The 141,174-nt window shown below is 37.5% G+C and overlaps 15 protein-coding genes, 1 long non-coding RNA gene and 2 pseudogenes across 22 annotated transcripts in view; 8 read left to right on the forward strand and 10 right to left on the reverse strand.

The window, feature by feature from the left end:
- LOC121761378 overlaps positions 1 to 2,132 on the reverse strand; it is a 2,352-nt gene extending 220 nt beyond the window's left edge. The window contains exon 1 of the mRNA XM_042157036.1: positions 1 to 2,132. This exon is cut by the window's left edge and continues 220 nt beyond it. Coding sequence (XP_042012970.1) covers positions 1 to 1,763 — 1,763 coding nt within the window. The 5' untranslated portion in view covers positions 1,764 to 2,132.
- A 3,831-nt stretch (positions 2,133 to 5,963) lies between these two features.
- LOC121762173 (U-box domain-containing protein 38-like) lies at positions 5,964 to 8,097 on the forward strand. The gene has a single exon (XM_042157971.1). It carries the CDS (start codon positions 6,235 to 6,237, stop codon positions 7,813 to 7,815), a length of 1,581 nt encoding a protein of 526 aa, XP_042013905.1. The 5' UTR covers positions 5,964 to 6,234; the 3' UTR covers positions 7,816 to 8,097.
- A 7,556-nt stretch (positions 8,098 to 15,653) lies between these two features.
- LOC121761560 (ribosomal RNA small subunit methyltransferase G-like) lies at positions 15,654 to 20,425 on the forward strand. Of its 2 annotated transcripts, XM_042157200.1 has the most exons (8): positions 15,654 to 17,111; positions 18,337 to 18,422; positions 18,516 to 18,708; positions 18,795 to 18,904; positions 19,152 to 19,230; positions 19,312 to 19,379; positions 19,633 to 19,699; positions 20,088 to 20,425. In XM_042157200.1, exons 1-8 carry the CDS (start codon positions 17,096 to 17,098, stop codon positions 20,198 to 20,200), a joined length of 732 nt encoding a protein of 243 aa, XP_042013134.1. In that variant the 5' UTR covers positions 15,654 to 17,095; the 3' UTR covers positions 20,201 to 20,425. The 2 variants fall into 2 exon arrangements, with proteins under 2 accessions (XP_042013134.1, XP_042013133.1); XM_042157199.1 differs by lacking the exon at positions 15,654 to 17,111 and having other exon boundaries at positions 17,137 to 18,422.
- Positions 20,426 to 24,434: 4,009 nt separating this feature from the next.
- LOC121760807 (protein JINGUBANG-like) lies at positions 24,435 to 43,252 on the reverse strand. The gene is made up of 2 exons (XM_042156422.1): positions 43,231 to 43,252; positions 24,435 to 25,637 (listed from the first exon to the last, which is right to left on the reverse strand). Exons 1-2 carry the CDS (start codon positions 43,250 to 43,252, stop codon positions 24,565 to 24,567), a joined length of 1,095 nt encoding a protein of 364 aa, XP_042012356.1. The 3' UTR covers positions 24,435 to 24,564.
- Positions 43,253 to 50,575: 7,323 nt separating this feature from the next.
- LOC121761035 lies at positions 50,576 to 53,366 on the reverse strand. 2 transcript variants are annotated; one of them, XR_006041904.1, is made up of 3 exons: positions 53,242 to 53,366; positions 51,916 to 52,857; positions 50,576 to 51,830 (listed from the first exon to the last, which is right to left on the reverse strand). It is a non-coding gene; the product is annotated as an uncharacterized LOC121761035 (long non-coding RNA). The 2 variants fall into 2 exon arrangements; XR_006041905.1 differs by lacking the exon at positions 53,242 to 53,366 and adding an exon at positions 52,972 to 53,168.
- Positions 53,367 to 54,398: 1,032 nt separating this feature from the next.
- Positions 54,399 to 59,265, forward strand: LOC121760008 (betaine aldehyde dehydrogenase, chloroplastic-like). The gene is made up of 15 exons (XM_042155608.1): positions 54,399 to 54,559; positions 54,757 to 54,899; positions 55,143 to 55,223; positions 55,310 to 55,458; positions 56,528 to 56,620; positions 56,707 to 56,830; positions 56,933 to 56,998; positions 57,101 to 57,167; positions 57,427 to 57,503; positions 57,688 to 57,801; positions 58,237 to 58,314; positions 58,385 to 58,536; positions 58,618 to 58,678; positions 58,783 to 58,889; positions 58,996 to 59,265. The coding sequence occupies exons 1-15, from the start codon at positions 54,451 to 54,453 to the stop codon at positions 59,084 to 59,086; spliced, it is 1,512 nt and encodes a 503-aa protein (XP_042011542.1). The 5' UTR covers positions 54,399 to 54,450; the 3' UTR covers positions 59,087 to 59,265.
- A 1,269-nt stretch (positions 59,266 to 60,534) lies between these two features.
- On the forward strand, positions 60,535 to 65,259 carry LOC121762520 (pyridoxine/pyridoxamine 5'-phosphate oxidase 1, chloroplastic-like). The gene is made up of 14 exons (XM_042158420.1): positions 60,535 to 60,673; positions 60,834 to 61,010; positions 61,100 to 61,138; positions 61,425 to 61,592; positions 61,672 to 61,777; positions 61,869 to 62,035; positions 62,143 to 62,385; positions 62,593 to 62,681; positions 63,285 to 63,335; positions 63,432 to 63,522; positions 63,966 to 64,070; positions 64,201 to 64,271; positions 64,767 to 64,862; positions 64,970 to 65,259. Exons 2-14 carry the CDS (start codon positions 60,894 to 60,896, stop codon positions 65,025 to 65,027), a joined length of 1,401 nt encoding a protein of 466 aa, XP_042014354.1. The 5' UTR covers positions 60,535 to 60,673; positions 60,834 to 60,893; the 3' UTR covers positions 65,028 to 65,259.
- Positions 65,260 to 71,168: 5,909 nt separating this feature from the next.
- On the reverse strand, positions 71,169 to 74,123 carry LOC121760982 (E2F transcription factor-like E2FE). Its single transcript, XM_042156562.1, has 11 exons — positions 73,884 to 74,123; positions 73,707 to 73,774; positions 73,564 to 73,616; positions 73,377 to 73,454; positions 73,226 to 73,279; positions 72,987 to 73,074; positions 72,808 to 72,878; positions 72,638 to 72,713; positions 72,474 to 72,535; positions 72,002 to 72,380; positions 71,169 to 71,558 (listed from the first exon to the last, which is right to left on the reverse strand). Exons 1-11 carry the CDS (start codon positions 73,985 to 73,987, stop codon positions 71,467 to 71,469), a joined length of 1,125 nt encoding a protein of 374 aa, XP_042012496.1. The 5' UTR covers positions 73,988 to 74,123; the 3' UTR covers positions 71,169 to 71,466.
- A 5,159-nt stretch (positions 74,124 to 79,282) lies between these two features.
- LOC121761673 (anaphase-promoting complex subunit 8-like) lies at positions 79,283 to 84,310 on the forward strand. Of its 2 annotated transcripts, none has more exons than XM_042157307.1 (4): positions 79,283 to 79,518; positions 79,665 to 79,995; positions 82,615 to 83,865; positions 83,964 to 84,310. In XM_042157307.1, exons 1-4 carry the CDS (start codon positions 79,433 to 79,435, stop codon positions 84,033 to 84,035), a joined length of 1,740 nt encoding a protein of 579 aa, XP_042013241.1. In that variant the 5' UTR covers positions 79,283 to 79,432; the 3' UTR covers positions 84,036 to 84,310. The 2 variants fall into 2 exon arrangements, with proteins under 2 accessions (XP_042013241.1, XP_042013242.1); XM_042157308.1 differs by having other exon boundaries at positions 79,670 to 79,995.
- LOC121761675 (protein COFACTOR ASSEMBLY OF COMPLEX C SUBUNIT B CCB3, chloroplastic-like) lies at positions 84,282 to 84,989 on the reverse strand. The gene has a single exon (XM_042157310.1). The coding sequence runs from the start codon at positions 84,976 to 84,978 to the stop codon at positions 84,376 to 84,378; it is 603 nt and encodes a 200-aa protein (XP_042013244.1). The 5' UTR covers positions 84,979 to 84,989; the 3' UTR covers positions 84,282 to 84,375.
- Positions 84,990 to 87,807: 2,818 nt separating this feature from the next.
- LOC121761674 (serine/threonine-protein kinase AtPK1/AtPK6-like) lies at positions 87,808 to 90,857 on the forward strand. The gene is made up of 6 exons (XM_042157309.1): positions 87,808 to 88,629; positions 89,522 to 89,604; positions 89,691 to 89,811; positions 89,895 to 90,068; positions 90,189 to 90,296; positions 90,374 to 90,857. The coding sequence occupies exons 1-6, from the start codon at positions 88,048 to 88,050 to the stop codon at positions 90,656 to 90,658; spliced, it is 1,353 nt and encodes a 450-aa protein (XP_042013243.1). The 5' UTR covers positions 87,808 to 88,047; the 3' UTR covers positions 90,659 to 90,857.
- Positions 90,858 to 94,636: 3,779 nt separating this feature from the next.
- Positions 94,637 to 96,383, reverse strand: LOC121762502 (transcription factor MYB1R1-like). The gene is made up of 3 exons (XM_042158392.1): positions 95,997 to 96,383; positions 95,480 to 95,688; positions 94,637 to 95,242 (listed from the first exon to the last, which is right to left on the reverse strand). The coding sequence occupies exons 1-3, from the start codon at positions 96,244 to 96,246 to the stop codon at positions 94,910 to 94,912; spliced, it is 792 nt and encodes a 263-aa protein (XP_042014326.1). The 5' UTR covers positions 96,247 to 96,383; the 3' UTR covers positions 94,637 to 94,909.
- A 5,903-nt stretch (positions 96,384 to 102,286) lies between these two features.
- Positions 102,287 to 104,323, reverse strand: LOC121760808 (annotated as a pseudogene).
- LOC121762000 (protein FAM135B-like) lies at positions 104,058 to 113,648 on the reverse strand. Of its 4 annotated transcripts, none has more exons than XM_042157723.1 (16): positions 113,461 to 113,648; positions 112,547 to 112,905; positions 112,334 to 112,419; positions 111,819 to 111,973; positions 109,394 to 109,458; positions 109,093 to 109,281; positions 108,099 to 108,150; positions 107,364 to 107,567; positions 107,108 to 107,238; positions 106,728 to 106,917; positions 106,271 to 106,330; positions 105,944 to 106,192; positions 105,518 to 105,776; positions 105,240 to 105,445; positions 104,770 to 104,820; positions 104,058 to 104,613 (listed from the first exon to the last, which is right to left on the reverse strand). In XM_042157723.1, exons 2-16 carry the CDS (start codon positions 112,615 to 112,617, stop codon positions 104,323 to 104,325), a joined length of 2,259 nt encoding a protein of 752 aa, XP_042013657.1. In that variant the 5' UTR covers positions 112,618 to 112,905; positions 113,461 to 113,648; the 3' UTR covers positions 104,058 to 104,322. The 4 variants fall into 4 exon arrangements, with proteins under 4 accessions (XP_042013657.1, XP_042013656.1, XP_042013659.1 ...); XM_042157722.1 differs by having other exon boundaries at positions 112,547 to 112,910; XM_042157725.1 differs by having other exon boundaries at positions 113,487 to 113,639.
- Positions 113,649 to 114,905: 1,257 nt separating this feature from the next.
- Positions 114,906 to 118,562, forward strand: LOC121761072. Its single transcript, XM_042156661.1, has 4 exons — positions 114,906 to 114,979; positions 115,550 to 115,726; positions 116,142 to 117,365; positions 118,418 to 118,562. Exons 1-4 carry the CDS (start codon positions 114,965 to 114,967, stop codon positions 118,451 to 118,453), a joined length of 1,452 nt encoding a protein of 483 aa, XP_042012595.1. The 5' UTR covers positions 114,906 to 114,964; the 3' UTR covers positions 118,454 to 118,562.
- Positions 118,563 to 118,706: 144 nt separating this feature from the next.
- LOC121761071 (TORTIFOLIA1-like protein 5) lies at positions 118,707 to 121,125 on the reverse strand. Its single transcript, XM_042156660.1, has 4 exons — positions 120,171 to 121,125; positions 120,003 to 120,087; positions 119,431 to 119,879; positions 118,707 to 119,348 (listed from the first exon to the last, which is right to left on the reverse strand). The coding sequence occupies exons 1-4, from the start codon at positions 120,963 to 120,965 to the stop codon at positions 118,953 to 118,955; spliced, it is 1,725 nt and encodes a 574-aa protein (XP_042012594.1). The 5' UTR covers positions 120,966 to 121,125; the 3' UTR covers positions 118,707 to 118,952.
- Positions 121,126 to 132,974: 11,849 nt separating this feature from the next.
- Positions 132,975 to 134,841, forward strand: LOC121760319. The gene is made up of 3 exons (XM_042155994.1): positions 132,975 to 133,172; positions 133,386 to 133,452; positions 133,626 to 134,841. The coding sequence occupies exons 1-3, from the start codon at positions 133,095 to 133,097 to the stop codon at positions 134,555 to 134,557; spliced, it is 1,077 nt and encodes a 358-aa protein (XP_042011928.1). The 5' UTR covers positions 132,975 to 133,094; the 3' UTR covers positions 134,558 to 134,841.
- Positions 134,842 to 136,352: 1,511 nt separating this feature from the next.
- On the reverse strand, positions 136,353 to 138,853 carry LOC121762745 (annotated as a pseudogene).
- Positions 138,854 to 141,174: the final 2,321 nt, after the last annotated feature.

Here is a 141,174-nt window from a genome sequence, read left to right on the forward strand (position 1 = left end):
CCGAAGTAGATCAGCGGGATCAGATGCTTGTGCCCTCCCCCGCTGATGATCGACTTGCAGTGCGTGTCGTGGAGGAAATTCTCCGGGCAGGCGAACTTGTTCAGCCCCAGCGCCGCCTCGCAGCTCACCTCCGGCTCTCTGTCGTCCAGGAGGTTCACCAATGGCGGTATGAATCTGGTTTCTGTTGCGCGGAATGTTCGAGCTAGGTTTCCAATTGACCTAATGCTCGGGATCAGCAGCTCGCAATCTGCTTTCTCTACGATTCGGAGGAATTGATCTACCACGCCTTTGGCTACCGGTGCGGTTGGTTTGAACGCCGATCGTCTCAGATCTGAATCCTGCTCGGCCACGGCGGTGATTTCCATTAAGGCCATGGCGGAATTGTATTTCACTTCGTCTTCCCCCTTTTCTAGTAGTACGGCGAGGCATAACAGAGCTCGTGACTCTGTTATGCTTTTGCATACGGATACGTTTCCTGCGCAGAGGTAGCGTAGGGCTCTGGCTGCCATCGCTTTCATCTCTGCTTTAGTTGCAGGATCTTCGAATTCTCTCCTTTTAATGCTGGATCCAGGTAATCCATGACCTTTGTTTTGTTTGATGAACTGGTGACTCTGTTGTTTATTCGATTTAACACTTTTTTCGCCGGCGTCGGAGTGGCTGATCGGAGACGGAGACCCGGTTGTGGCTTTGTGATGGATCGGCAACATGGTGGATTTCATAGCTATGGTGTTGGTGACGACATTGTGCATTTGGCTAGGCATTTGATTGTCCATGGGGTGATCGGCGACGCTGTGATGCTTTTCCTCTGTTTGTTCATTGCCTTTAGGGTTAGGGTTCGGGTTCGAATTCGCCATCACAAGGGAGTGGATCGAGTGTTTGCTGGTGGCTATGGCGTATTTACTGTGCTCAGGGATGGTTTCGAATGCGAGGTGGCTGACGAGGAGGCGGATGACGTTGTGCTGCGCGAACGGATCCTGACATTTCCGGTGGTTCGCGGCGAGCTCCGACAGCGCCCACGCCACCACAATCTGCACCTTCATGTGGCCTTCTTTTAAAATCTTCGCCACCACCTGGCAAACGCCGGCGTTGACGATGACCTCCACGCTCTCGGGATCTCTCCCGAGCAACCCGATCGCACGAGCCGCGTGTTCCTGGCCTTCCATCCGGCCTTCCTTGAGCAGCTTCAGCAGTGGCACCACGCCGCCCTCCTCGATGATCAGGCTGCCGTAGCGGTCATTGTCTCGGGCGAGGGAGACTAAAGAAGCAGCGGCGTCGGCGCGGTCATCCAAACTGCCGGAGCAGAGGATGGCGATCTGCTCCCAAATGAGGCATAAAATGGGCTCGTTGGCGGCGATTGGGGGTAAGCCGAGGTACTCATCGTCGCGGTCGTCTGCGGGGGCGGAGACGCGGAGGAGCCAGGAGACGTCGCCGATGGAGTTGTCGAGCTGCTGGTTGATCTTCTTGAAGGCGGCGAGGGGAGTGATGGTGAAGATGCGGCGGATGCCGTTGGAGCGGCACTTGAAGACGAGGGTGAGGGCCTTGTCGAGGACCTGCTCGGTGTCCTCGATGATGCGACGCGTGGGGCGCTCGTAGAGGTCGCCGCTGGCGCGGGCGGCCTGGCGGAGAAGGGTGGCGAGCTTCTCCGTCCTGATCTTGATGTCGTTGCATTCCCCTTTCATGAAACTGGCTTGATCCGACAGCTTGATCACCTCGTCCGCGTATTGGATCGGCTTCGCGAGGATCTGCTTCACTATGTCCGCCATGATCACAGCGGACCGCACCACCTCCCGATTATGATAAAATTCGCATAAACAATCTTCTCTTCACACCATTCACGATCTCCTCTTTTCCAGATATTTCCTTAAAAGGGGTTTAGCAGCGATTGTGATTTGTGCATGGGAATGGGATTACACAGATAATGTGGGAGGAGAGGAGAGACAAGGCTGCCGCGGCTGTGACGGTGGTGGTGGTGGTGGAGATGGAGAGATGGGAGTGGTGAAACGTAATTGTTCTCTTTCTGTGGTGGTTTTTTTTGTCTTTGCATTAAAACCAGGAAAAAAGGAGCCACTGTTACAACCTTATTAATAGGGACGATGATGCCCCATCGACCTTTAAACTCCCAAGCATTAAAATTTCCCCATACGAGTAATAAATTACTAGTACTACTTCCATTTATATTTGTAGTATCAAGCAATTGCCCATGATCGACTAATCTTATTTTCATCTCCTAAATCTAGTAGCGTCGATTTATAATCAAAACGACATTGCATCCCCCTATTTTATATACTCCAATGTTGCAATTGTTGTATATCAATTATTACTGGTAGGCATGTAATTCAATTCAAAATTCTCATATTACTCTGTATAGCCCAATAAATTTATAAGATTAGTGTTCAATATTAGCACGAAAAAAATTTAATCTGAATAACCCTAAGCTGAATAATCTGTAAACCGATAAGGTTGGTTTGAAATTAACATGAGCTCCATAGGAATGGCCCGAAATGAGATAATTCTCATTATTTAATTTTATATTTCATTACCTTTTTCAATTTAAAAAAAAATAATCAGATAGATTTACTTTTTCAAATATACATGAAAATATATTTAGATCCATTATTTGAAAGTTATACTCGTTATTCTATGATTAATTTGAAATTTATTGCTAATAAACGTTTTTTAGAAAAAATTATTCCTACTATGGAATGGGAAGGAAAATATACCACAAATTATAGGTAAAAAAATTATTTAATTTATAAAAGGATATATTATAAAAAAATATCAGTAAATATAAAATGTTTTCTGTTTTAACTAGCTAAAATAGTTGAATTGATATATAATAAATTTATACATTAATTATATGATAGTTTAAAATTTTTTGCTAAATAAATTGTTTAAAATAAAAATATCATTTCTATATGGTAGGAGAGAAAAAGAAATGGAGTACAAATTATAAGTAAAAAAAATTATTTAATTAGAAAATTATACAGTAGTACTATAAAAGGTAAAAAATTATATAGCAAAATAAAAATATTTTTTACGGAGAATATTTTAATAACAATTAAATTCATTTATCTAACCAACAGTTAAACTTTTTGTATGTGAAATTGTGACACAATTTTTTTTGGTAATAACACATCTTTTCTTTGTTGAAAACGAAAATACGTTTGGCGCGCCAGCTCGCCACACGCCCCTCGCTAGGCGTGACGCCCACTCACCGGGCTGCGAATGAGCGTCGTCACGCTGACGTAATAAATCAAATTTTTTTTAAAAAGTGATTTTAATAAAAAAATTAAAAATTAAAAATTAAAAAATAGTCATATGACCGTTCAACGGTTATTTATTTATTTATATATTTATTTTTTATTTTTTTATTTTGTAAATACTTCTCTTTCATCCTCATTATACACAAAAACACACGTTTATCCTTCTCAAATCATCTCCATTTCCTCTCCAATTTTCATCACGAAATGTCCGGCGACGGAAACTCTGGCGGCTCCGGCGGCTCCGGCGGCTTTGACATAAACGCGTTTGGCTACCGGGGGGCATGTACAATGTCTTGGGTGGTTCCGGTTCCGGTTCGTCGACGCCGGCGGCGTACCAACCACCCCATTTTGATGTGGATGCATGCGCTTGTCCCTCCGCCCCGAGGTATTCGCAGAGATTATCCCAAATTAGGGAGGATTATCCGGATGAACCCAATCCAGAAGGAGGACGAGACGGTGGAAGCTCCAGGGTTCGCACATTCGACCTCGTGGAGGAAGAGGAGGAGGCGGCCGAGGAGGAGGATGTAGGCCGTCATCCATACAGCCGCAAGGACACGATGGCTATGTACAACGCATGGGTCAGCGTCTCGTACGATCGCATCGTCGGGAATCAACAAACCCGGAAGTGTTTTTGGGAAAAGGTCACCGACCCTACAACGAGATTAAGCCAAAGAGGTCCCGCCGCCGCACATTGATGATGCTCCGCAATCATTTTGACCGAGTCGACAGAGAAGTCAAAAAATTTTACGGAATCTACAATAATGAAGCGGTGAATTACCAAAGCGGAGCCAGTGGAGCCGACATTCTAAGAGCGGCTTTGCGAGTCTTTTTTTACGACAACGCTAAAGAATTCAAACATGTCGATGTTTGGGAGGTGTTTAGAGACGAGGAAAGGTGGGCTGGCGGTGTCCAGTCCAACACATGCTCGACCTCGAAACGCACGAAGCACACGGCGGGTGGCCAATACTCGTCTACTGAGGGCGGTTCAGGCAGCGCCGCACAAGAGTTTGACTCACAGGAGGTTGAAGGCACGGCCACCGATGCAGGGGTCCTCCCGTGGGCGCCGTCGGCCGCAAGGGACCAAGGCAGCGAAGGCGGCTAGAGGGAGGAGGGGCCGAGGCGAATCAAGCCAGGTGGGCTCGGGCTCGAACAGCCTAATGTCCATGTATTTGGTCGCCACGATGGCTGACACTTCTCGCATAACGTCTCCCCAATATCAAGCTCATCTTGCCGGAATTGAGTATCTGGCAAGACAAATTGGTATTCCGCCTCCAGTTAGCTTGAGTGCACCGCCACCGCCTTCGGGGGATGATTCCCCGGCGGTGTAGTTTTTAAGTGTGTAATTTTTAATTTCTAGTATTTTAAATTATGTCTTATTTATTTATTTTTTTAGATTTTAATTATGTGTTTTTTTTGTTTGGATTTTAAATTATAATTTTATTTTATTTAATAAAGTGTGTTTTTATTAATTGAATTTGTTGGAAATAAAAATATAAAATGAAATTGAATGAATAGTTAAGGGATGAGATGGTTAAGAGATGAAGGGTTGCAGGTACTGTCTCTTAGTTAAGAGATGGGATGAAAAGTACAGTGAGGTCTATGAATAGTGAAGAGATGAGACGGTTAGGCCATCCACAATAGAAATAGCCCAGCAATAGCCCAGCCATAGCCTAGCCACTGCCACATCATCAGCACTAAAAATCCTTCTGCCACATCATCAAAACAAGGAAATAGCCCAGCCATAGCCTAGCCACATACTATCCACATCACTATTAACAAATATATACAAAATGCAATAATTAACAATAACGCAATATACGAAATTTAATTTACGAGACATATACGGGAAAATTCACTAATATTAATAAAATTTAAAAAGTACATAATTAAAAAAAATTACATAATTAAAAAAAATTACATTAATTAAATTTACAAATGAAAATTTAAAATAACATTACAACTTAAAGTTAAAAATAAAAAAAAGACATAATTAAAATCTTAAAAAAATAAAAATGACATAATTTAAAATACAATTTTATAGAAAATCCTTGAATGAGATTGTCTCACATCGAAAGTGGAACATAAAACATTCAAGGATATCTCTCTATAAAAGAGAAACATCATTGAATGAGATTGTCCCACATCGAAAGTGGAACATAAAACATTCAAGGATTTCTCTCTATAAAAGAGAAACATCCTTGAATGAGATTGTCCCAAATCGAAAGTGGAACATAAAACATTCAAGGATGTCTCTATAAAAGAGAGACAACCAAGAATGAGTTTCATAAATTCGCAAGCCCATTAAATATATATGGGCTATTACGAATTTCTAGTATAAATTTATTTATAAAAATTGATTTTTATATATAGAAAACAATTTTTATAAATAAATAATATTTTTTTATATTAGATTTTTTTTAAAAAATTCGAATTTCAAAAATTCGAATTTAAAAAAAAAATCGCGCTGGGCGATCCGGGCGCTGCAATAGCGCCGAGCGGATCGCCCAGCGCCACGAAACCGCCCAGCGCTGCGCGGTTTCTCTCTCCAATCGTCCGCTGGGCGGCTGCAATAGACCGCCCAGCGAACCGCCCAGCGCCGGCGCTCGGCTGGGCGGTCGTCGTTGGGCGCCTATTGTGGATGGTCTTAAGAGACGGATAACAGACCGGTTGCGCATGGCGTAAGGTATTCAACAGTGTTGTAATTTGTACAGTAATTACCATTTGCCACCCCACCAAAGTCGGGCATCGCGAAACAGCATCTCCTCTCCCTCATCATCTCCGTCAACAACACTCTCTCTCTTTCTCTCTCTCACCCGCACACACACACCCACCCCAGACTTAGTCCACCCAGATTCTCCCAAAAATCCAATCTTTATCAAAACCCCATTAATAAAAAGTCTCCATCACATGAATCTCTCCAACCCTAGCTCACCTTCCCCCTAAATCCCAATCTCCACCACCTCGCAACCAAATGGGCGGATATGGAAAGTTCCGCCGATGGAAAATCTCCTTTCACAGAGCTCCGTCCGCCGCCAAGAACGAGCCGCCGCAGGAATTTCTCTGCCCAATCTCCAACTCCTTGATGTTTGACCCCGCCATCGTCTCCTCCGGCCAGACCTTCGAGCGCGCGTGCGTCGACATCTGCAAAGGTCTTAGCTTCGTCCCCACGCTTTCCGACGGATCGAAGCCTGATTTCTCAACTGTCATCCCCAATATAGCTCTGAAAAAAGCCATTCTCAGCTGGTGCTCCAAGACCGGGTCGGGCCACCCGAATCCGCCCGACAATTCGGAAATCGAGTCGACTATTCACTCCCTTTCGACCTCAGCCGAAACCCTAGAAAAAAGCCCCAAAATTCGGGTATCGGAGAAAGAATTGCTGAAAGGCGTCGCTGAAACCCCTCCGATTTTACTCTCCCACGCCGCGACAGAATTGAATTCTAGGGATTTGGATTTGTCTTCGAGCTCAGAGGAATCCGTGATCGCCAATACGACGCCGCTTCTCCCCTTCGCGACGCGGCCGTCGTGCTTCTCTTACTCGTCGTCCCCTTCCACCTCCTCCGAATTCGCCGCGGAGGAAGGATCTAGGAACAATTCGTCGTCGGAGGATGAGAATTTCATTATTAAAATGAGAAGTAAGGATGTTTACGAGCAAGAACTAGCCGTGATTCAGCTGAGGAAGAAGACGAGGACGAACGAAGAAGCTCGCGCAGCTCTCTGCTCGGAGCGGCTGCTGCTGGCGCTGAAGCAGCTGCTGAACTCGCGCTACGCCGCCGTGCAGACGAACGCGACGGCGGCGATGGTCAATCTATCGCTCGACAAGGGGAACAAGGTGAGGATCGTGAGAGCCGGAGTGGTCCCGCTGCTGATCGACCTTCTGAAGAGCGGCTACGACGAGTCGCGGGAGCACGCCGCCGGCGCGATCTTCAGCCTCGCGCTCGAGGACGGCAACAAGACCGCCATCGGCGTGCTCGGCGCCCTCCAGCCGCTGCTACACGAACTCAGATCCGGCACGCGGCGGAGCCGCCACGACTCCGCGCTGGCGCTGTACCACCTCACGCTCGTGCAGAGCAACCGGGCGAAGGTGATCCGGCTCGGAGCCGCTGCGGCGCTGCTGGGGCTGCTCAGGGACGGCGACCTGGCGGCGCGTGTGGTGCTCACCGTGTGCAACCTGGCGGCTTGCAATGAGGGGCGTGCGGCGCTGCTCGATGCCAATGCGGTGGATTGCCTCGTGAGGCTGTTGAGGAACCGGGCCGAGTTCAGCTCCGAGTCGACTCGGGAGAACTGTGTCGCCGCCTTGCACTCGTTGAGTGATCGGAGCTTGAGGTTCAAAGGGCTGGCAAGGGACGCCGGGGCGGAGGAGGTGCTGCTCGACGTCATGAAGGGGGGCAGCGAGCGGGCGAGGGAGAAGGCTAGGCGTGTTTTGGAGGGGCTGAGAGGGCCGGAGACGGCGGAGGACGGGGAGGTGGATTGGGAAGCGGTGATGAAGGGCGGAGTGACTCAGGCGAGGCACCGAGTTGGGAAGAGTTCTGGCCGGAACTCGACTGAGTTCTGAGTTGGATGGGGATTTTGGTAATTTGTTGGTTAATTAAATTAAATCAATATTTGGTGGTGATTAATTTTTGTGGAAGATGTCAATATTGATGGTCCCTTTTTTATTTTCACTGTAAAGTGTTTTGATAATATTTATTTTGAGGATTAGGGCCTAATAACATCTTTTGTTTCTTTTAGAAGAAATAATTACTCAAACTTTGATATTTGGATCACGATACTTAGCTTTTGGTTATTTATCTGTATATATAATTGGTGATTTGCATATAGATGAAGATTATGGGCACTTTGCTTTTTCTAGAATGGTGGATTTTATAATATGATGTCAACTGCTTTACTAAGATTGGACTTTCAACACCCGTTTCTTCTTACATTATTTATGTTATAGTATAATATTTTCTTTGGAGATTATTCAAGTTGTGAGTTTGTTACAACTTACACGAGCCCTATATTTATATCATTCTATACGACTATACATATTTTATTTATTCAATGATATTATTCTATAGGAGTATAGGACTATACATAATTATTTATTCATCTCGTGGGTTTAAGAGCATTAGTAATGGGGCGCCCTTGGTGCGCCACGTCAGCAGTTTTATCCTCTTACCTTCCAACCTGCAGTGGGACGCCCTAAGGCGCGCTCTAAGGTGCGTCCTATGGCGCGCCACGTCATTATTTTATTGTTTTGTTTAATTAATTTAGTTGTTTTCAAATAACAAAGTAATGAGTAAATAAAAATTGCTCCCAAGTTAAAAAATTGCGAATAATTCTGAGCAAGGTTTGGTTACAAATTTTAATTAATGTGTGTGTACGGGAACAGCTGAAATAATGTAATTTTTAAAGTATGGAATGTTAGTCCAACCATAGTAAAATCGAAGGGGCATGGTTTAGATGTGACATCAATTTCAATAATCTATATATACCGCCAAGATTGATGAGGTTGTCAGTGCCAACTCGCCATCCATGAAGACTGAGTCAAATGTAATTGGTACGATAATTTCCCAAACAACCACACACTTCATTCCACGTAATAAATTACTAATTTAAGAAAGAGTAAAGGCCAAAATTGGTCCTGAACATATAGCCATTTTACGATTTTGGTCCTAAATATTATCTTTTGAATTTTTTGGTCCTGCACATATGGACATTTGATCATTTTGGTCCTCCGTCAATATTTCCGTTAAAAACTAACGGTCAACATTATCTTTTGGATTTTTTGGTCCTGCACATATGGACATTTGATCATTTTGGTCCTGCACATATGGAATTTTGATCATTTTGGTCCTCCGTCAATATTTTCGTTAAAAACTAACGGTCAACGGCCGATTTTTGACTAAAACAATGGGTTGGGTCGGGTCGTGTTTGGGTCGGGTTTGGGTTACACGTTAAGAAAAAAATAATATTTTCTTAAAATCTAAGCATAATATTTTCGTTAAAATCTAAGCATAATATTCTTAAAAAATTAATTAATATTTTTTAATTAATAAAATTAAAGTATAGTATTTTTTAATTGATTTTTTCATGAATTTGAAGAAAATATTATGCTTAGATTTTATTAAAAATAATTTTTTAATTATTTAATTTTATTATATAGATTTAATATTAGTATACTTTAATTTTATTGTTTTGATTAAAAAATGATTATTTTAATTTGGTAATTTTTTATTTTATCGTGTAATATCATGTTTAAATCGTATAATAACATCATGTTTTAGTCGTTATAATATTTTTAATCAACAAAAATAACTAAAAATTAAAGTTTTATAATTTTTTAATTAATAAAAAATAATTATTTTTTTTCTTAACGTGTAACCCAAACCCGACCCAAACACGACCCGACCCAACCCATTGTTTTAGTCAAAAATCGGCCGTTGACCGTTAGTTTTTAACGAAAATGTTGACGGAGGACCAAAATGATCAAAATTCCATATGTGCAGGACCAAAATGATCAAATATCCATATGTGCAGGACCAAAAAATTCAAAAGATAATGTTGACCGTTAGTTTTTAACGGAAATGTTGACGGATGACCAAAATGATCAAATTTCCATATGTGCAGGACCAAAATGATCAAATGTCCATATGTGCAGGACCAAAAAATCCAAAAGATAATGTTTAGGACCAAAATCGTAAAATGGCTATATGTTCAGGACCAATTTTGGCCTTTACTCTTTAAGAAATCCATTCAAAAACTTTTTAGGTTTTCAAATTTGTGTAACTTTGTGTATTGATTTCGACATATTGTGATTTGAATAAGTTAGAATAATATTGGGGTCAAATTAATGGTCAACGACATTAGGTAACACCAATGTTTTAAAAACCGGACCGGACCGGCCGGTTCGACCGCGAACCGGTAGGTGGTCCGGTCCGGTTAGCACTATAAAACCAGTGACATGTTCAACCGCCATGAACCGCCGAAACCGGCCGGTCGGACAGGTCTGGCCGGGAACCGGGAACCGGTTCAAATGCTTTTCAAAATTTTATTCTAAAATTTTAGCCTTGATAGGGATCAAACTCAAAAGTTCCCGGTGAACTTACCAACAATTCTACCACTACACCACAAGGACTTCTTGGTAGTAATATGAACATAAATTATTTTCATATGTTAAACACGAAATATTTATCTATATAAACTAATAATTCGTGTTTAATATGTATATATGTATATTAAGAATATGTGATTAATTATATTAAAAGTTTACTACTATTTGATTATATACTAGGAGTATTTACTAAATATATGTTTTTAATTTATGTTTATTCATATATCTTTCTGTATAATATTATTTTGCCGCATTACTTTTTGAAAATAATACTATGAACTTATTTATTTTTATACATAAATATTAAATTTTTTATTTACAATAACTTACTACTAGTATAATTTATATATTTAATTATATTTATTGATAAAAAATTAATAAAATTCTATCATTCACTAAAAATATATTCTTTTTAATTTTATATTCTTTTAAGATAATTCATTTTAATTTTATACATTCTTTTAAGAAATTGTTAATTTTAATATATTTCTTATATTTTAATTATACTTTTACAATCACTAATGTTTTATAATATAGGAGTTTATAATTATACATAGAGTTTAATACTAGTTTATAATATTGTGTATTATAATTTATTATTGTATTTAAACTTAACGTCATTAAATATTCTAATATACTAGTACAAGACTTGTTTTCTATAATAATACTATTAAATGTATAATACTATAATATTTATTGATAAAACATTTGATTAAATTTTATTATTTACTACTAAATAAATAAATATATATATAAACAGTATTCCGGTTCAACCAATGGTTCGACCAGTAAACTGGTTGAATCAGTGAACCAGTAATGACGCCGGTTCACTTGCCGATCCGGTTTTTAAAACATTGGGTAACGCCATAAGCTCCGCTGCAAAAGCACATTTTGATTACCTTTTACGATTTATTTATTAAGATATAGTATGAAAACTTGTAAATGGTTGTTAGAGTTGTGGCACTAAATTCTTTTACAATTTAGAATAGGAAAATCCCCACATTTACAATTTCATTTTTATTATAACAGGCATTTACCTATTAACAGAGATCACTTATTTAAATTCAAGCATATGAAATCTAAGTTTAGATTTTTTATATGTAACCAAGATTTACTGAATTATGATTACTCAAACTTTCTGTTTTGAAATACTACTAAAATTTCTTACGCCAATTTAAACTTTTTTTTTTCAATTTTGAGTCCATAGGCTTTCTTGTATTTATAAAAAAGAGTGAACTATATAAATGGTACCTGATCATTCACTTTCACACATAAATGGTACTCCCTCCGTCCCATATAATTTGGGACACTTTGACCTGGCACGAGTTTTAAGAAATATAATGAAAAATGAGTTGAAAAAGTTAGTGGAATGTGAGTCCTACTTTTATATATTAGTTTTATAATTAAATATGAGTAGGAATGAGTTAGTGGAATGTGAGGTCCACTACTAAAAATGGTAAAAGTGAAATGAGTTAAATTATGTGGGACGACCCAAAATGGAAAACTGAGTCAAATTATGTGGGATGGGGGAGTACATGTTTTTTATTTTATATTGTTTTTTATACCCCATGATAAAAATAACCCTAGGTATCAAACATGTGATTTTTTTGTTATGGAGGATATTTATGGAAATTTCAATTAGAGTGAATTACATAAATGGTACTTGATCTTTCACTTTCGTTCATAAATGGTACATGATCTTTATTTTATATCGTTTTTGGTACCCCATGACAAAAATAACCATAAGTACTAAACATGTGATTTTTTTTGTTATGGAGGATATTTTTGAAAATATCAATTAAATAGAACCAAATATGTGATTTTGTTTTCTTCCTTTCTTATTTCTTTTTTTCTTCTTTAGTTTTTTCTTCTTTCTTCATTTTCTTCTTTCTTTTTAGTATTTTATCTTCCTTTCATTTTTCTCCTTAGTTTATGTTTCCTCTTTTTTCTTTTCTCTTTTTTTTCTTCTTTCTTTTTAGTGTTTTATACATATATCTAATCGCATTCATAATATAAATAAAAAACAAAACACATAATTAAATTAATTATTTAAAGTAATTAAATCAATTAAATATTTTTAATTAAATTATTTATACTCATTTTAGGGTTGAAACACCTAACTAAAAATATTCAACTCTTTATCATTATGAATACCATTCACAATTTTAAATTTTAATTAAGTCTATATTGATTAGTTATTAATTTAATATAAAATAATTATAATTATTTATTAGTTACTACTAGTTTTTACTACTATAACAATAATATTATTATTATAATTAAATATAATTATAGCTATAATTATGATTAAGTATATTTAAATGATATTAAAAATAAATTAATTATTAATTTATAACATCAAAATAATAATATTAATATTGATTAATAATAATAGTATAAAGAGTGAGGAGAATGAGAGAATATATTATAATATCACTTTTGGTACTAGTTTTGTCAATGCCCAAAATATCCTTTATGACATAAATGGGAAAATGAATTTGTTTAGGGGGTATTTTGGGGTGAAAATTGCATCAGGTACCAAAAATGTGATTTATAGGTACCAAAAACGATATAAAATAAAGATCAAGTACCATTTATTTGCGAAAGTGAAAGATCATGTACCATTTATGTAGTTCACTCTATAAAAAATTACTCCCTCCGTCTATGAAAAATAATCTCATTTTTTTCATTTTAGTGTGTCCATAAAAAATAGTCAAATTTCAAAATAAAAACTCTCTCATAAGTTATCAATTTTTTCTTCTCTCTCTTACTTTTTTTCTTACCCTCTCCTACTTTATCTACTTTTTCCTTATTTCTCTTTTACTTTATCAGTTTTTCATTAAAACTTGTGTTGTCTACATATAAGACTATTTTTTATGGGTAGAGAGAAATTGACACACCCTAAAAAATTAGGCCATGGGCAAAGTTATTCATACCTATTGTTCTAGTAATACCTTTGCAGATATGTTAACTCAAAAGAAAAGCCCAAATGCAAGGCCCAGCTGTTGTGAAAGTAGGCGAAGCACTTTTTATGGGTCTCTTTTAGTTTTTATTCAAATTTTATCCATATTCAAGTACTTGACTTGGATTGGGCCCAACAGGTATATAAATTACAGAAAAACAAGAAAAAAAATTCCATTATTATTATTATTATTATTATTATTATTATTATTATTATTATTATTATTATTATTATTATTATTATTATTATTATTATTATTATTATTATTATTATTATTATTTCGCTTTGAAAATTCCAAAAAATGGCATAAATAGATTATTTATTCCCACCTTTATTTTCAACAAACGCTTGATTGTTAACTACATGTTTTGTGAACATCATCGCTAAACATTGATATCATTTGTCAATTTGAAGCGATTCACAATTCTGTTTATTTTTTAATCATACGAATGACTACATGCCTTTAAATCTATAATTCTGAAATTAATAAACTATTTTCGTGTAAGCATTGATCTCCTCTATTGTCTCATGCATGGTTGGAAATTAGTCTAATTTCCAACATCACTTTAGTTTAAGTTATCATAATTTGTTTTGTTTTGTATATTTATTTGAATATGAATCTATCAAAAAATATTATTAATATCATTAATTTTACAAATTACATAAACCCAAAGCTTGATCTATTCATTGTATCTATAATTTCAAATAAATGAATAGAAGAACAATCTGAGTTTTTAGTTTTTACGTAATTTATAATATATCAAAATGTATAATAAAAGAGTTAATAAATTCTGGAAAATAACTACATATCCTATTTTGATGCAATAAACTCTCGATAATAAATACAAAATCTAACTAGTTAAAAGATAGTAGGAGTACTATAAATTAAAATTAAAGAAAATGAATAAAACAATATGTGAAAAAGAAAAAGTGGTATGAAGATCTACGAAAGTAGATCATAGAATCCGAAACACGAATCCTCTATCTCATAATCTTTTGTGTTCCAGCTTGATGACCAGTCATTATTTTTAATTTTATAGTAATGCTATTAAATCGTGAAAGTATAGTAGTGAGGCATATAGAGTGAATCACAAAAAAATTTGGGATAAATGATGAATTGATGATCATCCGAATGAGCCTTACATTAATTGTTTAGTTCCCATACGATCAACAATGTGTTGGAAATTGACATAGGCAAAAACACATGAAATACAAAATCGACCACAATTCTAATTATATTATCCCAAAACTTAACAATATCATCATTCCCGAGCAAAGTGCATACTTTAACTTTACTTGAACACACAAAAACACACGTATATATATATGTGTGTGTAAATTGTTTACAAATGAAAACAAAGTAGAACAAAGTATAAAGCCGATAATACAAAACGAGAAACCCGATAAATAACAAGCAAGAAAAAGGAAACAAACAAAAGGTCAAGACATTTTCATGGAATAAAAAGACTGCATTGCTGCATCTTGTTTTTTTCTTTGATAAATAATAAAAGCTGATAAAATGGGCTCAATATACATATATTATTAGTTCTTTTTTTTACAATACTTAATAAAGAAAAAATGCTGATAAAATGGGTTCAATTATCTGTTCTCCCACGTTTCATTTTCAGCACAAATAGAAACTGTAAATAGCTCGAAATTTGTTGTCTCAGGCTTTCTCAGGAAATACAATAATTTTATTTAGTACTCCAATAATCCGCTATGTAAAAATAGCTATTCTTTCTCAGTCCTTATAGTATTATTCTCTGGACTCAGTTTACATTTGAATTTTCAATTTTCAAGAATGTGTGATTCCCTTTGTGTCCTTGTATTATTATTTTGTGTCCTTGCAGTATTATTTTGTGTCCTTGTATTATTATTTTAACTAGTTATGTGGTTATGTGTAAGCCTAACTTTACCTAAAACCAATAAAGCACATTCATCCTATCCCATATACAGACATAAACAGCCTTTACTGTTGCCAAAAGAAGAACCAACTCATCATACATACATAAATTACTACGTACATATATACTAAGGAGTAATGCATATAATAAATGAAATGAAAATGTATTCCTAATTTGGGCCTTCTTATTCATCCAACTAGAATGATTGATATCATAGTATGTTCACCAAAAAAATCTCTCTCTCTCTCTCTTTAATTATAGCTAGGGCATAACTTTTTTTTCGTGCAAGTGGACCCACTGCGCATGTTATTGAGTCATATCAGCATAGAATCTTGTCATTTCATGTTTAAAATTAGTGTATTGATTGGAGAACAAAATAGGGTCCAAGTAGGGTTGAAAGAGCAAAGGAGACATGATTGATAATATATATACTACACAAAGAGAGATGAAGCTTTAAACCTGTAAGGAATATTTGCTACAAAAACCTTGGAATTTTCTCCATTCTCTCTCAACAACAACAATCATCATGTTCTCTCCTTTCCCCATTAATCACCACCACCATCATCATCATTGCATCCACCACCGCTCCTCCACCACCATATATCTAGCAAGCTATGAGCTCAGATCAAGAGAAAAAGAAGATCATAGCTTCTTCTCTCTCTCTTGAGAAGAAACAAACCCTAGTCATAAACTTGGCCTGATCAGAGAAGATGGAGGCTAGCTCAAGGAGACTTAACCACATTCTTCTTTCGGTTTCTTCGATCGATCTCTCAGGGAATCAAGCCGCTTCGGTCCGAATTTAATCTTTTTATTTCCATAATTTAGCATAAAATTAATAGGGTTTGTGTTTACTGCTTTGTTTCCTTTGATTTCTGCCATGAGGGATTTCTCAAATTTTCTTGGTCATTTTTCGTATAAATAAGCTCGAGTTGTTTGAATGATTTATTTGTGGTTTGTGGTTTGTTGTTTGGGATTTATCTATTTTTGCTTTGTTTTCTTTGAGTTTTTTTTAAGGATCTGCCTGTCAAGAGATAATATGTTTAGATCTATGTTTACATATAGATCTTTCTATGAATAATCACTTGTTACATTTGTTCTCTCTCTCTCGATTGACACTTGAAACTATAAGTATGAGTTTTGATTTATGTTACACTTACTACTGTCGTAATTAACTCTAAATCTATATGACTTTTAATCTTTCAGATATTAGGGTTCTGAGTTTAGGTAACCTATCTATATTTTAAAACTGCTACTTAGACTTCATATGAATACCTAATTAGCCAAAAATTTCATGGAGAAACTAAATCCAATTAATACTCCATTCTTATGGCTTTTAGTTTATTTTGCACTATATCATATATGAATGTATATCAATTATACATGAAGTGGATATCTTTGGTCAAATTTCTCAAATTAATTACTCCATATTAATTTCAAAATCGAGAGAAAAGAGGCACTCAAGGTTATAAGTTTGAAATACACACAGAATATTTAAAGTTTCCTGAATTAATTGTAATAGTTGATCACATTCTCGGTATGTTTGAGTACCTTAAGGTTCTTGATTAAAAAATGCATGATAGATTACTATTTTAATTTCGACGTGTCACCACTATATTAATGGAAACAAGATTTAAAAGATTATAGTAAAAGGGAATGAGACATTGCCCGCGGAGTAAACATGGTTGTTTAATTTTGACTTATTTTTTTTAAAAAAATTTCATTCTATCAATGGCGGATCTAGGTGAGATTGGGGTTGACCAGTCTTAGCACAGCCCATTAGAGTCTAAAAAACTCCAAGAAATCCGGCTTGGCTAGTCACACAACCTTTCTCTTCCGATGGTGACGATGGCCTTTTGCACTTTATTACAACCTCATGAATTTCATTTTAGGTATCCGGCATTGCATGCCATATCCGAACATCTCCCTCTCTTTCTTCTCTTTTTTATACACCAATGTTGTTCGCTTATAATCTCAACATTGATGACTAATCCAAAATTTTATCTATTTTTGTAAAAAAATTATTGTGTAAGGTTTGGATTATTTGATGTACTGTAATTTTTTAGTAGTATTATTTAAATATTTATCCACAAATGTCTTAAAAAACATAAGTGACTAACGATCAAATTCAATTAATTCAAGCATCCATTAGAAAAGTAAACGCAAAAGTTAAAAGAACAAATTTACATTATTCCAAAAAGGCAAAAACAGTAAAAAAGAAAATTAAAAGCAAGTTAACAATTGTGCTGCTAAAATATGAAGCGTTTGAACTTTAAATAAAAATTGCTTTTAGCGGAATAAATTAGTTGTTAGGGTGGTCTGGGTTAATGTTTTGACCCTGATAAAGTTATCCATACTTTACCAGCTTTCATTCCACTTTCTTCTCAACTTTGATTGGATTTTTTTGTGACAAAACACAATGAGATGATGGAAACGTGGACCTTTAGCATAAAGTGATTACTTTTTCAACATTTTAAAATTATTTTCTATTTTTAAATAACTATAAAACAAAATCTAAGTAGTTCTTTGTAATCTATATTCATAAAATATATAAGAGTTAATTTCTACTTTATGATGTAGCTGGTTTCTGCAAACAGTAAGTTTGTGACAACTATTTTACTTAGATCAGGTCATATAAAAATGCGTTATATATGTTCTGCCATTCGGAAATTTTTTCCACAAGTAAACGTTTATAATTATTTTTTAATCATAAGCTTAAACTATTGAAAGACAGAATATGAAAAATAATATCTTCAGTATTTTGTGTTAACATTGTAAGATATGTTTAAGTTCATTTTGTTCTTTAAAAAAGTATACTACTACTCGATATTCTTTCATTATTTAATCCTGAAGTAGGTCAACTAAATTGGGTCGCTAAAAATGAAAGACTGTTGATCCAGTAATGTAATGGGCCAGGCCCACTGATGATTCTGTTTTAAAATAACGGGATTCGCGCGAAGGAGTGGCGCCAAACCATGTTGATTTCTATAAGCGCCCAAGCTTATTCTCTGCTTTCTTTGAGGACTTTCTGCAAACACATTCCGTTAATTAGACCATCAACGCTAAAACTTCGCCATTTTTCCGCCGCCAGTATCTCACGCACCTCCGTTTCCGCAGCTGGTCCCCTCAATTTTGAAGCCTTGACCTCACACCAAAAGCATCAAGTTCGTCTCTACATTGACTCCCTCCTCGAATGGAACCAGGTGCTACACGGTTTAACTTTCGCCGTGCATTTCGATTCCAATTGTTAGATTTTTCGTGATGTTGATCGGAATTCGGTCGTTTTGGATCTGCAGAAAATGAATTTGACGGCGGTGAAAGAGGAAAATGAGGTGATGGAAAGACACGTGGAGGACTCCTTGGCGATTATTGAACCCGTTCGGGATTCATATATGTTGCGCTGCGGGGATTCTTTCGAAAATTTGAGTGTTGTTGACGTTGGAAGTGGAGCTGGGCTTCCTGGAGTCATTCTGGCCATCGCATGCCCTAGTACTGATCATGATTCGTATTTATTCTCTGGGATATTGAGTTGTTCCATATTTTTTCATTCTCACGGATGATTTTGTGGTGCTTAGGTTGGAAGGTGACTCTGTTGGAGTCCTTGAATAAGCGTTGCGTCTTCTTGGAGCATGTCGTTGGCCTCATTGGCTTGCAGAATGTTCAAATTGTACGTGATCGAGCGGAGGTATGAATTCATATCAACATTTGTTTTAGGTTGTTTGTAGTTTTGTTGAATCAGTAGATTTATTTTTTTATGTCAAAGTAGAATGTGATTGGTTAGTAAATATTACTAGTACTATTCTAGCTGTTTCAGTGGTATTATTGCTTACTAGTTGTACTAGTTTTAGTGTAGTATCAGAATCGTTCTGTTATTTCGATGTTTCACTAAATTTGGGTGTATGCTTATGTTTAATATGATATCTGTAGGACAGACTGTAGGACAAAACCTTGACTATAGAGAGAACTTTGACATTGCAGTTGCTAGAGCAGTTGCAGAAATGAGAGTACTAGGTAAATACTGGTATCTTCTTTTCTTTATTATTTGGTTTGGGACATCTATTCGTGTCTAAGTGTTTTTTTTCTGGCATGAAGCTGAATATTGTCTTCCTCTAGTCCGTGTTGGTGGTTTATTTGTAGCAGCAAAGGGTCATGATCCACAGGTATGCTAATACATATGGAGGGTTTAAGTCCTTTCTGTTATTACGTGTATCATTTATAAAAATTATAAAATCATTCTGTTAGTTTTTTCCTCCTATGGTTTCATTATTAAATGCTTAGTTGATTATAGAAATGCGTGTACATCTGTACAATGTACATGATTTTATGTTGGCTTATGCACAAATCAAGAGGTATTTGCATCTTACTCCTGTATGTTATGATCTAACACATCCCTATTGCAAAAATACTTTCCAGGAGGAAGTTGCAAAAGCTGAAAAAGCTATTCATTTGATGGGTGCTTCTCTCTTGCAAACATGTTTTGGTATGCATCTCTTATATTCACTTTCTCTTTTTACTTTGTGTTCTACTGATTGTATAGCATTGAGCTTTGTAAGATTGTCGTGTTAACTCTCTATCTTTCTGCATATTCCTAAAGTATCCTTACTAAATCCCTCCTAGATTCTTGACCATTTTCAACTTTTCTCTCCCGGAAATACCATGAAGGTCTAAGGGAATCTGGGAAATTGTTAAAGTATCTTCACTATAGTTGTTCTCCCAATACCTGTCATTTGATTACTGCAATGACTCCTGGTAGTAATCTTATAACAATGGCCTTAAGCTAGAGCTGTTTTCCGTGTCCATCAAATTATAAGTGCAAAATCATGCAGAACTTGTGTAAACTGCTAACAAAATCTGGTGATCTAATTCAGTGGAGTCTCACAGCAAATTCGGACAGAGAACAGCCATTATATGCCTGAAAGATGGTCCAACCCCCAGAAAATATCCTCGGGCACCAGGTATTCCTTCAAAGCTCCCACTATGATGTTGATACTAGACCAGCAAGGTTTGGTTAGCTGTTCGTCTTATTTATCATATTAGCTAGTACCTTCTGGTGAACAAGATTCAACTGAGAAACACAGTGATGTAAATCATATCTTGGATACCTTTTGCTCCCATTCCTCACCTCGCCAAATAATACTCTTGTGTACAATTATGTATTGTTTGTTTTTCTAATGCCAGTCACACAACACAAGCTTCTTTGGTATACCACTTACATCCCCGTATGCATCTTGCTGAACCAAAATCTGTTTTTGAGATGCATTATCTACATACATTTAGGCCAGGCTGACTTGGGTAGGACGGCCTGAGATGAGTCAAATGCATGTACCGTACGTAGGAGAGGTACTATTTATGAGGGTAATTAGGGTTACTCAAAGTTATTAGGGGTTCATAGTAACCTATATGGCATCATGGGAATTTTCATGTGAGGCAGACTGAAGCCTACCCGAAATTGTACACACATCCGCAACTGAATCACACGCATTGTTATCGAGTTGAACCAAACATTAATAACATCGAAAGCAGCTTATTGAAGCTTTGATTATGATGTAGATCAGTTATAGTATCAAATCCTACTTTGTAAGCATTCTAAAATTGCCATTAAGCTATCTAGCTAGCTACTCTAGAGCATTTCCTCCTTTGCTTCTTCTTTTCTTATATAGGTTCCCTTGACGATTAACCATTGCAGTTTACCTAAATTGCTTGAATGCTGAAAAGGTGGGTGTTGGAGTGTAGATTTTAAGACAAGTTTCTTTCTAGTAGTGAATTAGGTAAAACCACAAACTACACAATTGCATGTTGGTAACTACTTAAAATATAGTACAAGGTGGGTCTTGTATTTACTTTTACCTTCCATAGCCTTTCACCCAGCAAGCGAATACCCCCAAAAGGTGTAACGCACTCGGTCTGGTCCCTATTCTTTACAAGTTACAACACTGACATACTCACATGACCACAACTAGTATCTCTTGTTGCACAATGAGTGCCACGTGTCAATAGAATTCACAAGTTTTGCTTAATTTCTTTTTGAATTGGAACAGTGTTGGTTTTCACCATTTGAAAGTTTCGAGATATTCAAATCCACAAAAATGACGTGTAGAAAATAACTAAAAACATCCATAAGCATACTGATGTTAGAAAGTACTCCCTCCGTCCCTCAATAATTGTCCACTTTGATTCCGGCACGGGTTTTAAGGAATGTAAAAGAAATTGAGTTGAAAAAGTTAGCGGAATATGAGTCTCACTTTTATATATTAATTTTGTAATAAAATGTGAGTGAAATGAGTTAGTGGAATGTCCTACTTACCATTTTTGGTAAAAGTGAAAGTGGACAATTAATATGGGACGGACGAAAATGACAAAAATGGACAATTAATGGGGGACAAAGGCCGTATCCATTATGTATGATTGACATATAATAACTACTCACTTGCTATAAGGGATAAGGGTAATCTATGTTAGAATAATAGAATGTATAATGCTAGATATTACGGGAGTTAGGTACGATCTCATTCATTGAAGCATATATATATATATATATATATATATATATATATATATATATATATAGGGTTTTGATCTATGCAAAACTAGATTTAAATACAGAAACGCAGAACAATATCATACGTATGACACTTTTAGGTCATAGTTAGTTAATTTTTAGGTCATCCTAACAAAGCATGACCTAAAATGATCTTAGCATAACATTGAACCCAAATATTATAATATGACCTAAAATTGCTTAATTATGATCTTCCGTGTTTTTGGTTAATTATTGACCATTAGATCATCTAATCCTAGGGCCAAGATTTGGGTTGCATTTCTGGATTTAAATGCATTTTTATTTTGATTATCTCCCTATATATATAGGTGTGTGTTAAGGTCCTTCGCAGCTTTTCAGTCCAAGGTTCAATCAGATCACAGCCCTTGGATCCTTGAATTGGATGGTTGTGATGATCTGCATTATTATACTATTTTGTATCTTTTGTTCTATTGTTCTTTTTAATCTCAGCCACACGATTTTATCATCCGACGGTTAGATTGATGTCACGTGTCATTTAATAATGCAGATTTTCAGTTGAATAATGCACACCGACTAATAATGCACCATTATAGTGTAACAATGCAGATTTTCAGTTGAATAATGCACACCGACTAATAATGCACCATTATAGTGTAATAATATAGATCATCACAACCATCCAATTCAAGTATCCAAGGACTGTGATTAAAAAGAAGCTTGGACTGAAAAGCTGCGAAGGACCTTAACACACCCCTATATATATATATATATATATTACTCATATATATATATATATAAGAGTAACGAAACAATTGGTGATTATAGGAGTAGCTCATTAGATTTTACGAAAGTTATGTATGATATCATTCATTGAAGCATATATGATATAATTGGATATACTAACCTAACAATTAGTGATTGGAAGAGTAGTTAACTAGTTATTCAAATTGATCTTTTTGTACTTCATATTTTCGATATGAGACAACTTCTTGTAAATATCTCAAAACACCCCTCTCGCAAGCCGCATCATATTCGCTAATATCTAAACAAGATCACCAATGTCTCATTACCTTTGACGACATATTCGGGTTGAGCATGAGAATGCTGTTGCACCATGTTAAATTTATGAGGATTATATATGTATAATTTAATTCTTTGAATGTGAAGGGAATTGTCAATCAAACTCTAGTGAGATTCTATTCCAAAACCAGATGATGGAATGAGTGACTTGTAAATAGTAATTTACTCATCTAGTAAATCGATTCCCTTTTTTTGGCATACAGCTCATATTGGTATATGTATGTATGCCTCTGCATCCGACATGCTAAAGCTTAAATAGCATGACCAAATTATATAATGCATCGGACTTATTATGTCTATCAGCTGAAAATATATACTACATTCTAAAATAATATCATTCCCTAATGGTACAACTCGCTTCTGCATATGTCCTCTCTTATTGCATAATTAATTACTACTATACTTTTTTTAGCATGCCAAATCATACCTTTACACACTGTAAGAAGAAGGGATCTGCTTGGTCTGGTTTAGACAGCCAAATGGCATCCATCAAAATAATAAAATATAAAAGTTTGAAATGATATTTTATGATTTGTGATTTAGTGGAGTCATATATTATTAATGTTGCCCCATTTTAGTTATAAAGCTTTCGCAGAAAAGCCTTGGTGGTTGGCCACCCTGCTCTACCATTTTGGAGTCTGCTTTCAGAAGATTGAATTGCGATAATAAATATGCACGGTCTTCTACAACACTAGTCAAATTTGTATCGACGCAACTTGAAAATGATCACACTCGAGAAACCAAACTTAGGAAATATGTTCAACATCATTACATCTATAACTTAATTATACAATCTTGTTTATCAGTTTATTCCCAAGTTAAACGGAAAACAATAAACTAGGCTTTGATTAATTTTCTTTTTAGCGTTTTCTATATTTAAAAATTTCATGATTTGTCGGAAAATTTCTCTACGATCTTGTATTGTAGTAGTATAAAAACACGGAGAAATGCTTTTAGAATGAAATAATGTCGTTTTTTAGGAAAATTATCGAAAATCAAATATGATAATAAATGACTTAACTCATCTATACAAAAAGAGAGAAACTTGGATATAAATATATCCCGTAAATTATTCAAACAATGAATTTTTAGGTTAAATTAGTCTTTTCTTTATGAATAGATAACATAGTTTAATTCATTGACGATGACATCCAAATAGTTTTTTGGTTGTCATATCAAATTCAAATTTCACCAAAATATGTCGTTAGATAATTGCGAACACATTCAAATTTCATGATTTTTTTCGCTTGATTTTTTAAGTTGCGATAAAACCAAAATTTGATCAAAATTCATGATTTCTTCGACAAATGGCCCTAATACTTTCTCTCGTTCAAGTGTAGCTTCACCACTGAGTTGTATAATGATCCGAAGAAAAAAATAATGAATTTGAACTTATGTTTTGTTTATAGTTTTAGTTAGATATGTTTTGGTTTTTAGCCTTTGGGATTGGCAAGAACAAGTAACAACGGTAGAATACAGAAGCGTTGGAAGTTCATTAGCGTGAACATTATGTGGATGGATGCTTATTCTCACACATTAATTACCATGATTAGGTACATCTGTCAATATCCTTACGATCCTATTCCATACAAATCACGACCATATTCACATTATTTATAAGCACCATCGTCATAAAGGAAAACACTTTTTTTTTGCACTTTATAACCACACTTTCTGAAAAAGAAAAAAATGCAAAACAAGTTCTTAAATCTTTTAATAATAATCATTAAATGAATATACTTATCTTATATAGATAGGCACAATTTCCGGACTTTAATATCACAATCAAGAGCAGCACTGTAGAGAAGACAGGTGTGTGATGTCGCATCAGAAGAAGCATGAACCGTAATGCACTTGATCGGCCCTCGATGCCCTTCAAGAATCGCTAAACACGCATATGACGCTTTCCCAATCCCTCTCCAAACCCTCACCGTTTGATCAGCAGACCCACTGCAAATCACATGGTCCGCCACTGCAGCCAAGCACAGCACCGCCTTCGCATGCCCCCTCAGCACCGCCACCGCTGCCATTTCACCGCCGCTTTCGTTCCTCCACGCGCATATCAACGCGTCCGACGCGCCGGAGTACAAAACCGCGTCGTCGCCGCTCATCGCCAAGGCATTGACACCGACCTTGTGCTTCGCCAATATAGCATCTAGTGAGTAAGACTTCTCCCCTTGTTTCCTCCTCCACACCTTGATCCTCCCGTCGGAGGATCCCGTGTAGACGGCGCCGTTTTTAACAGCGACGGCGTTGATCGCGTCGTCGTGCGCGTTGACGACGGACTGGAGGCACTTGAAGTCTCCAGTCCGCCATACCTTGAGAGTTCTATCCCATGAGACGGAGTAGAGGAGTGAGTTGGAGAGGGCGAGCGCTGACACGGCGTCGACGTGGTGGACCTGGACGTGGTTCCCTGGGAGCAGGAGCTTGGTCGCGCGGTCGCTTAGGGTCGGGAGCGTGGCGAGCTGCGTGATTTTCTTCTGGTGGTGGACTTTCAACACGCGAATTTTGTGGTCTTGGTGGGCGGTGATGAGCTTGTCGAAGGAGGAGGCGACGATGGCCTTCACGGCGCCTTCTCCCGCGGCAGCGGCGATCACCATGGCCTCGTGCGGTAGGGTGAGGCTGGCGCGGTGGATTTGGCCGGATGAGGAGCCGGTGAAGAGGTGCTCGCCGGAGAGAGTGAGGGCGGATGTGTAGGAGGAGGCGTGGCCATTGAGAGTGGCGAGAAAGTGGTGGCTGAGGTGCGGTGATGAAGGGCCATCAAATGCTTGAGAGCATCCACAACCGTGCTCTTGCTCTTGCCAGCGGCACGGTTGTGGGCCCGGGCGGTACTATTCATGCCTGCTCTCTGGCAAGAGCACAACACCCACAACTGTGCTCTTCCGTAAGGACGAACACAATTAATTTAAAATTCAATTAAACAATAACATTTCCATAATATTAAAATTCATTTAAAAACCACAATAAATATTACAAATGACAAATAAAATTAAACATTACATAATTAAAATCCTAAAAATGAAAAATTACATAATTAAAATCCTAAAAATTAAAAATTACATAATTAAAATCCTAAAAATTAAAAAAATCACTACTCGTTGCCGAATTTCGCCCACATGTGGTTGGTTAGGTCTTCTTGTAGTTGATTGTGGATTCGAGTATCGCGTATTGTGTGTCTTGTCTCGATCCTCTGGCCAACCGTCGTATGCTCGCCTCGGCGTGGGGGAGACCTCGCTGTTGAGCTTCCGGCTTCGTCCTCGTCGTAGAAGCTAGCCGCCCTCAGCCCTTCGTCGGCTATAATCATGTTGTGTAATATAATACACGTGAACATGATGTCGGCGATATTATTCACGTACCACAGCCGAGCCGGGGCCTTCACAATGTTGAATCGAGCTTGAAGGACCCCGAAGGCTCTTTCGACGTCCTTCCGCGCTGACTCTTGACGCTGAGCAAAAAGAACCCGTCTCGGGTCGTGCGGGTTGTGGAGCGTCTTCACGAACGTCGACCACCTTGAGTAGATACCATCGGCGAGATAGTAACCCATGCGGTATGTATTTCTGTTGATGGTGAAGTCGATCGTCGGTGCTACACCATTCATCACATCATTGAAGAGTGGTGAAGAATAGAGTACGTTCAAGTCGTTGTTGGATACGGCAACGCCGAAATATGCATGCCAAATCCATAGGCGATAGTCGGCGACCGCCTCAAGGATAAGTGTTGGGCCGCCGCCTTTGTGACCGCTTAAGTGTTGCCCCCTCCAAGCAGTCGGGCAATTCTTCCACCTCCAATGCATGTAGTCAATGCTGCCAAGCATTCCGGGAAAGCCATGGACTGATTCGTGAAGACGAAGCAACCGTTGGCAATCATCGGTGGTGGGTGCCCGAAGGAATTCATCCCCAAAAGCAGAACGAACGCCCTCGCAAAAATTCTTTAAACCAAGGATTCCAGTGGACTCACCGATATGCAAATACTCGTCGAAGATGTCGGCCGTTTGCCCAGTAGCGAGTTGTCGGATGGCACACGTACACTTCTGCAACGCCGTGATACTTTGCCTGCCGGCTGCATCTACACCTGTTTGAAAGTATTCAACACGTGCGGACAATGTGTTGACAATTCGCATGAACAAGCGCTTTGACATGCGAAAACGGCGCATGAAGTAATCTGCCGGAAATCGCGGATGGTCGGCAAAGTAGTCGGCAACGAGCCTTTCGTGGGCTCCCTCCCGGTCACGATGGATGTAGCGGCGATTTGATCTAGTGCGTTGAGGAGGATGAGCGGGGGTATTCGCCGCGACATATGCTTCGTAAGCGGCACGATGTTGTTCGTAGTATTCTTGTTCTTCGCGCTCCGCTCCCGCCATGAGATGAGTGAAATCCATTTGATGTTTTGAGTGAATGTTGAATGTGTTGATAGTTTGTATAAGAATTATGAATGAGAGATGAATTGATGTGATAAATGAGTGATGAATGTGTGTATTTATAGATGATTTTGGGAAAAAAATAAAAAAAAATCAGAAAAAACGGGAAAAAAACGGCCATATTTTTGGGATTTGGAAAATATTTTTTTTATTTTTTAGCATTATTTATAATTAAATACCGATTTTTTTAAAAAAATAAAAAATGTTTAAACACAACGGCTATGCCGTTGACGAATGGGAGCGCGCCACGTGTGCGTCCGCTGACACGGACGTGCTCGATACATCGAGCAGCGCCGTGCCAGCGGCGCGAGCGCAGCGGCGGCGGATGGCGTTAGTGCCAGCGGCGCGGACGGCGGTGGCGACGGACGCCACCGCTGCGCATGCTCTGAGGTGCAAGTTTGGTCACCACTTTGCCACATTTTGAATTAGGTAGGGAGGAATATGGAATTAATGAGATTACATTGAGGTGAAAGGGAGTGAGCTGATTTTGAGCTGCAAAGAATACCTCAACTTTGTTTTCTAGTGTTATGTTTTGTTATTGTGGGATGTATATATGTATCTATATATATAGGGGCATTCAACTTTTAGTGCATAATTGCACATATATTTTGGCCATATGATTAACCTATAAATGGTTCAGATTTTATCGATACATGCTCATTAACACATCTCAATTATATGTGCAATGAGGTGGGATAAATTGTTAACTTTATTAAGTTGTTAACTTTGTTATTTCATCAACGCAGTATATTAAAAATATCAACACATAATTTTATTAATATTTGTTGACATATATATTAATGTCATCGTGTTGACATTTTTAATACACTGTTTGATGAGTTAACAGATTTAGCAACTTAAAATGTGACAATATAACACATCCCTATGTGCAATATATTGTCTAAACTACATTTATTTGTTATTTTTGTGCAGTTTGTCTTTAGAGATTTCGTCAATTCTTATGTATGATATTTAAATTTGTAGTGTTTCTGTTAAGATATTTGCGGTGTCTTTCTTCTATTGAATTAATAACGCTAACTTTTGTTTTTTTTGCGGTGTTTTCAAAAGTTTTTTCCATTATTGCGAAGAATGACTAGTAAATCAGTGGGCAAATTTCTTATATACGAATAGTGGTAAAAAACTAAAAATTGCGACTTGGAAATCAGTGGGCAAATTTCTGATCTAGGAATAGTGGTAATAAAACATAATATCACCACGACACTACACAATAAATGCATGATGAAAAAGTGTGCCTACATAATGGACAATTATACAACTATAATGCAAACATTATACTATAATAAATTAAACAAAAGTCACAACACAGTATACACTATACACAAATTAATGTTCCTTATTTGTCATTTTTTATTATATCAACGTGATTTAATTATGATCATTAGATCTTGTAATTTAATAGTTATAAATTGGTTATTTGTTCTGAATACATTTATATATATAGAAATGTTAAGTTAAATCTCTCATTTAGTTCGCGTTAGCATTATACTAGTACTGTTTTATTTTACGTATTTGGTTCGACTATAATTCTTCAAAAATTCTTATTGTCAGAACTAGTTTTTTTGTAAATTGCATAAAATTTAAAGGTTGGTTATAGGAAAAACAAGGAAACGGATGATATTATTTTGGAGTAATCTATCATAATCTAAAGTGCAAGTTTGATGAAAAGTCTTTAATGCCCTTTTTGAGGGAAAATGGAAAGATGAGGTGTCTTCTATTTAAAAATAATTTTTTAAGGCAAAAACAATATGACAAATAATAGCCCAATAAAATGCTAACTTCTTGAAGAAGTTTTAAAACACATTTAAATAGTGCACTACCATTAAATTTTTTTATAATTAAGTTATTAAATTTATATATTAATTTGACTTATATTTGAGTTAAATTGGAATTGTGCTAGAGAGTTTAGTTTGCCTTCCATTTATTTAGGTTAAAATTGAGATTTAATCATTTATTGCAATACTTTTTCTCCGAATTAATTCACAAGCTAAACGACAACACATATATGTAATGCTTACAATTCTCATCCTATATTTACTCAATTAAAGTTTTTAGTTCTTATATTTTAATTCGCCTCTAATTAAATAATACTACTAAGTTTATAGATTAAACTAAGGAATAAGATGACATTATATATATTTAAAACTAAATCTAACTTATAAAGTTTGTATAACTTCTTAATATAAAGAGTAATTTAAATTCTCACATTATTCAAAACAAACAAGATGCATAAAATAGTATCGTTATTTTAAGTGATAGTAGTAATTTACTTTTTATATGTATATGTGGAGGGAAGTAAGAAATTTATTCTTTCCAATATAAAAAATTCATTTAGTCTTTGACAATGTATATCAAGTTATGCTATGGTCTGAAATTAAAAGAAAGAAATAAACAGTCAACTAAAATGTGATTATTGGTTAATACAAATTTTCTAACTTGACTTCTCAAAGAAGTTTTAAATTTATATGATTTAAATTATTCATATATTTAATGTGGATATGTTCAATATTCCATATATTTTTTTCAAATTAATTTTTTATAAATTAAGCTATTAAATTTATATATTAATTTGCCTTTTATTTGGATTAATGACTTGCATAGCACTTTCAATAAACATCTTTACTCACACATATTTTCTTTATTTGTATATCTTATTCTAATTAATTCATACTCTTAGATTATTAGTCACACATCTTATTTTTGTCATTAATTTTATTGTTTTTAGGGCACCCGCAACGCTGTGCCGTTGCGGTTCCTATGCCGTTCCGGCGGAACGGTTCCGCGGCGGCACGCGTTATGGGGTGCGTTCCGTCGCCGTTCCGTGCCGTCGCCATTCCTATGCCGTGCCGCGTTCCGTTCCGGAACGTTCCGCCACGCGCCGAGGCGACGTGGCGGCCTCCCATTCGACGCGTGAAGCCCACTCGCTTCCCCGCGAGTGGGCTTCGTCCGGTGACGCAATAATTCATTTTTTTTTAAATTCGAATTTAATAAAAAAAATAAATTTTTTTTTGCAACGGTAATGAGACCGTTTTTTTTATATCGGTTTTTTATTTTTTTTTAATTTTTATTTTATTTATTTACTCTATAAATACTCCTATTTCATACTCATTTCAATCACAAACACACATCTATTCCTCTCTATTTCCACCCCAATTTTCATCTCAAATCAACTATATTTTCCTTCTCCCAAATTTAATCAAACTAATGGATCCTTATGAACAAATGCGTCAAATATTGGAACAATCACTTGAAGAAGATCGACGACGGGAGGCGGAAGAAGCCGCGCCGCCCCAACGACGCTCCCGTACGTACATCCATCGTAACCGGGAGGAAGCCGCCGCAAGGTTAGTACGCGACTACTTCTGCGATAACCCGGTTTGGGGAGATACGTACTTCCGTCGCCGTTTCCGCATGGGGAAACCGTTATTTCTCCACATCGCGAATACTTTGGCAGCCCGGGAAGAGTTCTTCCAGGAAGGGTTCGACGCGGTCGGCCGTCCCAGCCACACGACGCTGCAGAAATGTACTGCAGCAATCCGCCAGCTTGCGACTGGACAAACGGCCGACATGTTCGACGAATACCTCCACATCGGAGACAGCACTGGGCGAATGTGCTTGCTCAAATTCTGCCAAGGCGTCCGGGCAGCCTTCACCGACGAATTTCTCCGAAGGCCAAGCACGACCGATTGTCAGTTCCTGCTCAACCTTCACGAAACAGTGCACGGATTCCCCGGGATGCTCGGCAGCGTCGATTGCATGCACTGGCAATGAAAGAATTGCCCGGTGGCGTGGAAGGGGTCCTACACGAGCGGCCACAAAGGCACCCACCCAACCGTTATACTTGAGGCCGTTGCCGACTACCGCCTTTGGATCTGGCACGCGTACTTCGGGGTCCCCGGGTCGAACAACGACGTAAACGTGCTCCACCAGTCCGACCTCTTGACCGAAGTTTTGGATGGTAAAGCGCCGGCCATCAACTTCGTCGCCAACAACCGGCTTTATAAAATGGGGTACTATCTCGCCGATGGCATCTACCCGAAGTGGCCTACCTTCGTGAAGACGTGCAGTGGGTCTGCGAACCCAGAAGCAGACTCTTTTAGGATTTTAATTGTGTGCTTTTTATTTTTTTACGTTTAAGTTGTAATTTTTGTTAATGTTGTGTGTTTTTTAATAAAGTGTGTTTGTTTTTTAAAGTGTGTTTATTTAAATTGAATTGGGTTGGAAATAAAAAAAAAATGAAATTGAATGAATAGTAATTTAAGGAACGGTTAAGGAACGGAGGGTTGCAGGTTCCGTTCCTTAGTTAAGGAATGGAGTAAAAAAGTACAGTGGGGCCCTCAAATAGTGGTTTAAGGAACGGTATAGGAACAGCGTTGTGGATGGCCTTACTTCACTTAGATTATAAATTAAAATTGCATAAATGTTTCATTCACTGGGGAGTAGTAAATTCTTCATTTTGAGTGAGACAAGATAAGTACATTTCTGATTTTTTAAATCTCCATATTGCTTTCAATTCTTATTTTCTATATATTTATTATATTTTATATTCATTATTTGAAACTCTTATGTCCCGTGCATAGCTCGGGTGTTAATACTAGTTGAGTTAGGAATCCCAATTTTGATTCGGTATGGATAAAAGAACTTCCTATGTTATACTATTCAAGTCTTGACGGCGGGTTGATTTGATAGATCAGATATTGTTATTCATGATAGTGATCCGGTTCAAGATCATCGAGAGGTAATTCATTCATTGAATTTACAGACGATAGATTTATCATCTCTAGGGGATTAAATCCCGAGTTATTGCGAAGTAAAAAACCGATGAGATTATGGAAGTAAATATTCTTGCATTTATTGCTACTGCACTATTTATTATAGTTCCTAGTCCTACGACCTTTCTTTACGTAAAACAGTCAGTCAAAATGGTTGATTAGATTAAATTTTCAAATGAATTTTAAAATATTCCTTCCACATTCCCTTCCAAAATTTATGAAGTAAAATGAAAGGGATCCAATTTCACGTCTTAACTTAAATGAAATGAGCACACTATAATCGGAAATTATCTAAGAGATAGATAGTATGGTAGAAAAATGAATATATATACAATTATAGAGAAAATTGACCAATCAAGTTTTAATTTTCATATAATTTATAAAATTAATAACATCAATAATAATTTTTGAAATATTTATTAAAATAAAATAAAAATAAAAATAAAATAAATAATATTATGGACTATATAAAAATTGTTCTCAAAGATGATATAACGTGTATATGGAGTATATTATTACGTGCCTACGTCATACATGTATAGTGGAAGCATTAATAAAATTAAGGGTGCTTAGGTATGAAGAATTTCATGCACTTCCATGTATATATCATAATGATTCTTTTATTAATCATGCACAAAAGCTCACTTATTTTAGTTGGTTAAACTAAGTATGTGGTTATTAATTAAAGTATAATCATTACAAAAATTAATATCAAATTATTTCATGTGTTGTCTCAGCTGCATGAATAATGCAAGTTATTGGCCAATATACAAGTGTAGAAATAACTTGCAATGCAAATAAACTTTCATTGTTAATCAAGATAGTACAGTATATACTATTGGGATGCAGGAATCACATGTGAATAATTAATCAAAACTATCATTTTCAGTATTTTTTAAATACTCCCAAGTCACTGACTGTATAAGAGGCCAAAAAAGCTTGCAAATAGTCATTTCTTTCATTTTTTTTTTCTGTTTTATGTTAAAATGAGTAGAATTAGACCAAATAGACTAAATTTAAGGATTCGACCATTCACGGTCGGAAAAAGAAAATGCTACTACAACAATTTAATTGTGGTATGTCCAATCTATGACATGAACTATTAGTCCTCATTAATATTTATATTTATATTTTTTTTTCAAAAACGCCCTTTGTGGGCGGGAGGTTTAGGCAGACCTCCAACCCGTAAATAGTATCAAAATAAAATGTTCTAACAACATGATCTTAGCACAAAAGTTACTAGGATCTAAACAAGAACAAGAAGAAGCCAAATAGAGGTCCCACAAGTCGAGATCATCCGTACTATCAAGTGGAAATACGAGGGAGAAACGAAAATTATCAAAACCAACCACCAAAGAAGCTGGATCAACCCACATCTCTACGACGGAATCAGAAGTTAGGATATCCCAGCTGGTCCATCCGAACTAGCGCCTTCAGATACCGAGGCGCAGAGATTGGATCATAGTAAATAAGGGCAGGGGTCTGAACCCCCTACCTGCAAGAAAGTCAGCAGCTCGGTTCCCTTCTATGTAGATGTGTGATTTTGACTAAGTTGTACAATAGATACCTAATATTGTTCCACGTCCCATTGTCTCCATCACATTCTAACTTCACTATAATTTGCTGCTGCTGATTAGTGCTGAGTCATTGCCCTCTTTTAGTCCTGTAGTTTGCCCAAGGCACCATACTTATCCACACTTTAACAAATATACTAACTACGTACATTTTTCTATATATATATAGATAATGCCTTTTAATACTATATTGAATAATGCGCCTATATGAACTTTTTATCTATTTGAAACTTAGAATCATGCTTTTATGAGAATCCTAAATCACATAAAGATCAATAGTTTATACTCTCTCCTCCCAGCGTAACTGAGTCACATTCTTTTTTTAATATCTCATTATAAATGAGTCATTTCTGTTTTAAATAAAAAATCATCTTTAGCTCTTACTTTATTTTTCGCTTACTTTATTCTTTTCATTCCTCTACCTTTTCTTCTCTCATATTATATATTCTCCCCACTCTAACTTTTTAAATATCAATTTCATAAATCTTGTGCCAAAAGAAGCGGCTCGCTTATAGTGGGACGGAGGGAATAGTATTTATTAATATATAGTTCCCATATAAGAAAATATTTTGTATGATAACAACTCAGCTATGTAATTAAAGGGACATTGTCTTATATTCTCATTCATTAGTAGTAATTTAGTATTACTAACCAATAACTGAAAGAAAAAAAATTCTTGGAAACATTTTGATAATAGCATGTTATTTTAAGATACTCCATATATTTTGAACTCAAATTTAGTTGGTTGGTACATGCCTAATTCATAATATCATAATTAGATCAAACACATTGTTCTTCATAGTCCTCTTAATTAGAAACTTGCTCCTGATCGAATTCTTTGTCGTTAAATAATTCATGTGTATTGATTATAGAAAAAAAGATTACTAAAAAAGGCTAATTGGTTTAGGTGAAAATTAAATGCGTTGTAGGTAGGTGTTATAGAATGGGTTTAAACATTGGGATTGACCTAGTAACAATCCTCACCGAAAGTAGGCCTAATGCATGTTATCCTAGCTACATATAGTTATGATTTCCATAAATCACTAGTTTCCATTCCCCATAATTACTAATACAAGCAGTCTTCATTAATCTACGAACAAATTTATTAATCTTACATCAAGCTCATGTGCATTTTCTGGTTTGCCTTTATGAGTGAATATGGTGGGGTACATGATCAATTTGGGATAGGCCTATTCAAACTTCTAGTGATTTTTGATTGGATTCTTCCTATCCAAGAAATAAACAATAAAATGAAATAAATGGAAATAGGATGGTCCTCCTTCTGTAAGTCAAAGTAATGTGAAAAAAAAATATAGCAATCAGATTCAAGGTTATTTATGCATTAAGTCGGCCCATTAATTACTGTCAATTTTTTCAAATAATTAAATGGGCTTATATTTTATTGGTGCTTCCAATGCTGAGTTACTTTGTGCACTTGTTCAAGAGCTAATTAATAAATCGAGTAATACCAATGGCCAAGACAAGGGATATCCATTGGCAATCCAAATAACTAATCCTTTAGTTAATTTGTAGGTATCTTAAGGGGTCGTTTGGTTGTACTGATGGGCCTTGATAGGGCAGCCTATCGTAGGTATATCAGCCGTTTGGTTGTACTGATATACTATCTCGCGACCCGGTAAACCAATCAGGACCCGGATGAAATTTAAGATTGCTACCTGCATTTCACCTATACCACTGTCCAGGTCCTCCCCTCCGATATTGCTCAATCTCGTGAAGCCCGTTTGGTGAAATTCGGCCAAGTCACAATTATACCCCTTCACTCCACCGTTTCAAGCCCCAGCTCCTCAAAGAGAGGTCGGCCATCGATTTTAGGGTTTGCATTCAATTTTGTATGAAATTTTGTTAGCCCGTTTGGTAATCATCGTTTTAGGTAATATGTGAATGATTTGCAGATTCGTCGACCACATTTGGTGATATCGTAACCTGGGCTCGATTTTGAAGTTATTACCCATGGCTAATGAAGAGGAATCTCGCAAGGTACACAAAATTCCCAACTACACAACAATTACATGGATGCTTGAAAATTTAATTCGTCTTCATCGCCGATTTGGATTGTGTTTCAGTTGTTTGTGCATGTGTGCTTGGGAATTACATACTTTTCTAGATTGATATGACTTTCTTCCAGATTTGCATTTCTCAATTTGTATGTAGGGCTTGCTAAAATATACTTCCTCCCAGATTTGCATTTCTCAATTTGCAATCTATATGCAGCTTGGCAAGATTTGTAGTTCTAATTGAAAATTCAGCTGAAATGGTTGTTAGATTAGTTAAGGGGATGCACATCTGAGTCAAATTAGTGATTGTGAGTACTAATATCTACTACTTGAATAAATTAATACGCTAATTACTTAATCAAAACAGAAACATCTAGTTAATGAAATATGTTCTGGGCCAGTTATAGTAACAGCATAAGTACTCATTTCTGGATTTGAAATATTAGAAAAAAGAGAGCAAGGTAATTTGCTTGTTCTACTTTTTCCATCAAAACATCTTGATTTAGGTGCTGATAATTTGTTCTTGAACATCTCCCTCTCTCTCATTCCCCTTATCTACATAATCAGTATGCTTGAACTGCATTTCGGAGATTGCATGTCTCTCTCTTTCTTCGAAGTTGTATTATATGGTAAATCTTGATTAACCTATGACTGAATCATTAATGAGGCATGGTGGGTTATTATGCAAATGGATTATGGGGTCCAATTACTCTTGAAAGCCTTCTCATTTTAACTAGTTATGAATCCTTTTTGAATACCAATTGAGGGCTTAGTTATAATCAGTCTAGTTTATGATGCCAAGGAAAAGGGTGCTAGTGGAATATAAACATTACATTTGCATAATAAGCCACCTGAGATTGCATCGACTCTTTTGCTTTCTGTCTGTAAATAAGGCTGCATGTTAGTACCTTTTCACTTCACCAACTCTTATATATCTCAGCTCGATCTACAATACTAGCTGATGATTCGATTTCTCCTTGTTTGGCCTCATCATGTAGGTGTGTTCGTTGTCAGGTTGATGTACGAGAACGACAGTGAAGCGTGCACAAGCCATCAGTGTTGTTTTAGCAAGGCTCGCATCCTAACCGAGTTGAACATAGCAAACTTAAATTTTAGCATGCTTTGTGTTTTTTAGAATATAAGCATGGTGGCTTATTATGCAAATGGATTATTGCTGTTATTTTCTATTACTTGTTATATGAAAGGTCTTACTAATCATTATTAAACAAAAGTATCATTATTAAACAAAAGTATCATTTTATGATGCAAAAGTATCATTTTATCATCCAAAAATCTAAAACTATCATTATTAAACAAAAGTATAATTTTATCATTTGAAACTATCATTTTATCCGGTCAAAGTATCATTTTATGATGCAAAAGTATCATTTTATCATCCAAAAATCTAAAACTATCATTATTAAACAAAAGTATCATTTTATCGTTTGAAACTATCATTTTATCCCGTCAAAGTATCATTTTATGATGCAAAAGTATCATTTTATCACCCAAAAATCTAAAATTATCATTATTAAACAAAAGTATCATTTTATCATTTGAAACTATCATTTTATCCCCTCAAAGTATCATTTTATGATGCAAAAGTATCATTTTATCATCCAAAAATCTAAAACTATCATTATTAAACAAAAGTATCATTTGTATCATTTGAAACTATCATTTTATCCCGTCAAATTATCATTTTATGATGCAAAAGTATCATTTTATCATCCAAAAATCTAAAACTATCATTATTAAACAAAAGTATCATTTTATCATTTGAAACTATCATTTTATCCCCTCAAAGTATCATTTTATGATGCAAAAGTATCATTTTATCATCCAAAAATCTAAAACTATCATTATTAAACAAAAGTATCATTTTATCATTTGAAACTATCATTTTATCCCGTCAAAGTATCATTTTATGATGCAAAAGTATCATTTTATCATCCAAAAATCTAAAACTATCATTATTAAACAAAAGTATCATTTTATCATTTGAAACTATCATTTTATCCCCTCAAAGTATCATTTTATGATGCAAAAGTATCATTTTATCATTCAAAAATCTAAAACTATCATTATTAAACAAAAGTATCATTTGTATCATTTGAAACTATCATTTTATCCCGTCAAATTATCATTTTATGATGTAAAAGTATCATTTTATCATCCAAAAATCTAAAACTATCATTATTAAACAAAAGTATCATTTGTATCATTTGAAACTATCATTTTATCCCCTCAAAGTATCATTTTATGATGCAAAAGTATCATTTTATCATCCAAAAATCTAAAACTATCATTATTAAACAAAAGTATCATTTTATCATTTGAAACTATCATTTTATCCCGTCAAAGTATCATTTTATGATGCAAAAGTATCATTTTATCATCCAACAATCTAAAACTATCATTATTAAACAAAAGTATCATTTGTATCATTTGAAACTATCATTTTATCCCCTCAAAGTATCATTTTATGATGCAAAAGTATCATTTTATCATCCAAAAATCTAAAACTATCATTATTAAACAAAAGTATCATTTTATCGTTTGAAACTATCATTTTATCCCGTCAAAGTATCATTTTATGATGCAAAAGTATCATTTTATCATCCAAAAATCTAAAACTATCATTATTAAACAAAAGTATCATTTTATCATTTGAAACTATCATTTTATCCCCTCAAAGTATCATTTTATGATGCAAAAGTATCATTTTATCATCCAAAAATCTAAAACTATCATTATTAAACAAAAGTATCCTTTGTATCATTTGAAACTATCATTTTATCCCGTCAAATTATCATTTTATGATGCAAAAGTATCATTTTATCATCCAAAAATCTAAAACTATCATTATTAAACAAAAGTATCATTTGTATCATTTGAAACTATCATTTTATCCCCTCAAAGTATCATTTTATGATGCAAAAGTATCATTTTATCATCCAAATATCTAAAACTATCATTATTAAACAAAAGTATCATTTTATCATTTGAAACTATCATTTTATCCCGTCAAAGTATCATTTTATGATGCAAAAGTAGCATTTTATCATCCAAAAATCTAAAACTATCATTATTAAACAAAAGTATCATTTTATCATTTGAAACTATCATTTTATCCCCTCAAAGTATCATTTTATGATGCATAAGTATCATTTTATCATCCAAAAATCTAAAACTATCATTATTAAACAAAAGTATCATTTGTATCATTTGAAACTATCATTTTATCCCCTCAAAGTATCATTTTATGATGCAAAAGTATCATCTTATAATCAAAGTAAAAAAATATGAGAAATTTGAGTTAACAAAAGAAACTGTGAAATAAAAATTAACTTTACAAAAGAACAAAAAAGAAAAAAGAAAATTGGAGAAAAGAAGAAAAACAGAAAAATTTAATAAATATGTATGCACTATATTTATTGCTTGCCTACCGGAGTAATTTCTCAACCAATCCAATTTAATGTCGACGGAGGAAGTAGTGACGGGGCGGTTGTTGTATATAAGGGGAAGAGTGCGACCATAGCTTCAACACCTTTATCTGAAAAAATGAAGTCTCAAATCCTACCCCAAGCAACGTTCTTCTATCGAGGCAAATGGAATCGAGAGATGGATACTTATTTGCTTTCGACATTGATCGGCATGAGGAACGATCGGGATTGGGAGGATGCCAATCTGCCAACCGAAGTGCTGCGCAATGTTCAAGCACTCATTAACGCTCCCTTTGGAACGGATCTCACGAGCGAAGACATAGTTGTCCGTGTGATAGAGCTGAAGGGGCGATTCTGCTGTGCCAAAATTAGAAATAGGGTCTGCAAGGATAAAATTGTCACTACAATAATCTTAGAAGGACAAATTTGTCCATGTATTTTTGTATCAGCAGTTTCTGCAGTCCAAACCAAACATAATATAAGCTATCATGGGGTTGTTGTCGGTACAACCAAACATCAAAGTGAGATACATATCTTACCACACTATCATGTAAAATCAATGTGAGGAGGCTATTTCATATAACCCTGTCAGTGCAACCAAACGAGCCCTAATAGTATCGTATTTTGTAGCAGATTGTTATTTATATATATCTTACTCCGAAAGTGAATGATTTAAGTATCGCCGTGATAATAGATACTCCTATGAAAAATCACCATTAAGTAACAAAATAAAGGTACTAATAACTTTACTCAGCCATTATATTTCATCTATTCACAAAAAGTTTGACACAATTTTCTTGGTGATTCGTACACAAGAAAAATGTCATTTTCCATTTATAATATTATGCATTAGAGTTCACACAATTCACACAACATATTTAAAGTGAGACTTTTATTCCACTCATACAATACCAGATTACCTCGGTTATTTTATTAAAACATGTAGTATCATTATCATATACAAATGTGACAGTTTTTTGAACGGATGAAATAGCATTTTTATGTTGCTGAACCAAATTTTTACTTTTCCCTAATCATGTCGGTTTTGATCTATGCAAAACTAGATTTAAATACAGAAATGCAGAACAATATCATACGTAGGGCACTTTTAGGTCATAGTTAGTTAATTTTTAGGTCATGCTTAGCATGACCTAAAATGATCTTAGCATGACATTAAACCCAAATATTATACTATGACCTAAAATTGCTTAATTATGACCTTCCGTGTTTTTGGTTAATTATTGACCATTAGATCATCTAATCCTAAGGCCAAGATTTGGGCTGCATTTCTGGATTTAAATGCATTTTTATTTTGATCATCTTCCTATATATATATATATATATATATATATATATATATATATATATATATATATATATATATAGGGGAGCGTTATTCTCCTTTTCACATCTTAGATCCTTTTTCCTTCTTAATATTACGCGTTAGATCTAAGGCATCAACGGATCAGATTGATTCTATAAAACTGGTTCTGTGTTGCATTATAGAAGGTGGTTGTATGCATTACAGGGTTATTATTGACATTTGACGGAAAAGTAACTGCCACATTTTGGTATCTGCGAATAATGCACCACATGGTCACGAGTAATGCATATAATTGACTATATAATGCACAATATGTGAACTGCAATGCATACGAATAAGATGTACCATGTTATGATGTTTGGACACACGTTTCTTGTTTCCCCTAAGGGTTTAATAAGCTTAGGGGCTAGGGTATAGTACGTAGACACGTATGTAATCTTCACATGGTAACGAGTAATGGATATAATTGACTATATAATGCACAATTTGTGAACTGCAATGCATACGAACAAGATGTGCTGTGTTATGATGTTTGACACACGTTTCTTGTTTCCCCTAAGGGTTTAATAAGCTTAGGGGCTAGGGTATAGTACGTACGCATTAATAACAAATTATAAAACGATACGAATAATTCACCAAATTGTCACGAGTAATGGATGTTATTAACTATATAATGTACAATATGTGAACTGCAATGCATACGAATAAGATGTACCATGTTATGATGTTTGGCACACGTTTCTTGTTTCCCCTAAGGGTTTAATAAGCTTAGGGGCTAGGGTATAGTACGTAGACATTACTAACAAATTGTTGTTATTGGAATATACGTATGTGCATTATTTGGTTTAGGTAGTGCATTATGTAGCTGTTAATTGTCATTATCTCAGTATATTATGCATTATTAGAGGTATTGTGTATATGGGTTAATCAACGGATTGAAGATTACATACGTGCATTTAGTAATGTCTACGTACTATACCCTAGCCCCTAAGCTTATTAAACCCTTAGGGGAAACAAGAAACGTGTGTCAAACATCATAACATGGTACATCTTATTCGTATGCATTGCAGTTCACATATTGTGCATTATATAGTTAATAACATCCATTACTCGTGACAATTTGGTGAATTATTCGTATCGTTTTATAATTTGTTATTAATGCGTACGTACTATACCCTAGCCCCTAAGCTTATTAAACCCTTAGGGGAAACAAGAAACGTGTGTCAAACATCATAACACAACACATCTTGTTCGTATGCATTGCAGTTCACAAATTGTGCATTATATAGTCAATTATATCCATTACTCGTTACCATGTGAAGATTACATACGTGTCTACGTACTATACCCTAGCCCCTAAGCTTATTAAACCCTTAGGGGAAACAAGAAACATGTGTCAAACATCATAACATGGTACATCTTATTCGTATGCATTGCAGTTCACATATTGTGCATTATATAGGCAATTATATGCATTACTCGTGACCATGTGGTGCATTATTCGTAGCGGTTTCCAGCCATTATTAGATTACTATTGTACCCTCATAATGCACAAAATAGGACAAATAATGCAACACGAGATTAATTACCCAATGTTGATCTTGACCGTCCATTTCTCTAATCTAATGGCTGATATTAAGAAGGAAAAAGGAGGAAATATAGGAAAAGGAAATGAATACATCCCTATATATATATATATATATATATAGGGTTTTGATCCATGCAAAACCATTCTTAATACAAAAATGCAGAACCAAGCATATAAAAGTCATTTTTAGGTCATTGTAAGCTTATTTTTACGTCATTATAGTAAGGATGACATGAAATGATCTTAACATGACCTCAAATCCAAAGTTTATAATATGACCTAAAACTGCTTTACAATGACCCTCCGTATTTTTATTTAATTATTGACCATTGGATTGTCAAATCTCATGGTCAGGATTTGGTCTGGATTTTGTATTGAGATCAAGTTTTGTATTGATCATTTTCCTATATATATATATATATATATATATATATATATATATATATATATATAGGATTGTGCTCAAATCCTTTTCACCTATTAAATCCAATCTCCTTCTTAATCTCATCCATGGATTTCAATGCATCTAATGGCTTAAATTTTAAACTGAAATTATCAAAAAAAATTAATTTTCAACGCTTGAGGGTGAAATAGGGATTAACCAAATTTGTTAGTTATGGAATTATCCATGAATTACTCCTTTTAGGCCGTATGCAGTTTCAAAAAATGATTTCTTCCCAATTTTTCGCTGATTTCTTTCTCCAGCACACCGCTTTTAATTTTGATAATTTCAGTTCGAGCAATTGGCAGTTCACGATTATAGATTGTAGATTGTTCACGCCGGTGCTTTGTGAATCAAACGCAGACAAATGTAGATTGTGCACGATTGCTCGATAATCAATGGAAGAAGGTTATTCACCCACTTCTCGCTCATGTTTAGTGGTTTCGACGATTTCATTTTGTAATTGAATATCAGTCGTCATACATAATCAGTGTAGAGCATCGAGATCGTTTTTCATGTTGGTGTGCGTCTGTTCTCAGTCGCATTACATAATCTGTGTAGATCAGCAAAATCGTTTTTCATGTTGTACTGACTCTTTACTGTTTCATCAGAAATATGATGCAAGTTTCATGTTTATGGGCAAGTCCAACAGGCAGTAGATCCAATACTGTACATATTTAATCAAATGTTGTACACGACATAATGCATGACAAATGGAAAATAATGAACACAGTAAAACAAATAATGCAGAACCGAATCACGCGCGATGATTGCAAAACATTGTTACTGTGCTTGGTTTGTATTGAATCTCGTACCTTGCGTGTAGGTGTACTGCATGGTTGTTAATTATTAAGCAAATCATATTTCCAGTAAAGTATATTATTTTCCAAAACGGTAAACATAATGCACTAAGAATGGCCAATAATGTACATATTTAATCATATGATGTACACGAAATAATGCATGAAAATAGAAAATAATGAATAAAGTAAAACAAATAATGCATAACTGATATACATAATGTACATATTATGTAATGTAATGCGTAGTTTTAGCTTCTGTAATGCATTATTTGTGATACGTAATGAACCTTTATCTTGCCCCGTTTCATTTAAGTTGTACCGTGGTTCGATGTTTGGCGCAAGTTTCTTGTTTTCCCTAAGGGTTTAACAAGCCTAGGGGCTAGGGTGTGGTATGTTCTAAATCTAAAAAACGTTGTCCGAATACACGAGCTGCAGTAATTCGTCTGGGTTGCACGTGCATAGCGCGTAGGCATTTTTTAAAACAGATATACATAATGTACATATTATGTAATGTAATGCGTAGTTTTAGCTTCTGTAATGCATTATTTGTGATATGTAATGAACCTTAATCTTGCCCCGTTTCATTTAAGTTGTACTGTGTTTCGATGTTTAGCGCACGTTTCTTGTTTTCCCTAAGGGTTTAACAAGCCTAGGAGCTAGGATGTAGTATGTACAACAACAACCACGTGATGCTTAAAACAGAATAAATAATGCATTCAAATAGCCAAATAATGTACAGAATCACTCAAGTAATGAACATACAAATATTGCATTCATTCTTAGACTCATGTACAACATCAGTCTAATGATGCATAAAACAGGATAAATAATGCATAGATATAGCTAAATAATGTACAAATATTGCATTAACTCTTAGACTCATGTACAAGTTCCGTGACGGCTTCCTGGCATCGAAACACAGGATAGATTGAAATCCTAGTTCGGCAACAGATTCCTTTTGTTGCGGCGTAAAATTCTTCAAGCAGGACAAGAACTCTGCAGGTGTTCGACGACAGTACAAATAGTCCTCCCTCCGGCCTTTGTTCTTCTTGTCTTCACAGTCATTTTGGGCAGAGCTGGTTGAAGCTTCCGTAATTCGTTCGCGGAATTTCTGGGCTATTCCAACTGGCAGTAGATCATCCACTGCATCTTCTATGTTGCTCCTCAACTGCTTTGTCCCTGTCGAGCAGCACCAACTTGCATCATTAAACGTGCAATACATAGAATAACAAACAGAGGTATATAGTAGAAACAAATCTGCCAAACGAACATTAATTCATGCGTAAAATAAAATCATGCTTCAACATGTACACATACTGCACCGACTATATAGTGTAATTTACAAACACATATTCCAGTTAATGTTTGACAATTTAAAACAGGATCCTACATAATGCAATCACATTTTCAAATAATGCAATCACATCAGCAAATAATGCAATCACATAGTGAAATAATGCAATCACATAGTGAAATAATGCAATCATAACACAAGCATGTTGCAGCATACAAGATATATATACATGTAACCACTTAACCATCCAAATAATGCAATCACATAATCAAATAATGAAGATATTATACCAAGTAATGAACAAACAGATTTACAACAGGATCCAACATAATGCAATCACATTTTCAAATAATGCAATCACATCAGCAAATAATGCAATCACATAGTGGAATAATGCAATCATAACACAAGCATGCTGCAGCATACATGATATATATACATGTAACCACTTAACCATCCAAATAATGCAATCACATAATCAAATAATGAAGATATTATACCAAGTAATGAACAAACAGATTGACAATCTACTCTTTCCCAATCTAAAACCCCACCTACAACGAACAACCAGATTCTGAATTTACGACTAATGGATACAGTAGTTAATTTAATTCACACAATTATGCAAATAATGTGCAAATTATGTTAACCCATGTGGGTTTACAAACCAAACATACAAAGCAATTCAAATTGAACCTACGGACAAAAGCTCACCCTCTTGCTGGAATTGCTGTGAATTAGTTGGACGTCCTCTTTTCGTCATTTTAAGATCTGCGAAAGAATCCAACCACACAACAACGGAGATTGATTTCAGTAACAAATACGTCGGATTGGTGGTAATTGGCTGAATGGTGGTGTGGGTGTTGGGTTACTGGCGAATCTTGAAGAAAGGGTTATTGAAAAACGAAATTAACAATCGGAAAACCCTACCTCTCCTTAAAACTCAGAACCGAAGCCTGCAAATCGACTGTAAAACGGCTTGAATTTCAGTTTACCGTCGAATACAATGGCGTAGGCGGCTAGGGTTTGCTAGTTGAATTGAATTTGAGAGAATTTGAGAAGACGCTTTGGAGAGAGAAGCGGGAGTAAATACGGGTTCTGATGAATGAGGCGGTAGATGGAAAGTAGTGGGGGTATCCCGCTAAAATCGCGGCTCCTCATTTTTTGCAGATTTTAGAACTTAAAATTACTATTTCACCCTCGTAATGAACGAATTAAACGAAATAATGAACTACGGAATGGTAAAGAATTGCTTAAATCAGCGTCGTTCATCTATCAGATCCAACCATCCAAATCAAATTGGAACTTAAATCTAAGCATAGCAAAGGACTTTAACATGACCCTATATATATATATATATATATATATATATATATATATATATATATATAGGGTTGTGATCAATTGAGATTTTTTAGCCTAATTGAGAATTGAGATGCATTATTAGCCACTCATTTTTATTAAATGAGTGGTCCAGAATTTACCACATGGAAAATATTTTTACATTAATTAATTGTGAAAGGGCAGAATGGTAATTTCATCATACATTTTATTTAATAAATATTTTTTATTTTTTTAAAAAAAATTAAATTTTTTTTTCGATTTTTTATTTTTTTATTATTTTTATTTTTTTTGTCAACTACATATACAATTCATGTCAACTACACACATATAATGTCAACTACATATACAATTCATGTCAACTGCACATATATAATATCAACTACATATATGATTCATATCACCTATACACATATAATGTCAACTATAAGCTGTTGACATTTGATGTGCAGGGCTATTGACATTTGATGTGCAGGGCTATTGACATTTGATGTGCAGGCTACACATCGTAGTTGACATCGCGTGAAAATTAAAAAAATTAAAAAAAAATTTAAATTTTTTTTAAAAAAATTTAAAAAAAATAAAAAATAATTTTTTTTTAGTTGTTGACATTTTAATACGAGTTGTTGACATTTGATATTCTGGCTATTGAAATGAAATGACGATAATACCCTTAGTTGATATAATCTACTTGTAGTTGACATTTCAAAATGAGTGGCTGAAAATGCATCTCAATTCTCAATTAAGCTAAAAAATCTCAACCTAACAAGACCCTATATATATATAGATGTATTCATTTCCTTTTTGTATCTTTTGTTCTTTAATCTTTTTAATCTTAGCCCCACGATTTTGTCATCCGACGGTTAGATTGGTGCCACGTGTCATTTAATAATGCAGATTTTCAGTTGAATAATGCACACCGACTAATAATGCACCATTATAGTGTAATAATGCAGATCATCTGGACCGTTGATGAATGAGATCTAACGTCTCATATTAAGAAGAATAAAGGATCTAAGGGATGAATAGGAGAATATATATATATATATATATATATATATATATAGAGTAGTGATCTATGGCAAACACCCCTTAACCAAATAACTAGAGAACAAATCACAGTCACAAGATCAAGAAAATCAAGGGCTAGTATTAATTTTCAAATTTAATGAGATATTAGTTCTCTCAATCACAAATTTACTCCATAATAACAAAGCAGGGGTATTTTGGTCATTGGCAGCCAAAATTAGGTTATGTCATTGCAAACTCAATCCAAAATCCGTTCGTCTTCTTCACCTCGACCTACCTGCCGGCGCTCCACCGCTGGAATATGACCTGCTCCGATCTCTCATCTCGTGCATGCTTGGGAGGCTGATCGGTCTTGTCGTTCTCGATTAGAAACGAGACTCTCCCGACGCTGCCGACCTCCATGGTGCTGCAGGAGTTGCGTTGCGAGGAGGAGACGTCGGAGCAGGAGCAGGAGCAGGAAGAGAGACGCTGCTCGCCGCATTCCGAGCAGACCAACTTCACCAGCCTGTCCTTGAGGCAGTGAGCGCATATCCCCACCGACGACAAACTCGGATGTTTTCTGCATGGCAGCTCCGACGCGACGGAGTAGTTGAATTCAATCAATAATTACAGATTCGAAGTCGAAGATATAGTAAAGTTAGATCTAATCATTTCATTAGATGTGTTTCCTTTAAAAAGCTTCAAGTGGAGATTTTGAGTATAGAAAGTCAATTAATGCATAATAAATTAGCAAGTTGATGGACGGCAAAATTAATTAAACAAGTTGTGCAAGTTAGATGATACAATTTCTCTTTTACAGACCAAATTCATGGACTTACATCTTATGTATACAAGTTAAGTGAAATAATTTGTGACGCATACAAATTTTAATTTGATAATCTTCCGCATAAACCTAAGGTCCCAATTCCTACTTTTGAATTTAATTGTATCACTGATGTTATGAGAGAAGTGTTATACTGATGTGTTTTGTTAAACAAGAGTGAAGTAAAATCATAATAAGAGTGATGTGTTTTGCAAACAAGAGTGGAGTAACATCATAATAAGAGTGATGTGTTTTGTAAACAAGAGTGAAGTAAAATCATGCTAAGAGTGATGTGTTTTGTTAACAATAGTGAAGTAAAATCATGCTAAGAGTGATGTGTTTTGTAAACAACAGTGAAGTAAAATCATGCTAAGAGTGATGTGTTTTGTAAACAAGAGTGAAGTAAAATCATGCTAAGAGTGATGTGTTTTGTAAACAAGAGTGATGTAAAATCATGCTAAGAGTGATGTGTTTTGTTAACTACAGTGAAGTAAAATCATAATAAGAGTGATGTGTTTTGTAAACAAGAGTGAAGTAAAATCATGCTAAGAGTGATGTGTTTTGTAAATAAGAGTGAAGTAAAATCATGCTAAGAGTGATGTGTTTTGTAAACAAGAGTGAAGTAAAATCATAATAAGAGTGATGTGTTTTGTAAACAATAGTGAAGTAAAAACACTACATTTAAATAATTACATTTAACCTATAAATCAACTAATTACATCAACTAATTAATTAATGAATCATTACTCTTGTCCGGCCATTTCAGTAAACTACTCCGGCAGTCACATGAATATGTAATTGATTTCATTAAGAGTAATTTGTTTTATAGATGGGTTAAGACGGGTTTGTTGGAGTTAACACAATTATTCCCACTGTTTGTGTTGGGTGGACTTCGAATGCATTGGACTTAGGTTTATTGAATAATTATCACCACAATTAATTTCATATGAATAATTAACACAATTAATTGTAAAAAAACGAAAAAAATCAGGTGATTAAAAAAATTAAATAGATGTATATAGAAATTATCCTAATCTTTCAGAAACTCCAAATATGGTTTCCGAATTGAATTGGAGTTGGAAAAATTGAGTGATACACAAACAATCTGATCACCCTCACCACCAAATTCACATCATACACCCCTCCTCCGCCGCCGGACACCAGAAGGTCATCCAGCTTCGCCTGATCGAGCATCCCTCCAATCAGCCGCTCCAGCGCCGCTCTCCTCTCCCGGCTAATCCCCAGCCCCGAGACCAGCTTCAGCACCCAAAAAAGCCCCCTGCAGGAGAACGCACTCCTCCCAATCACCACCACCCGTGCACCGTCGTGTCTGCCAGCTCCCCGTACTCCGCCAGAATTAAATAATGGAGTGTGAATTGGAGTTGGAAAATTGAAGGAGATGGTTGGAGTTGAATATGATTTCCCAAAATACCCTTGTTAATTACTTTTTATTTAAAACATGTAAAAATAGCTAAGCCATGAGATTAATTTGGAGTATTGAGATGTGTGGCTGAGATTTGTTCTCTAGTTATACACTTAAGATTAGTTATATATTGATCACTACCCTATATATATATATATATATATATATATATAGGGAGATGATCAAAATAAGTATGTGTTTAAATCCAGAAATGCAGCCCAAATCTCAGCCCTAGGATTAGATGATCTAATGGTCAATAATTAACCAAAACACGGAAGGTCATAATTAAGCAGTTTTAGGTCATATTATAAGATTTGAGTTTAATGTCATGCTAAGATCATTTTAGGTCATACTTGGTTAATATGACCTAAAAATACACTAACCATGACCTAAAAATGGCATACGCATGATATTGTTCTGCGTTTCTGTATTTAAATCTAGTTTTCATAGATCAAAACCATATATATATATATATATATATATATATGTATATAGGGTTGTATTATATACCAAACTAGTTTTAAACACTAAACGCCAAACACATCATTATATAATAATACGGAGTTCATTACAACTTTATTTGTAGTTCATTATAGGGAATTCTAAGATTTAAAAACAATGACATCATCATGCATAATTTAGAAATCTGAAGTTCATTATATGTTTGTTATTAGTTCATTATAATGAACTCCATGTTATCATATAATGATGTTGTTCGGCGTTTAAGGTTTAAGAGTGATTCGGTATTGATCACAATCCTATGTATATATACTCATTGTCTTATTAAGTTAGTACATTTTATTTTGTTGAGACATACATTATTCCTTCCTATTTCGGAATTAAAAAAAAAACTCTTGATTCCGCGAAAGCCAAATCAATCAGCATTTTGTTATATTGTGAAAACACAATTATTTATTTTGTGGACAAAATTAGAATAAGTACTCATATAATTGAGAACCTCAGAATATAAAGAAAGAATAAATATAAATCTATATAAATTTTACATATACATAATGTTTTTATTTTTATATTTAATTGAAATTAGTTTTGAGTTCGGAATGGAACAATAAAAATACCCTCTGGAGATTTTTGTGCTTCTTAGTTCTCAGACATAAATGGTCAATCCAAATCATTCCATTTTGTTCATATTAAACTCAATGATACACCCGAATTAGAAAGTAGAAAAAAAAGATAGGAAAAGAAAAGAATAATTATTTACAAGAATGCACGATACATTAGATCTCCTAATTCTTGTATTTGTACCAATTCTATGAACCATTGCAATCGCAAACAACTGTACTAAAAAAATACTACTTCTATAACAAGAATAAAATTCAACACAACGTGAAGAGCTCAATCTTTAATTCAAATACATTTCTTTCTCTTATGTGAATGAACGTGGATGCTACCATGACTCTTTGCTCATATCATAAATCACATAGTTCATTTCGTATCTAATTACAAAAAAAATTAATAATAGTAATCAAACTTTGTTATATAGAGATCATCATATATATAGTACATAGAACTGATCATCTCATTAGCTTGCTCAACACAAAACAAGATGATGAGAGAGTCACCATCACGATCACGTTACATACTGCCCTTGCTCGCTGCCTTACTTTCCCTCCACCCAACCATCATCTCTGCATTCGACTACGGCGACGCCCTCACCAAGACTTTGTTGTTCTTCGAGGCACAACGGTCGGGTAAACTACCCGCAAACCAGCACGTCAAATGGCGGGGTGACTCAGGCCTTGGCGATGGTCATGGTCAAGGGGTTCGTACCTTAGACTTCACTATTTAATCTTCATTTCATCTAGGCGCAAAAATACGAGTAAGCGCATAAACATAAGCACACTTGCTCTACATTAACAGGTGAACTTGGTTGGAGGATATTACGATGGGGGAGATCATGTAAAGTTCGGACTGCCCATGGCGTTCGCTACGACGATGCTGTCTTGGAGCGCCGTTGATTTCAAGACAGAGTTGGTGAAGTCCAATCAAATGGGACCTACTTTGGAAGCCATCAAATGGGGCACTGATTACTTCATAAACGCACATCCTCAGCCAAATGTTCTTTGGGGACAGGTACAATGCAACATTTTATCATAACCTCGTCACTTCACCAACTAGACCGCCTACAAGGCAACTTCACAATTATTATTTTTTCGATTCTGACGGTGGTCAGGTCGGAGATGGAGTGTCGGACCATTACTGCTGGGAGCGTGCAGAGGACATGACAACCCCAAGGATGGCGTACAAGCTGGATCCCGAGAATCCCGGGTCGGACCTCGCGGGGGAAACCGCCGCTGCCCTGGCCGCTGCCTGCCTTGCCTTCAAGTCTTACGATTCCGCGTACTCTGATCTTCTGTTGGTGCATGCTAAGCAGCTTTTCTCATTTGCAGACAGATTCAGAGGCTTTTACCATGATTCTGTTCCATCTGCTAAGCAGTTCTATACATCAACTGGTTATTCAGTATGTGTTTGAATCCATCTCCAAGATTATTTTTTTCTTCAAAAAATGTTGTGTTTCTTGAACTGACTCTGGAACTTTTGCATCCTAGGATGAGCTGCTGTGGGCTGCAACGTGGCTGTATCGCGCTACAAATGACGAGTATTATCTGAAATACGTCGTCGAAAACTGTGAGTCATTGGATGGAACTGGATGGGCTGTGAAGGAGTTCTCTTGGGACAACAAGTATGCTGGAGTTCAGATTGTTCTGTCAAAGGTAATACCCCACAAATTCTTACAAAAGGGCTCATTATATCCTACTTATAAGGTAAAATTAGTCGTAAAACGGTTACCTTGTGGTCTGAAATGTGTGTAGGTATTGATGGATGGAGGTGGAGGAGCATACACTTCCACACTGCAGCAATATCAAGCCAAGGCTGATTACTTCACATGTGCCTGCATGCAGAAGAACGATGGCTACAACGTCCCAATGACTCCTGGTGAGTTGCATCAGCACCTCGATTTCATCATTTTCGACCATATTCTTGCAGGAAACATCCATTTTTGAACAATGTTGTTATGGTTCTCTTTAGGTGGACTGCTCTATCTACGTCAATGGAACAATCTGCAGTATTCTGCCTCTGCTGCATTCGCTATTGTTGTCTACTCCGAATATCTTGCAAAGGCGAAAGGTGTTGTGAAATGCCCGGATGCCCAGCTCCAGCCTCAAGATCTCCTAGTATTTGCCAAATCACAAGTATATATCTTATCATCTTCTTCTTCCTGTTTTCTGTCGAATTTGCTACTGAGACCAATCTATGGGGCAGGCTGATTACATTCTTGGCAAGAATCCCAAGAACTTGAGCTATGTAGTCGGCTGTGGTGACAACTATCCGGTCCATGTTCATCACAGAGGCGCGTCTATTGCCCCCATCTCCCTTCTCCGTTCTGCAGTGGGATGCGTTGATGGATTTGAGAAGTGGTACAAACGCTTGGAGGCCAATCCTAACATCATATATGGAGCCCTTGTCGGCGGGCCAAATGCCAACGATGAGTTCATCGATGATAGATCTAATTATGAGCAGACTGAGCCAACATTATCGGGAGCAGCCCCTCTTGTAGGCCTATTCTGCAAACTCCAAAGCCTTCCTCAAAATTCTGCAGGTAAATCGACTCCTCGTCTCTAGATCTTTCTAGAGATGTTTGTTTCATGTGGCTCCAATGGAATATGTTCAACTGAATTCCCCTTGTTTTCGCAGATTCGTATAAGAAAGAACCACCGAAGCCTTCCACTCCTTACCACAAGCAACAAGGTCTGAGAAATTTCTGCTTTCTTGAATTAAACACACACAAAAGCACATATGAACATAGAAAAAACAACAATTTCTCATTTGGGACTTTTTACATACAAATGATATGCTTTCCATCATAAATCATCATTTCGCCCCTTTGATTTTACAGGATCATCACCCACATCTACACCCACATCTACACCCACATCTACACCCACCTCCACACCCGAATCAGGTGAAGAGCTGAAACATAATCTACATTTCCATATTCACATTCACACACATATAATAATAAACTGACAATAAAGTATGGTTCTTGCAGACACCCCCATAGAGTTTCTTCACTCAATCACAAAAACATGGACTGTGGGGAAGGAAACGTATTACCGGCACAAGGTTGTAATGAAGAATGTTTCGAATAAGCCAATTTCAGAGATGAAGCTCTACTTGGAAAATCTGACGGGATCGTTGTGGGGTCTCATTCCGACAAAAGAGAAAAACATGTATCAATTCCCTCAATGGCTCAAGGTGTTGAATCCTGGCTCTGAATGCAGCTTTGTGTACATTCAAGGCGGTGCTCAAGCCAAGATTTCTATTCAAAGCTACCATTAATTTTTAAGCATTTCAATTTACAAATTTCCTACAAATATGTATGACAAGATCACAAGACAAAGAAATTAAATTGATTTTTGGGCCTTTGGATTATTTATATTGTAACACTTCTATATTCATTTATGTTCCCTTATTAATCCCAAATGTATAATCAGTTTTTTGTTACTTATTAATTAATCACATATATATAATCAGTTTTTTGTTAAAGATGAATAATTGATCTCTCAATTACAACTGGAATTTTAATTAAAAAATTGCTTTTATCAACAACTTTTTGAATGCACAGAAACATATACGGGATTAGTTTATTGTTTCAAACCTCGAAAGTCGAAATCAATGCGTCTTTGTTTATTTAACCACAAATCAACAATTAGAGCATCGTTAACGCACTGGGCCGGGCCGCAAAACGCGAGTCCTTGCCCGTCCTAAGGGTTGGAGGGGCGGAAGTTCCTGCCCAGGCCGGTCCTGGGGCCGCATTTACGGCCCGGTGACGCTCCCGGGGTCCGGCCCGGCCTAGGGTTAATTGCTTCGGGACGGGCCGCAAACCCCAAAAAAATTATTTTTCTTTTTTTTTTGCTTATTTTTACCTATTTCTTCAACATTCTTCCACCAATTTCTCCATTTCTATCCTCTAAATTATTTCAATATTTTTTCTAGGAGTTGTAATTTTTATTTTCTAGGGTTTAATAAAAAAAATTTTCTAGGATTTGTAATTTCTTTTTTCGACTGAACCATGTATTTTCCCGGCTTGAATTGTTCAACGTATTGCATTTACGAGTAAAATATGTTAAAGTTGTTAATAGTGTCATTTATTAGTTGTGGCCCGGGTTGAGGTATGCAGGGTTAGAGCAGTTGGAGCCTGAGAATGATGACGTGGAGGGGACTTGGGGCCTATACGATACCCTTAGATTCATAATCAAAGTTCAACATATCTATTAAAAAAATCACACGCTACACAGTGAGAGCTCACAAAGCAGAGTAATAATGGCAATCCCTATACCAAGTCGGCAACTGTTCATTGACGGAGAATGGAGAGAGCCCGTCCACAAGAATCGCATCCCCATCATCAACCCCGCCACTGAGGAGACTATCGGTCAGCTTCCGAATCTCGGATTTAATTTCTGTTTGTGGTGCCTATTCTTTCGTGATACTCCTATGTGTTTATTTAATGGTGATCAACTTGTTGCAGTAATTAGGTAACATAGTGAAAAGAATGAGTGAGTCAGTGCTTGATGTGGATTGATTTCTTAATCGTAGTTTGATTTTAGCTTTTAATTGTTTGTGTTTCAGGGGATATTCCAGCAGCTACTGCTGAAGATGTTGAAATTGCTGTTGAGGCTGCTCGCAAAGCACTTGTGCGGAATGGGGGCAAAGATTGGGCCAACGCGACTGGGGCACACCGCGCCAAGTATTTACGAGCCATTGCTGCTAAGGTATATAAGTTCTTTTGGGGCATGCTATATTTTACTTGATCAATCAAATTTGCCCGATCCTTGAGCGAATGTTGGCATGCTTGACTGAGGAGGTTCTTGCTACTTCTCCTATTGGAGTATATTACTACTTTTAAGTCTGTTGTAGTGTTGTAGCGTTGTAGCACGTGCAATACATGCTCATTTAACTATATAGTGACTAAATCTTTTGGGAACATATACTTATCCTTTCCAAATTCCGTATAGATAACAGAGAAGAAATCATATCTGGCAAAACTCGAAGCGATTGATTGTGGGAAGCCATTGGAAGAAGCAGCTTGGGATATAGTATGTTTTTCATACCCACAGATACATTTGCGTAGTCCTTGTGTCATACAGTACACTTACTTGCTAGTTGCTTATGTCTTATCCAGGATGATGTTGCTGGATGTTTTGAATATTTTGCTGATCTGGCTGAAGCATTTGATTCAAAGAGAAAGACTCCTGTTTCTGTTCCCATGGATACATTCAAGTGTTATGTTTTGAAAGAGCCACTTGGGGTAGTTGGGTTGATTACGCCGTGGTAGGTGATATTGCTTGGTTTATTGAATCATGTATCAATCTTGAAAATTTTGGAATTAGATAAGGTACTTTGTTTCTTGGAGGCAATCTGAATGCTTTTTCATTCCCCCCTTGACTGGATGATACTCAAGAAATGAAGTAAGGCAGTTAGACCTCATCCCCTAAGATATAATAGAAGTAGTACAAGGAGCTTTTCTTGTCATTTAGAAGTTAGAACCAATGAACCATCCGATAGCATAGTAGACTGTGTAGCATGTGGGGAAGCAATCTGCTACTTGGTTACAAAGGAATATAATGTAATCCTTCTGATTGTAGTTCCTATAGACTTAATGAATGTTACCAGGTCTTATCCACAGTGCTATGGTAGAAGTTCACTATCAATATGATGCTGTGCAAATTGGATTCTAGCTACACTGGCATAAGGAGCAGAAATTAGACGTAAAATAATACTATCGAAATCGTATATTGCAAACCACTTGCATCTCCTATTCCAACATCATAATATTTGATTACCAGAATTGTTCAGCTTCTGAATCTTGATCAACAGAACCTCCTGCTCTAGTATAATTCCCTGGCACTCTGTATATGAATGCTTCACCTTATTCCTAAGATATTCCATTGTCAATATAGTAATATACATGTGGTGTTGGAAATAGAAGGCAAACACCAGTTGCAATAGAGAAAATTAAAACTCTTCGACATGCCACAAATTGAGAGTGAAAACAGAAGATGACTGACTATTTCATAGTGTCACCTTGTCTATAGCTCTTCTACATTTTACAATTAGGGATCTTTCAATGAGTTCATGTATTCCTTGTCTGGGACTTCATTTTATTTGCACCACCATCATTTTTTCACCCCAGAGAAATTTCTGAAAGCTACAATTAGTTTTTGTTGGTAGATATTTTCCTTCTCTTAAAGGACAGTTATTCTTCGTTGCAGAGATACTGTTGTGTAATAGAAACTGAATTATTTGACACCTTCTTGTTGAATTATTATTACGAATTATTCTCTATTGTAACTTGGATATCAGTAGTGGTTGTCCTAAATTGGTCTTTTGTCATTTATAGGAATTACCCTATGTTAATGGCAACATGGAAAGTTGCCCCTGCTCTGGCAGCTGGCTGTACAGCAATACTTAAACCATCAGAATTAGCATCCATGTAAGTTTTTTTTTTCAATATTCATTCCTTCAGCTACTGTTATTATATTTATATGATGTTTATTTTCCCCTACTTGGTAACTTCAGCACATGTTTGGAGTTGGCTGAAGTGTGTCGAGATGTGGGTCTTCCATCTGGTGTTCTCAACATTTTGACAGGCTTTGGTCCAGAAGCTGGTGCTCCTTTGGTTTCACATCCTGATGTAGACAAGGTCAGTTGTGACCTTCCATTCTGCTTTTCAGTTTCTTGTTTTTCTTTTGAGTTGGATGTTTTGCATTGCAATGACCATCCTCCCTCCATGGTGAATCAACAGATAGCATTTACAGGGAGTAGTGCTACAGGAAGCAAAATTATGACTGCTGCTGCATCACTTGTAAAAGTATGTTATACCATGATACCTGATTACAATCTCTTCAACTATGCTAGTGTTTTAATCAGCTCAAGTTTGCTAGTGTTTAACTTATGATACTGGTTACTGCAGCCAGTTACGCTTGAACTTGGTGGAAAAAGTCCAATAGTTGTCTTTGAAGATGTTGATCTTGACAAAGGTATAGGCCTTTCAAGTAACAAGCCATGTCGTCTGGTACATTCATATTTCAAAGGAAAAGCCTGTTTTCTCTCTTTTGGTTCAGCTTAAACTTTAAATAGTTGAGTAAATGATTGGAAAATTGCTGCTTGAGAATGAGAGGGGTAAAAGAAGAAACCGTGGAAGGGTTACACAAAATCTGATGACATATATTTTCATGATAAAATTATATTTGCAACAATCTTTCTCATTGTCTTCATTTACGTCTATTATGCATACAGCTGCCGAATGGGCTCTCTTTGGTTGCTTTTGGACAAATGGTCAAATATGCAGCGCTACTTCTCGACTCATAGTCCATGTAAGTACGGAGAATCATGGGCCCTTAGCAGTTAATCGTGCATATAGAAAAACTGAAGACCATTGATAATTAAAGTGAAACGCAACAAAAGAAGCTTGTTTTGTAAATAAAGTGGTTATTCTTTGTTATTTTCACTGTATTCTTTAAGTCTTAGTAACGTTTTGATCTTATAAAATTGTATCAGGAAAGCATTGCAGAAGCATTCTTGGAAAAACTTGTAAAATGGTGCAAGAACATTAAAATTTCCGATCCATTAGAAGAAGGCTGCAGGCTTGGCCCTATAGTTAGTAGCGGACAGGTGAGATGTCTGTTTTTTTACAACTTTATTATTCATAACGAAGACATTGAGTTACTTCCTGAAGTCTTACATATCTTGTGACGACTACTCTATCAACTGGATTCTAGATCAAAACTGTAAAGCATTTTGGTCAGTCCTCTTGAATTTGCTTCATCCACTTTCTTATCTGAATCCATAGACTGCAATTTGCAAAACAGGAACCTCACTCTCTCAGACCATTTTATAGAAAATAACTATCCAAATCAATGGGTGCCATATTATAGAAAAAACATTTGTATCCTTTTGTCATGGATAAAATGTTTGAACATACAATGGTGCACTTTCCTTTTTTGTACTATTCAACTTGTCTGGTCTGTCTTCTCAAATGCATGAATGTCGAGTGACAGACAGTGGTATAACTCATTACGTGATGATGATAATGTATTAATGTGACAGTACGAAAAGGTATTGAAGTTCATATCAACAGCCAAAGATGAAGGTGCGACCATCTTATGTGGGGGTGCGCAACCTCAGGTAAAACATCCCCTCCTGCAGCCTTTTTGCTTTACGGCATTATTTCCTAACTTCACCACTGTGCTTGCAGCATCTGAAGAAAGGATTCTATGTCGAACCCACCATAATAACGGATGTAAAAACCTCCATGCAAATATGGAGAGAGGAAGTTTTCGGACCAGTTCTGTGTGTTAAAACATTTACAAGCGAAGAAGAAGCCATTGAACTGGCAAATGACACACAGTTAGTAAACTCCCACTCTCATAATATACATGTGAATGCCTACTACAATTCCAATTCTCTTATTTGAATGGAATTTCACAGCTATGGTCTGGGGGCTGCTGTATTATCACAAGACCACGAAAGGTGTGAACGGTTAACAAAGGTGAGATTGTTTGGCTTAATCAAGTAAAAACATTATCACGCATCTTATATTATAGTTGTATATGAAGTTATGAACTTGGAATGTTCCCTTTTTCGTTCTTGCAGGCCTTTCAAGCAGGCATCGTGTGGGTCAACTGCTCGCAGCCCTGCTTTTCACAAGCTCCTTGGGGAGGCAAGAAGCGCAGTGGTTTTGGGCGCGAACTTGGAGAATGGTAAGTTTGAGTGTTTGACCTCTTCTTTCATAGTATGATTGTTTCGCTCCACCAAAACACGTTGGTTTCAGCCATGCTTACTCGACCTTGATTCTTTCTTTCTCAGGGGGCTTGACAACTACTTGAATGTGAAGCAAGTCACAAAGTATGAGTCCGATGATTCGTGGGGTTGGTACAAGCCTCCAACAAAGCCATGAGAATCTCCAGCCATCGATTGTAATTTCTGTGTGTTGTTTGTTGTGTAAGAATAAGGAAGATGCTTCATAATTCTTGTGAATTTTGAGCATCCGTGTACGTGTAACATCCCTACTTGTCTGCACCTAAAATTTTCATTTGATTCGAATTTGCAGTAAATTTTATTCGGTGTTTATTTCCAGTTTTCTTCTTAAAGATCTTACTGCATTACTACATTTCACCGAAGGCGAGAGAGTTGCAATTTGGTGATTAGAGCACACTTGAAGATTACATAGGTTTTGGTCGAACGATTCATTGTCTTCAAAGATATAATAAAAAGTTGTCTAGTTTTTAATGCTTATATTCATTGGACATAATATACATATAAATATAAGAGTATAAATAACGATGAAATTGATTAATTTTTCATACCTATTGAAAAGTTGTACTTTCAAATTTTATTAGAACTGTGAGATTTACACAGTTCTTTTCTCCACATAAAATAGTGTTGATGATCGTATAAATGATATGTATTCATCATTTATATTTCATCTATTTAGAGTGGATAAATATTTATTTATTTCAACTATTTATCTATCTCATTTTAAATGTTGTATAGCTTTTTAGGTCGTTCAATTATCATGTTTATTTGTGAATAAATGTCATGTCTAATCTTATTCCTTGTTCGATTATCTTTTTTCTTAATTGCGCGGCCCTTGAAAGTGTATCTTAGTCTGCCGTCATAATACTAAAATTATATTGTATCTTGTGATTATTCTTCTCACTTAATTTCACCCCCTATGGCTAATTTCGGAATAAGATACTTATTCATTTGGGATGGGATCAAATGCAAACTCTAAATATTGTACAAACTCCAAACTATGATCTGGACTGTTAGAAAATGTCAACAGATGACAAAATAGTAGCAATAGAAAATATAAACACACTGTCAACGGTTGATGCTGTGTTGATATTATGTTGATACTGTGTTGACATTTTCTGTTGCTACTATTTTGTCATCTGTTGATATTTTTTAACTGTCCATATTATAGTTTGAAGTTTGTACAGTATATGGGTTTGCATTTTATCACTACCCCCATTTCATTTTATATCTCACTATTATTATTTTTTAAGCATATAATATCGCATTTGTATTGACATTGAGACGCTCTTATTTCACAGCCATACCAATATACCAAGCGGGCCAAGCCTACTAATGCTTGCTTGGAGTAATGATTTTGAGATGACACTATAAACAACAAAAATATTTATGAAATAAGCTAATATTCGCATATAGAAAATTCATGCATTTAGAGTGAATTTGCATCCTAACAAATCTAAATTTGCACGCAAATACTATCATCTGATAAACAAACAGAAATAAAAGCAGGCGTAATCAATCATTAATAAACATCTATAATAAAATAAAAAAGGAATTTGGGTTTATTTAATTTATCAAATAAAAATGCGGCAGCCATTGCTGCGGTCAGCCAAGCCCAAGACCATGAGATGCCTCCTCACCAAATCATCGCTCTTGAATATCCCAATTTCCCCCAATTTTAATCGTCAAATTCTCAGCTCCAATTTTCTCTCACACATCTGTAAGCCAGGTAAGCATGTGCTGCGCTGCACCAAGCGTGTAGCTCATCGTTCATTTTACGCTCAATCACACACACGTATTATATGTATGGTTACTGCAGCTACTGTAATTTTCAGCTCGCATAGAACAGAGTGAGCTGATTGGCGGTTGTATTTCGGTTCTGGATTCAGGGTTTTTGGAGTTCGAATTCACGGGAATATTGTTCGAGGTCGATTACTGGAGTTAAATCCATGGCATTGGTGAATATTGCTCGACCGGAATCCGTATCCTACTTGAACCAGCGAGAAGCTGCGGAAATCGATGAGATTCTCATGGGGCCGCTTGGCTTCAGCGTTGATCAGCTGATGGTCAGTTTTCTTTACTGACTTCACTTTTTTCCAGCTTTGTTTTTGGATGGAGTTGTTAAGGAACCTATACATTTCATTTCTGAATTCAGGAATTGGCTGGTCTGAGCGTGGCCACGTCGATAGCCGAGGTGAGGTGTTTCATGTGCCATACTTTATTAATGTCCAATTTGATTTTTGTTTCTCTGCAAGTTTTATGTTATTGAGTTGAAAAGTTCTTCCTTCATTGTTTGATTGCATGGAATAGCGAAAAGGGCTTGATTTACCTTTACCGCCTCGACTGATTGTTAATATAGTTTCCAGTAGCACGTGTGATACTATTATTGCGTTCATATATGAATAATTTTGGCATTCTTTGCTAACTCTATTTTGCCTAGTGGTGTCTAGTAAAAAGAATTAATAGTGCTTCTGATGCAGGTCTATAAACCAGCTGAACATAACCGTGTTCTTGCTATATGTGGCCCGGGGAATAATGGTGGTGATGGTCTCATAGCTGCTCGTCATTTGCATCACTTTGGATATAAACCATATGTTTCTTATCCAAAGCGTACTGCTAAGGCTCTGTACAATGGTCTGGTTACACAGGTATAGAGCATATCTCATAGTACTAGAGCCGAAATTACATAACAGGATCTTGCAGTAATGCTAATGCTTGACATTTTAGTTGGAGTCGCTGTCCATTCCTTTCCTGTCAGTTGAAGACCTACCGGTGGACTTATCAAAAAGCTTTGACATTGTTCTGGATGCAGTATTTGGGTTTTCATTCGAGGGTACACTTCATTACTTCCAAATTTTATTAGCCAAACTTGGGTAAAACATGTTTCTGATATTATTTTAAAAGAATTATTGTCAAATCTCTAGGGAGCCCGAGGCCTCCTTTTGATGATATTATACAAAGGTTGGTAGCTTTAGGAAACCCAAATGAGAAGAATCAGAAGTCACCTGTCCTAGTCTCAGTTGATATTCCATCTGGATGGCATGTTGAAGAAGGTGATCTGAGTGGCAAAGGCATTAGACCGAACTTGCTGGTAAGTATCATAATTCAGAAATTTACCTTTCTTCTGCAGACATTATGAACTTGTTCTCTTCTCTTCTTGATCTTGACAGGAGGTTAAATGCTGCAAGTTGTGTATAGGTTTCCTTGACTGCTCCTAAGTTATGTGCCAAAAAATTCTCTGGTCCTCACCATTTCCTTGGAGGAAGATTTGTTCCCCCTGCCATTGTTGAAAAATTCAAGCTAAACCTTCCAGAATATCCCGGAACTTCTATGTGTGTCCGGATCTGTATGCCTCCACGAGTTGACATATCAGCTCTCAGAGAGAATTATATTTCTCCTGAATTATTAGAGGACCAAGCTGAAGCTGATCCATTTACTCAGGTATTTCTTCACCTCCAACAGAGTGATTTCATATTTAGGTTCTGGTCTTTATATAATCAACTCTAAAACTCTGAAATTATTTACTACGACTGTGTCATGTAAATCTAGTCTAGTGGCTAGGTTTATGTTGAGTTGCATGTACTTTTATGATTTTGCCTGAAATTTCCTGTAAGAACGTTTCATCTATGTCATTTTATGATGTTGTAGTTCCAGAAATGGTTTGATGATGCCATGGCAGCTGCCTTGAAGGAACCAAATGCTATGGCCATTTGCACGGCAGGGAAGGATGGGAAACCGTAAGATTAATGTCTTTAACCTTGTTTAATTGTTCAGCAATGCTGCTGTGGCAGCTACTATTGTTTATGTTATTGTACTATTATTCTGTTAGGTACTATGGCTGGTTTTTTTCTTTTTCTACCAATTTTACTTCGACTTTTATATGTATTCAAACTTCCATGTACATTATATATTTGTAGTACTACTATTATTTAACTGGATAGCTACTAGCAAAGATGTTTGCCGAAGAATAAGAAAGATCATGCATGCTAAATTACTTCGGATATCACCTTCTCTGAAAGAATGGGTGTTGTGTAGTTGTTCTTTTATACTACAGCATATCCAAGCTTGAGATTTCTCTATGAGATGCAAGTTCTTTTGGTCTTGAGATATTTTCCTTTTATTCTGTTAGTGAGGCTGTTCTCCATGCCTCTGAAGCATGATAGTCAAATTTATGGAAGCGGGTATCTCTTGAATATGCTTGAGGTATCTCTGCTAGTGCTGGATTGAACAAGTAGGAGGATCATATTTTAAATAGGTTACATGAAATGATTGTTTCTAAGACTTTAATATGCATATTGTGAACTCAATCGTGATATTATTTCTCTATTACTTTTCTGCAGCACGTCAAGAATGGTACTGCTGAAAGGATTTGACAAAGATGGTTTCGTCTGGTAAATTATGCTAGTATACACTGATGCAGAGGTGTAAAGCTTGATCAGAATCTATTTGTCATGCCAGAAGTCTTAAACCTCATCATCTTTTGACAGGTACACAAACTATGAAAGTCAAAAAGCTCATCAAATATCAGAAAACCCTCAAGCTGCTCTACTGTTTTATTGGGGTGGCTTAAATCGCCAGGTACGTCCTATTCTTCGTCGAATTATGTTCACAACTCACAAGTTATGAAGCCATAGATCCATGTGGAACCTCTGTCTCTATTTTCTTTAAATAGGAGTAGCTTTCATTTCGTATTATGGCTTTGGAACTTTAGCTTGAGAAGATGCAAAAATGGTATTTTACCAAGTTTCCGACTCATGGATTGGCAACCGATCTCGTAAAGGATGTTTATTTGAACAGGGACATTTTCTTCTCAAAGAACAATTTCCTTTTGATGAACAGTGTACTCCTAGGCTAGGATGAACCTGGAAGCTAGACATCAACTTATTATCTACATTGTTTCTTGTTTTTTAAGTTATTATAATCTTTAGTATCAGTCTTAAAATATAAGCCAAGAACTCGGCCAAAATGATGCATGTTTTCAATCTCCCCAAGTAAAATTTCACTTTCTGCCTTGGCTTTAGGTAAGGATTGAAGGACCAGTGCAAAAGGTTTCTGATGAAGAATCCGAGCAGTACTTCCACAGTCGTCCTAGAGGAAGCCAGATTGGAGCAATTGTCAGCAAACAGGTTTCTTTGTTTCTTTCTATTTTTGGGGTTTCTTTATTTGGGGGTGGGGGGTGTTCTACTCTCTGATATTCCTTGCGTGTCTTCTTCTATGCTTGTGAAAACTTATCAACATCTGTTTCTTGTTTCCTAGAGCACTGTAATCCCTGGAAGGCAGTTTCTTTACCAACAACAGGGAGAGCTGGAGGCTAAGTACTCTGATGGGTTAGTTGCTCGCACTCAAACTCCTGAAATAGCTAACCTACATAGAGTGTTTGTGGTTAGTTTTCCAGTGTTTAATTCACGATCTAACTATGTAAGGCCCCATTGCTGAAAGCTAAGATATTTAACCATTAATCTTTGGATTTTAAAACATCTCATTAGTTTTTAAATTAAAGTGATGACTGATGCGTCATATAATTTTTTTGGAAATTCACTTCACTGCTCAGTTTATCTCTGGCTTCATTATACATGAACATTTATAGTTTGTATACGTTGCAAGTGGTAGCTCAATTATCAGTTGAGCAATGATGTCCATAGCCTGTATAATGGAATTAGTGTTGCAGCTGGACAAGAAAAATCAGAAGTTGAAGTTGGTTATTTCCTGTGTTATCCAAAGCCCAGTGATACACTGAATCACTTAATGTGATTATCATTGTATCGCCCTTTACAAAAATAAATAGACCATTGCTTGCTAACACGATTCCTTGCCTTGTGCAGAAGCCTGATCCCAAAACCCAAATATTGGGGAGGATATAGACTCAAACCAGAGGTTTTCGAGTTCTGGCAAGGACAACCGTCCCGCCTGCACGATAGGTAATTTCACAACACTTTCACTGTGACTACTAGATTGATTTTGGTTCTCTCCTTTTTGTCACTGTAAATCTCACACGACTTCGTTTTTGTGTCACCTCATTTGATAGGTTGCGATATACTCCTGATGGGAAGGGGGCATGGAAAATCGAGAGATTGTCTCCATGACTAGCATTTACTACTATATCATCCTCGTTGTGAAATCATAGTTCGTTATACTCGTGTTTTTTATTCTTTTCTGCTTCTTATGATAGACACTTGGTTTTTATTACTACATACAATTATTTATAGTATTATTTTACTTCTTTGTTATCACAAATGAACTTTGCTCGTGAATGTATGTGTACGAGAGAAAATGTTATCTCAAAAACTATTTGTGAATAAATAACTTGTATAATTAGATGACTTGTTTTCAAGTTCGAGATGGTTTTGTACTTTGTAGTATGCGAGGAACTTAATGACTTTTGAGTATTTAATTGTGATTTAAGTTGGTAGGAAAATGATTAAAACAAAATTACATCATAATATAGAAATGCAGCCTAAATTATGGTCCTAAGATTAGTTGATCTGATGGTCAATAATTATCCAAATAACATGGAAAATCGTATCAATCAATTTTAGGTCATTTATAAAATCCATTTTTTAGATATTTTAGGTGAAAACGACCTAAAAATAACTAATAACCTAAAAATGTCTTCAGCATGATTTTGTTTTGCGTTTTTGTATTAAGATATAGTTTTGCATAAATCACATTATTTAATTTACTTCCAACCGAATATAATCAAAATCAAAGACACCTAAGAAAATATAACTCGTTTATACACTGCATTTGTTTAACCTTCACGTCTAAAGATCGATTTTATTTATTGCCATATCAAAGTAATGCGTCCAAAGAGAACATAACTAAAAGATGGATTCATAAATCTCAATCTATATATATTATGTAATAATGGAGTGCTCATTTCAGTTGGAAGAAGAAGAGAAGAAGAAGGAAGCTCGGCTTTGAGCTCGGCTTTGAGTTCGGCTTTGAGCCGAGAAGACAGTTGGTCTTGAGCCGAGAAGCAAAGGAGTTCGGTTTGTGTACCGAGAAAGGAGTTCAGTTTGTGAACCGAGAAGGGAGCTCGGTTGTGAGCCGAAGAGAGTGCTCGGTTGTGAGCCGAAAAGAAAGTTCGGTCTTGAGTCAAGAATAGAGTTCGTCTTGAGCCGAAAAAGAAGAAGCAACAGTTCGGTCTTGAACCGAGAAGGAAGTTCGGCCTAGAGAAACTAGCCGTTGGTGCAGCAGTTAGTTAGCCGAGATGTAGCAGTTATTCTTCTTGCTTTCTTGATTCTTCTTGTAGTTTGTTAGTAGCAGTTGCTACTTGATTGTAGAGCTTTAAATAGCTCAAAACCATGTACGTAGTTAGAGTGAAAATCAATAAAGAGTTTTCAAGTTTTCTCTCCAAGATTACCATCTTCGATACTCTAAGTGTGAGTGTGTGTTCTTCTGCGTTGTGAGTTATCATACAACTGTGAGTGTGTGTGTGATTCACCTGAGTGTGTGAAAGTCTTGTGCGTATTGAATCCCAACAAGTGGCGCCGTCTGTGGGAAGGGGATATTGAAGCTGATTTGCAGAGGATCAAACGGTTTCAGAGATGGCAGCAAGGCTTGATGCAGAAAAGTTCACAGGCAAGAATGATTATAGCCTGTGGAAGATGAAGATGAAGGCGGTCTTGATTCAACAAGGCTTGGCCGCAGTTCTTGCAAATACAGAAGAGAAAGGAAAGGCTCCAATGCTTGATGATAAAGCTCAGGCAAAGATGGAGGAGATGCAGCTCAAGGCACATTCTGCAGTGATTCTGTGCCTTGGAGATAAGGTCTTGAGGGAAGTTCAAGAAGCCAAGACTGCGGTGGAGATCTTGAACAGGTTAGATGAAGTTTACCTGGCAAAATCTTTGGCTAACCGGCTGTATCTCAAGAAGAGGCTCTATGCCTATAGTTTTTCTGGTGAAAAATCTATCATAGAGCAGTTGGAGGAGTTCAATAAGATCATTGATGATCTGGGCTCTGTGGATGTTAAAATTTCAGATGAAGACAAGGCCATTCTTACATTGAATGCCTTGCCTAGCTCGTATGACCAGTTGAGTGATGCAATTATCTATGGCAGAGATAAGCCTATCACCTATGCAGAAGTCTACTCGGCCTTGATGGCTAAGGAACTCCAGAAGACTACCAGCAGAAGCTCTGCAAGCTCCAATGTTCAAGCTGCAGAGGCCTTGAATGTGAAGAAGTTCAAAAAGCAGAACTTCAAGAAAAAGTTTGAGGGCTCTAAACCCTCAAGTTCTGATGCTCAGAAGGAAACCAGAGCATGTTTTTGGTGCAAGAAACCAGGGCACTTGAAGAAGGACTGCCATGCCTGGAAGAGAAAACTAGCCTCTGAGGGCCACAACACTTCTGATTGTGTAGAGAGTACTGATCCCCCTGCTCAACTCATGAATGTAAGTGATAATGGGATCAGTCACAGGTGGATAATGGACTCAGGGTGCAGCTTCCATATGTGCCCCAACAAATCTTGGTTTCATGATCTTCAGGAAGCATCAGGGACTGTACTTCTTGGAAATAACCATGTGTGTCAGATCAAAGGGATAGGGAAAGTGAAGCTAAGTTTGCAAGATGGCTCTATAAAGATCCTAACTGGGGTGAGGTATATTCCGGAAGTGAAAAGAAATCTCATCTCATTGGGAATGCTGGAGGAGAAAGGGTTCACCATATTGATGAGTCAGGGAAAGATGCTTGTGAAATCTGGGAATGCAGTGATGATGGAGGCTGACAGAGAGCACATTCTCTATTATCTGAAGGCTAAGGCTGTTGATGGAGAAAGCAATGCAGTGTCAGATGATTCCATAATGCTATGGCACAAGAGATTGGGCCATCCAGCAGAAGGAAGCTTGAAAGAACTCATCAAGAAGGGCCTGATCTCTGGAGATTTCAACAAGATGGACCCCTGTGAGCAGTGTATACTTGGAAAAGCAAAGAAGGCACCCTATCCTACAGGTATTCACTCTTCTACAGCCCCATTAGACTACATACACAGTGATCTCTGGGGCCCTTCACCTGTAAGCTCAATTGGTGGTGGGAAATACTACCTTGCTATTATTGATGACTACACTAGGAAACTGTGGGTGTATATACTGAAAGAAAAATCAGAGACATTCACAAAATTCAAGATATGGTGTAAAGAGGTGGAGCTAGAGAAGGGAAGGAGTGTTAAATGCCTAAGAACTGACAATGGCTTGGAATTCTTGTCTACTGAGTTTGATCTGTTTTGCAAAGAGAAGGGTATGAAGAGGCACCGCACTGTTCCTGGTAACCCCCAGCAAAATGGTGTTGTGGAGAGGATGAATAGGACTATCCTAGAGAGAGTAAGGTGCTTGTTACTCAGTTCTGGTCTGAGCAACAGATTTTGGGGAGAGGCTGTGTATACAGCAGCCTATCTCATAAATAAGTGTCCATCTACTGCCCTTAAGTCTGAGACTCCTGATTACATGTGGTATGGAGCCCATAGTGACTACTCAAAATACAAGGTGTTTGGGTGTGCAGCCTATGCTCATGCTAGGCAAAGTAAGCTTGAGGCTAGGGCTCTAAAATGCATATTGCTGGGGTATCAGAGGGGTGTTAAGGGGTATAGGCTCTGGTGCATTGAGCCTGGTAGGCAGAAGGTGGTGGTGAGTAGGGATGTTGTGTTCTTGGAGGATCAGATGCCATACTTAAAAAGGAAGCTGGACTCCAATGAAGTTGAGAGTGATTTCCTCAAGGTGGAGCCAGTGGGACTTTGCCAAGGAGCAGGTGGAGCCTCTGACTCAGAAAGTGAGTCTGAACCAGAGGATGATGGTGCTCTAGCTCGAGGCAGAAAAATTGATGAGCCTACAGCAGATTCTGCCAGAGAGTACCAGATAGCAAGAGATAGAGGCAGAAGAAATACAAGACCACCTGAAAGGTTTTCTGATGTGGTCTACTATGCACTTTGTGCTGCTGAGGGCATTGATATTGCAGATCCTCTCACATATAAAGAAGCCATGAAGAGTAAAGACAGAGAAAGGTGGATTGAAGCCATGAATGAGGAAATGGAATCTTTACTCAAGAACAAAACATGGATTTTGGTGGATAAATCCAGACTGACTACAGATGGAAAAGAAAGGAGGCTGATCAGTTGTAAGTGGTTGTTTAAGAAAAAGATTGAGACCACTGATAAAGATAGAATCAGATTCAAGGCAAGGCTGGTGGCTAGGGGCTTCACACAGCAAGAAGGAATTGATTTCAATGAAGTATTTGCTCCAGTTGTTAAGCACACTTCGATTAGGATCTTGTTGGCAGTTGTGAACCAGCTAGACTGGGAGCTACAACAGCTTGATGTGAAGACAGCCTTCCTCAATGGGGATCTAGAGGAGACTATCTTTATGGAACAGCCAGAGGGCTATGTGAAGACTGGAGAAGAAGGCAAGGTGTGCCTGCTACAGAAAAGTCTTTATGGACTTAAGCAAAGTCCTAGACAGTGGAATAAGAAGTTTGATGCACAGATGAAGAAGATTGGCTTCTCCAAGTCAGAATATGATGATTGTATTTACATCAAGAAGGCAGGCAGGACTCCCATTGCCTACCTATTACTCTATGTGGATGATATGCTACTTGCAGGCCCTTCTATGACAGAAATTCAGAAAGTTAAACAAGATCTGAAGTCGAGCTTTGAAATGAAGGATCTAGGAGAGTCAAGGAAGATCCTAGGCATACATATTCAGAGAGATAGAGGCTGCAAGAAGCTGTGGATGCTGCAAACTGATTATATTGACAAAGTTATGCAGAGATTCAGAATGGAGAATGCTAAACCTGCCTCAACACCCTTGTCCCAGAGTTTCAGATTATCAAAGGAACAAGCTCCTAAAACTAAGCAAGAGGCTGATGAGATGGAGGCTATCCCTTATGCTAGTGTTGTTGGGAGTATCATGTACACTATGATTTGTACAAGACCAGATCTTGCTCATGCTATCTCAGTGACTAGCAGATACATGGCAGACCCGGGGAAGGAGCATTGGAATGCTCTTAAATGGATATTGAGGTACATGAAGTCAACTAAGGACTGGGGGATTGTGTTCAATGGCTGGGAAGGTGGATCTGAGGAGGTTGTGCAGGGGTATTGTGATGCAGACTATGCTGCAAATCTGGACACCAGAAAGTCTCAAACAGGTTATTTGTTCACCATGTTTGGAACTGTGATCAGTTGGAAATCAGGTCTGCAGAGTGTAGTTGCTCTCTCAACTACAGAATCAGAGTATATAGCTCTCACTGCAGCTGTACAGGAGAGCTTTTGGATCCAGGGAGTAATTTCTGATTTTGGTTTTGACCAAGAAACAATGGTGATTCATTGTGACAGCAGCTCAGCTATATGCTTGGCTAAACATCCGGGTTTCCATGAAAGGAGCAAGCATATAGACATAAAGTTGCACTTTATTAGAGATGAGATTGAAAGGGGAAGGGTGAAGGTGGTTAAGATTAACACCTTGCACAATCCGGCAGATATGCTAACTAAATCTCTAAGTAGAGACAAGTTTGATCATTGCAAGAAGTTGATCAATGTTTGTGCGAGAACTGAGATGAGCCCTCAGGTGGAGAATTGTAATAATGGAGTGCTCATTTCAGTTGGAAGAAGAAGAGAAGAAGAAGGAAGCTCGGCTTTGAGCTCGGCTTTGAGTTCGGCTTTGAGCCGAGAAGACAGTTGGTCTTGAGCCGAGAAGCAAAGGAGTTCGGTTTGTGTACCGAGAAAGGAGTTCAGTTTGTGAACCGAGAAGGGAGCTCGGTTGTGAGCCGAAGAGAGTGCTCGGTTGTGAGCCGAAAAGAAAGTTCGGTCTTGAGTCAAGAATAGAGTTCGTCTTGAGCCGAAAAAGAAGAAGCAACAGTTCGGTCTTGAACCGAGAAGGAAGTTCGGCCTAGAGAAACTAGCCGTTGGTGCAGCAGTTAGTTAGCCGAGATGTAGCAGTTATTCTTCTTGCTTTCTTGATTCTTCTTGTAGTTTGTTAGTAGCAGTTGCTACTTGATTGTAGAGCTTTAAATAGCTCAAAACCATGTACGTAGTTAGAGTGAAAATCAATAAAGAGTTTTCAAGTTTTCTCTCCAAGATTACCATCTTCGATACTCTAAGTGTGAGTGTGTGTTCTTCTGCGTTGTGAGTTATCATACAACTGTGAGTGTGTGTGTGATTCACCTGAGTGTGTGAAAGTCTTGTGCGTATTGAATCCCAACATATTACTTAACAAAGTTTACAAACGTAAGCAAGAAACTTGAATAAACAACCTTCTTTCATCAATCTAAAAGGAAAATCGGATCAGTAATGCCAATGTGCACCCTACCCTAATCTAATCATATGTGAGAGATTAGGCTTATTCGAAGCCAAAGAAAAAAAAAAGTGAAGGGATGAGATGAAAAAAAGCAAACGTTACAAGTTACAACTGATTGAATGATGTGAGCTGTGTTACTTCCTAGTCTACTAGTGTACCTCAATGTTTCTACTATCAACTACAAACTCCACATTTCTTCAATCAACTTCAAATTCTGAGACACGGACGGACTAAATAGGATTCAGGACATGAGTTTTATAGGACCTTTCTCAGAAACCTCAGAGTACCATGATTTCCATGCATCAACAAAGTGTGAGAAAAGATCTTTCAAAGCTGAATCATCAAGAACAAGTTTCCAGTTAGCGAGTAAACAACACATTTTAATAAAGCTTCCATTTAAAACCAGATGACCAGTTGTGAAAACACTAATGAAAGTGAAAAGAAAGCCTAAAGGTGAACTAGTATATGATGGAGTGACATATGAGAATCTGGGAGAACAACCGTATTCTTTTATAACCAAACATCACTGACACCGTCAAATACTCAATAGCACTCCAAGAGCTTGATGGGATATTTGACTAGGAACTGATGAGTATTCGAAGAATGAAACCAGTTAAAAGGATTACTCATGTTTTCTAAATCAGTAGGGCTATATTATTGTGTGAGTGTGATATAATGAAATACTGCTATACCTATCAACAATGTATAGGCCATATTCAGAAAATGATTGAAGTCACAAAATCATGTTATTTTTTCAAATGAGCAGTTGTAAGTACCTTGGTTGTGATATTGAGGTCTGTAAGAAGAGGCTAGACTTTCCCAATCAACAGCCTCATTGCCTTTTCCATCATGAGAATCTCCAGCCTCAGGCACATTTGCAGGTGCAAAAGGGCCAAACTGGTAACTCTTTCCTACAGTTATCCTCTCGTCCTCATTTTGTTTCTCATATTTAACTTGAACTTGATTATGTGCCTTCAAGATTGTGAATCTATCTTCATCCATCCTGAGCCTCTTTGTAGTAGCATTAGTGAGATCAGTTCCAAATATCCTCTTCTTAGAATCACTCTGAATCACGGAATCAGCAGTTGTGTTATCTGGTTTTCCAGTCAGCCCCAGCCATCTGAAAGCTGGTTTCCTTGTCTCAGGGTGATGAGTCTGAAAATTTCATCCACAAGAAGTTATTCCGCGTTAATCATGATCAAAAATCATACTTACATAATCATAATAGCAACCCATAAGAAAATTTACCTTCTCAATAAATTTCATGGAGGACAACACATTGGCAATGTCATACAGTCTTCTGACTTTCGCTGCAGAGTTGCACAAACAGTGTTAACAAAAGTGTTATTGTAATTTGCATTCTAACAAAATAGCCAGGTGAAGTAAGTGAAACCAAAGGTTGGGTAAGTTACTTCTGGTAGTCATCGAAGTGTGTTTTCCGTCACCAAGCAAAAGCTTTGCAGCTTCATCGAGTGAAATCATATCCATCTAATTGAAGAAAATCAATATTCATAAATCATGATGCTCACGAAACCGTAATTATATTCATGATATAAAAAGCTACAAACAGAGGTATACTCACATCAGTGCAAAGGAACAGTTTAATAAAATTCTGTGTAAGTAGCCCAAGAGACTTTTCCTTCCTACCATCACCTAGATATGGTGAAAGAAATAGGTCAATCTTCAATTCCAGACATTTCAGATTGGATAAAGGGGTTAGAAGTTAATTGAAGCCCAAATCAGATTGGAATGGAAACTCACGTTTAAAAACAGAACTTGAATCCGATTTATCATTTTGACTTAAGTTGTTCAAATCTGAGCACATATCATCTTCTTCATCGTCTGAAATCTGATGAGAGGAACATATGGCAAACAATTTAAGAAAACTTATTGAGAAGCAGACTAATTTAATTTGAAAGGTTAAATCAGATGACATTCAATTTAATCTTTCAACGACGATGAGAAAGGAAATTAAAAAATAAAAATCGAAGAAGACGTACTTTCTCAGAGCAACTCGTATCAGCTCCAGGCACAATATCTCTTAAACCTTCTCTCTGTAAATTAATTGGAGATCGAAAACAGCAATTAGTGACAATGATACTGAAATTGAAACAATTACGCTACGAAAATCCAGAAACATGAAAAAAATACCTTTAGATTTTCCAATGCCTTTGGGATAGCCCCATATCCTTTCCAAGTATATCGATTTTTCGCCTTCCTCGTAAGAATCTATAAACCATAAAATTTGAATCAGCTAAAAATGGAATTTAGCGCAGTCCATCCAATTCTCAAATTAATTCCATAGATGAAAGATGCGCCAAAATTGAGAAGCTCTTACGCCAACGCTCTCCAAAACATTCACTATGTCATAGATCCGCCTCCTCTCCACTCCTACAAGCAAAAATCATCCAAACATTTAATGGAAAAATTGAACTTCGAAAGGGGAAAAGAAGCTGACACACCCAAAACAAAATTAATTACCTAATTTTGCTGCGGCATCGTCGAGCCCAATTGACTCGACCCCATCGTGATCGTACAAGCTCAAAAAACTGCATAATTACAACGCAGACACGCTGTTAGATGCAAAATTGGCGGAGAAACAGAAGATTTCATTAATGGGGAAAGTCCACCCACATACATCACGAAACAAACACATACTTGGAACATAGAAGGCCGAGGGATTTCTGTTTACGGCAGTATGGTACATCTTTAGATCCAGATTCCGTCATTCCTCCTCCGGAGTGTTTACTAACCGAGTCCATTTAAATCTTCAACTATAGCTGCGCTATTCAGATACAGACAATTGGAGAATGAAGCACAGGCAGTAAAAGGTAAATCTGTGTGTTGGGAATGGCGGGGATGAATGGGAAGGGTTAGTGAATTTGAGAGGGATTTGAAAGTTTGAATATCCGCCATGCAAATAAAGCGGGAGTTTGAATTTCATCAACGGTGAAATTGGGAGACCCGGCCGCTGCGGATACTAAATTACGAGACTGACCTCGGCAGATGTGAGTATTTTGAGTTTATGTTGATGGTAAAATGGGGATTGCATTACCGGAGTCAATTTCATTTAATTACGGTTGCTTTGGGGATTAGTGCAACCCTGAATTTTGAAATTAGATTGAAAATATTAGTGAGTCTACGTTTTAATACAAGTCGCACCGTATATCTAGTACTTGTATTGTATCTCCTAAAATTTGACCGGCCTGCATTGAACAGTGTATTCAAAATTTAATAATGCAATCATATTCACATTTTCACACATTAACAAAACAGTAAAACAATAATGTAATATTAAGGTGTGCGTGTGAGTTGGCCGAGCGGTAGAAAGGTTAATAATGCCTTAGGCCAAAGGTCTTAGGTTTGAGTTTGGCCTCAATCCTTCGTGACGCGGCCTTTAAATTTATTCTCATTTAACCATTAAAAAAATAAAATAATGTTAAGGTTTCAAACAAAATAGTGTAATGTTAAGTAACTAAAAACCCAGTTTGATATCCGTTCAAATATTACTCACTCCGTCCCTTATAATTTGTCATCATTTGATCCGGCATGAGTTTTAAGAAATGTAATCACTTCGTCCCTTATAATTTGTCATCATTTGATCCGGCATGAGTTTTAAGAAATGTAATAGAAAATTGATCGAAAAAGTTAGTGACATGTGAGTCATACTTTTATATATTAGTTTTTATAATAAAATGTGAGTGAGAATGAGTTAGTGGAATGTTGTATCCACTATAAAAAATGGTAAAAGTGAAAGGTGACAAATTTTTATGACGAACGAAAAATGGAAATAAGTGACAAATTTTCAGGGATGTAGGGAACAATTTTTTTTAAGTAGAGATGAAGCTAAAATTGTGAAAGATGTCAAAATATTCTGGTTAGTGACTTTCTGATCCATGGGACTGATGAACTATTGTTTATTTAGCCTTAAGGTTCCCTGTCTATAATCACATTGAAACTCGAATGGCATGTTCACCAGTTCTCATAAATGTTAAGCAACGACCCAAATCTGGATAAAACATAGTGTTTGCCTTTCGTTATTCTATTATGCACGCTAAGAATTGGGTGTTGGCTCGCACTATTCACTCGAAATGAGCGGAATTCATTTCTTACAAAATATTAATAAAAGCAAAATTTCTATTATACCCCTTCTCTTTTAAAAATACTAGTATATTAATTTGGGAAAAAGTGTAGGGCATTTTTGACCATTTAAGATAAAATTATCATACATATGGGTACAACACTGTCACGACCGCCCTCACTAAGGATAGTGAAGACGGGGAAAACGTGACGATGGGAGGGACTAAGGAGCGGGGAAGAAAAGGGGGACGCAATGAAAGACAACAATAAAGGACGAGATTGAATATGAAAACCCAATTAACTTCAAAAAGAAATATTTTGGTCTATCGAATAGTTAAACAACGAATTAATGTCTCAAGGTAAATAATGTCATAACGTCGTGGGGGGGGGGGAATGAAAGACTTTAACAAGAACGATTCGAAACACGGCAGGGGAAAAATAAGTATCAAATGAGAGTCATAGGATGACGCTCATGTATGAAGACACGACGCATCCGGGAATTCCTAAAGCTCACTCAACATCCGCTGCAATATCCCGCTCAACCTGCACATAGGAAAAACAATGCAGGGCTGAGTACTTGTTGTACTCAATGGGCTCATGCCGAAAACATTTTATAACAGTTATGCCTTCCATACCAGTGAACTCGAGTTTTACATGTAGTTAAGAAATATCACGAGAACACAAAAACATTTCAAACTCTGGCCAGACAAAACAATCTCCCCACTTTCTCATCAATCAATCAATCAATCACATCCTCTTACCATAGTGCGACGAAAGTGTGGCCACACTATTCGCCCACGAGACCGGCCGACTAGCAAGGACGGCTCACGATCCCCTCTGTGTACACAGCCTGATAGGGTTTGCGGCCCTACTCAGACCCGAATTCGTTTATCATAGCCCTATAGCCTAATGGAGCGAACTCACAAACTAGGCATCAAGCACAATCTCAACATAGCCCTATAGCCTAACGGAGCAAGCTCAAACGAACTAGGCATTAGGCAACAATCTCAACATCAAAATAATCACGGCATGACATAACACTTTAAACCACCCTTTTAGCTCCACAATCATACGTTTGAAACGTAAAAGAGTTTAGTAAAAGAAAGCCCACCTCGCTTGCTTAGACAACACAATACGCAACTCAAAAGCAACCCTCGTTCCTTATGCTCACGTACGCACAACAACCCTTGTCAACACCATAACCACATAATACAACACAATCAGCCTTCCATCAATACAATTTATCATGCATGTCCTATCGTTCCTTTCATCGTTTTCTTAAATTGCACATCCCAAACGTTCAACAACATAAGGAAACACCCCATAGTGTACCTCAACGTATAACACATAACCACTCCATAAGATACGTTCATTAATCACACATGCATCATGTCATTCATTCAAACTTGACAACAAGTATTATTTTAACATGACAGAAATCTGGCAGAACTGCGCAGTCGTTTTGTAAAAATCATTAAAAATCCATCCGACCTCCGATGGGGCTGAAATTTTACCACAACACGGTAGACACATAAAAGATCATCCACTTAAAATTTCACATCAAAATCACATCTTTAGGTCGGTAAAATAAAAAACGAAACTCACTTGACGAGAATACAAATTCTGACATAACTGCGCAGTTAACTTCAAAAATTCATTAAAAATTAATCTTTTGTCAAAGGAGGCTAAAATTTATACACAACACAGAATACATCTCAAATTTCACTCAGTTAAAAATTCGTGCCAAAATAAGATTATTTGGTCGGTCAAACACACGTCGGAATCTACTGTTCAAACACCACAGTTTTCATGCTTCACAAATTCGAATTAGGGTTTATCTATCATTCATCTAAACCCATTTATTCATGCTTCCAACACATAATCATGCTTCAAAAAGATCTCACAACCATGTTCTCATATAATCACACATCATTCACCAATGAATCATTCAAACTTCACACATATTCATTCAAAATCGCATATTCACAAATCTCCTCATACAAAACATAAATTCCCACCGATTAATTATGCGATCTATGATTCCTACACTCACTATATGCATGAGGGAATCAAGAACAAGGATTCAATGGAAAAGATGAGAAAGTGAATTCAAATATACCTTTCTTGTTCAAAAACAATCGGTAGGAAAGATAATTGATGCGATTCTTCGATGAATCTTGAATTTCCAACTCCAAATTGATGCAAGAACAAAGGATTGGTGAAGAATTGGTGGAGAAGGAGAGGAAGAGAGGAAAAAACGTGTGGGAGAGAGGAGAGGGAGAAAAAAAGGCGTTGAAATAATGGGGCTAGGGTTTGGGTTTCTCCCTTTTTATATTCAAAGATTAATTCCCCACTTAAATAAACAAAAATAAAAATAAAACAAATTGTGGAGTGAAAATAGGGAAAAGGGACGTATACTAGGGGAGTATTTTAAAAAATATATATTTAAATCCTCAATTAAATAGGAATAAGATTTAAATTGGTAATTTCTTGTAGGAAAAGACTCCCACAAAATAGGTAACAAATAAATTAATCTCACAGGTAATTGAAAGGCATATGGGCGAAAATTATGTAGAATAGCATAGGGATAATTTGGTTTGGATTTAATTTAGATAAATATCCCAAAGCAATTAATTAAATCCAAGAAAGAAAGTATTATTTCCAATGGATAGGAGGACCGAAAATTCCAAATAATATGGCTAGAAATATATGCATGATCACACTTAACTTAATTCACACATTGGAAGCTTAATCACATTAACTCACATAACCCACAATAACTAATTTTACATAATTAACTCAAACACATAGAGACTCAATTTCCACAAAAGAAATTCTTATTCAACATCCACATTAATTGAAAAAAATAAGCCATGAAATAAAAAAAAATAAAATAAAAAGTCACAATTTTCCGGGATGCTACAAACACAGTACAGTTTACTGAGATGGAAAAAAATCATTTCAGGAATAGCAAACAAAAATAAAAGTTTTAATATCTAGAATGAGCGGTATCAATGTCTATTCATAATTCATTTCTTGAGCTTAGGATCCCGACAAAGCGAACATGCCATTGTTGTTGCATCAAGTCGAAGGTGAAGAGAGGTTGCTCCATAAACCTATATCGATATGGTACTTGGAGAACTAACATTGGGACGAATATGAATTAATTTGTCAAATATAACTAGGAAGAAAGTTTGCAAGGCATTAAAATAATGTGGTTAATACTACTATCATAATTGGCCAAAATGAAAACCATCCCCTGAAAGACCATGTCATACATTAGTCACTACGATCCGAATGCATATTCATAAAAAAACAGTGTTAATAAGATTCCTTGTTGTCTACCCGATGTCGCATAACTCAACCATAAGCTAAGCTGTTGAAAGATGCCAAACATTTCTTCTGCTGTGATTAGTGGTGGAACCATGTAGGGTGCTAGGGGCTTTGGGCCAATTCATTTGAACTTTAGCTATATCATGCATATAGCACTTACCAATTCATCACTTAGCACAGTTGGTTGGCAAACGTATCTTATCTTATTAATAGAAGATCAAGAGTTTAATTTTTAATCGATGATGGCAGAGAAACCACATCTAACTAGGGCGAAGCATATGTTGGATCTAGCTCGTAAAAGCCTGTCTCATAGTGCACCGCCTCATTTTTAAGATTATCTATGCCAACAGACGTCCGTCCACGAGAAACTGACATACGAACAAGACCTAATTGAAGAAATTTGGGCAATGTAACAATTGAAATTTAATTTACATGTTTAAATTATGCAATTTTGGGTATTTAGTTAATGTAAGTATTCAACTTCCATTAATAAGTTGTTCGAATTTAATCAAATAAAATGTACACCGCAGTAATTATTTATTTTAAATTTTCAAAATTTAAATAGGGTATTTAATTAGAAAATAATAAAAATAATACTGAAATTGAAATTTTGAATGTTGGTAGGCTATTGTAGTGGTAGTAGGGTTGTTTGAAGTTTGGCATTTCAAAAATCTGAACCAAGGTGCGCGGTCGCCGAACACCTCCCCCCGCCGCCGCAAGTTCAAATCCAACGAGCGGCAAACGTTTAAAATCAGCAATCCCACCGACGAGAAGCATATGAGAATTAGTTAATTATGGCTTCCAAAGAAACCTGCAGAACCGAGCTCCGCGCCGCCGTGCGCCACCTCAGCGAGCGTGGCCTCCACTCCGCAGCCAAATGGTGCCAATTTCACCCCCTTCTAAGACCCATATTCTATTCTTCTTCAGAAACTTTGCCATTACCTCAAAATCCCGCCTTTTCTTTTTCAATTTTCCTTAAATTTTTGGTCATAAATTCTGATTTTCAAGATTTCCTTGCTTCTTAAGGGCAGCGGAGCAGTTGATGGGGATAGAGCAAGACCCCTCGAAGCACACGCCGTCGCACACCAGATTCCAGCGCGGCAGCTCCAGCATCCGCCGCCGCTTCCGCACGGCCACCCCCGCGGAGTCCTCCGCCACCCCTTCTGCCGGAGTGTCATATGTGATGACGCCGTCGCTTGTGGCAGCTGAAGAGTACGATTATGATCGGATGGACAGTGATTTTTATTTGCTGGCCAAGTCTTATTTTGACTGCAGGGAGTATAGGAGGGCAGCCCATGTGCTTAGGGATCAGACCGCCAAGAAAGCCATCTTCTTGCGTTTCTATGCGCTTTATCTGGTTGGTTCTCGATTTGCTGCATTGCTATATTGATAATTACTTTTTTGGTCCTGTAATGATGTATATGGATGGTGCTGGGTATGTTTTATTCAGGTGATCTCTGTTTGTCTGCGTAGATCGTAATATTCCTATTGATTAGTTCAAATTGCTGGTCTGTAGAGTGTATATTGTAACTATAAAACCACTCCGTATCAAACGTTTTTTTGGCACGATACATGTTAACATAATGTGATAATGGATATGCATCTTTTGTGCAGAAACAGTGCTGCATCATGAATGGATTAGTTCTGAAATACTAGTAGTTTATTTAGAGTTAATAAGCACTAGATGTGAGGGTTAGGACAATAGTAAACCTAAACTACGATGCCATCCATATGTTATTTGGAATTTTCTACATCTAAGTCAGCAGTTGAGGCATAAGATGGTAGTTTGTGAGGGTTTCCTTATAAATTATCTGGCCTCTGTATACTTGCAATATGAGGAAGCATCTGCCAATTCGTGATTTTCTGATGCATTTTATCGTGTTACGGGACTAAATCTGTAACTGACCATGTAATTTGGATATGAGGAGAGGAGAACAGTTCTAACTTACAAAGTATCTTGCCTCTTTTTGTAATAAAGTTTGGATTATGCACATTGATATCGAAACATATTTTCAGACCAAAGGTCTATAAAATGACATTTTCATGTGGAGTATATTTTTATTTTGCTGATAATAGGACCATACTCCCTCCGTCCCACAAGAATATGCACTCTTTCCTTTTTAATCCACCTCACAAGAATATGCACTTTCTAATTTTGGAAACCCTTTTCTATGTAATGAGGTGGGACCCATTCTCCATTAACAACACTTTAATTACTTTTTCTTTCTACCTCTCCCTTACTTTACCAATTTTGCATTAAAGCCCGTGCCGAACCCGAAGTGCATATTCTTTAGGGACGGAGGGGCTATATGTTTAACACTCTAACTGAATCACTACTTCTGACCTTATTAATTAATATGGATATGATAGGCATGCTTCTTGTGCCTTGTGAGATATTGTGGTGTATGAGTGTATCTACAGTGACATGTGGACAATATAATATTGTACTGGTTAACTTTTAATCAGATGGAGATCTGTTAATTATCCAAGACCTATGACTGCAAACCAATGTTATCAATCTCGTGTGGCGGCTTATGGCGGTTTGCCTAAAAACCGCCACAGGGATATGGCGTATTATGGCGTATTAGTATGGCGGATATGGTAGTCAAAAATTAAATACATAAAATAATACTTATATATTTATATATAATTCAAAAATTAAAAATATTAAAAATATAACATCTAAACCACTTTAAACAATTAATAAAGCATAATATACCACTCTAACCACCATGTTTCTTGCATAATGCCCTATTCCTAAATGCAGTACACACGCAATGTTGTCAAATGTCGGATATGGCGGTGCTATGGCAGCGACATGGTGCTATGGCGTTTCCACCACCGAACGCCATGCCATAGCGCCATGGCGCCGCCATATCCGCTATTTGATAACATTGCTGCAAACTTGATAGTATGATGATCTGCTGAGAGCTATAATCTGAAATTTTTATTGTTAGTTTAGATATAAGCACCAAGTCTGTTTCGAAATTTATTTATTTCAAGAACTTGTATTGTAGTGACTTTCAAATTGCCTCTGTATATTCTATGCGTCCATGTGACCTGGATGTACCCCATCTATCTGCAATAACTTCATTGCACTTGGATATAATGAGCGTTAGTGCTCCGGCATGGTCTCATTTGATTCATATCATGGTGTAAAATTGTCGTAAGAGGATGATAAATATTAAATGATCACTTAATAGCTGTAACTGGCACATAGAGCTGCACTGAGATTGTTAATTGCAAAACTCATTGGTTCGTCCTAGCTATTTGTTCTTTAATTGGAACAATTATTTTTTCTACTCTTCAGTGTGCATGGTGAATTTGAAACTTCTGAGATTAAGTTTAGACACTGATTATTGCAAGTGGTGACCAAAATATTCTATAGGCTAGATGAAGTAAGTATGTTCTACTGTAAAGTGGTAGCCCATACTGTTAGTTACTGAAGGGTTCTAAATCTACTCTACATGTGCATATCTGTCTTCTTCTCCTCTTTAGGCACGCTCTATTTTTATGAATGGGCACATCAAGATCTTTTTATCTATAGGCAACAATTGGGCAAAGGTAATTTTTGGAACTCTATTATCTTCCCGAATGCCCATCCATTCTCTAATATTTTGTAAACGGGTTTTGAAATTAATTATGAAAAACTACATTGGTTTAATATGGAAGGAAGTATTTACAAACATTAGGCCTTTTTATAAATTTATATGCTTGTTGCTTCTACTTATGCTGTAAATACATGGCAGAACAAATTATATTTTGAGCTTTCATAATACCAGTCTTGGTTCTGAGATCGGTTTTCCTGCTTTGCAACTTGGTAATCAATGTATTTGCACTGTTAAAATACGGCTATGATTGCCTAAGTATCTCATGTGCATTCTGGTAAGCCTATGGCAGCATTATGTGACTGCAAATCAGCATTTTTATATTTGTTAAGTTCTGTTTAAATTCTCTAACCTTTGTAATCTTGAAGGCCGGAGAAAAGCGAAGAGAAGAAGAGATGATAGAGCTCGAGGGTCCTCTTGGAAAGAGTGATGCTGTGAACAGCGAACTGCTTTCACTACAGAGAGAATTGTCAACCCTTCACAAAAATGGAACAATCGACGCTTTTGGTCTTTATGTATATGGCCTTGTCCTTAAGGAAAAAGGAAGTGAGAATCTGGCACGGTCCGTGTTTGTGGAATCTGTCAATAGCTATCCCTGGAACTGGAGTGCTTGGTCTGAGCTGCAGACGTTATGCACCACAATTGAGGCATTGAACAGTCTTAATCTCAATAATCATTGGATGAAGGACTTTTTCCTTGCCAGTTCTTACCAGGAACTCCGGATGCACAACGAGGCCCTGGCCAAATACGAATATTTACAAGGAAATTTTATTTTCAGCAATTACATCCAGGCCCAAATAGCCAAGGCTCAGTATAATCTCAGGGAGTTCGAACAGGTGGAAGTTATATTCGAAGAACTTTTAAGAAACGATCCTTATAGGATCGAGGACATGGACATGTATTCCAATGTGCTATATGCAAAAGAATGTTTTTCTGCCCTAAGTTATCTGGCTCACAGAGTGTTTCTTACAGATAAATACAGGCCGGAGTCTTGCTGCATCATTGGTAACTATTACAGTTTGAAAGGGCAGCACGAGAAGTCTGTGATGTACTTCCGAAGGGCGCTTAAATTGAACAAGAACTATTTGTCAGCATGGACCCTTATGGGTCACGAGTACGTTGAGATGAAGAACACTTCTGCGGCAGTTGATGCCTACCGTCGTGCAGTGGATATAAATTCATGTGATTACCGAGCGTGGTATGGATTGGGGCAAGCTTATGAGATGATGGGAATGCCCTATTATGCTCTTCATTACTTCAAGAAGTCAGTGTTCTTGCAGCCAAATGACTCTCGGTTGTGGATAGCTATGGCTCAGTGCTATGAAACCGAACAACTTCATATGCTCGAGGAGGCCATTAAATGTTATGAACGTGCAGCAAATTGTAATGACAGGGAAGCCATCGCCCTACATCAGCTGGCGAAGCTTCACTCTGAACTCGGCAGAACTGAAGAGGCTGCATTTTATTACAAGAAGGATTTGGAGAGGATGGAAGATGAAGAGAGGGAAGGGCCAAACATGGTTGAAGCACTGATGTTCCTTGCCCAACACTGCAAAACTCAGAAGAAGTTTGATGAAGCTGAGGTTTATTGTACGCGTCTTCTTGACTACACTGGCCCGGTAAGTCCTCTTAGATTCAACCATGTCATTAGAAAAACACATAATGCAGTCAACTTTATTTCAAATGTTGATGATTCTCACCCATGCCATTGATGCAGGAGAAGGAAACTGCCAAGAGTCTTCTTCGTGGAATAAGATACGCAAGGGATGTTGAGCACTTCCCGCCATAACTTTCTTCCACTTCCCAAAGCACTCAAGTTCAAGATAGGAGATGGTTGGACTAGGAAGCAGAGGATTTCCAGCACTTCAATTAGGTGACGGCGTTGGTGTATTTATTGTTGAGTTTCTGTTTTAGTTTTAAGTATAGATTTATTCAGTAGCTTTGCCATGCATCATGTGCAAGTGAAATTCCCATTCATAGCTCCAAAATGTTCATTTTGTAACAATATAGCTATTAGAATTTGGCAGTTGAATCATTATGCAAAATACAAAAATGCTTTCTTTACTCTTTGCACATCATAAATCTAAACTTACATAAGCACACATGAATTCATTCAATATCCAAAAATCCTAAACCTGCTGCTGAGATAGAAGAACAAGGAGGCCCTGTGGGCCCACCAAGATTTCATTGAGAAAACTGAGCAATCCAAACCAGACAACAGGGGTGACATCAACTCCAGCCAGGGGTGGTATGATCTTCCTTGTCTGCACCAGTAACGGCTCCGTAGGCGCGTACGCGAGGACATATGGGAACTCGCCAACGGGAAGCTTCGGGTACCACGACATCACGATCCTCGCGATGAACAGAAATCCAAATGCTGACAAGAATGGCCCAAGAAACGCTATTGCCAGTTTGGCCGTGGCAGGGTCCAAATCGATCAGAATGAGACTCCCAGCTGGGGGCGAGTGCACAATCTTGGAAGCTATGGCTAAAGGGTCGCCGGAGTAGGCGGTGGACGAGGAGAAGAGGCTGTGGCTAGAGAGAGAGTCTGAGATTCTTGAGGAACAATGAGCTCTGCATACTGGAGTTGGTGTTTTCCTTCTTACAGGTTTGAGGATTGATTTATGGGATAAGAAATGATAGCATTTTGGTGAGATTACGGTGTGAATTTGAGGATGATTTGTGAGTTTGGGCAATGAAATTGGGACGCCAGTTGCAGAGACAGCAGACATTATCTAGTTCTTCTGCTACTTGTGTGTGTGGATTTGAGAGTTGGGTATATCAGTAAATGAGGGGCATATCGGTAATTTCAGGAAATAGTGGTCCATATTTTTTTTCTGACTATTTTAAAGTAAACAAGGATATCTTTCCGTAGATGATTTAATAATTGTGAAAACAGTAAAGGTCAAAAGTGGTCTTAAACATAGGGTTGAAATACGAATTTGATCTAAAACATTCACTTTTTGAAAATCGGGTCCTAAACAAACGAAATTGTCGTCACATTGGTCCTTTTCTTGACGGTTCCGTCAAAACTAACTGCCAACGCCCGATTAGTGATATTTTGACTAAATTAGTGTATAATTAATTATTAAAAAAACAAAATATTAAAAAAAAAAGAAATTCCAAAATTAGAATTTCTCTCTCTTTTCTCTCCTGTCTCTCTCATCTCCTTCCTTCATTGAAGTTGAGGCCGACAAAGAAGAAAGAAAACCGGCTGGTGAAAGTTGGGAGCTTCTTTAAGTACGCTTCCGAGCTGTAATGAATCTGAAGACTGCTTTCGATCCCCTCCAGGGGCGGCGCAGAAGATCGTGAAACTGGCTGGCTCGCAGCTAAGATAAGGTTCAGTAGAATTGAATGCTTTGTAAAAATATGGTTTACTTATTATAAAGGTCAAAACATTCAAGAATTTAATCCCCTTTGGATAGCGTAGGAAAAGATTTGGTATGTATTTGATAAATGAAAACAAAGGTTTTTGCATAGGACAAATGTGTTTGCTAAAACACCAAATGTATAAAAGAAATGCAGAAAATAAAAACAAAATACATAAGAAAGGTTTACAAATTGCAATTGACAATAGCAACGGTAAGGCTCTAGTTCTTCACAGCTCTGATTCGGCGTCTGATAATCTCGATACCCAAATGCGGCTTTTCCTACACAGCAGAAATCCGGGGATGCTCGTTCAAGATCTTGGATGCGATCGATTCAGTTACTGATTCGAGAAGATTGTGAGGGATCCTTCCAATACTTCTTTAACTGTGCTGCAAAGTAGAATGCATAATCAAGAAATTGAACCAACAAATGTAAAAAGAGAGATGAGCAGACAACTTAGGGATGTTAGTTACTGATATATAGCAGTATAGCTAATGTTATCCGGGAGGGTGTCCGAAACACCGGCTGGTTGAAGAAGCTAGAGGCACAAAAGAGATGATCTTATTTGGGGAAGAAGGATGGAGACGAGAGAGATGGGAGAGAAGAAGAGATAGAAATTCTGATTTCTCTTTAAATTTTTTAATTTTTAATTTTATTTTTTATAGTTAATTATACATTAATATACTACTAATTTAGTCAAAATATCACTAATCGGGCGTTGACCATTAGTTTTGACGGAACCGTCAAGAAAAGGACCAATCCAACGACAATTTCGTTTGTTTAGGAGCCGATTTTCAAAAAGTAAATGTTTTGGACCAAATTCGTATTTGAGTCATATGTTTAGGACAACTTTTGACCATCACTCTTGTGAAAATTGAAAATTATGAACTAACATTTTCTGTCAGGTATAATTGATGTGGGTAAGTAAAATTATCCCAATGATAAATAGTGTATTTTGTACGCAATCCTCTTTATCTTAATACAGCCTTCTAAATTGTTAGAAAAGGAAAGAAAGATCAGAATCAAATTAAGATGGCTACTAATTAACTTCTACTCACTTTTCATATCAAGAAACGAGGCTACTAAAACTAAAATTAGCTAGGCAGACACTTAATTAGACCTTCACTACTCAACAATATTGAAGTCTTAATAAACAAAATGAAGCTATGCAAACTGAAATTTGCTAATTATGAACACTTATATGTGGGAGTGTGGAACTAAAAAAAAAGTCCTAGTGTTTCTTCACTACAATATCATAAAAAAAACTTCACTCCAAATAAAAATGGTTCTCTCCTCGATCTAGATATTGTTAGTAATTCATGTATTTATCTAATGAGTGCAGCGAAAAAACATACATGAATATAAGATCTAGATTTATAATCAAATTGTATGTTGAGTATGTAAAACATAGCAGAATTAAATCTTACTTGTTCTGTAGTTTATTTCCACGATTGATCGAATCCTGCAGGTTGAATCCATCACTATCGAAGTTCACATGTATTCCAATCCGATGCAGGAACTATTCTCAGTCGAATTGCTCTAAAGATGAAAGCCAGAAAATCTTATGTAAAACTTTGCATATTCTACTTCTTCGGTTTCTCTCTTTTCTTATATTTCTTTTACGCTCTTCAAAATGAAGAATATAAACAAAGAATGAATAAATAAATAAATAAATAAATGAATAGTCAAAAGTCATTTACACTCTATGATTGTTAAGTTCATGAATTATATAATTGTAGTCCAATTATAATTATTTAATCTATAATAGTAGTAGATACTGAATGCTATCGCGGAAATGTTGATTTCAAGAAATCCGAGGAAGAACAAAAATGTAGAGCCTGGAAAAAGATGGAAAGGTTTCAAAGAGGAAGAATCAAGAGCCATTTTTGGATGCAGGAACACCCAAGAATCCCATATCTTGATCTCTCCCTCACTTTTCTTCTCTCTATTGTCTCTCTTCGGTCTCTCTCTAGATGACTGTGAACTGCGTGAGGATGGTTAACTAACAGATTTACCTGAATTAACGGTCTGCTGAAAATGACACTATTTCTCTTAAACTTTTCTTTTCTTTTCTTATAATTTTTCTATTTGACTGCAATGATGACAGTTTTCCTCTTCTTTCTATGGCAATAATGGTTTAATATTCAAGAATTTTAGATATCACAATTCGTAAATGATTGATGCCTAATTAACAAGTGCTAATAATAGGTAAATATTCATAAACCACTTGTCCTAAATTCCCTCAACAAAAATTTGCGAGCTTGCTTCTGCAAATCTCTCTCTTTCCCTCGTAAAAAAATGTAATCTTTGTGAGATCTCAGCCTGCCCCTCTTGGCTGGCTTCTTCGGATCAATCAATCAAGCTCGAGAAATTAATTCACACATATATACAAACAGATCGAGTGCATCAACAACTCGAATTCCCAACACACCATGAACACCAGCAACAAAAAGACTGTGCACGCGCTGTTAGCTTCAAAGCTGACGCAGCTCTATATCCCTTCCGCCGCCGACGATGATCCCTCATTAAATTTCGAATTCTCCGACATCTTCGGCCCCTCTCCTTCCTCCGCCTCCCCGCTCTTCCTGGGGGACCCACAAGTAATACACCACCGCTCCCACTCATTCGTGGGCCCCTCCCCCCGCTTCACCCTCTCCAAATCAATCCCCACCTTCGACCGAGACGATTCTTCCTCCGACGATACAGGCGGCGATGATTTGAGGGTTGGTGGCGGAAGCGTCTGTGATGGCGGCGGGGTGGAGGAGGAGGCAGCGGAGAAATTGGGGCCGGGGGATTTTGAGATTATGAGGGTGATTGGGAAGGGCGCGTTTGGGAAGGTTTTTCAGGTTAGGATGAAGAGGAAAAGTGGCGGTGGAGATGGGATTTTTGCGATGAAAGTGATGAAGAAGGATACGATCATCAAGAACAACCATGTTGATTATATGAGGGCTCAGAGGGATATTCTCACCAAAGTTGTGCACCCTTTCATTGTGCAGCTGCAGTATTCGTTTCAGGTCATCTTCCTCTCTTTCTCATCCTTAGTTTGGATTAGATCTGAGTATTCATTTGCAAAATTATGTTGCCTTTTGAGGGTTAAAATGATTTATTTCTTGATTACTTACATGTATATACAAATTATACATGATGTTTAGGAAAGCTTGAGATGGTTGCTAAGAAATTAGGACATTTGCACTTGTGGTGTATGTTTGTCAACAAGCTTGAACATTTTACCCTCGGCCACGTCTCTGCATGAAGGAATCATGGATAATGGTTTATTAAGCATAGATGATCCTAATTAACCCTTTAGGATGATTTTGGTAGTTTCTTTTGCATATGATATATTCTGACAAAATGTCTAGAGAATTGAATAATTACTATTTATGCTTGTGGCTTTTTACAAACTATTGTCCACAGATCAAATTTCATGCTGTGGAGGGGAATATTTTACATTGTGAAGTCTAGAGCTTACGATTTCAATAGAGATGTCTATTATGTTGCAACTCACTGTGTGTTATGAATCACGTGACTGATGAGACGAGGACAGTGATTTTGTATTCACTTAGCTAAGTTAGCCCTTTTCTTTGTTGAAAAAAGAAGTCAGTTTTTGCTGTTATCTGACCTAAGAAACACTAGTTGCTTGCTCAATAGTTAATTCTTGCCTTTTATTGAGTAGAGTTCAACTAGTATTTATGGGACTGATTCTTTTGGCAAGAAAAATTTGATCATTTCTTAAGTAAAACCTTGTGGAGGAAAGACGGCTTACCCAAAGGGGGTAGAGAAAAAAAGGCAGAGTTGCCTAAAATGTGTATGCAGTCGAAATGTGGAGAATTGCCTTTGACACAACAAAATAAAGTCTGTCTTATATCTTTTGGCCGCGTTACATTTTTACCTTTTTGTGATTCACAGACCAAGTCTAAGCTGTATTTGATACTCGATTTTATAAATGGAGGCCATCTATTTTATCATCTCTACAGGCAAGGGATCTTCAGGTACTATCTTTGCTCTTTGTGTTAACAAGGAAAAAGATCATCATCTCATATTCTTAATTCCTGTTTTTTGGCTATTTCTTGGGTAGTGAGGACCAGGCAAGGGTATATACTGCTGAGATTGTATCTGCAGTTTCACATCTTCACGAGAACAGGATTGTGCATCGAGATCTAAAACCTGAAAACATTCTCATGGATGCTGATGGGCATGTATGCCAATGATATTACCTGATAGACCTATAACTGACAAAACGACTGCTTTTGAGTAATTTGTTTTACTTTAACGGTTGCAGATCATGCTCACCGATTTTGGACTGTCTAAGGAGATTAGTGAATCGAGCAGATCAAACTCGCTATGTGGGACAACCGAATATATGGCTCCTGAGATCTTGCTATCAAAAGGGCATAACAAGAATGCTGATTGGTGGAGCGTTGGCATCCTTTTGTATGAAATGCTAACTGGGAAGGTAATATCTTGAAACAAAGAACCAACTTAATTTAGGCAACTAATAGAAAATCAAAAGGCTTTTAGTACTCAATTTTTTCACTTGATTGAAGTGTTTAGTGTGTGTTGTTGAATGTTTCAGCCGCCGTTCGTGCATGCTAACAGGAAGAAGCTGCAGGAGAAGATCATAAAAGAAAAATTGAAGCTTCCACCACGCTTGACAAGCGAAGCTCACTCTTTACTTAAAGGAGTAAGAAACATGCTCTTTTTTCTTCTTACCCTACGATCTTTTCTTGAGATGCATGCTAATCTGATTTGTGTCGATAGCTGCTCCAAAAGGATGCGGTGAATAGGTTAGGCAGTGGGCCTAGGGGCGCGGAAGAGATCAAATCTCACAAATGGTTTCGTACCATCAACTGGAAGAAGATAGAGGAGAGAGAACTCGTGCCAAAGTTCAAGCCAGATGTGAGTGGCCAAGATTGCACAGAGAACTTCGACAAATGTTGGACTGCGATGCCTCTGGATGACTCCCCGGCGCCTACTCCAACAGCTGGGGAGCATTTCCATGGGTACACTTACATCGCTCCTAACCCGTGGCTCTCGTCTGAATAATGAAACAACTCGAGCTGATCCTAAGGAAGTTTGGGTAGATTGCCTCAACCTTGTAAGTGATTCTTGTTTCTCCATACCTAGTTTATCTTATGTTAAACATTGGAATAGTTTTGTATTTTATAGATAATTATGTATATTAAGTCCTTTAGGATTCTACTTAACTTTGTATCCTTGGGGTAAGTCATTCTTGAATTATACTCCCTCTGTCCCACAAGAATATGCACTATTTCCTTTTTAGTCCGTCCCACAAGAATATGCACTTTCTAATTTTGAAAATTCTTCTCTCTAATGAGGTGGGACTCATTCCCCAATGACAATACTTTAATTACCTTTTCTCTCTATCTCTCTCTTACTTTGCCAATTTTGCATTAAAACACGTGCCGAACCCAAAGTGCATATTCTTTGGGGACGGAGAGAGTATTTGGGAAAATCATTATCATATGTAAGATCTTCATTTTTCAAATTCATGATCTACTAAAGCACTGAAGACATCATAACCATCAATTTTGCAAGTTTTTTAAAAACTAAGTTAGGAACAAAGAATTCATCTTAAATTGCTTTTTATTTTATTAAGGATTATAATTTTTTTGTATTAAAAAGACTTGAGCCAAACAAGGCGACCAATTTGATCCGTAGTACAAAGACGGACCAATACAAAAAAGAGACCAAATAACAGCATGATAATTCACCCAACAAAAATACAGCATAGCCACAAATGCAAAATGGGGAGGGGATCCCCTGCTGTGCACAGCAGGTGCGGTCCCCTCACTATTCATTTTTTTATTAATTTTTTTTTTATTATTAAACAAATGAATAGTGTATGTACAGTGAGGGGACCGCACCTGCTGTGCACAGCAGGGGATCCCCTCCCAGTGAAATGAGGGGAAAAACAACAAAATCCACCTGCAAAACTAGATACCTAATCTATCAAAACTTTTTGACTCCTTTGTATCTTTAGTTCTCTTGCTCACTCTCTAATGTAGCCCAACTCATAAAATTTTTGTTTATTTAAAAAAAGAAAATTGAGACATCAACGTATTAGGGGGTCCACTATAAGGCGGACACCCCAATAGCCCCGCCCCAGTTTTTATCCATAGCCTCAAAAAAAAAATTCCGCCACTATGATGGACACTTCCAATAGCCCCCAAATTTTATAATCAATTTTTATTTAAAAATGTTTTTAGTTTTAATCAGGTATAATTACAATCATCGCAGTGTAAATAATTAGAAAACGAGGTAATTGGGGCCGAATATTCGTTGTATTGCAAACTGGTAAAATTATACAACGAATAATTAAAATAAAATACAACTAAAAACTCCGCCACCGTCTACTCGGTGTCAGAGTCGGCTTCATCGTCTTCTTCTTCTTCTCCTTCTCCTTCTCCTTCTCCTTCTCCTCATCCTCCCTCGCTGCTGCCGGCCGCGGTTTCCCCAGGAGCATCATCAACCAACCCCAGCCGACTCTCAATCCGAGTGATGAGCCTCTTGTAGATTGATTCCACGGCGGGGGAGATTGATTCCAAATCCAAGGCTGGGACGTAGCCCCACCAAAGCCCGACGAGAGAAGCATAGGCGCCAAATCCCGATGGCTGTGAAGGATAGCCCGTCGACGACTGTGAAGGATTGCTGCCATAGCCCGATTCCTGTGAGCCGGGTGATTCGTCATCTCGACCGTGCATTTTTAGAGAGTGAAAGTGTAGATAGTGAATGGAGGGATTGTGTGAAAATGGTGAAAAATAGGTGGTGGAGAGTGGTATTTATAGAGGTAAATAAAAAAAAATTAAAATTCGTCGTCTGACAGCCGACGCGCCGATCGCCGGTAACTATGGCAGGCGCGGCTATAGGCGCGGCGCAAAGGAGACCCGCCGCGTCCTCGCCCTCCCGTCGCCTATCCGTCGTCCGCCGCCTACCGCCCCCATCTCCTCGTCCGCCCCGGGGGCAGACATCTCGTCCACTATGGACCGCCCCGAGGCTGGACACCCTTATCCAAGCTCCAAAGTGTTAAAAGATAAGTTTCTACTTGAGCCAAACCCAAACCCAAACCCAAACCCAAACCCAAACCCAAGATGTACCTTAATTCTCTTTCTTTTTATGGGAAATTGGTTAGGCCATCCACAATAGGAATAGCCCAGCAATAGCCCAGCCATAGCCTAGCCACTGTCACATCATCAGCACTAAAAATCCTCCTGCCACATCATAAATAGCCCAGCCATAGCCTAGCCACATCATAAATAGCCCAGCCACATCAATAGCCACATCACTAATAACAATTATATAAAATGAAATAATTAACAATCACACAATATACGGAATTTAATTTACGAGACATATACGGGAAACATTAATAATACTATTAAAAATTTAAAAAGTACAATAATTTAAAAATATTACAATAAATAAAAAAAAGTACAATAATTTTTTAAAAAGTACAATAATTCACTCCTCGTCGCCGTCGTCGTCTCCTCCGTCGCTGTCGCCACCATCGCCTCCGCCTCCGTCGCCGCCGCCTCTACTCCCGGCAGCTTCCCTCCGTGCCGCCTCCAAATCCTCCTGCATGCTCAGGAGCAATGTTTGAAGCAAACTCTTCTCCACGGGGTCCACCGCCGCCCGCCATTCGGCCATCGTCTTGACCATCTGAGCGCGCGTTTGTTGACGCGCGAAGAATTTGAGATCCGCTGTGGATTGGCCAAGGGGGGATGCCGACTGGACCTCCTGTGAACCCCCGGCGACCCCCATCGCCTCCCGTTGAGCCCGCCTGTGCCCAACCGGGCGAATACGGCGAGCAAACGAACGAGGGGTCGGGACCTCCTGGCCCGTCTCAGGGAGGTCGTGGGAACCACCGCTACTGCCGCTGAAATCACCGGAATAGTTCAGCCGTTGCTTCTTCGGCCAGCCAGAGTCGACACCTACTCGGAACTTCTTGGAGTCGTTCAGCACAAGATAGCAGTTCCAGTAGGTGAAGTCCTTGTACACCCCCTTCAGGGGGAAGGCTTTCTCCGCTATCCTCCTGCAGTCGTCCTCAGTTTGCCCACTGCTCATCATGCGGAGGGCGTTGGTGTACAAGCCCGAAAAAAAAAAAAATTCGCGCTAGGCGGTGCGCTAGGCAATCCGGACGCTGCAATAGCGCCTAGCGGATCGCCTAGCGCACCGCCTAGCGCCGCGGAACAGCCGAGCGCTAGGCGGTATTTTATCGCGAAATCCGCTAGGCGGTTGCAATAGATCGCCTAGCGCACCGCCTAGCGCCGGCGCTCGGCTAGGCGGTGCCCTAGGCGCTATTGTGGATGCTCTTACTACTACTAACAAGAGGAAGTTTCATAATGTTGTGTGCCAGGCAAATAGGTTGCCCACATCCGTAGCCTGTATAAAAGTTACACACTACACTCTTTTTTTGGTTTATTATTCCTCTTCTCACAATCTCACAGCCAAGGGACACCTATAGAAAAAGGTTTTTTCTTTTAAAAATTTTATGAAATGATATTCATAGAGTTGAGAGCAATTAATTCTAAGATAGCATCAATAATTGTACAATGCGACACAAGCATAGTATCATAGACATTAGACGGATAATAAAAAATAATGCCATACCTTTAATATCCAACCACATACAGATATCATAGATAATTGATTGCTTCTCAAAGAAATTAAAGGTCCCTACTACCATTCCCATCAATCATATAGATACCTAATTTTTCATCACAATAATTCAACACTAGAGATTTCCTCAAGATCTTGCTCCTAGTTCTAGTCCACCCTACATCTCTTTCGAAAAAAAATCATAATAGTATTATTATCTATCTCCTCCCACATATTAAGAAAATGATTTTCGAAAAAATCATAATAGTATTATTATCTATCTCCTCCCACATATTAAGAAAATTCCCACATATTAAGAAAATGATTTTCGACAAAAATCATAATAGTATTATTATCTATCTCCTCCCACATATTAAGAAAATGATTTAATGTGCTTGAAGAAGGTATTAAAAACCATAAACACTTATTAATGGTTAGAAAAAGTCACAACAACAAGAACCAAAAGCATCTTGATTAGGAGTACAACACACATGACATAATTTCCTCATGTCTATAAACAAGATCAGTTTCTAGCCGAACTAATTCGCCTATTTCTCTATTTTTTTTCTTGATTAAAGCCTTTTAATTTTCCTACTCCATTTCCTTGTCATAAATTAACATTATGATGCTGTTTTCAGCTGGTTTTATTTTCTCAACGCATGAGAAAAAAAAACACTCTTATGCTGCTAACTCCATCTTGAAGCCGTGCATCATCTGGAAAGCGGAGGCGGGTGGCTGATCCTGGCCGGAGGAAAGAGATAGCCGCAAGGATAGAGGCGATGGCTCGAGCAAGACCCGCTGCCTCATGTTGAGATCCTCCATTGCTGGTGATGAGCTTTTGGCCATTTCAGTTTGATCAATCCCACTTTGCATTGAAAACATGACGGGGAATGGCGAGACTGAGAATCCATTGTTGCCGTTGGAAGTGATGGGTGGAGGCAGCGCGGTTGGTGGCGGAAGTGGGCTCTCTTGGTGGTGGTTCTTGACCTCTTCAATTGGCATTGCAGTAACCTAATAAGAAACAAGCAAGAAGCACTACAGTTGTTAATTTTTTAGCATAGAATCATTCAATATTTCAAATTCAACAGTGGCAATCGATTCATTGAATGCAAACATACAAACGCAATCCAATTGAATAAATAAACACCAACAAGAAGTCGCACCAACCAATCCTCTAATAATTACTAGTATCAATAATTAGAAAGAAGATTTTAGTCTTTTACTAATACAAAAGGCAGAAGTAATTACCTCGTCGGTGGTGATGTCGAAGAGGCTAGAACGGCGGCGGCGGCGATTAATGTTACTCCGGCGGAGGAAGTATTTCTGAGCGTGACTGGCGACTTGAGTTGGAGTGCGCGACTTGACGTAATTTCTCGAGATTCCTCTCCAATCTCCCCTTCCAACCTTCTGCAATCCAAGGAGGAATAGTTTGTGCTCTTGCTCTGTCCACGGAACTCCTGAACACAAATTCAAACCGAGCTAAGTCAATAAAAACGTCACAAATCCCTAAACCAACAGATAAAGAGTACTACTCCGTATTCTACAAATAATCCATCACTCTCTCTACTTTAGCTCATCAATCATAGATTAACAGATTTGTACCATAGTTTTGAAATTTAGATCTATCATCAAATGAATCCACAATCCGATTATCAAAACGATAGAAGGATCAGAGAGACAGAGAGAGGATTTTCAATGATCCGAACATCACTATCACAAGCAATCTCAGATTCAACCAAAACTCCATGATGATCAGAGATCTGACCTCGCTTACGCTCGCGATTCACGCCGGACGGCTGAGGAACGGCTTCATCGGCGGAGGCATAGCCGGCGGATCCCTCCGCCGGTGCCGCATCCTTCGGCATCTCGTTCCCGTTGTTGACAACAGGCTCGTATTCGGAGAGATTATTCATACTGACGCTCTTCCTCATCGGATCAACTCTGACTCTCACACCAAATAGCACGATTTCCCCGCCAGACGCGGCGGAGGACGGCGACTCGACGCTCTGCGACATTCTCTCTCTCTCAATGGAACGGAATTTGGATTGAGTGAAATGGAAATGGTAGAAAGAATTAGCGCGTTTTATATGCGAGGAAATATGGCTTTGTGAAACGTGATGGCCGTACTATGCAGCAGGGATGGATGTAATGCATGGCAAATGCTCCACCTCAAAAAAATTTTATTTGTGCTATTTTTATCATTATTTTTTTAAAAAATTTGAAATATCTTTATTAAAATGTTTTTGTATGGAATTTTGCCCCACCTATTTCTCTCTGCGCTAGCGCTGGAATGTTTATTTTATTCAGCATATTATAGGTGGAGGATAAGGGCTTGTTTGGCCGTTGTTTTGGGATAAGCCTATTTAATATCTGGATTGAAGTGATTAAACAGCTAGGATATTAATGGTGCATCTATAAATGAGAAATACGATAGGTCTTAGAGCACCCGCAACGCGGTGCCGTCGCCGTTCCTATGCCGTTCCGAGGAACGGTTTCGCGGCGGCACGCGTTGCAGCGTGCGTTCCGTCGCCATTCCGTGCCGCCACCGTTCCCATGCCGTGCCGCGTTTCGTTCCTCCGGAACGCGGAACGAAACGTTCCGCCACGCGCCGAGGCGACGTGGCGGACTCCCATTCGACGCGTGAAGCCCACTCGCTGCCCCGCGAGTGGGCTTCGTCCCGATGACGCAATAATTCATTTTTTTTTAAAAAAAATTCGAATTTAATAAAAAAAAAATAAAAATTTTTTTTATTAACGGTAATGAGACCGTTAATTTTATAGCCGTTTGGTTTTTTTTTATTATTTATTTATTTACTCTATAAATACTCCTATTTCATACTCATTTCAATCACAAACACACATCTATTTCTCTCTATTTCCACCCCAATTTTCATCTCAAATCAACTCTATTTTCCTTCTCCCAAATTTAATCAAACTAATGGATCCTTATGAACAAATGCGTCAAATATTGGAACAATCACTTGAAAAAGATCGACGACGGGAGGCGGAAGAAGCCGCTCCGCCCCAACGTCGCTCCCGTACGTACATCCATCGTAACCGGGAGGAAGCCGCCGCAAGGTTAGTACGCGACTACTTCTGCGATAACCCGGTTTGGGGAGATACGTACTTCCGTCGCCGTTTCCGCATGGGGAAACCGTTATTTCTCCACATCGCGAATACTTTGGCAGCCCGGGAAGAGTTCTTCCAGGAAGGGTTCGACGCGGTCGGACGTCCCAGCCACACGACGCGGTATAAGGAACGTCCCAGCCACACGACGCGGTATAAGGAAATTAAAAAAAAATGAAATTGAATGAATAGTAATTTAAGGAACGGTTAAGGAACGGTTAAGGAACGAGGGTTGCAGGTTCCGTTCCTTAGTTAAGGAATGGAGTAAAAAAGTACAGTGGGGCCCTCAAATAGTGGTTTAAGGAACGGTTTAGAAACGGTATAGGAACAGCGTTGTGGATGGCCTTAGTAATACACTAAAATAAATTCATGTTTAGTCTTTTATTTTTATTGGTCAGTATCATAAACACTTTTGTGACATACAGTATTATAATTCTAAAATATTAAAAAATTATTTGTACTAGCTGGCTAAAAGGTTATAGTATTTAATTAGGTTTAATATATTACGTACACAATATATAGTACTTAATTTTATTTATTATCATTAAAACTTTAAGTGTGTTATTAATTAATTTAAATATTTTTTATATAAGTATATATTCTATAAATAAAAGATAGCCTTTTTCAGGAGAAGATATTCTATAAATAAAATTTGATAGTACTTGTATGGATAGGAAATCGGAGACGTGTTGAGTGGTGAGCGGCATTTTAGAATATCCTATCTTAATTACTACGTGATGTCTTTTCACTTGAAATATAAATAGACATAAATAAATAAATAAATCATTTTATGACTTTACTATGTGCTGAGATTCTATTATCGTTAAGATGGTCAATTTTGATTTCTGCTAATGTCTAGTAATATATTAATTTATAGCAAGGTAGTTCTCGTTGGTATGTAAATGGAATTTTTATTTACAGTTTGTTTATCTAGTATTATACGTAAAAAAAAAGTAGGACATAGATGATGAATTGGGAAAAAGGACGTTCATGTTATTAACTTGGTTATATTACAAGATCAAATTATATGAAATAATCGTATTAACTATGCATTTTTCCAGGTCCAACATTTATTAAATATACAAACCTGTATTATACGAGTTCTCCATATATATTGGCGATTAAATTAATTTTGTATATACAAAAAAATCTTAGATCACAAATTCAAAAGCTCTATGATGATATATATCATCACTTTTGCTTGAAATCATTGTCATGGTCCATGGAACATGTATAATTTCGTTTTGGTTCATTTATGAATTTGTTGTTTAACATGTTAGAGAAAATTAACGAACAATTACATAAAACTTTCTATAATGATTAACCAAGAATGACAGAGAAGAAGCAAAAACTATAGAACGGAAGAAGTGTACTTTGGTCCATTTAGAAATGAATAACAGAATGCTTTACAGCAGCTACAGATCTTCCAAATGATCATAGACGTTCTTCACAATAGTTGTAGAGAGAGTACGTAGATATCCAATCGTTTTCCGACGCGTGAAGATATAAATATAACTATATAAGACCCTTTATTTTCTATATGGTCTCTTAACAAATAAAAAATCTCATATGATATCCACAATTATTTCCATAACAAATTAAAAATACTTTAATCCATACTTTAATCTTTATTGGATTACTTTAATTACACAACTAAAAGATAGCCATATACATAAATTAATTATGTAGAAGTCCAAATTTCCAACACAATGAATTTGACGAAAATTGACACTAGTATATTATCTTAAAAAATTAAAAAATTATCAACATGGATTCATACTTTTAGAATAGTGAATTTATTCAACAAGTGATTGAGCCCACTTTCATATAGCAGTACTTTACTATAAAGATCTATTTTTTAGATTAATATTTTCCGAAAACCTTTTTCATTAAAAAATGTAAAAAACACATTTCACAGAGTATAAAATTTAAAAGATATTGAATCTACTTAGAAAAAAGTAAACCCTCCCGAGGGCATCAACATAAATCCTCATAACTTTGAGGGTATAGTTGTAATTTCATGAGAGGTCAAGGGGCGCATCCGTAATAAGATGGATTGAACATAATCATAATTAAATCGCTAATCAGTGATTAATATAAGACTAGTGGGAGCTTAATAACATGACTACATGAATTGATTCCATTGCACTGCAGCCAATACGGTACTATGATCCTAAAATAATACTTTGATTAATTAAGATTTGATTTTACAAAATTAAGATTATCACATGAAAAGCAAATGGATTAATGAATAATTAACTGACCATCTTGTCTGCTTCAGCGTATAGTCGATCTGATTCGTCCCAAGATAATTTTAATAACTAATCTTCATACTTTAGAACATGATTAGGGTTGGTCCCTTTCTCCATTACTTAAATGGGGATGAAATAAATTATGTACTCCTACTTAACTATTGTTATTTAACTAAGTTATCTTGACTATTAATAATTACAATAAAGTATCAGAAATATCTCAAAAACTTTTGAGTACGTTAGTGTTACATAAAAATAATTGTTACAAAATTGGAAATATCCATGGCTAAAGGAAAGGAAAGATTGAGCTATGCAAATAGTCCTTCAAACTTTGCGTTTTGCATGCCAATAATCTCTAGACTTTAAAAATATTGTAGAAAATTACTGGACAAAGGTGTAATTTAATTCATGGTACTTTTTCACTATTTTCACCCAATTTTTCAACTAAATGCCCCCAAAATATGGAGAGCAATTTTGTACATTCATAAAATTGACCCCATGCCTTGGGGTTATTCTCTGTGGAAGAATATGGTGAATAGTGAAAATGTATGATGAATAAGATTACACTTTAATCCAGAGTCTATCTACGATATTTTTAAAGTTCAAAGACTATTTCCGTGCAAAAAATAAACTCATTGTGAATTTGTGTGGGATTAATTGTACTGAGTACGTCCATCTATCTAGCTCTCTAAATTTTTAAATGATTATTTTGGAACTCTTGTATCTGTGACTTTTGCAAGAAACAAATATATGTCGACCACAAATGAAATTTTTATTGTAGCAAAATGAATTTTTATTTATCTTAGTATATCATGACAACTTGATTGAATGATGGTGAGTGGTGGTGGTGGTGGTGGTCACTGGGGTACAACATGGTAAACCGATAAGATAAAGATAAGGTATAAAAATCATTTTCAACATAGTATTTCCATACTTTTTATTATCGGTCCCAATAAATTAATATTTTGTTTCTTATCCAAAATGCCAGTTACACAAAAGAAAGCACGCTACTATCGGAATGGGAAACATAATCCTTACTTTAATTATACTAAATTAAATTTCCATCATGAGTAATTATAGTTCTATTCAACAAATTAAACCACAAATGAGTTTTCTAATGGGGTTTGTATATCGAGATAGTTTATTTACTCTCTCTTTTTTGGATCTTTTTAATTCAAACTTACTAACTTTTTGAATTACGAGTAGGTATATTCTAAATTCTATGGGTCGACCAGTGAAAGTGGGATTCATGGTTGACTTTAACATTATAAGATTCCTATAAACATTATATTGGAAGCCTTGCTTAGTGTTGAAGAAAATGTTACGGAAAAAATTAGTACTATCATTAATTAACACAAAGAAATCAATATTAAAAATTTAAATATAAAGCTCACGTATATATGTTGCTTTTAGGCCACTATTCTTTTACATTATCATCCCTTTTAAAAAATATATATATATTCCATACGAAATACATACACTCTGTTGAATTTGAATTGTAATTTCTAAACTCATGGTTTGGTTTATTTTATAAGTCTCCTTAATTCGCGCGCTCCTTTCAAAAATTGTTACATGCATTAAAATTTAAAATTCAACATGTATTTGACTGATTTGGTGTGGTATGTAAATTGAATATACTATCTATAATATGCTTACTTATTTTTATTTTTAGGGATAATTCAGTAACTAGAATATGTAAGTTTTATGAAATTCATACACAATAAGAATCCAAATATCCCATTGCATGTAAAATTCCTCATAAATATGATTTATATATTTTTATTAATTGAATTTTATTTCTATTATGCAGCACGCACCATCCATCCTACTAGTACTAGGAATAAATGTTTGATTTTGTTGGTTCTTTCTTGTTTGTGTTTGTTTGATAAAACATCACAAACATAATTTCTTATACAAGGCGACCCACAATTGCTGTTGTCCATTCAAAAGAGACAAATGGCACTTAGAAAACTGATGCGATCTACTATTAGTTGAATTCATTTTTTTTAAGTTATACATTAACACGCACTAACACTATGTACATTAAGTAAGGTAAATTTATTGACTAAAAGATAAGTGTCTTACCAGTTAAACTACGCACTATGATAAATGAAATTCGAATCGACCCCATTTATCTTTAGGTCAATTGATTATCCTCGAGAGGATATATTGAGATACTTTTATGTCTATATATGAGACAGAAACCTAATTCCTATTATGCTTTCATGATAGAAAGTAAGAAAGCAACATGATAACATAAAACAGTTCATAAATCACCAGATAAAGCCATTATAGGCCTATCTTCTTGACTTTGAACTCCTTTTGACTTTTTGATTCGTTCAAGTGAAGAAACCAATGATTTTTTTTTCATTAAAAAAAGTAGATTAGGTCGAGATATAGTACTATATTTATACTATATGCAAGTTATAAAGCTAAAAAGACTAGTGTAAGTTTCATAAGTAAACAATGTGATCCCCAGATTATACCACGAACCATTTTGTCTGCCACTTTATAATTTGTAAAATAAAATTATTTTCTAAAAATATTTTGGTTATACTTTGTAATTTTAAAGACTGGATCCATCTTACTTTTTTCATCACAACCATTGGATAAGCCTAAAATTAGAAGCTAGGGAGATAATAGTATAGTATATGAGAACTGGTAAGGAGGTAGTTTTACTATAAAGTGGTTAATTAATTTTCAAATTACATTAGCTGTCAAATCACATGGTGGTTGTACTTGTTAGGTTATCATCAATCTTACCAGTAGAAGAAACATTATTCCTTGTGGCTCCTCATTATATGATCTGATGTGACCAATTATTTTCCATCCATTGCTATTGCAATTCCACAATACACAAAATGAGATGATTCAATCTGTCAATTTCCTAAGAGCATTAGATCATGTGTCCATATCTCTTTTGATACTAATGCATTAGATCATGTACCTACACATACCACAATGGAGAGAGGACAACAGGGCCTGAATGATCTTTCGTTCGATTATTGGTCGTTCGAGTTTCACGAAACATGAGTTGAAATACACTGAAAAACACCCACCTCCATCAAATCGACTCTGTTAGGCAGCATTGCACTCTTACTCGTTGCTCAACGAACCATTAAAAGTCGAATGTACACTATCAGTGTAGCTGCTGCTGGTTCTTGGTTTCTTGGCATCGTCTGGGCGTGAAGAGGGGATCCGACAATAACAATTAATCTGTTCACTACATCCTGAATATCGCTGTGCACGCGACACCAGGCCACATCCTGAATGATCCATAGTAAGATATGGGAAACACCACATGAATGATGTTTCTAAATCCTCATAATACGGAGAAAGGAAAGCAAAAGAGAGAGGTTAGAGATACCTGTGAACATCCACGGACCATACACGTTTGTTTTTACGATACGGGCCCCTCTTTGTTGCTTCACCTAGCACTCTTGCAGCCCTTTTCTTTTGCCCCAAACAACAAAGTGTGTTGTAAAACCACACCCCTCAGAATTCAGTTTGTCGAATGCATATTCTACCATTTGCATCTTTATTACCAAAAGCGTAAATCAACCCTTCATAAGTCTCCATGTTCGGCTCTACATTCTCTTTGATCATATCATGAGACAGTGTCACCACCTCCTTGAAATATCCTCCTTCACCAAATACCTCAATAAGTATATTATACGAGTCTGCATCCGGCTCGGTACTACTCATCTTCATTTCAAGAAAAAGCTCCCTCACCTCATCGTACATCCCATGTTTCCTCTATAGGTCCCAGCATTTGGCATGCTCCCCGCAGCTTGCATTTGCCTAAAAACATCGATAGCCTGCTTTATCTTCCCTGATTCGGCAAGCTTCCAACAACACGTTATAACTCATTATCTCCGGCAAATTCCCCACAGCTTCCATCTCTTGAAGAAGCTCGGAGACCTTCTCCAACTTCCCCAGCTTGCCAAACGTCTCAACTAGATAACTATATTTCGTGATGTCAGGTAAAACGCCACTCTCATTCATCATCCTAAACACCATCCCCCCCTCATCCCTCAATCTATACTCGAACATGCACTCAACAACGTATTGTAAGTAACCAAATCCGGCTGAATCTCTCCCACGAGTAGCCTACTCGAGCACATGAATTTATCACGGGATTATAGGACACAATATTTGGCACAATCCTATCCTTGTTCATTCTGTCAGGAAATTCCAGAGCAACCTCATAACGTCCATTTCGACCATAAGCGTTGATGATCGCAGTGTAGGAAAGCACAGTCCTGGAACTGAATGCGCCACCATTTCATCAGTAGGAGGGGGAGGTGGGGATATGGAAGAGAATTTGGTGGTAGGAGAGGGCCAATTTTGTCATTCCGAAAGAAGCTGTCTCTGTAGTTTTGGCCTTTGGTGGTTTGGGGTTTGAGTAGAGAGGGAGGGAAAGAGAAACAAGATTGATGACACATCCCCTTTATATTTGTAGATAAACTTTAAAATAGAGTATTATATTTCTAAAAGTATAAAAAAATTATATATTCTGACTCAGTCATATAGTATCTCTCAAACTCCCAACAATAACAACAGCAACAACGATTTACATACGCCACAGGAAGGAACTTAAAATGACTGCACCAAAATTCATAAAATAGTGGTATTCCAAGTCCACCGCCACTGATAGTTGTAGCTCGAGGAAAGCATTGAGAGAGGTGGAGACAAGACAAAGATAACCTGCTCATCAACGAAACAATTCTGGGAAAGACCACATTATAAACTTGGCAAAGATGTCAGAATCCAGGAACTCTATATGAGCAGCACGGCCAATCATAGTGTCGATGCTCTTCCCCTGGGAAGAAAGGTTGAAGTTCACATCGCAGCGCATGAACACCCGAGTCTCCGAGGACTTTGCTCGTATTTGGTCTAAGCATTCGTTTAGCATCTCCAAGAAAACCTTCCCCTTTTTCGACTTGTCTCCTGAAGATGCTGGGCACATCTCTATTCTAGCAGAATGGTATGGAACGTAGCCATCCTGTGAAACGTGGCACAAATTCTATAATCCAGCACTACACAGATTTGCAATGAAAATGTAACTGCAAGCCGTTAACTAAACATTTGTGAACACCGATGCATGAAATTATGAGGAAACCAGGAATCCATTTGTAAATCTGCGGAGTAGGAAAACTACCTGAGGTGAAGACAACAGAATGACATTCCTGAAATTCTCAAATGTCCTTCGCTGAAAATCAAGGTAAAAGAATTATAAGAACATAAAAAAAGAATGAGCTTTTGATGCATAAAATAATTTCTTTCAGACATAACAAGACACAAAAACCAGCATAAATCAATGTAAAGTTCTGCCATTAATATCTTGTGAAGTTTTTACTCAAGATTCAGAACACATGCATAAATAACATGACACTAAAATGGCGTCCTGGCTTGTGAAGTTTCCAGTTAGGGTAGGACTAGAATCTGAAAAACTGTAATGGTCAGGAAACTATAACTTAATGCAACCTAAACTCGACTTTTAAGCATCATCATTTACTGACTGGACATTAAATGTTCCACGTAAAGCACAAGAATTTTAGATAACTAATTTCCCTTGGATGACAAAGCAGTAAGGATACACCAAACCGGAAGTAAGAGTTGAACTGGCACCTTGCATAGTTTGTACAAGAACGTATTTTCAAGATCATTATCATCAGTAAAAGTGAGCTGGTGGATACATGGTGTGCCCTTGAGTTTCTTCATGAGCCACAAACCCCCATTAAATAACGAGTTTGAGGAGTAAAGATAGCCAAGATGTGGGCCAGAGACAGAGAGATATGTGTGCAAGTATCCCAGATATGGTTCCATAATGCTATCTGGTAGTGTATAATAACAGTAAAAAATGTGAAGAATAGACGATAAGCAATAGTCAAGTTTCAAGTGTCAACCAGTTAGTGCAGTTCTCAAGATTATGTTTCCAATCGAATGTCCGACAAAGCTGATTTTAATTGTCCCCAAGACACCTGATCTAGTCATTTTATCCATTTTCTTCTTTACAAATGATACAACTTCTTTGGCTAGCCTCTGCCCCATTTCTCTAAAATCTCCAGATGTTTTCTCCTCATTAACTTCTGACATAAGAAATTCCACCTTGGGGTCTATCAAAAGCCATTGATTGCGAATAAGACGTAAGTCCAGATGGTGTCCCTGCCCATATAAAGAGAGCTTTCAATGTAAAGGTATTTATGGCACACATGAAACAATAAACATATGTCGAAGGGGACAAAAGTGAAGTGGCAACGGTTTCTTGTTTATGGGAGAATAATATGCTAAGTAGCATGTACTAGTTTCATAATTGGTAGCTTGGTACGTGCCTGGAATCCATGGACAAAAATTACAATCCTCAGGCTACGACCATCTGGGCGAGTGCTGACTAATGTGTTTTCTGGGTCAGTGCCAAACCTAGGAAAGAAACCGTTCTTTTCATTCTGGTCTACTCGGCTGATGTAAGAGTTTCTACGCATTACACGTATAGGTGCATTGACAGCGTCTTCTACAATTACAATAGGGACGTGTGATGGATCTCCAAATATATGCATGTCTTGAATAGACCTGTTCTCAATCTGCACTGAAGCAATGCTTGCACGTTCAATATTCAACCAGTAGAGCAAGACTAAATAACACTATTAGATAGGACTGACCATCATCGTTGCAATACTCTGCCTAAGAAGCCCTGCTTGATTGGCAGCAGTCTGTGCAGGCTGCACACAGCACAAAAAAATATATATACGTATATATACTTTCTTCATCCACCAAAAATAGTCACCGTTGGTTGCAGTACAGTTTTAATAAAAAGTGGCAGGATTATTATAGTCAAACCATAAAGGTAGTAATAGTAGTAATAATTAAAATAAGTATTGTGAGTGAAGAAAGTGCGTGGATAATGGGTCCCACCATAAAGTGAGTTACTATAAATGGAGAATATTTTTAGTGGAAGGCTAAAATGACAAAAAAGTGACTATTTTTTCTTGGACGGATGGAGTATGTGGGTATATATACCAAAACAGAAAAGTGTATGCATGTTTTAAGGGGAAAACTGCCTCCTCTAGCTTATGGAGCAAAAATATCATGCAATGGTAAAAGGGGTGGCACAATTACATCACCAGTTATCTTCTGTGGAATGGCAGGTCTACCATGCACAGGATGGTAAGAAGACTCATCAACCCAACAGCCTATATATTGCTCGGGCATCTTAACCTTAGTGCGAACTATCCACATTGACCATTCAGATTTCCGGTCGATAACCCACTGGCTGCGAAGATACTCAAGAATCATCCTTTTGTTAGCCCTGGAGAAGTAAAGAGCATAGCTTTATGAATTAATAGGCTGATTCATTAGACGGCCTAGGTGATGCAGATAAAAGATACTGTAATAGTTAAATGAAGCCTAAAGGTTGTGAAAAGGAATTGGATGCAATTTCGAATAGGTAGAGTTAGAAACAAATTGTTCCATAAGTAGGAAGAAATGCAAAAACTGACCTGTGAAATTTCAAAAATATGCTCCATAAGTACGAGACTTGATCGCATAGAAGATCAATTAACTCAAGTAATTTAATTTCAGATAGCTGAAAACTTTTGTCGTTATAAAAATCATCTTCACCATTTAGTCTCTGTTCAAGGAATGGAACACTAGTTATGAAGGTTCTAAATGTAAACAAATAAGTACTTTGAGATGGATGAAGTAAAAAATCAAGTGTAGAAAAAGATTTGTTAGCCTTTAATCACTGAAAAAAACCTCAGAAAAGTTTCTGATTTTTCTTGAAATTTGTCCTGAAACTTCAGCATCAGTAATTTCCTGATCCGATCCTTGTGTGGAAGCAAACAATTCACGAGAAGCGATATCATCCAAATCAATTGGTTTATTGATGGCCTGGCCGAGCATTTTTAAATCTTCCAATAGTATGCTGCTAGAACATGATAGTGCATGTACAAGCATCACCTGTTCAGAACAAATAACAAAAACTAACAAGAACGTCACAAGAACAAAAACTAACCAGAACTTTATGTATGATATTATATGCAGCAGATATGGTATTGGCATATAAAGCAACTGCAGATTGAAGGGCTATAGCATTAATGTTGCAAATTATTGGGAATATTAGCACCTCAATTGTTCCATAAAGGTTCTATATAGCATCACCAGCCATCATCAAAAGAATTCTTGTATATGAAAAATTTATCGGAAAATTATATCTCAAAGCATTGAAAAGAGCATCAAAGACCTGGATAGATAACCCATGAAAACAGCATATTTGCTACCAACATATTGACCCGATGCCAGGAAAAGCAACATATATATGCCTAGTGATAGCCTGCTTCTACATGATGGCATGACAAATTTATGAAGATGATAGCATAAAAGGAGTCTTACAGTATAGTTGTGTTGCGAAGAAACAAAAAAATGATAGTAGAAAGAGAGAGAAAGTGTGTCCAACATGAAACATGGGATCAAGGAAAGTCTAAAACATACTTGCTTTGAATTGTCATACTCCCTGATGTCATCTTTGATAGCAGTGGGATCACTGCAAAAAAGAAAATAACATTTACTGTATAATCTTAAAACCTGTTTAGCAACAACTAGAGTATGAGAAAGAGTTTTCGATTTGAAAAACAAAAATCCAAAATAAATGAATAATAACGAAATCTCATCACTATGCCACCATAGTTGCTAGAGGGCAATCCTTCCTTGTTTTTCGTACTTATTTGTGTATACTATTAAATAAGGTATCTTAGCTAACCTGGTCCTAGACCAAAAAGATTAATGACGGTATGGTGATGGTGATGATTGTCATAACAATAACAATCACAATAACAAAAACAATAACAATAACAATAACAATAACAATAACAATAACAATAACAATAACAATAACAATAACAATAACAATAACAATAACAATAACAATAACAATAACAATAACAATAACAATAACAATAACAATAACAATAACAATGAGAATAAATACACAAACAAAAAAAAATGTTTTGTGGCAGACTGTAAGAATATATAAAGATTTGAGAAAAAGTAGACTTGGTGGAGTGGCAACTGCATTAGGGACAGATTAGCAAGAATGACTTTCGTAATGCAGTTTTGCAGAGAATAATTACAGGGTCATGATAGGATTGATTCTTTGGTTTCATAACTTTTCCTGATTGCATATGGAGATTTCAATATGCCTTAGCTAAAGAATGAATTGCTTTATCTGATGAATTGCCTTTGGCCTTTCTCTCCCCTGCATTTTGTGTATTTTACTTCGCAATGGGGACAAGTTTTGAGAAACTTAATCCAAAACAACTCGGAAATTAAAAGATATGAAGACAATTATTCCTAATGTCTTGTTCACACCAAGTCACTTGGGTGCCTGGTACAGTCACTAATACCAACTTTTTTGCTAGAAACAATATGGTCTTCTAACCAATAGAAGGACATATCATATTCAAAGAAAATGGATATTCCAACAAACCTGGGTACCTTCAGTGAGGAAGTGCGATCCATTTTCAGCAGGCTCACATGCACAGTAACATCGACTAACACAGCATGAAAAGCGTCAAAATGAACAGGGCAATAGACATGCAACCCAAAAAGAGCTTTAGGGGGGATCCTAAATTCATGCACTGCAGCAGTGTTATCCAGGGAATCTTCAAGATAATCCCTACAAACACCCAGAAAATGATAAATATTCCAGCTTCTTCTTTCAGCATATACTGATAGAAAATCAGATTTCATGGTTTGATTACTAAAAAACACAAATTATGTCTGCTAACCTGCTCTCCAACACTGGACTGTACAGCAGCTCGAAAGTCAGAATAACAGCTGAAGTGCATGGAACCTAGTAACATAGAGGTGGGTTATATTGACATAAGAAAAATAGTGTTTTAAAAAAGCAAGTAAAATAATAAACGAAAGCTTCTTTCACAGGTATTCTTCAAGCTATTCCAGCAATGGGCAGCGACTGAAATGTGTTCACATCCAATAAGCATTCTAAATCTCCTCCAAGACACAACAACTACTGACATCTTTTACTAAATTTAAATAAGCTTCCACAAATACTGTTATTGTCATTGCTTATGTTATTATTTTCTTCTAAGTCTTATTCCCAGAAAGTATAGTAAGCCTAATGATAGAGAAACTCAAGTTTCTGAATCTTGTTTGTTAAATTCTTCAAAAAAAGCTACCACTAAAACTAACAATAAGGCTTATATATAGGCAACAAAAAATCCTATTACTAATTGGTAACGAATAGATACGCCCAATCCCTTAAGGTTCCGTTCGGTTTTCATGACTCAATATCATATGAATATCCATCTAGGATTAAGTTGTGAGATTATTTAGTTGGAGGAGGGTGGCTATGACTTGTTATCGAGGATTATCATCTCAGATTAAGTTGTGAGATTCAATCTCATGAACTAAACATAATACATATTTAATCATGAGATATAATCATTCAAACGGAACATGCACTAAGGGGACTGATAGGAGTGAAAGGCGTGAGGGGAACAGAGAGCACGAGTTATGCTCCTTAATCAAAGCAACAATGTGTAAATGCAGAGAATAGAGGAATGATCACTTGATTGAATAGAATGTAAAGAAATAACAATTCTCCGCATAGGCCTACGACCAAGTAGTCCAATACAATGATCTCTCTAAGATGATCTCTCTATTAGGAGACTCTCTCTCTATGTAGGCAATTCTAGTGCTAAAATAAAGACAACCGAATAACAAATATTTGAAAAGCATAAAAATAGGAATCAGCTCTCCCCCTTAATCTTCTCCACCTGCTTCCTCCTTTCTCTCTGCCGGCCCAACCGTCTTTCTCTCTCCCCCTCCTCCAATCCGTATCAACTGCCTCACCCTCAAAACAGCCTTGCCCTCAAGGCTGAGGTCTAAATCTGGACCCTAAGTACTTCGTCTGGTGGAGGTTCAAACTCATACTTTTGGGTAGTAGCCAGAGCAGTGAACCATAGAAGATGGCCAACTATATGAAGGAATAACAGCATGGCCTGATGGGAGAATGGAGCGTCAACTGCTGCATATGGGGGGTCTGGAAGGGAAACTATCGACTGCATAGACTGGTGGGCAGCAGCCAAAACTAAACTACGCAAAGGCTGAAGCTGAATATTGGGGCTGGAGGACAACCGTGGTGTTGAAACCATGGTTGTTGTAGGCGGACCCGAAGAAACCAAGAGTTTGGCATGGTCCGCAGCAGCCGCAGGATCACAATGTTGCAACAGAGGCAAGAAGGAAGGTTGAAACTGTGGCATAATAGTGCACGAGGACAGCAGCGGTGCTATCATTGGTGCTAGTGTAGGTGGAGTTGCTGGTGTAGGAGTAGGTGGACTAAAGGGCAGCAATGGGGCTGTCACCGTGGGTAGGATAGCCGCAGTAATATTGTTGGGTGTGGGAAAGGTCCTCAGATGTGCAGCAAGGGAAGCTCGAAACTCCCGTCTGAGTTCGTCTAACTTAGTACTCAAATCCTCGAATTGATCTATCCTCCTTTGGGACCGCCACTTCAACTCTGCTACAGCCTTCTCCAATCCGTCCAATCGCGTATCCGTCCTGGAATTCACCATCGTTCACCGCACCAATTGATAGGAGTGAAAGGCGTGAGGGGAATAGAGAGCACGAGTTATGCTCCTTAATCAAAGCAACAATGTGTAAATGCAGAGAATAGAGGAATGATCACTTGATTGAATAGAATGTAAAGAAATAACAATCCTCCGCAGAGGCCTATGACCAAGTCGTCCAATACAATGATCTCTCTAAGATGCTCTCTCTATTAGGAGACTCTCTCTATATATAGGCAATTCTAGTGCTAAAATAAAGGCAACCGAATAACAAATATTTGAAAAGCATAAAAATAGGAATCAGCTCTCTCCCTTAATCTTCTCCACCTGCTTCCTCCTTTCTCTCTGCCGGCCCAACCATCTTTCTCTCTCCCCCTCATCCAATCCGTATCAGGGACAGAATTATATCCAAACTCAACTTCTAACTAATTGGAAACAACTGCGAATAAATTCTAATCCCTTAAGGGGATAGAACTTGACACAAACAAAATAAAGGAAATTAAAACTAAAACTAGAAAACAACCAAAAAGATGCACTCCTACTGCAAGTCTTCATCTTAATCGCAAGAGGGCTCACACATTCATCACCTATTCTAAAAACACCCACAAAATGATGAAAATATTACCTCAAATGTACTAGGTGATAAGTTGAATGTGACCATCATTGACAGTGGAACATCCTGTTTTGCATATTTGATTCGAAAAGGGTGTGTTGAGAAACTGTGGTCTACGTCATCAATTCTCCATATTCCATGCACATAATCAGAATCCAAATCAGGAGCTGTTTGGACAAAGAAACAATATCAATTTCACTTGCTCTTATTTTGGCCAGCAATAAACTGCAAAAGCATGGGTATTGCTGCAGACATTTAAATAGGAGAAAAGACTTAAACTTATCTAAAAGGGAAAAACTTGCACGGTAAATCAGTTATGGCAGGATATGGCATGTTGATTTTCATCCAAACAAAAGGCAGAACAAGTTAGGCAGGATAAGTTTCTCGTTCAGTGTACAAGAATAATGTCGGAGAAGAAACAAAAACAGGTACAAGATATGGAAGGAAGTCGATGCATTGTAGCACAACATAAGTTGGCCGAAACAAAATCATAGTACATTAACTGTATAAGTTTCTAGCAATTTTACCTTCATATTGAATAACTCTTGCTGGAGTACCCACAGAACCATAATCTTCATCCTCCCATCTCATAGTGACCTTGATTTGATACCATCTAATTGAATGGTAGAAAGAGATAAAAAAGGTACGCATGGATATAAAAAAGGGTGAGTAAGTCATTAACACATGTAGCCAAAATAAACTTGAAAAACGAACAAAAAATCCGGGGATACCATACTTACCCTTGCTGAAACAAGTCGAGGTTGTGAAACCGGTGAATGTAAATGGCAATCTCATGTACCGCTTCCACCATTGGCTGTAAAAAATATCATACAGAGAGGCCCAAGATTGGTGGGATCAACTGTATCTGTTTCCACTGCTCAGCAATCTTTAGGAGACAAAGGCAAGCATCAGGAAAATCCAAACTTAGGATTTGTTGATGCTGATGACAGAAACAGGAGTAAATATACTGAAGTAACACTTGCGTTTATGGTGAACTTTTGTCACAGGGGTCTGTATTCTTCCAATTCCTTGAATTGATGCAGGCTTGGATTTTGAAGAAAAGATATTTGAAGTGTCTTAATGCAGAGAGGCATAGTTCCTACTCTGCACCAAAAGTAGCAATTTCATCACAAGGCTTCTAGACAATTAAACATGATACTTCTTCCACAGAACCATAGTTTCATATTAACAGTTTGATTAGCAAAGCATAATAATTCTGCCACACAGATACTACAAACAATTTCAATTACTCCAAATGTTCCTCATTAATTAGTGGCACACAGAAGGGAACAAAAGAAAAAGGCTAATTTATGGAGTACAAAATTCATGTCCGGATCGCTTGACAAGAGCTGCAATCCAAAAGCAACAATAAGGCGCTCTAAATGATGAATAGTTAATGATTATAAAAGCTATTTGAACATGATGAAACTTAATCCCCAAATAAACCAGCTCTAGATGTTAATTATTGCGTTTCTCCTGCTTTATATAGAACAAAAAACCGCACCATTTTATGCCAACAATTTATTCCTATCCACGATTATTTGAAAGGTTGAGAAATGAAAGAGAAAAAGAGTAAAATCACGCATCCAAGTAGTCGCATTTACGTCGGATGGTGATTTTAATGATCGAAAAATAATAACAATCCGATCAAAACCTGGCAATGTGAGGGTTGCCTTCTACCGTATCAATTAAGGAAATCAGCAGCGGCAGCTGCTACGGTATAATGTCGAGAGGCGATAGTCTGATCTCGGCGCCGCGTGGAGGAGGAGACGCCGATTGGCGGCGGGAAAGACAGAGAAGAAAAGGGAGTCCAAGAGTCGTTACAGCGCCTATTCCAGTTATAGAAGGAAATCGTGTTTAAATGGTGTTTGTTTCGAAGAATATTGGTGTTCTTTTAATTGGAAATTATTAGTATTACTTTTTCGAGGATATGTTTCGATGACACGTCGTGTTATTTATTCAATTATACCTTATAAATTTATAAATATGATTAATATCATGTAATAATTTGGCAGATATGAGATATGTTAATCTTTGATTAGATAACTTATCGTGCATCGATTAGTCATACTCAAAGATCTGAAGACCTGCGCACAAGATTTTCAACAAACAACATGCATGCATTCAAAAGTTTAGAACGTTATTAAGAGGTTTATTAGTGTAAGGTGATCATAACAAAAGTTTAGCACAAACTTCAAGTGTGATTGGATATTATTTGCATGCTAGTATTAAAATCCTTTTATTTTTTAGTGTGCAAGATGAAAAGAAGTTGAGCGAGTTAAATCTAGAAATCATTTCGGATTAACATATATAGGTTAACAAAATAAAAATACTACTATGAAAAATGAAGATAATATTATCATTAAAAGATAGTGATAAAAAATAACTAAATTAATAACAGTAATAAATAACTAGAGGCCAAATCTTAATCATTAGATTATAAATAAAAGAATGAAATTAAAAATACTGAGGTATGTCATTTTGAAATCGTTTTAATTCAAATGAAGGATATGAACTTGTATACACTTACAAGATCTTAAAATGATTTTCATATTGTAATGAACTAAATCAATTAAAAAAAATCTAATTAGTATAAAAAATGGATTCTATATTTGATTATTTAATTATATACTCCGTATTATAATTTGGCTATTTTTTAAATACTACCCTACATTATACATTTTAATATACTAGTAGTATATATTTCTATCACACTTATCAAACAATTAAAAACCGAATTGATGTTTTGCATCGATCTACCAAACATCAACAATCAATTACTATGATGGTGTAGTAATTCTATTTTATCCCTTACTTCTAACTTAATTAATTAGTGTCAACCAATTAATTGAACAAAAAAAATTCCCATCCCAATAACCGCACGTGCCAGTTCCACCTGGTACGTGACAAGGGGTCCACCGCCACGTCGGACAAGCGCACCACAGTAGGCCCACTCGACTGCTTCGCGGTTCGCGCCCATAGAGCCGAATACTGAAACCACTATCAATCGGATTCCTGAGGGGTAAACTGGAGATTTCACATTCATCGGAGGATTCAGTTCATAACAGACAGCTCTGCTGAGGAAACGAGTTTATTTCGGACCGAAAAACCTCAGAAAAACCGACCTTTTTTCCAATCTTTTTGAGGAATCGAAGAGAATGGACGCCAAAGAGGTAATCTTTGCCGCTGATTCTGGGTCTAACGCCGCCGTCTCCGCGGCGGCGCTACTACTCTTTTTTTTTTCTTTCAAATAGCCGCACCAACTACCGAATTGATTCCCTTAACCGTTTTTTACTCCTGCATTTGTTTGTTCATTGCTGTGAAGTTCGATCCTTTTGTGTTTGCTTATTTTCTTGATCTTCATGCTTTTTCTTTTGGCGATTTCGGTGTTTTTTTCGTTTAATTTGAATGTTCATCTACTTTCTAGTTATTTTAGGAAATGCAGTTGTGATTTGATTATCCCTTTTTGTTTTTATTTCACGTTTGAACTTTGAAAAAGTTATTCTTGAATTTTCACTAGAAGTGATTCAGCTTGTCTCGTGTCTTTTTCATTTACTTGGATTTAATTCAATAGCTCTAATCTAAAATTTCAAAATGGGGTTAAGTTTTGATGATTTTCCGTAGGTATCTTGGAATGGTTTAGTGTACCTTTGAGGTGTATATGTTGAAATTATCATGTTGAAATTATCAGCTTTTTTTCTTTTGGATTAAGTTGTCTTCTTTGGTTGGTAACTTGTGTGCAGAAAGTGATAGGATTGCAGGAGGCGTATGCTGATATAATATTGAACATATCGAAGGAGGCAGCAGCTCAGGTTATGTCGTCCGAGAAGAGGGCCGTGCAGTATCAGCACAAGCTGAAGGTGGCGAAAGAGGAGGCATTGCGGATGCTGTTGCACCTCAAGAAAATGATGGATGCTAAGGTGAACTATTTGATCTGTTTTTTTAATAATTAGTGGATTTTCTGTATTGTTATGTGTTTTAGAAATCTTTACATCGGTTTAAAAGAAATTTATGTTTGTTTAGAGTGTAGTTGTTTTGTTTCTAGAGATGCTTCATCACCCATATCTTTTTGTGGATTGATTTTTGATGTTTACCTGTTCTTTATCCTTAACTTAATTTCCTTGTAAGCTTCAGATGATCATTGCTTGTGCTTCTTAAATTTCCTTCTCTTTCTTTCTTGATTCTTTGTTACCTTGGTGGCTCAAATATTTCAAGGGTGTTTTGGTGCTATGCCATCTGGTGTGCTCTCATGCTATCAAGTGAAGCCTAACCTCTAATTACATCTAGTGTGCTCTTATGTCTGTCACTCTACTCATATTTCAACCACTTTTTCAGAATAGTGAAGCGGAAGCTGCTGCACTGAATGAGCAGAAGAAGATTGAAGAACTAGAAGCTCAGCTTCAGGAAGCTGAAGATATTGTCAGAGATCTTAGGGGTGAATTGGGAGAGGTACAGGCCGAGTTGGAAAGGTTAAAGAAAAGCAATTTGCAGAATGTAAATGAACCTGAGAATGATAGTTTACAGGAGGTGCCTACTGCAATCTACTCATATGAATTTAGTAAACTTCATCATCCAAACTCTCTAGATGAATCTGCTGTAGCTTCTGAAATCACAATGTTGAGCCCAATGCAGAAAAATGAATGTTCCAAGTTTTTTTGTAGCCAGAAAGATTGCATGCGTAGTTCACATATTAGGAGTCAGGGTTTGCCTTCAATAGGATTAAGAGACAACTGCAAAGAGCCCGGGATGTATAGAAATGGCTGTACGCAGAGAATCCATGCGTGTGAGAGGAATCTTTTGGGCAAGAAATTGTGTCCTGGGAAAACTAATAGCCCAAAGGACAAAAACAGCAGTGAAGAGTGGGAAAAGGATGGATACGCCAACAAAGCACCATCAATTGGGGATAGAACTCAGAGTGAACTTGAGAACAAATTTTTGGTAGATGTTAATCTAAGTACTTTCCAACCTTTTCGTCGGAAAAGAAAGAGAGCTAATAGGCAAAGAGAAAGTGTAACATGTATGACTAAGATGCTGAGTGATCCTCCCCAGAAAGCTGATCGATTGCCAGAACTTTCATCAAGACATATTCTTGATTCAGCCAAAGGCGATGCTCACTCTTGTGAGAGTCCTCCAACAGTTGCTCCAGTGCTTTCCTCAAGTGAAGTTATAAAAGATTGGATTGACCAAGGATGTGAAATAATGAAGGAAAAGATGGGGCCGTTAGGGGAGGAAGCTGGATTTGATGATAGCTTGTTGCCTCCTGTTTGTAAAGGGGCTGTTGAAAATGATGATATTCCATCAAACAGTTTGGACAGGACTTCATTGGACAGAACTACAGGTCTCCCTAGCCAACCCGTAAGGGAACGGATCATCAAATACACATTTCAAAGGAAGCGCAAGAGAGGAGCTCCGAGTGAATCTGAAATGGCAGTGTCACCTGAGACGGAAAAGAGAAACGAAGATAATAAAAGTACTCTTAAAAACCAGCAGCCATCCAAGGATAGCTTGTTGTCAGAGTCATCCCGAGACAGTAGGCGATTGGCACAAGTTGCTCGTCAGGTTAGTGAATAAAAACCTCTAACTACCTATGAACATTGCTAGTTTCCTGTTTGTGCATCCACTTGGCTCTGGGGATATAGAGTTTGCTATGATGTATTCAGCTCCTTTGTGTTTTGTCTACCCTAGTTCTCTTTTACTGATATGTGCTATTTCGTTACTTTGATAAATCTAAACTCTATTTTGTTTGCACTTATTACCATTTACATATGGAAGTTTCCATGGCTAGATCTCTTTAATATAGTGGAGCATTCTGTTTTTGAAATATTTCATGTACAATAATGCTAGTTCTGATTACAAAGGAAATGTACAGTAGCAAAATTAGTCCACTGATGTGATATTCCATTCGATAATTTCACCATATTGGCAGGTGTGAAATTTCATATGGTCTGTTATGCCCTGAAAACATCTTAATGGAAAAACGCTTAATGGAAGTAAAACAGAGATCTTTAGTCATTATGTTCACTAAGTTAATCTCAACCTGTCTTTTGGTTATAATGAGTGGGACAGGGAGCAGTATTTGGTGAGGTATCTCAGAAAATATTCCAGTAAAAAATTTACTTATTTAGATTTGAGAATTTAAATCTCTTTGTCAGCCAGCCTTTTCCAAGAATCAATTTTCTTCATGAAGCCTTACCACTTCAAGCTATTACTCAAAGCTTCAAGCACGAGTCCTTGGGTTTCTGGTTGAGATGAAATATGTGTAGCAAACAATGATGGCTGAAATAGTTAAAGACATTGCACTCTAGCCTGAGAAAGTAAAGGTAGTAAATTTCAAGAAATGAGAGAAGAAATATTAGGCATCTAGCCTTGTCCCTTATGAGTAAGTTGAAAAATGAAATATAAAGGTAAATACAATGCAGCAATCTGTGAGTGTATAAGTTTTCAGGAGTAATGCAAGGTTATATGACTAGTTATATCAGAATGTTTCTTGTATCAGACACTAAACATCTTCTAAATGTTGTATGATACCATGTTACCCTCTGCTTTCTTTATTTGCTTATTGCGGTCGATCAGTCTTGCCATATGCTTATTACTTGTATTTAATTTGGCAGCTTCTATCCTTGTCTGAGAAGAAGTGGTGGCATTGACAAAGTGTTTCATGATATCGGTGTGTATAATACTACCATTATTCAACACCATGTAAGAGAGATGATGACAAGAACTTGTAATCATACAGTAGTAAGCTACATCTGGTTTCCCAAGAATTTCTAGTTGCATATTTTCAAAGCTATTCTAAAACAGTGTTTCCATTTGCAGTGTGCATTCAATAGTGTTTTTGGCACTTAAATTTATGTTGAGTTACCCAAATTATAATTTCAAGATATATGTTAGTCATCATCCTAAATCAAGACAGTTATTATCACTACATATGAAAACGAATTACATTTTGCATCCACTCTACAACTTTTCCAGCCATCTGCTGCCGGAGCAATCGTAGTCAGTCTAACCCTAATCTCTTCTCTCAACAAATTGATGACAAGGAGACAAACAGAGCTCAGAACTCCCAGCCACCACTATATTAAGGTTGTCAACTTGTCAGACATGTATAGTTGGGAACAAATAATGATGTCTGAAGATCCTCCTCAATCAAGCTTGACCCTTCACTGAAACTTGTTGAAGAGGGATTTCAGCCAGTGGGTTCATCACTATAACCCCACGGCCACCACGGAGGGGATGCCTCCGGTTCTGCAACAGAAACCCTCCGCAACCATCTTCGTTCTTGCCAGGAACGCTGCCAGCTGCCCCAACCGATGGTTGGGTTCCACGCAACTGGGAAGAAGCTTGAGCCCCAGCTTGTGCCTTTCTCCGCATCTTCAGGTTGAGGAAATCTGCACCTGGCAACGAACAGCAAGAGGCTCCATTTGTCGACATCTTTCCAGTGGAGACGGCTAGATCAAATGAGATCTCATCCAGTGCAAGCTGTATACCATGCACACGTGCCTCCAGTGAATGAATACCTCTCTGTGAGCTCTCAGTAAATCTCTGTATTACAAAAGAAAAATCAAATATCAGTACATCACTAGCTATAGATAATGTTGTACATTCAGCAAGAGAAATATTGCACCTGAAGAATTTCCAACAAATTTGACTGCTGAATTTCAATCTGAACAAGCTGCTTCCTGATTAGAGACAGGCCTTCACAATCTCTCTGATTCCTAGACACATCTTCGGTTGCATTACTAACTACAACCCTATGATTATGCTTCTCGTAGCTCTCTTCGAACAGAGCCCGTCTGATTTCCTGGTTCTCAGACCGCCCCCCCTCCTCTCCACCCTGCTTATCTCCAGAAACCGATGTGACAGAAGAGCTAGTAGGAGCAGCTGCAGCGTCTACTTTCGTGTTGGAGGGCTTCTTGCTATCCAATTTTCGGAACATTGGAGGACTAGTTCTGTTCCCATTGCTTCCAACAGAACTCCTTCTCCTTGCTGCAGAAGCAGGAAAGCCATGCGGGCTACTTTTCTTTACTTGTGAAGATGGTTGGCTAATGCCAGTTTTTGAGCCAGGAGCAGTTTCTGCATATTGCCGAATCAAGTAAGAAAACGTTCAAAATCATACCTTCAGGCGAAATATCGTTTCTATCAAGAATTGGTACAAACTAGCAGAAAATATCAACATCTGCGAAATCAAAATCATACCTTTAGGTGAAAGCTCATCCGTTAGATCAGGAATCTCCTTCCAAGCTTCCACCATCTGATTCATCGTCTCCCTCGCAACCTTCACCTGATCAAATTCTCACACACATTAATCTAAAGGCATAATCAAAAAATTCAAATTCTTATATCTAAATCGGAGAAAACCCAAACCTTGTCGAATCGCTTAGCTTCAAAAGTCTTCAAGCAAGAAGCTTTATATTCGGAGAGAGCATCTCTCTCCACCGCCGCCATCTTCGTCAGCGCCTCCGCGGCAGCCTTCCTGGCCGCCCAATCCTCGCTGCTCAAGAACTCCACCAAACTTCCGATCAGATTCCTCATCGCACTCCTCCCTCCGCCGCCGCTGAGCACTCCCTCAACCTCCACAAGGCTCCCCAACAACGCCAAGATCGCGCCTTTGGCCTTGAAGCTCTCGCATTTCGCGAGCTTCTCAAGCCGCGGCAGCAGCTTGCGGAGGCTCCCCACGTCGGGGTTGTTGGAGCCCTCAATCACCGCGGCGAGGCACAATGCGGCGCCGTTTTGGGCGTTTCCCTCCTGCTCCGCGAAGAGGGCCTCGACGAATGGCTTCGCGACGGAGCTGAATGCGAGGTGAGAAGCCAAGGAGAGGGACGCGGCGACGCAGGCGGCGCGGACGGAGGAGTCCGGGTCGCGGAGGCGGCGGGCGACGGCGGAGAGGATTTTCGAGAGGTGAGGGGAGAGGGCGCCGCCGTGGTGGGCGGCGAGGACGGAAAACAGGCGGAGGCAGTGGCGGCGGACGGGGGATTTGTCGGAGGAGTCGGTGGCGGAGATGGAGGAGATGAAGGAGGGGAGGAATTCGGCGTGGAGGCTACGGGCGATGGACTCGAGCTCCGCGGCGGCGGCGGCGTGGGTGTCTCGGTCGGAGAGCTTGTGGAGGCACGTCAGCACGCGGTGCTTCAGGTCGCGAGCCTGCTTGCTGGAGGCCGACATTGTAGTTAGTGCGGTGGCGCCGGCGGCATCGCGGTGGTTGGATTTGGAGGGGAGTTCGTTTTTCTGGTTTGTGGTGGAGTGTTCATTTATATAGTGGGGATAGGATTAGGAGGAAGGAGAGGTAAAACGACGTCGTGGGATTGGATACAGTGATGGTACGTTGTCGTATTCGGTTGCTCTCCCCGCCAATGCCATGTGCTTTTCGCTCGCTTTCTTAAGTTAGTTAAATAACTTAACTTAATGAGTAATTATGAAGGGGATTAGTTTAAGGCCATAAGATTCTCCATTTCTCTAAAGTGGTCCTGAAAATATAAAATTGAGATGGTAACAAGATATATAACGTGGTCCTAATTTTAGGAATTAAATGTGGAAATTTAGAAATTATTAGTAGGGCAGTTAAAAGCCGTTAATTGAGCATAATAAATTTCCTATAAAGTAGGACGGTATGGGCATTAACTAACACAGTTTAATAGCAATCATGATCGATCAAATTATTTTCATAGGCTATATAGTAGAGTCATGTGGTTCAACCCCCGCGAACCCTATTTTTATTTAAATAACTAAAACTTGAGTGAAGATGTTAGCAAATTATCAAAAATTAAAATTTAAATATTGAACTTAAATAATGGTGGTATTAACTCTTACTTATAATAAAAAAATGAATTAAATGAAAATTTGAAATACTATATAGAATGCAGTTTTGGAATAGATATTACGTCTGCTTTAAAGGAGGTTGATGGAGAATGAATACCAATTAAGCTAGCTGCAGTAGATAAGCTCCAATACCACCTAATTAATTAGATGTGGTTGAAACTTAAATAAGACATTGAATTATGAACTGTTCTTCAAATCTATAGTTAATTTGAATTTACTTAGCTCATCTCTAACATGCGTTCAAGCAGGAGAAATAAGGAATTGAGAAAAAAGTAAAATATACTAAAAAAATGAAAGATGCTGCAAATCATGAAATAAGACTTAATTTATATATATAGATTAATTTGATTAATCTCTTCGTCAGATTTGAGACCTCACACACACACGAATATGTGTACACTTCTCAATAATACATTCCGTTTATAGGATGTGTTTATACTTATTCTATTTACGTACACTAGTGTACATGTCAACATATATGAGTAAATATTAGTATTGAGAATTTATATTACACATATATACTGTACTTCAGAATTATCAAGTCAACAAGAGAGGAAAATAAGAATATATACAAAAAATTGAAGCATAACATGTGGGGTGGTTGGAGGATAAAGTTTTCTTTTCTTCATGCTTAAAGATACTTAATATGCAAATCTCAATTTAATGTGATATTTCAATAAGTTACGAACCCTATTATTACGAGCTAAGTAATTATTTACAAAATTTATATCCAACCACATGTGAAGATACTCTCTCTCACATACACACACAACAATTAATCATTTTCGTTTTGTAAAGGAGAATGAATAATATATGGAGTATGTGGGATGTTTGTGCGAACAATTCAGAAGATACATGATGGGGTATGTGTTGTATACTTGAGTGTGAGAAATGACCAACTTAATACCTTTCACTTCATTATTATATTTGATTTTTTGAATTTTAATTTTTTTAGGGGATTTTGATATGGCATATATTCATTGACTTGATGGTCTTAATTGATATACTTTAATTGGATAAAGCATGCATATAACTTTGTTAAAATCAATATGAATGATAAAATATTTCTAAATTTTAACTTATACTCATGTGTTTGTTATCTCCAGTTATGTTATCTGACTCTCAGTTGCAAAGCTTGTAATATAATGCATATGACATAGTAAAAGTTTCTGACAAATGTATCTCGTGAGATTCTGAGTTTCTTGATAATGACTTCACAATTTAGGACTAGTATCATGAATTTACCCTGTTTTTTATATTAATACTATATGTTAGTGTTTCACAAAATAAACAATTAATGCAAAAATTCTGATTTTGCATATTAACATGGAGTACAAAATTGAACGAAAATAAACCTTACGTATCTTTATAATGGGAGTCAATATGATTAACACATGTGTATGTGGACATGAGTCCAAGAATGGGCATGTGCAGTGTCGTTGCATGCAACCAGGCACATAACATGGAACGTCTTGATATACAAACAAATGACCCAATTTGAAAGGACAAAACTCTAGTAATTAGGGTTTTTTGGGGCTTGGTATTCTAATCCTTACACATATACATGCATACAGTGATACAGATATTCAGCATGCATGCATGTGGTCCTAAATATGTCTATATATTAATATAATTTGTATTGGGGTTAAGAAGAGGGGAGGTCAATTTAAACTAATAAATAATTCTTCAAAGCGTCATTATGAAAATTTATTAAAATTAAATAAGTACATAAATATGATATGCGTGAGAATGTGAAACGGTGAAAAGTTAAAAAAAGAAGAAAGGAAGGAAGGAAATCCTAAATTAATTAGTTGCAAATAATAGAGGACCTACTAATTAGAGGATTTAAAAAGTCTTGAATGATCATGCAAACTCTCATAATTTCACATGCAAGCAAGTACACAATCATGTTTTTGTCTTTGGACTATATATATTAAATTTGGCAGAGTTGAATTATAAATTATTCAAAGTAGTAGTAGTATTAATATTTTTTAGTCAAAATTCCGCCAATAACATTAGTGTTAGATGATGGGATCCTGAAACCACAGAATATGTATTATGTATCTTGGTTTGAAGTTAATAATTTCGAATTTCTTTCAAGTTTCAATCATAAGAGCATGCGCAGCGGTGGCGTCCGTCGCCATCGCCGTCCGCGCCGCTGGCACGGACGCCATCCGCCGCCGCTGCGCTCGCGCCGCTGGCACGGCGCTGCTCGATGTATCGAGCACGTCCGTGCCAGCGGACGCACACGTGGCGCGCTCCCATTCGTCAACGGCTCGACCGTTGCATTTAAACATTTTTATATATATTTTTTAAAAAAATCGGTTTTTTATTAAAAAAACCGATAAAAAAAAATTTCACTTCCCCAAAAAAATATATCCGTTTATAACCGTTTTTTACACCTTATTAAAAAAAATTTTCATTTTTTTTACCCCAAAAATACACACTTTCATCTATAAATACCCCCAATTTCACCCCAAAAATTCACATCAAACTACACAACTCTCATCATCATTCTCCAATATCCATTCTCATCTCCATTCTCTCATATCCATTTTCATCTTCATTCTCTCATACCCTACAACATCACTATGTCCGGCCAAGACGATAACCCTTCGGGCTCCCACGGTTGGAACCCCGAATGGTTCGGTTCACAACCGTTTCCTAGTCCGGAAACGGAATATTCGGCCCCTCCTCAAACCCAAGATTCGGCCGTTCCGGGTGGCTACCGTCTATACCCAATCGACGACCAAGGTGCCTCCGAAGGGCGCTACGGGTGGACACCGGCGCCTAGGCATCGCGCCCCTTCCCAAATGCCGATTCCTCCATCTCGCGCCGGTGTCCGCACACCGTACTCACCGGCGGAGATGGAAAGATTGTTCAAGGCGTACTTGGAAATCTCCGAAGATGCGATGGTTGGAACGAACCAATCCGGCGATCACTTTTGGTGGCGCGTCTCTAGCCGGTACAATGCAAACCGGCCGCCCGGAACGATCGAGCGCAACGAGAGTATGGTGCGCAACTGCATCGGCCGAGCCAACAAAGAAATTGGCAAGTTCAACGGCTATTTCATCCAGGAGTCCCGGAATGCCGGGAGCGGCCGAAGCGAGGTCGACATCATCACCGCCGCGCTGAGCACCTACCAATCCATGAACGGTAAGTCGTTCAAATATCTTAACGTTTGGCAGGAGATGCAGACGCACCCGAAGTATAAGGGAGGCATAACATTCTCCTCTAGTGGCTCCTCCAAACGATCAAGGTCGGTAGCCCTATCCGACTCCGGCTCGGAAGAAGTGGCTAGCCAACTCGCCGGAGCTAACTTGGGTAGCCCCGACGCCGGACCGAGCGGTTCCCAACGCCGCCCCCAAGGAAGGAAGAAGGCGGCGGCCAACCGTCGTCGCGGCTCGACTCCCGAAGCCACTCCCGAAGCCGCTCCCGCTCCCTATGTGCCACCTCCACCCCCGAACAACTCGCTGTGGATGCTCTTAAGCCAACTCAATATGGCCGATAGGTCATCTATGACCCCCACGCAACTTGAAACACACGAGACCATGATAAAAGGTCTCCAAAAACAATTGGGGTTGATCCCGCCGGATGCGTAGTCTTATTAGGAGTTTAATTATGTAATTTTTAATTTTTAGGATTTTAATTATGTAATTTTTAATTTTAAGGAGTTTAATTATGTAATTTTTAATTTTTAGGATTTTAATTATGTATTTTTTAATTTTATTTGTAATTTGTAATATTTATTATGGTTTTTAAATGGATTTTAATATTATGGAAATGTTATTGTTTAATTGAATTTTATATTAATTGTGCTCGTTCTTGCGGAAGAGCACAGTTGTGGGTGTTGTGCTCTTGCCAGAGAGCAGGCATGAATAGTACCGCCCGGGCCCACAACCGTGCCGCTGGCAAGAGCACGGTTGTGGATGCTCTAAGCAGGCAGCAGACATCACACATGGATTCGCCTACCTGCTTTAATTCAGTCTTTATATATCTTTGACTCCTCAATTAAAATTGCGGACTCCTTTAAAATGTTGGTTTCTGGATTACAAGAAATAAACACGAAATAAACACGAGTCGGGCGTAATACAACTCAAAAAAAGGAATAAAGAGAAGTAAACTAAAACGAAATTACAAAGAAGAGTTAGAAACAATAAACCGTAAAATAGTGGAAATAAGCCAAGTCGAGGAGGCCTCTTTCCGCAAGACGAGATACGCCCCGGTAGTGCTTTCAGATTTACGTGTCGTCCCCAAAGATAAAACGGCTTACGTCTCTGATGAAGCAGCACTGCAATCAACAGAGCTCTGGCGAACTAGATGAAGGTGAGGGCAGAGCTTCGACAAAAGAACAATGCAAGAGAGGGAGAGAGCTTATGCTTTGTATGCTTGTGAATGAATTGGTGTAGAGAATGAAAGAGTATGCATGCCTATTTATAGGCCAAGTCCACTCATTTGAATTGATGGAGTCAACACCCATTATGTATGTCATGATGGCTTGATTGTAACCGCCGGGGTTACAAGCAATTACAGACGTTACAAATGTCAACCAGGGAAGATGAACCTGGACGGATGTATCTAGACACCTCTCACGTAGTTGTTCATTCCAAAGATGTATCTGGACGACTCGATCAATGTGCACGCATTCTACGAAACTTTCTCCCTATGCTCATTTGCTACATTATTTTATCTACGTGTCCAAAATAATATTAATTACATATCTCCATATATCGTGACATACTTTAATATATTATTTCTCACTCACCGGAATCGGCTTAGAGAAGTGAGTATACCACAATCATCTACTCGGAGCGTAGATCGATTATAAATTATTTAATTTTTTCAAAATTAAATATTCCGTCACTTGAACGATCCGTCAAATTGCATTGACCGCACTACGATTCCAACAATCCCCCACATGAGTGGAAATAACCAAATGCATATGTATGCAGACACAAACTCAACCCTCGAGAGGTATCTAAGCATAAGGATAGGTAGTTGTTGGCTTTGAACCATCCATAGTCAACACCATCGGATACACAGGTGGCCTAGTAGCGCGATGCTTTGAACTATTCCTCCACGGCGTGCACTGAGACAATGGTGTTAACACTTAAACACCTCAACCTCATCCGTTCTCACGTTTTGTGTCCTTTGCGGCCTTGGACACCACTTTGGATTCATAAGTGTGTAATTTGAAGCGGCTACAATTCACACTTACATAGGTGATTCCTAGTCGAGTATCTTGCCCTACTCGGTCTCCTTGATAACTCAATCTCCTCGAGATCCTTAGGAATCATTAAAAGTCATAGACTTAGCCTCACCACTAGGCAAGTTTTTCAACACTCTATTGCTCTCTAGGGAATAGATATAGATGAGTGTTTCACACAAACTCTCATAGCTTAGTTTTCCCATTGAACCAAGTTCTTGGGATCTCCAATCATCATGGTTGGGTTACCACTATGACAATTCTTTAGTTTGTAGATTTCAAACTCATTCCCTCTAGCAACTTGTTCATTTGATCACGGTTTAACCCTTTGGTTAGCGGATCCGCTAGATTATCTAATGACTTTACATAGTCAATTGAAATCACCCATGTTGTGATCAAATGTCTCACGGTATTATGTCGTCGACGAATATGTCGAGACTTACCATTATAGAAGCCATTATTGCTCTTCCAATAGCGGCTAGGCTATCACAGTGAATCAACATTGGAGGCACTGGCTTAGACCAACATGAAATATCTTCAAGGAAGTTCTTAAGCCACTCGGCTTCTTCCCCAACTTTATCTAAAGCTATGAATTCCGATTTCATGGTTGATCGGGCTATGCATGTCTGTTTTGTGGATTTTCATGAGACAGCTGTTAGGTTTAGTATACTGAAAATCATGTTTCGAGCAAATTCGCACGAATAGGAATCTTGCTTGTATACGGAAAAACTCTACAATCCACTTTTAACCCGATTCAGTATTATTCGAGCAGTTTGCACGAATAGAATCAGTATATTATTACATTGTGTTTACTTGTGCGTTTATAAGATGTTTTATAAACATTTAAATGCATAAGAAGTAAACAAAGCCTAAGTCTTTTGCTTAGTAGACTGGTCGTGGGCTGCGCTCACTTTAAGGTACTACAGTCGGTTCTAAGCAATGCTTTGCAAAAGAAAAAGAAAAATTTCACAACCTAGATAGGCTTTGGCTACCTATTGTGAAAGGTTGCAATGTCAGTCCGATTATTGCTAAGCCTTATTGAAATAAGATGACGTTGGTGTGGTATAGCACTGAATGGATATAACAGCAAGACGTGTCTTTATGCTATCTACTGAAAGACGAGGTCTTGATAAATATCTATTTCTTAATCAATGTACGTTAGCATTGAGCATACGATATTGAGTATCTACTACTTTGACTTACCAAAGGTGCGGGTTTTTCGTCACCCAACGATCCAGGTATATTGGGTAGTGGTGATCATTATCTAGCGGTGCTAGGATTGCTATTATGTTGAATCGTGCGAGAGGTGAGTCTCGTTTGATAATGTCCTCAAGAGGAGCTTGAACAAGGTTTTATTATTCGGAAACTGGCCAGTTGGAATTTAATTATTCCATGAATAATAAATAAGTGTTTCTTGCTAAGTCCACTCTTGAAATTAATAAGATGTTAATTAATTAAGTCCATAGCAGACTTTAATTAATGGATATTTCTATCTTAAGCGCGAGAAATAAATAATAATAAACAAAATGGAAACCCGGATTACTTGTAATTTCGGATTTGGATGGGGAGGTCAATATTACGTCTGTAGTGGTTGCTCGTAATATTCCAATATAAGCTTGTATTAAATTGTGGGTTCAATTTAATTAGTAAAAAGCTAATTGGGGGAGCCCATATCTAAAACCTTCCATAGATCCCTGACTTGGCCCAATATGAAATTAATATAAATAGGAGAATAAAAGAGACAGAATCATTATTCAAAATATGAGAAAATTTCGCCCCTCTCTAATTGGATAGGGTGGACGAAAATTTCAGGAATTTCTCCTCCGTGAGAAAGTTCTGTCTTCTTTATTCGAGTCCTAGTGTTTCGATAAGATCAGCCCACCCTGATGTCGGAATACAGTTTGGGACACCAGTCAGAAGATCCGTGGTCTAGTATTGAAGATCATCGTAGAGAAGGCGCGAGCAATCGACGATTCTTTGGAGAATCAAATCGGTAACTCTAAACCGTAGAATTCATGTTTAGGATTTATATTCTATGAGCATGAATTATTTGCGTTCTAGCATGCAATTCTGTGTTAACATGTGAATAGATTAATTCCATAATCGGTCAAATAGATCCAACGTCTGATTTATTTGTTTGTACAAGTCTTCCGCTGTGCAAGGGGCTCCAAAACCCCAACAATTGGTATCAGATCCAATTTTTGGCTCTGATTATATGGATTAATTTCATGTTATGTGAATTGCTTGAATGCATGTTTTTCTTCGTTGTAAATTTTCGAATTAATGAATATAACGTATGAATGAAGAATTGAAAAGCCGTGACAGGTGGAATTTTATTTGCCAACAAATGTAGTCAAAATAACATCATCATTACGTGTGATGATTGCTCCAAATTTTTTTAATCAATTCGTTGATGACTACCCATGTATAAAAATCGATTCAATTCATCGGCAATTTGGAGTCATCCCCGACGGGGCAGCAGTGACGTCTTGAGCGATCTGCTGCGATACCGGGCAGATCAGTTTGCTGTTCTGCCGGAGGTAACGCGGAGCAGAGTACGCAGAAGAGATGACGCAGCAGCAGCGGCGATCGGGCGGCGGCGGGTGCGACGACGCAGCGACAGCAGCGTCGGTATCCCGCAGTGCAGCGTCGGCGATTGGACGACGACGGAGCAAGGCTGGCAGCCCTGTCAGGCAAGCTGTGACGCTGGGCAGGCGATCAGCGAGCAGGAGCAAGCAGCGCCGACGAGCGACGTCGACGCAGCAGCGTCGGAGACGTCAGGCTCGCCGAGAGCGGTGCGTGCAGCGGTGACGAGGACGACGCACTAGCGACGTCTTCACGCCGGCCGCAGCGGCGAATTTTGAGTGGGAGTACGATGGCGCAAGATTAGGGTTTCCATATGCGTGACGTCGTTTGTCTCGTCTCGTGACTTCGCTTTCCAAATTTTGATTAGGGTTTCCAAATCCTTGGATTGAATTTTGGAAATAATTCAAGATTAATATGGAAATAAGATTTGAATATATCTTTTTGAGGATTTTATATATTATTTGAGAGTTGATTATGAATCAAATCTTGGATTAATTAGATTCTTTTCTTATTTAATGGATTTATATGGATTTTATTTCTAGATTAATCCTAGTTATATTTGGAAAATAATAATCTAATATTTATCTATATCCTATGGATTTATATGGATTTATTCCTAGATGAATCCTAGATGGATTTAGATAATGACAATATTATTTATTCTTATCCTATGAATTTATATGAATTTATTCATTGATAAATTCTAGATGGATTTGGATAGTGATAATATAATATTTTATTCTTATCTTATAGATTTAGTCAAATACATAATGCACCCAATGACCAGTGCATATTCTTCTTGTGTAACGAGTTCGCCTTTGTTTTTGTTCAAGTGAACGTCGAGTTTAATTGGAGTCTTAACCGGCGCGCCATCATTGGCCTTGAATTTCTTCAATATTTTCTCAACATAATGAGATTGTGTTAAGATGATTCCATCAGATATTCTTAGAATTTTCATTCCAAGAATTACATCGGCTAGACCCATGTCTTTCATGTTAAAGTTTCTCTTTAACATGGCTTTCGTCTCGTTAATCACTTGACCGTTACTACCCATGATTAACATGTCATTAACGTAAAGACACACTATAACATATCTGTTATCAGTGTTCTTAATATAGACACATTTGTCGCATTCGTTGATTTTAAACCCATTTTGATAACATCACATTATCAAATTTCAAGTGCCATTGCAACGTCGTTTGTTTCAATCCATATAGGGACTTTACTAGTTTGCATACCTTTTTCTCTTGTCCAGGTACTACAAACCCTTTGGGTTGTTCCATATAGATTTCATCTTCTAATTCACCATTTAGAAACGCAGTCTTAACATCCATTGGATGAATCTCAAGATTATGCAGTGCAGCAATCGCGAGAAGCACTAGGATAGATGTAATCCTCATTACAGGTGAATAGGTATCGAAGAAGTCATGTCCTTCCTTTTGTTTAAAACCCTTTACCACCAGTCGGGCTTTATATTTATCCAATGTTCCATCGGCCTTAAATTTCCTTTGAATTACCCATTTGCACCCTAAAGGTTTAGCGCCTTCGGGTAGATCAACCAACACTCAAGTGTGGTTTAGCAAAATTGAGTCAATTTCGCTTTAAACAGCTTCTCTCCAATGTAACCCGTCTGGGCTAGCAAAGGCTACTTTTATTGATGTTGGTTCTTCATCCAACATAAAAGCAATGTAGTCGGGATCAAATATTTTTGGTGTTCTGACCCTACTACCACGTCTTAGTACTGTATCGTTTGGATCGGGCCTTGCATGCTTGTATCTAGACACCTCTCACGTAGTTGTTCATTCCAGAGATGTATCTGGACGACTCAATCAATGTGCACGCATTCTACGAAACTTTCTCCGTATGCTCATTTGCCACATTATTTTATCTACGTGTCCAAAATAATATTAATTAATTAATTAATTACATATCTCCATATATCGTGACATACTTTAATATATCATTTCTCACTCACCGGAATCGGCGTAGAGAAAGTGAATATACCACAATCATCTACTCGGAGCGTAGATCGATTATAAATTATTTAAGTTTTTCAAAATTAAATATTCCGTCACTTGAATGATCCGTCAAATTACATTGACCGGACTACGATTCCAACATAAAAGTCAGTATATTGAATAGTATCGACTCCCAATATGAATAGAGCATGTTTCCCAGTTGAAACATGGAAATAAAAAAATCCAGGCTTTATGAATTGTAAAAATAGTTAATTAGCTGATCGTTTCTGTATTATTTTGAAATGACTAAAGTTCAATTTTGGTCCCTTATATTTGCCTTAAAATTCTTTTTGGTCCCATACATTATGTTTGTGATCTTTTGGTCCATAACATATTGTTTTGGTACATTTTGGTCTCAAATAAGGTCACACAAACTTAATGTATATATGGGACCCGAAAAGAATTTTATGAAAAATGTACGGGACCAAAATTGGACTTTAGTCCTAGATTATAATTAGGTTATTAAATTCATCAAACATTTTGACTGTTAATTTTAACAGAACAATATGTTTGGAACTAAAATGTACAAAAACAATATGTTAGGGATCAAAATGGCACAAACTTAATGTATGAGACCAAAAATAATTTTAGGGCAAATGTAAGGGACCAAAATTGGACTGTAGTCATTTTAAATTATTTTAGATGTTAAATAATCAGATTATATTTTAATTATATACTTCGTCTGTCCATCATCAAACATCATATTGTATCATTTTGGAATATCGACCGTTACAAAATGAAAAGAACCAACCACAAGAAGATGAGTTTAATACATGGCAAACTCGCTAGTTAATTTGATTTTATCACAAAAAAGTGAAGCAGGTAACTCATGATCAACATTGATTTGTGTTGAAACAAGCAAGATTATAACCTCATTCTTGCTCTCCGGCAGCATTAATTAGTTGAAACTCTTCATGTATTCCAACAGACGTTGGTAACAAAAAAATATTCATGCCAAACGGACGACCTTCTTGTTCCAGTCCTGTTGCCTAGTTCAAGAATTTTGAATTGTTTTTCTACATTGCATGTTGAATATATATAAAGACTCTTATGCACACCAGATCAATACACTATACTAAATGATGATAAATTGATAGGGCAAATTTGGGCTTTGCACATTGAATATGTTTGGGCTCCATACATTCTGGGCTTGTCCGACTTCTGAGAGATACATGCACATAATTCAATACGCGCACTATACATGGGCTAATTGTTAAGTGGAAAACATTCATGTATAACAATAATGTTAATAAATTATCAAACATTTATGATGTGTAATTGACCTTCCAATTTCCCATTGTAGTAACATAAATTTTGAGGTCATACCAATTCTGCCCTTCATTTTTGGCTAAATGTAATTGTTCTAGAATGTTACGTAATCCCCGGAATTTACCATTATGCCCCCTATGTCATCTCGCATGGCTGCCCTCAGTTTCTCGTGATCTTTGCGTGCGACGCGCGACACGTAAGGGTAGAAAAGTAATTGGGAGGGCTATATATAGACGGCCAGTGTTGTTCGTACAGTCGAAAAAGGAGAAGTGCAAATTGATTTCTGTTTATCCAAATTTTTTTATCAATTTCACTGTAGCTTTAATTTTCTCTCTCCGCGCCCGTTTAATCGATCAATTTAGGGTTTTTCCGATTCGTCACCTAGTCGACTCAGCCATGATTTCCGATTCGATCCCCAACGCGTCTGTCGCCCTCGCCTCATCTAACCCCAAGGATTTGGCCAAGAAGAAAAGGGTTCGTTTTCTGCTCTCAATTTTCCCTTTATGAGTTTATGCATGCATTGTGAACTGCATGTTGATTTCTTTCTTGTGAATGGAAAGGAGATAACTTTTCCTCATTCAAATTCATATTTTCGGAATATTTAGCTCTGAAATTTATGTGGTTTAAAATGGCCATTTTTTCATTGCCGTATAAGATTTTTGTTAAACAATATTTTTCGAAATTCAGGCCAATCGGTCGGCGAAGTTGAAGCAGTCCAAGCTTGATGCTCGTCGGGAACAGTGGCTTTCTCAAGGTATTGGAAACAGCCCTTTTCCCACCATTTGGAAGCACTATTCTCCTTTCCGTAAAGTGTTTTTTGTTTTTTTGCTTTCTTGGATATGATTACTTGAAAGTTATTTTCACTTTGATTACTTATTAGTATTTGATTACCAAACGGTTTTATTTATTTATTTTTAATCTTTAAAGTGAAGGGTAAGGGTGGGTGTAAGGAGGAGGTGAATGGTGAAGGGGGTCTGATGAAGTTGGAAAACAAGAACATGCCTATTGAGAAGCTGGAGAAAAGTCTAAGACGTGAGGATGGAATATATATAGATGGATTATCCGTTCATCATTTTAGTGATTTCGAATCCTCGCCTGCGAACAGCCCCACCAGTAGTGCATTAGGCGGAAATGATTCTGGCGTCAATTTTACTTCCAGTAGCCGAAGCAGCAGCAGCAGTGGTCGCAGCAGTAGCTGTAGCACTAATGGTTGCTTTTCGGGTATCATGAGTGAGGAAGATGAAGGGAATGGTGGTGATGATGGCTGCTTGGATGATTGGGAGGCTATGGCTGATGCCTTGGCTGCTACGGAAGACAAGCATTTGGGTCATAAGCCCAGCTCGGGATATGGATTACCTGTGGAGAAGCATGGAAATACTGCGGCATGTGGTTCTGGGCTGAATTTGGCAAAGCAGCCTTTCCGTGAGAGTGATAATCCAAGTGAAAAGCAAAAGAGTGACAGGATATCTCAAGCAAAATGCCAGGCTTGGAGACCTGATGATACATTTAGGCCTCAGAGTTTACCTAATCTGTCAAAGCAATATTGTATTGGGTTAAATTCAGATCGGCATTTTGGTCTAGGAGGTTCCGTTTGGGGCTGTAAGAATGTCGGGCCAGTCCCTACATCATGTCCGATTTGCTATGAAGATTTTGATTTCACAGATTCAAGCTTTATCCCCTGTCTCTGTGGATTCAGGCTCTGCCTTTTCTGTCACAAGAGAATTCTTGAGGAAGATGGGCGTTGTCCCGGCTGCAGGAAGCAGTATGACTGCAGCCCTGTTGAAGGAGAGGCTACATTGGATGGAGGGAGCTTGACTTTTCGACTTAATCGTACTTGTAGCATGACAACAAGATCCTAGAAAGAGTCTCCGTTCCTTGATCTGTATGTTAGGTCTCTCTTTTTTCTTGGTGTGCATTGCGTTTGTCGTCGCTTTAAAACTGTTTTTCGCAGTCCTAGAAATTGGTATAGAAATTTGATTTTGGAGCACAATGAAATCAATCTAGCACTCTTATGATTTCAGTTGCTTTTATATATATAATTATGTATGTATATATATTATGTGTAATCATATGAATAGCTGCACTTATATAGTAATGAGGTGCATAAACATTTTGAAATAAATGCTTTGTTTTTTATGATTTATCAATTCTGTGTAATCTTTTTTGCTCATTTAGATTAAATTGAGAAAACTTTGTTTCCCTGTATTCTAATAATTGATTTTGTTCCCAGTGGTCATTTCACTTGAGAAAAAATGGTTTCCTATTTTCAGAGAATCTGAAAACGCTATGGATCTCAATATTTGAATTGGTATGCACAAGAAGAATCAATGTATGAGGAATGAGAGTCACTGCAGTTATAAAAATTCTGTACAACCAACAATGTTTTGTTTGTAGTTTGTACTATCAACTGTGTATGGGAGCTTGTTATTAATTAAAGAAATTGAGATAATAGATAAATATAACTATTAACTAAATACTGATCTCTATCAGCTTGTGCATACATGGCTGGCTGAGGGTGAAACCGTGAGATTAGTGTGCCGAAATGTTACTGTTATAATGCTACACAGGCTAGCGTGCAACCATTGAGTTGGTGGATTTGGCTCTTGATGTAGTGAAATGACAGCAGTGAAATTCCCAGTAATTACAACTTAGTAATTACAACTTTGTAAGAAGATCTCATTTAATGAACTATTAGTCTTTTAGATATTTTTCTCTTACACATGCAGACTATTTTCTTGTTTTATTGTTGTGGGGAGGAGAAAGAAGGCATGCTGGCTTCTCCTTGTGATACAGAGACTTAGTCTGAATCAGGGAAGGTCGAGTTTTCAGTAACATTGTGGTGCAAACTAATACTACTATTATTCTGATTTTGGCAGCGTTTTGTTGGGCTTAGAGATGATGCAAACTAACATTCCTAACGTTGGAGACTTTTTTACCTTATATTTCATGTGTTAGCTCATTCTTGAACAGAAAAATCTCTCTTCTTTTTCATTTTTTGAAGGTATTCCATTTCCTACTGAAGGAACCAGCGGTGATGTATGACATTCTTTCAAAAGTGATGGTGTCATGGTGGTACCTTTTAATTATTTGGAAGTTGGAACCATCCATAATCCATTTTCAATGGTAGCCGGTGACTTGGCTGGATTTCACCTATTTTGGGATCAGAAGATTGTCTTACTGTACATTAGTTTCAAATGCAATGATATATGTTTTGAGTAACAGTGTAGGCCAGAATTCTTTATTTGAATTCAGTCATTCAGTGTAAAGCAAATGTTCAAAACTGAATTATTTCAAATGTTTTTTGACCGGTTACTATTCAACTTGAATAAATTATCTTTAGCTTGTGCCATCCATCTACGGATATGTGGGATGGAAACAAAAGAGAGGAGAGCAGAGTACGCTTGGTTTTGTATAGATCGAAATGCAGATCACAAAAGCCGAACTAATGTTATGATTTATCTGCTATTATGTGGTAAACGCAGCATTTAACTTGTGCTGTTTGAAGTTCATCTCTGTATCACACTTTTGTTAAGATGGTAATTTTGTGCTTGTATTTTCTGCAATTTTATGGAGCTGGGTTTTAATTATTGCCAGTACTATTTTTATGGCATCCGTGCAGTGCTGGCTTCTTGTACACGGATATTTAGAGAGAGCTTTTAAAAATCTCTTAGCAAGTGAGGTGATATTGAGGATTTTGGGGGTGCATTTAGCCCCACCCATACTTATCAAAACAAGACTTCAGTTTTTTTATAAAAGCTGGAATGCAAGAACCAGACCTATGCTCAAGAGGGAGTGTCTTCCACCACTTACTGAAACTAGAACCCTCCAAGAAAACATCGGTCCCCATCCATCCATCCATCCATTACTAACCCATGCATACAGATCCTGCTCCAACCTCACAATCTCACCCCTAACCTGATCATACCGCTTCGCCCTCAGCTCCTCCACCTCTGCCCAGAATGTCGTCTCTGAGCTCCCCCACGCCACCATCCTCTCTGCGTGCTCCCGCCACTTTTGCGTGAACTTGTACCTCTTCGGCCTTGCTTTCACCATGTAAGGCCCTGTGTCCTCGTTCAGCAAGTGTCTGTAGTAGTTCGCTATGTCCAGTGGCTCCATGAACCGCCTGAACAAGGTCCCTAGCTCTACCCATTCCTTCCTGCCCTCGAACCCGTCGGGCAGCTCGTACCGCTTGATCATCTCCACGATCTCGTCCCATATCCCGGAGAGCTCCTGCCTCTTCACATTGGCATTGAAATCAGTTAATATCTTTTTGGATTTTAAAGGTGTCATAGTAGCCAATCTTCTTAATCTCACAGCTAATCTTGTATTCATGTATCTTCTTTAGTACTTCTCTAATGGTGTCTTTGTTGGAGTCTATTCTCCTCTGGTTCTCCATCTTCTGCCTCTCCATTTCGCCAGCAGCGCGAAGGCACAGCCGTGTTTGAGCCGTCTGAAAACCAGATAAAAAAGCATCAAGATAGATCAATTGCTGTCATGATTCTGTGTATGTGTGTGTGTATGTATGAAGCATTGAGTGGTAGTATCATACAAGGCCAAGATCATTTAGTGCAGCTGAATAACAGGTAGTGGCTTGAGCATCTAAAGGGATATTTACAAGACTGTCTAAGTAGATCACATCTTGCATATTTAGGCTCTCTTCCAATTCACTTTCATGTAAGAAATGGTCTCTCATCATTTTATGCAGAAACTGTGTTTTCTTCCTCAGGGCTGAGCTGAAGGCAGAAGAAGAGCATCTGCAGCACGGCGTCCGGGTTGTCAACCGCAACTAGCTTCCCTTTCCCTGGATAGAAGACGAATGTCCCGAAAGGCCGATAAGGGCTGAGCTCAACTATGCTCGCAACAGTCTCCAGCAGCAAACTGGTGCACCCCTTGAGGTTGCATGCGGCATGGCTTGCCACAGACAGTGCGTTTTTCATGACTGACAGCAGGAAACCCGACGCTGCAGACAAGTCCTGCAGATGGAACTGTGATCTCGGGTTGAGAGACTCGAGAACGGCGTGCAGCCATGGCTGGATGCTCGAGAGAGGAGCCAGGTTTATCCGTGGCACAATATCATGCCTTCTCACGAAGTGGAAGAAGCAACTGGACCAGTTCTCGCGCCTCAGAGCATGACAGAAGACGTGGTTTCCGGGTAGAGGTGATCCAAAAGTTACACAGAGAGGCATTGTCTGAGAATGGTCGGATCTTATGTATTTCTCAAAGCACCAAATGGCTGCGAGAATGGCCGTTGCACCCCCCGAGGAATGCCCCGCGAAGACGACCTGCTTCCTCTCAGACATAGCTTTCTCCACCTGAGATCCATTTTTGTCTTTTGAGTTCAAAGACAGTTCAATCACTAAATAGACTATGTTTATATTGAAGCTCTCATCTTGATAAACAATCCAAAACGTGTGTTTGTGTGTGTTTGTACCAAAACCTTATCAACACCTTGTGGCCCATTTTATCTTTGGAAATCTCCCTTTCTCCACATGAAAAGTTCAGGCAATCAAGATCATCCAAACCAAACTAAGCCCACAACAAATTCAAGAAAAACTAAAATCTCAATATAAGCTTAAAACTCAGTCTATATTCAAGATTTGCATACCTCTGCTGCAAGTGGTGATAGGGCATCAAACCTTGTAGCAAAAGCTTCATTTACTAATCCTATCCCTTCATTGCCAACACTCCTGATACATGGAAACTTGGAGACATCAGCCTTAACTTCCCCAAATGGATCCTTGGTGAACCAGTCATCAATACACCATGATCCCGGGAAGGCGAAGAGAACATCGTTGGAGCCCCGGGTTTTTTCATGGATGTATGGCTTCCCAGAGGGGCCTTTTCATGAGCCTTCATGGACAGTCTGCTAGCCCTTTGAATCACATCCTCTTTCAATCCTATCTTCTCTCCTAGCCTCCCTCCAATCATCTTTATGCAAGTTTGTGAACAAGTTGAGAATCAAGTTAGGAGGTTTTTCTTGAATCTGGGATTTAGATGTATTGGGATGAAGGAGTGTGGGAGTTCCTGTAATGGATGGATGACGATGATGGTCATTGACTTGGATTCTCGCTTGACTTGGAATGGTAAAGCAAAAGGTTACTGGAATTATGTGTGTTTCTAAGGCAAGCAAAATAAGGAGTACTAATTGATTTCACTTCTAACGTTAATTATTTATTACTATTTGTGTTTAAATCTGTTTGAAATAAAATACATATTCTCAGTCATACAAAATGTAAAATCGTGTTGCCCATGTTTCTTTTTAAGAAACAATGGTGGATTGATTAAAAGTATTCAACGATACAATCCAGAATAAAAGACCAAAACATAAAGGGAGGATACATAAAGGAGTTACGAGCTAGAATATGTGCTAACATATTGTTTGAACGACAAACCCAAGCAACTACCACATCAGGTCTCTGTAGTAGTAATTATTGACATTCCGATATGACGGCTCCGTATTCGGACCAATCGGGTGATGTGTTCATAATGGAGAAGACTACCCCTTGTGCATCTGTGTATATGATACCTGGCCCAGGACAGTGTTGAGAAACATACTGAAGCGTAGTGCGAATGACTATCGCTTCAGATACACAGGGAGGCAGAATCCCATATTGACAAGAAGAAAACGCATTAAGAAATAAACTGACATGCGATAGCAATAAAGAACCTGTGCCGATCATATTGGACTCTGCGAATGTAGCGGCATCCGTGTAACACCGCCAGCTTTCGGATGGGGCTGTTCCAGTGCTGAATTGTGGAGATTCGCGAGGAGCTATGGGGTATCATTGGACACGGAGAAAAACTGTGCCCCGAACGCCTTCAAGAGAATGGTAGCAACAGAGAGTTCGAATGGGACAACTCCCTTAGGGTAGCACCACGTCGGATACAACAACCTAGGAGCAGCTACACGTCGGATACAACAACCTAGGAGCAGCTAGTTGCGCAACAATGATGGAAGCCCACTCGATGGATCATTTAGTAAATTAGATAATAATGCAACTTCTCAGAAAACAACATCTCACAATATGAATAATATGATTACGTGTGAGAACATTCCTCTGTCTAACTTTAAATGACCAAGGACAATTGTTTCACTGACCCCTGAAGTTTCGACTGAGATCGATTCAACAGCCGTCTCTAGCGAGTTAATTACTCGTTCAACAATTACATTGGCGGGCGCCTTTGTGCGACCCGACCAGTCATCATGAAAATACTAAGTTGGAACTGTCGGGGTCTCGGCAACCCCCGGGCAGTTCAAGCGTTGGACGATCTCCTACGCCAGTACAAGCTGGATGTGGTATTTCTTATTGAAACTTGAGTTGATAGTAAAAAAATTGAAGAGCTACGGAAGAAGTTGCGTTTTGATAATGGGTATGGGGTCAGCCGAATGGGTAGAAGTGGAGGTCTTGCGGTTTTGAGCAGATTCTCAAGCAAGGTAATTGTGACTACAAGTTCTCATAACTATGTGAATGTGAAAATTTGTATGGATGATGGTTTTGAGTGGTTAATGACATGTTTTTATGGCTACCCAGAAAGATTTCGTAGGCATGCTTCTTGGGAATTATTGAAGTCTCTCAACCCTAGTTTTGATGTACCTTGGCTAGTAATAGGCGATTTTAATGATCTTGCTTGTAGTTCAGAGAAGATCGGTGGTAATGATCACCCAACCTACTTTCTAAATGGATTTCGTTATGCACTCCAGCACTGTGATTTACATGAAATAGAATGGCTTGGTACTCTTATACATGGGAGAGGAGAAGAGGATCACCTAATTGGGTTCGTGAGAAACTCGATAGAGCGGTAGCTAACACTAAATGGTTTGAGAAATTTGAAAATGCAATCATCAAAACAGGGGTTTCTTCAGTTTCTGATCATTCACCAATTATACTATCAACTGATATTGTTTCAGTACAATGGCATGTGGAGCGTTTTCGTTTTGAGAATAGTTGGTTTAAACAACCCGAGTTTCGGCAATTGGTTGAATCACCGTGGAAGCAGGAAAATCACGGACTTACTCACAAAATTCAACATATGGGTAATGCCTTACAGAAGTGGGGACGCAACCTGAACAATAAACTTAACATCAAGAAGAAACATTTAAAAATAAGACTCGAAGTTTGTCGAAACAACAACACAGATGAACACACTAACTTACGAGATGAGTTGAATACAATCCTTGACATGGAATGAATTCAGTGGAAACAAAGAGCTAAAGAATTTTGGCTTCAAGAAGGAAATGCGAATACGAAATATTTTTATCTTGCGGCAAATAATCGCAAATGTCGAAACACTATTACAGAGCTGTAAATGAATCAGGTGTGACAATCCGCAGCAAAGATGGTATCCATTCTATTATTAATAATTATTTTCAGCGATTATATACTGCTGAAGTTACAGATTTTGAGCCCGTTACGTCTTTAGTTAATCCACGAGTTTCTTCTAATGATAATGCTGAATTACTTGCTCCGTTTACGTA

Source organism: Salvia splendens, chromosome 13, assembly GCF_004379255.2.
Source record: "Salvia splendens isolate huo1 chromosome 13, SspV2, whole genome shotgun sequence".
NCBI lineage: Eukaryota > Viridiplantae > Streptophyta > Magnoliopsida > Lamiales > Lamiaceae > Salvia > Salvia splendens.

What these genes read in the sequence shown, in the direction of transcription:
- LOC121761072 (XM_042156661.1), top strand. An exon ending in AGAAAATGATGGATGCTAAG is followed by an intron (nt 115,727 to 116,141) that starts GTGAACTATTTG and finishes CCACTTTTTCAG; the next exon opens with AATAGTGAAGCGGAAGCTGC. An exon ending in TGGCACAAGTTGCTCGTCAG is followed by an intron (nt 117,366 to 118,417) that starts GTTAGTGAATAA and finishes TTAATTTGGCAG; the next exon opens with CTTCTATCCTTGTCTGAGAA.
- LOC121761560 (XM_042157199.1), top strand. Translation starts at nt 18,195, where the DNA reads ATGTTGATTTCTATAAGCGCCCAAGCTTATTCTCTGCTTTCTTTGAGG. An exon ending in TCTGGCCATCGCATGCCCTA is followed by an intron (nt 18,709 to 18,794) that starts GTACTGATCATG and finishes TGTGGTGCTTAG; the next exon opens with GTTGGAAGGTGACTCTGTTG. An exon ending in TCTCTTGCAAACATGTTTTG is followed by an intron (nt 19,700 to 20,087) that starts GTATGCATCTCT and finishes GATCTAATTCAG; the next exon opens with TGGAGTCTCACAGCAAATTC.
- LOC121762173 (XM_042157971.1), top strand. Translation starts at nt 6,235, where the DNA reads ATGGGCGGATATGGAAAGTTCCGCCGATGGAAAATCTCCTTTCACAGA.
- LOC121761674 (XM_042157309.1), top strand. Translation starts at nt 88,048, where the DNA reads ATGAACACCAGCAACAAAAAGACTGTGCACGCGCTGTTAGCTTCAAAG. An exon ending in TCATGGATGCTGATGGGCAT is followed by an intron (nt 89,812 to 89,894) that starts GTATGCCAATGA and finishes TAACGGTTGCAG; the next exon opens with ATCATGCTCACCGATTTTGG. An exon ending in ATGAAATGCTAACTGGGAAG is followed by an intron (nt 90,069 to 90,188) that starts GTAATATCTTGA and finishes TGAATGTTTCAG; the next exon opens with CCGCCGTTCGTGCATGCTAA.
- LOC121761673 (XM_042157307.1), top strand. Translation starts at nt 79,433, where the DNA reads ATGGCTTCCAAAGAAACCTGCAGAACCGAGCTCCGCGCCGCCGTGCGC. An exon ending in CTCCACTCCGCAGCCAAATG is followed by an intron (nt 79,519 to 79,664) that starts GTGCCAATTTCA and finishes TTGCTTCTTAAG; the next exon opens with GGCAGCGGAGCAGTTGATGG. An exon ending in TTCTTGACTACACTGGCCCG is followed by an intron (nt 83,866 to 83,963) that starts GTAAGTCCTCTT and finishes CCATTGATGCAG; the next exon opens with GAGAAGGAAACTGCCAAGAG.
- LOC121761675 (XM_042157310.1), bottom strand. Translation starts at nt 84,978, where the DNA reads ATGTCTGCTGTCTCTGCAACTGGCGTCCCAATTTCATTGCCCAAACTC.
- LOC121760982 (XM_042156562.1), bottom strand. Translation starts at nt 73,987, where the DNA reads ATGGACTCGGTTAGTAAACACTCCGGAGGAGGAATGACGGAATCTGGA. An exon ending in TTCAAGTTCTGTTTTTAAAC is followed by an intron (nt 72,879 to 72,986) that starts GTGAGTTTCCAT and finishes CACCATATCTAG; the next exon opens with GTGATGGTAGGAAGGAAAAG. An exon ending in AACTGTTCCTTTGCACTGAT is followed by an intron (nt 72,714 to 72,807) that starts GTGAGTATACCT and finishes TTCTTCAATTAG; the next exon opens with ATGGATATGATTTCACTCGA.
- LOC121761071 (XM_042156660.1), bottom strand. Translation starts at nt 120,965, where the DNA reads ATGTCGGCCTCCAGCAAGCAGGCTCGCGACCTGAAGCACCGCGTGCTG. An exon ending in GGATGAGCTTTCACCTAAAG is followed by an intron (nt 119,880 to 120,002) that starts GTATGATTTTGA and finishes GGCAATATGCAG; the next exon opens with AAACTGCTCCTGGCTCAAAA. An exon ending in ATTTGTTGGAAATTCTTCAG is followed by an intron (nt 119,349 to 119,430) that starts GTGCAATATTTC and finishes TTTGTAATACAG; the next exon opens with AGATTTACTGAGAGCTCACA.
- LOC121762000 (XM_042157723.1), bottom strand. Translation starts at nt 112,617, where the DNA reads ATGGTGGAAGCGGTACATGAGATTGCCATTTACATTCACCGGTTTCAC. An exon ending in CTCGACTTGTTTCAGCAAGG is followed by an intron (nt 112,420 to 112,546) that starts GTAAGTATGGTA and finishes CCATTCAATTAG; the next exon opens with ATGGTATCAAATCAAGGTCA. An exon ending in CTTGAGAACTGCACTAACTG is followed by an intron (nt 105,446 to 105,517) that starts GTTGACACTTGA and finishes ATACACTACCAG; the next exon opens with ATAGCATTATGGAACCATAT.
- LOC121760807 (XM_042156422.1), bottom strand. Translation starts at nt 43,252, where the DNA reads ATGCAGTACACCTACACGCAAG. An exon ending in GCAGTACACCTACACGCAAG is followed by an intron (nt 25,638 to 43,230) that starts GTACGAGATTCA and finishes ACCGCCCGGGCC; the next exon opens with CACAACCGTGCCGCTGGCAA.
- LOC121760319 (XM_042155994.1), top strand. Translation starts at nt 133,095, where the DNA reads ATGATTTCCGATTCGATCCCCAACGCGTCTGTCGCCCTCGCCTCATCT. An exon ending in ATTTGGCCAAGAAGAAAAGG is followed by an intron (nt 133,173 to 133,385) that starts GTTCGTTTTCTG and finishes TTCGAAATTCAG; the next exon opens with GCCAATCGGTCGGCGAAGTT. An exon ending in GGAACAGTGGCTTTCTCAAG is followed by an intron (nt 133,453 to 133,625) that starts GTATTGGAAACA and finishes TAATCTTTAAAG; the next exon opens with TGAAGGGTAAGGGTGGGTGT.
- LOC121760008 (XM_042155608.1), top strand. Translation starts at nt 54,451, where the DNA reads ATGGCAATCCCTATACCAAGTCGGCAACTGTTCATTGACGGAGAATGG. An exon ending in CCATCAGAATTAGCATCCAT is followed by an intron (nt 56,621 to 56,706) that starts GTAAGTTTTTTT and finishes TGGTAACTTCAG; the next exon opens with CACATGTTTGGAGTTGGCTG. An exon ending in GGTGTGAACGGTTAACAAAG is followed by an intron (nt 58,679 to 58,782) that starts GTGAGATTGTTT and finishes TCGTTCTTGCAG; the next exon opens with GCCTTTCAAGCAGGCATCGT.
- LOC121762520 (XM_042158420.1), top strand. Translation starts at nt 60,894, where the DNA reads ATGGCATTGGTGAATATTGCTCGACCGGAATCCGTATCCTACTTGAAC. An exon ending in ATTTGGGTTTTCATTCGAGG is followed by an intron (nt 61,778 to 61,868) that starts GTACACTTCATT and finishes TCAAATCTCTAG; the next exon opens with GGAGCCCGAGGCCTCCTTTT. An exon ending in GCAGGGAAGGATGGGAAACC is followed by an intron (nt 62,682 to 63,284) that starts GTAAGATTAATG and finishes ACTTTTCTGCAG; the next exon opens with CACGTCAAGAATGGTACTGC.
- LOC121762502 (XM_042158392.1), bottom strand. Translation starts at nt 96,246, where the DNA reads ATGTCGCAGAGCGTCGAGTCGCCGTCCTCCGCCGCGTCTGGCGGGGAA. An exon ending in GAATCGCGAGCGTAAGCGAG is followed by an intron (nt 95,689 to 95,996) that starts GTCAGATCTCTG and finishes ATTTGTGTTCAG; the next exon opens with GAGTTCCGTGGACAGAGCAA. An exon ending in TCGACATCACCACCGACGAG is followed by an intron (nt 95,243 to 95,479) that starts GTAATTACTTCT and finishes GTTTCTTATTAG; the next exon opens with GTTACTGCAATGCCAATTGA.